Here is a 135040-nt window from a genome sequence, read left to right as displayed (position 1 = left end):
GGCTGCACAGGGCTCCTCGGTCCCTCCGTCCCCTCCGTCCCCGCTCCCCAGCGATGGAAGACAGTCCAGGCAGCTGTCTCAGGCTCAGAGAGGCTGCCTGCTGTGCACACCGCGTTGTGTCTCCACTCCCAGCTCTCAGGGATGCGGGAGAGGGACAACCGGGGGGAGGGGGAGGGACAGCAGGCCTCGTCCTGGTCCGGAGGGAGGGAGGAGGCCACCCTTGGCTCCTGGGAGTCCGCCTGGTTCTCTACCTGCCTCCTCTGGACTCACCTGGTTTTGTCTCGCCTGGTGTGGACACCTCCTGTTTCTCCCCATCTCCCTTTCCTGGAACAACATGGACCTACCGGTTTGCTGTGGGAGTGCACTGGGTTTGGGGACTGTGGAAAAGCCTCCTGAGTTCTTGTTCTTCTTCCCTTTCTTACTGGGATTCCTGTCTGTTGAGTCTGAAATTTGCAAGCATCAAAGAAAATGCAGGACAGTATGTATTTTTAAGAGTTCAAAGCAGGACATAGGCACCTTACTTTTTTTTTTTTTAAAGATTTTATTTTTTCCTTTTTCTCCCCAAAGCCCCCCAGTACATAGTTGTATATTTCTCGTTGTGGGTTCTTCTAGTTGTGGCATGTGGGACGCTGCCTCAGCGTGGTCTGATGAGCAGTGCCATGTCCGCGCCCAGGATTCGAACCGACGAAACACTGGGCTGCCTGCAGCAGAGCGCGCGAACTTAACCACTTGGCCACGGGGCCAGCCCCAGCACCTTACTTTTTATGACATGCAGAGCAGGATTCTTTGGGGAAGAATTTGATCTACAATCGTAAAGCAATTTCAGAGGGAAGCAAGAGTGTTTCATAGAATCATTTTGTTCTGCGCCTGTTTATGCTGTCCCAACTGGCGTGTAGTGATTGGCATTAAACTTCTGAGTAGATAAGGTGATGTTCATCTGCTCCCTGTAGAAGGGAAGGTCGCTTAATGGCTTTCTCTGCTGAACGGGCCACAGATGGTGTTCTCTGTGCCTTGGGACAGTGCTGATCAGATTCTGAGTTAACACAGCAACACAACCTCAATAATAGTAAACTGTGTTAAGCGTTGCTGTCATTTTAGCGCTAATATCTATATTAATAATCTACACGAATTTTTATAGTGTTACGACCTCCTGTTGTGTTCAGTGCTGCAAAAGTTGTTAAACCAATGAGATGATGCAGGGATGTGTCAAGCGTAGAACCTAGCAGATAGCAAGTGAGAAAGTGCACAGGAGATAATCATACAGAAAGCTTGTGCTAAGTTGTCTAGCAAGATGCAGTGTGTATTTTAAAAGTCGCAGTAATGCTTTCAAAATGTTGGGAGTCCCTAAAATTAAATTCTTAAATAGGGCAGCTTTTTTTGTGTTTGAGAACTACTGTGAAATAATTACAATTATTATTATTATATGAATGTCCCCGATATCTGAAAAAGAAAAAATAAGATTTTTATGTTGACAACTATATATTTTTCCTTAAAGTCGTCTTTAATAAAGTATAATGTACTTTGAATAGAATTTTGACTTGAAAAATAAAGCTTCCTGGAAATGAAGCAAAGCTTTTAAGTGGACCTTCTGTACAATGAAGAATGAGTCCTGGACTCCTGCCAAAGTGCCGGCGCTTCTGTCTCAATACCTGAGGCAGCAAACCTAACAAGAATAAATGCTGCCTCTGTGTGTGTGGAGGAGGCTCTCATGACATTGGTGTTGATGGGTTTTGAGAATGGGTTGGTACCTGTATAGGTCTGGAGAGTAGGTTTCAGACATGCCGGGTGAGGTTATTATTCCGCGTGAGCAGAAGTGGTCTGATTTGTGCCCCAGATGTCAGGGGCCTGCTCAATGTTGGGGACTGTGCTGGGAGCAGAGTCTGTTATTGCTACTGTAGTGTTTTTTGGAAGCAAGTTGTCATGGCTTTAAACTAATAGACATCATTCTTTTTGACTGCAGTTATCTAGCATCCAGCACACAAGAGGTCAATAAATGTGTAGGGCATGTTTGAAGACAATATGGAATTTTTGGTAAGGATGCAAGATTAATTGGAAAGCTGATAGAATCCTGGCAAAGCATGTGGCTAGGTGGTGTAACATGATGTGTTTGTGCCCTAGGATGTCTCTGGCCCTTTTGACCACAGTTCCTGGCAGGATGTTCCCGCTTGCCATTATAAAGATGCAAAAAGGGCCATGCTCTTGGATTGTTTCCCCTTGGCTCCTGAATGATAGTTAAGGACTTGACATTTGAAGGTTGCTGTTTTGCCCTCATTTTAGGTACTTTTCCAGTGATTCCTGCTCCATCTCTCCCAACGTTGAGTTAAATCTTTGCACTCCAACTCAATCACGTTCTCCTTACTGTTGTTGTTCTGGATGACGTAAGGACAGCCCTTTGAAAAAGAAAAGCTCTCTAGAGAGCCTAGAGAGGTAGGAGGTGTGTGCTTTCCCCCAATAGGAATTAGATGTTTAATATTCAATAAATACTAACGACAGGAAACTATTCTACTTTTCATTAATCTTCTTCAGTAAATTTGTTAAGAATATTCTTAGCCACAGCATCTTTGTCATCTTGGAAACATCTATTGTGAATCATATTCTTGATTTCGTCTTCATGTAGGTACGTGGGCTTTGATGATTCTTTGCCAGAACTCCTGTCCTTCCCTGGCTCCCTGGCCCATAGCATGGGAACGAGTACAGCAGGGTCTGAAAATTAAGTTAGACATTGTTCGTGCTGGTAGATATTTAGGGTGAATATTAAACATGTACACACAGGAAAATGTTTATCAAAAAAGCCATATACATAAAGTGGGAGGATGTACTAGGTGGAATCATATAATTAAATGACAAGGTTCTTAGTTTGAGACTTCAGAATGTTCTGTTGTATACTTTTCAAGCAAATAGCAGACTTTGTTGGAAAGACACATTTGTCTTATGGAGCTCAGTATCTGGAACAAGATAGTTGGTCCTGCAAGGAGCTAAATGACAACTGGAAAGTCATTAGGATCCAGGGCAGCACCATCCCACACTTTTGGGGGCTTTCTCATACTTTCCTATGCATTTATGTCATTTTCTCTTTGCAAACTGTCTGTCTAGCTGCCGTTGGCTTGTAGGGCAGATATTCTGCTCCGGACCTAGCTCCTTGTTTCAGAACCAAAAGAGACTCCATTCTCTAACTGTGAACTGTATCTGAAATTTTCCACGAAGTCATAAAGTTAGAAGTCTTGTAGCTAAGGTCACTACAGCTTTGTTTCTGGTTAATTGCTGTTTCTCAAGGAACAGCTGAACAATTGCCACCGTTGGGTGATTCTGTATATGAATGTGTTGTGAGCACGTTTCACAATACCAAGTGTTAGAAAGTGCCCTTAAACCTTTAGTCTTCATAGGCTATGTCTGGGAGACCCAGAAACAGAAACTTTTATGGTTTCAACAGGCAGTGTTGCTTTTTTTGACTTCTCCTGGCAGTGTACTATGTAATGTGGCCACAGAGCTATCAACGTACAGATTATATCTAGTTATAAAGTGTCATAAGAAAAAGGAACAAACTGTTGACATAGGCAATGATTTGGATGCAGCTTAAGGCATTGTACTGAGTGAAAAAAGCCAATCTGCAAAGGCTGTGTGATTGATTCGATGTACACAGCATTCTCAAAATGGCAACATTATAGAAATTGAGAAGAGATCCATTTTTCCACGGTCACAACTGGGGGTGGAGGGGGTGTGGCTCTAAAGGGGTTGCCTGAGGGAATTTCTCTGGGGTAATAGAACAGTTCTGTGTCCTGATTGTTCTCATGGTTACAAGGATTTTTATGCATGAGAAAACATCATAGAACTCTACACACATCTAGGGAATTTCAGTCCAAACTGAAATTCTACTAAGTAGTTGAGTGACTAATGCTGTATCCGTGTCTATTTCCTGGTTTAGATCACTGTGTTGTGCTTGTCCTTTGTATGGCTCTACCATATTTTATTGAACCATTCACCCATTGAAGGGCATGTGGGTTGTTTCTAGTTTTTGACTATTACAAATAAAGCTGCTCTGAACACTCATGTACAGCTTTTGCGTGAATCTATGTTTTCATTTTTTTACTGTAAATGCCCAAGAGTGCAACTGTTGTTTTCTACATGGTTTTGGAAGAGTTGGACATCTGTAGGCAAAAGGAAAAGAAAAAAAGAAAACCAAGGTGTAAACCTCATGTCTTCTGCAAAAATTAATGTTTAATGGATTCATTGGATCATCTTTTTTGTTTTCATTCAAAACCAGTTGGCTTACACTGCAAACAGCATTCCAAAATGAAGATGGGAGGAAACGAGTGAGCATTTAGGTATGAAAATGAATGCAGACTTGGGAAGGTAGGACATGGCTCGAGTCTTGAAGAGAGCATGTGTGCATTTGAGAAGAAGGGGAAAACGTTCCAGAGAATAACATGAGACAAGACAGGTGGTAGAGAAGATAGGTCCGAACTGGCTGTTTCAGGGAGTCACGTGTGTGATGAGGAGGAGGGAAGGAAAGGAAGGATAAGTGGTTCATGAGGATAGAAAACTGCTGGCTAGGTTGTAGAATTGCTAATGAGTTTCAGTGGAAGTTCTTGAGCAGGAAAAAGCTATTGGAGAAATGGTCTTGAAGGAACGTTGTCTTAGGATCACGTATGGCAGCGATGGGTTGGTAGAAAGAACAAGGTATAACCTTGACCCTTATGTTGATTTAGCACTTTGTGTTACAGCTGTCTTCCCAAAAGCTAAAAGAGTGGTGTCCCTTCAGGATCTGAAGTACCTGGGCTTTCCTAGAGGGATAATGGTAGATTTCAGATCTTTGTCATGACTTTGGTGATGGACACTGAGGACTCCGCTGGACTTTGAAGCTAGGAACACTGCTTTTAGTAAGTTGTACATGTCAGAAGAAGAGTCCTTTGTTGGCTTATTGCTGATGTGGATGACGTTTCTTCTCTAAACTGTCTAAGAGGTAAGCAACTGAAATGAGAAGAACACACAGAGTTCATGAATTGGCCCAACGAGGAAAAGTTAACAGATCGCTTTTCTTTATTTTGATTTAATCAGCATGTGCTGATACTTGTATGTGAAGAACTATACAGAGAATGGTGAGGAACAGGGTCCTTCCAAATCACTGAGGAGCCAACAGGGACACATGGCTCTAATTGCAGCATTCGGGGTTTTATTCTGAGGGAAGCATTTCCAGTCAGTGAGGACATCGTGTACTTCCTGCCAGTGATCCAGAAGATCTTCAAGGATAGAATAGGAACCTACAATAGTATACGAACACTTCGCTTATAGTCAGCGGGATGTGACAAGTGACAGCCCTCGAGCCCTAACTTCTTAATTTGTGACTAAACGTACTCAGTTCCTCTTTTCTTAGAGCCCACTTCATTTCTTGATTTCTTACTTGGAGAAAATTATGCTTTTTTCCAATTCATCTGTGGGAATCCGATTTGGCTTCTGCTTTTTTTTGTGCATTTAGAAGTTGATCTTAGATATATTTTAGGCTTCTGTCCTTTTTTTAAGACCACTACGAAATATAATTTATTTAATGTCAGACAAACTACTACATATCAAAGCATTTCTGCTTCTTTATTTAGAACATGGAAAAGCATAACATCTTGTTTTTCCAAAAAAAAAAACAATGATGACTTGCTGAGCAAAGGATTTTACTGCCTAAGAGATTCCCATGACGCGTGTTAATGAGAGACTGGTGGTGTGGAAACCTTTAGTGCAACCACTTCTTTGTCTTCAAAGTGCCTTTTCTGTTTGATTTGACTTCCTTGGGCTAATTCTTCCCTTTCAGTCTAGAAGTATTTTCCACTGAATGTGGAGATTGATCAAGAATACTTCACTTGTGTTTGCTGCCATTCAGTATCATCACAGAATTTGGGGGGTTTTTATGTGCAGAAGAGCAAGCTCTTACAGTGCTATGCAACCTGCTCTGTTCATTTCAACCTATCATTGTTTGGCTACTGTGCCCTAGTGACTGCTTGACCAACGTGTAAGCGGGGCCACAGCATCCTGACCAATGGGCGTCAGTGTAAGCAGCCTAGAAAGCATGGGTCAGCACTTACTGTCTTTGTGAAGGGCAGGATTCCCAGTCAGGGATGTCCAAAAGTCTGCCATACTGAACTTTCATGCTAAAGGGATGTCATTATCTGGCTCAGCTTCTGACTGAGATTCCATGAATATATGAATAGATGAATATTTTGTGTGGCTCTTATAGAAGAAGGCACTTGGGGACAATCCAGATACTGTTCTCTCCTTCATCACAGGATGGCTTCAAAGAATCCTTTCCCCTTTCTCCTGGCCAGCTAGGTTTGCAGTGAGCAAAAACCTGTTCAGACTTTGTGCCAACACTTCTGGAATATGTGACACTTCATTTGTTTTCTAGAGCACAAAAGTTTGAAAGTAATTTTCTGTTTGTGCTTTCGACAGTGACATATGTCAGTGGAGTCAGGTAGATCTGAGTTGCAGTATTGACTGCTCTGTGACATTAGGGCAACCTGATTTTACCATCCAATCGAGGTTCAATCATACCTGTTTTATGGTAAGGTTGTCAGAATTGACTCTGACATGTGTACATGAATCACTTGCTATAATGTGTGGCCCACAGTCCGTGTTCAACAAATGTTTGTCATCCTCACCACTTGAGCATCCCTTAAGGTGTTTTTCTCTGGAGAGTGATCTGAAACAAAAAACATTTTTCAACTCATTTCCCACTGATCTCAAAAGCCAGGTATTAGATGTCATCACACTGTGTGGTCTGGTCTACCATGCATGCCTCCAGTGACAGGAAACTCAGCAACTCTAGAACAATGTTTTTCAACCATGGGAGTAATGACATTTGAGATAGGTCGTTCATTGTGGTGGAGGGTTGTTCTCTGAATTGAATGATGTTTAGCACCAAACTTGGCTAGGGGGACAAAATCACCCACAATTGAGAACCACTGCTCTAGAGACAGCATATCCTCTTTGTTTTTTTTTTAAAAATGAGGTCATCATGGGTTATAACATCGTGTAATTTCAAGTGTACATGATTGCTTCTCAGTTTCCCTGGAGACTGCATCGTGCTCGCCCGCAACAGTCTAATTTTTATCCATCACCATATATATGTGCCCCTTTACACCTTTTGCTCACCCCCAACCCCATTCCCTTCTGGTACCCACTAATCTGTTTGCTTTACCCATCTGTTTATCTTCCACATATGGATGAAACCTTGGGATATTTGTCTTTCTCTGTCTTATTTTCACTTAACGTCACACCCTCACACTCCATCCATATTGTTTAAAATGGGACAATTTTGTCTTTTTTAATGGCCAAGTAGTATTCTGTTTTATATATGTACCATATCTTCTTTAGCCATTCCTCAGTTGAAGCACAGTGGGTTGCTTCCACATATTGACTATTGTGAAGAATGCTGCAATGAACACAGGGGTGTGTAAATCTCTTTGAGTTGTTGTTTTCCATTTCTTTGAATACGTACCCAGTAGTGGGATAGCTGGATCGTATAGTATTTCAGATTTTAATTTTTCGAGAAATCTCCACCTGTTTTCTATTGTGGCTGCACCAGTTTACATTGCCACTGGCAGTCTAGTAGGGTTCCCTTTTCTCCACGTCCTCTCCAACATTTGTTATTTTTTGTCTTCATCATTATAGCCACTCTGACGGGTTTCAGGAGATAGCTCATTGTATTTTTGACTTGCATTTCCCTCATAATTAGCAATGTCATGCATCTTTTCATGTGCCTGCTGGCCTTCTGTATATCTTCCTTGGAAAAACATCCTTTCATATCCTCTGCCCATTTTCCAATCTGGTTGTTTCTGTTTTGTCATTGAGTTCTTTTTATATTTTGGAAATTAACGCCTTGTCAGATATATGATTTTCAGATATTTTCTCCCAGTTGGTGGGCTGTTTTTTTGTGTTGTTCATGGTTTCCTTTGCCTTGCAGAAGATTTTTAGTTTGATGTAGTCCCACGTGTTTATTTGTTCTTTCATTTCCCATGCCTGTGCTGGCATGGTATTAAAAAAGATGTTTTCCAGACCAATGTCAAACAGTGTACTGGAAATGTTTTCTTCTAGGAGTTTTATGATTTCAGGTCTTACCTTCAAGTGTTTAATCCATTTTGAGTTAACTTTTGTGTACAGTGTAAGGTAATGGTCTATTTTCATTCTTTTGCTTGTGGGTGTCCAGTTTTGCCAACACTGTTTTTTGAAAAGACTTTCCTTTCTCCATTGTATGCTCTTGCCTCCTTTGTCAAAGATTAGCTGTCCACAGATGTGTGGTTTTACGCCTGGGCTTTCAGTTCTGTTCCATGGATTTGGGTGTCTGTTTTTGTGCCAGTACCATGCCGTTCTGATTCCTAGAGCTTTGTAGTATATTTTGAAGTCAGGGATTGTGAAGTCTCCAGCTTCGTTCTTTTTTCTCAGGATTGTTTTGTCTATTCTGGGTCTTTTGCTGCTCCATATATACTTAGGATTCTTTGTTCTATTTCTGTGAAGAATGTCACTGGGATTCTGATTGAGATTCCATTGAATCTGTAGATTGCTTTAGGTAATATGAATGTTTTAACTTTTTATTCTTCCAACCCATGCGCATGGAATATCTTTCCATTTCTTTATATCTTCTTCAGTCTCTTTGTGTAATATCTTATAGTTCTCAGTGTATAGGTCTTTCACCTCTTTGGTAAGATTTAGTCCTAGGTATTTCATTCTTTTGTTGCAATTGTAAATGAGATTCTATTCTTGACTTGTCTTTCTGCCAGTTTGTTTTTAGTGTATAGAAATGCAACTGATTTTCGTAAGTTGATTTTTTTACCGTGAAACTTTTCTGTAGTTGTGGATTCTTTCTAATAGTTTTCAGATGAAATCCTTAGGGTTTTCTATATGTAGAATCATGTCATCTGCAAACAGTGAGAGTTTCACTTCTTCCTTTCCAATTTGGATACATTTTACTTCTTTTTCTTGGAAAATTGCTGTAGTCAAAACCTCCACACCTATGTTGAATAGGAGTGGCAAAAGTGGGCATCCATATCTATGTAGAATACGAGTGGCAAGAGTGGGCACCCTTATCTTGTTCCTGTTCTTGGAGGGATGGCTTTCAGTTTTTCACCATTAAGTATAATGTTGTCTGTGGGTGTTTTGGGACTTCGTACGATTCCAAGAATTTGCTATTTCTATTAGGTTATCCAATTTGGTGGCTGGCATATAGTTTTTCATAGAATTGTCATATAGTCCTTTGTATGTCTATGATATCCATTGAAATTTCTCCTCTTTCATTTCTAACTTTATTTAAGCCTTCTCTTTCTCTTAGTGTGTCTGGCTAAGGGTTTGTTCAATTTTGTTTCTCTTCTTCAAGAACTTGCGCTTAGTTTCATTGATCCTTTCTACTGAGTTTTTAGCCTGTTTTTCATTTATTTCTGCACAAATTTCCATTACTTCTCTCTTTCTGCTGACCTTGGGCTTTGTTTATTCTTCTTTTTCAAGTTCTGGTGGGTGTCATCTTGAGATTTTTCTTGTTTTTCTTGAGTTGGGCCTGTATTGCTATGAATTTCCCTGTTAGAACTACTTTTGCTGCTTTCCGTAAGAGTTGGCATGATGTGTTTTCCTGTGCATATTTATCCAGATTTTAAAAATCCTTTCCTTTGGTTTATTTAGATCCAATTGTTCTTCACTAGCAAGTTGTTTAGTCTCCACATATTTGTGATTTTCCCAGCTTTTTGTCTTGTAGTTGATTTTTAGTTTCATAGCATTGTGGTCAGAAAAGTGGCTTTTTATTATTTCAGTCTTCTTAAATTTACGGAGGCTTGCCATTTCTCCCAGCATATACTCTATCTTTGAGAACGTTCCATGTGCACTTGAGAAGAATGTGTATTCTGCTGTTTGGGTATGGGATGTTCTAGATATATCTATTAAGTCCATCTGCTCAAGTGGTTCACTTAAATTCACTATTTCCTTGTTGAGTTTCTGTGTGGATGATCTATCTCTTGATGTAAGTGGGGTATTGATGTCCCCTACTATGATTGTGTTGCTGTGAATTTCTCCCGTAAGGTCTGTTCATAGTAGCTTTATGTACACTGGAGCTCTTGCATTAGGTGTGTATGTATTCACTAATAATATCTCCTCTTGGCAGAAAATCCCTTTTATCATTATCTCCTGCCCCTCTTTGTCTCTCCTTGTCTTTTTTATCTTGAAGTCTGCTTTGTCTGATATAAATATGGCAACAATTGCTTACTTTATTTGCTGTTGTCTTGGAGTATCGTCTTCCATCCCTTCACACTAAGTATGTGTTTGTCTTTCAGCTGAGATGTGTTTCCTGGAGGCAGCATATTGTTGGGTCTTCTTTTTGAATCCACCCAGCTACTCTGTGTCTTTTGATTGGAGAATTCCATCCATTTACATTTAGAGTTATTATTGATATTTTAGGGCATAATACTTCAATTTTATCTGTTGTTTTCCAGTTGTTCTATGTGTTCACTGTTTCCCTTCCCTTGTATGTCTGACTGCTACTTCACTTGGGAAGTTTTCTGTGGTGATTTTGTCAGTTTTCTTTTTATTTATGAATTGTGGCTCTGCTCTGATTTTTTGTTTAGTGGTTACTGTTACATTTGTATAAAACATCTCATAGGTGAGATAGTCCATTTTCTGACAGCCTCTTTTCTCCATTAGCCTAAGCCGTTTCCATCCCTTTCCTGCACCCTGTCCTGTTTTTCATACACTTTTGTTTCTTAGTAAGTTCTTTCTTGCATTGAGTGGAAGTGTACTTTCTTATTTCTCCTACCCATCCTGCGTTTTGGAGACACATAGTACAGGCTGAATCCCAGTTCCACGGAATATCCTTAGAAATATGCAAAGATGGTCATCAAGTCTTCTCAGTCTTTTTGAGTTGAAACACCTCCAGTTCGTCAGCCATCCCTTACAAAACATGACTTCATGTCAGGTCACCACATTGGTGGTTTCTTTGTTTTTAATTCATTTTTAAGCTGTAGAATTTGGAAGGAAATGCACTACTCTAGGCATGGCTTGATTAGCAAAAGACTCATGTCTCATATTAGAGCAATTTTCTCCTATTAGTTTAGGTAAGAGTATTCCCTTTCTTCTTGTGCATACATCTTGTGTATATGATTACAACTCTATCATTTTGATGGGCACATCATACAGTGATGACCACATCATACACTGAGTTAAAGAAAAAAGAAAAGCACTAGATCTAACTATACATTCATCCGGTTTTTATGCATTAGTTTTGGGGCTAAGCCTGGGAATTTATGTTTATCCTGTTATATTTCTTTTGATTGGGTTTAAGTACAATCCTGATTTTGGTTGACTCTAAGGTTTCTAGCTTAAAAGAACAAGTAGGTGATTATGCCATCAGCTGAGATTGAAAATACAGGAGAAAGGAGTTTGTGTACATGCATGCATGCGTGCATGCATGAAAGGAGGACTGAGGATGGAAGCCTGAGGAATCCCAATATTAAGAGGCAGCTGGGAGAAGGAGTGATGTCAGCATCATGGTGGAGTGAGCTTGCCCAGGACTCTCTCCCCTCCAACATACAACAAAAAAGAGCAACCACAGTCCAATGAAAAACATCCTGATGGCACAGGAATCCTCAGAGACCGAGGGCAGTCAAATGAGGGAGGTCAGTGGTGTTGTACCTGTCCTCAGAGGAGCTGGAACAGGGTAAGAGAGAACTTTTCTCCCTCCCCTGAAGTCTGGGATCCCTGCCATGGGAGGCTCCATGAGGGAAGGACTGGGGGAGGGGCTGTGCATCAGCAGGATCACTCAGGACTCCCTAGTCCCTTGCAGCCCAGACAGAAGCCCTCTAACTGGGTGAAAGATTTCTCGTTCAGTGACCTCATTATGCCAAGACCCCAGGAGAACAGATAGATCTGATTGGGAAACCTGGGTCTGCATGCAAGAGTAGGTGCCCCCCGACCCCCAACTTGTGCTATGACATGCCATCTTGGCTGAACGTTGAGGGCTCAGAATACATGGCTCTCAAACCCCATCTAGCGGCGACAGGCTGTAACTGCAACCAAATTATATCACAGTGGGGAAGACCTGTCCATCTTCCAGCATCTGTCCATCTTCCAGCATCTGTCAAGTCATCAAATCTCCCACTCGCATTTGTGACCACAAGAATCAGTACTCCTTGGGTCTTGGCATAATGAGGTCACTGAACGAGAAATCTTTCACCCAGTTAGAGGGCTTCTGTCTGGGCTGCAAGGGACTAGGGAGTCCTGAGTGATCCTGCTGATGCACAGCCCCTCCCCCAGTCCTTCCCTCATGGAGCCTCCCATGGCAGGGATCCCAGACTTCAGGGGAGGGAGAAAAGTTCTCTCTTACCCTGTTCCAGCTCCTCTGAGGACAGGTACAACACCACTGACCTCCCTCATTTGACTGCCCTCGGTCTCTGAGGATTCCTCCAGACCAGAGGGAAAACAAGCACCCAGAATTATGTCCTGATGACTCAGAAATAAGTAAACTAAATGACAATGAATTCAGAATAGCTATCATGAAAAAACCCAATGAGGTAAAGGAAAATATAGAGAAGTCAAAGAGTTCTGGAGTTACTTCACAAAAGAGATTGAAACTATAAAGAAGAATCACTCAGAAGTACTAAAGATGAGAAATACAATGGAAGAAATAAAACATAATATGGATTCCCTGAATGCCCGTGTGGACGCCATAGAGGAGCAAATCAGCGTAACTGAAGATAGGTTGAAGGGCTCCAGATAGAGGAAGACAGAGACCTAAGTCTAAAAAGGAATGAAGAAAACCTCCGAGAAATAACCGACTCAATGAGGAAATGCAATATAAGAATTATTTGTATCCCCAAGGGCGAAGAAAAGGAGAATGTAGCAGAAAGCATGCTCAAAGAAATAATAGCAGAGAACTTCCCAAATCTAGGAAATGAGAGAGAAATGTGTGTGGAGGAAGTTTCAGATCTCCTAGATTTGTCAATGTAAAAAGACCTAGTGCAAGGCATATAGTAGTAAAACTGGCAAAAGTGAGTGAGAAAGAAAGAATACTCAGTGCAGCAAGGCAGAATAAACTAACCTATAAAGGAACTCCTATCAGACTTTCAGCAGATTTCTCTCTCTGCTCCAAACTACAACCAAAGAATTGGAAAAACTGAATTTCAACCAATAATCCTAATGACAAACAGAAAACTATAGCAACAATATGACAGAGGATGGAGAGGCTGGCACCACCCTCAGAGGACCTGGAGCAGGGTAGGAGAGAACTTCGCTCCCTCCTCTAGAGACTAGGATCTCTGCTGTGGGTGAAGGAAGGAGTGGGGGAGGGGCTGCATGACCAGGGGATGAACCAGGACTACCGCCGCCCGTTCAGTGGAAACCTGCTGATGGGGGAAAGCTTCCGTGCATGGGGGCCCCATGAAGGCAGGGCCCCGGGAGACCAGAGAACGAGAGCAGATGGGAAGCCAGATCGGCACACGAAAGAAAGTGCCCCTCCTCCCTGAACCCGTGCTGGGCGCTGGCATCTTGCCTGAAGGTGGAGAGCTCAGAACGCAGGACTTTCGACCACCGTCTAGTGGTAACAGGCTGTAAGTGCAACCGAATACTACCATCATGAGAAAAAACCACTCCTCTATCATCCAGCAATTTATAAAAGCTCCAGACCAAAAGGAAAACAACAAAAACACAGAATTAAGTGCTGAGGACTTGGGAATACGTTAACTAAGTGAAAATGAGTTCAGAGTAGCTATCATCAAAAAACTCAATGAGGTTGAGGGAAAGATAGAGAAACAAGTCAACAAGTTCTGGAGTTACTTCACAAAAGAGATTGAAACTATAAAGAAGAATCAATCAGAAATACTAGACATGAAAAATACAATGGACCAGATAAAACAGAATACGGATTCTCTGAATGCCTGTAGAGACACCATAGAGGAGCAAATTAGCATGCTCAAAGATAGACAGGCTGAATGGCTCCAGACAGACAAAGAACTAAGGATTTAAAAGAAGCAGGAAAATATCAGAGAAATAGCAGATTCAATGAGGATAACGAATTTAAGAATCATTGGAATTCCTGAGAACGTGGAAAAGGAAAATAGAGCAGAAAGTGTGCTTAATGAAATTATAGAAGAGAACTTCCCAAATCTAGGGATTGAGGGAGAAATGTGTGTGGAGGAAGCTTTCAGATCTCCTAGATTTGCCAATGTAAAGAGACCTAGTGCACGGCATATAGTAGTACAAATGGCAAACATGAAAGACAAAGAAAGAATACTCAGTGCACCAAGATGGAAGAAAATAACCTACAAAGGAACTCCTATCAGACTTTCAGCAGATTTCTCTACAGAAACCTTACAAGCTAGGAGAGAATGGAGCAATGTATTCAAAGCTTTAAAAGATAAAAATCTTCAGCAAAGAATACTCTATGCAGCAAGAATATCCTTCAAATATGAGGGAGAAATTAAATCTTTTCCAGACAAACCAAAGTTAAGGGAATTTGTAACCAAAAGTCCTCCACTACAAGAAATCCTCAAGAAGGCTCTCATACCTGAAAAAAGAAAAAGGGAGAAAGGGGTCACAAACCACAGAGTAGGGAGACAGATAGATAGAACCAAAATAGGATAGCAAATATTCAACTATAGCATTAGGATAAAGGTAAGGAAATAACCAAAGCAAAGACGATCTTATCACTCTAACTACAAATTCATAACACGAGTTGGAATAAGAGGTGAAAATAATAATTTAGGAGGGGAAGAGCAAAGGGACTAAATCAGTCTAGGCCAAGTAAGTAAGAGACCACCAGAGAATAGACTGTATTATACATGAGCTTCTAAATACAAATTTCAGGGTAGCCACTAAAACAAACAGAACAGAGCCACAAAACGTAAATAAGGAAAAATCTAAGAAACCCAGCATAAGAAATTGCAGAAGTCAATTGGTAGGCTAAAACACACAGGACGAAAAACAAAGGTAATGCAGGGAAGCCAGATAATGAATGAGAGAATGAGAGCATTAAGCCTGCATGCATCAATAATCACCCTCAATGTAACCGGATTGAACTCTCCAATAAAAAGATACAGAGTGGCAAGATGGATTAAAGAATAACCTCCAACAATTTGTTGCCTCCAGGAAACACACCTCAGCCCCAAAGACAAACACAGGCTCAGAGTGAAGGGGTGGAAGACAATACTTCAAGCTAATAGCAAGCAAAAGAAAGCAGGTGTTGCAATACTTATATCAGGCAAAACGGATTTCAAAATAATGCAGGAAAAGAGAGACACAGAGGGACAATATATAATGATCAAAGGGACACTTCATCAAGAAGAAATAACGCTTATAAATATCTATGCACCCAACACAGGAGCACCAAAGTTCATAAAGCAACTATTAACAAACCTAAAATAGGATATCAAAAATAACACAATAATAGTAGGGGACCTCAACACCCCACTCACAACCCTGGACAGATCATCCAGACAGAAAATCAACAAGGAAATGGTGGAATTAAGCACAAAGCTAAAACAGTTGGACTTAATAGACCTATATAGAACACTCCATCCAAAAACAGCAGAATATACATTCTTCTCAAGTGCACACAGAACATTTTGAAGGATAGACTATATGCTGTGAAACAAGGCAAGCCTGTATAAATTTTAAAAAATTGAAATACTAAGAAGCAACTTCCCCAATAATAATGCTATAAGGCTAGAAATTAATTACAAGAAAAAAGCTGGGAAAGGCACAAGAATGTGGAGACTAAACAATACGCTACTGAACAAGCAATGGATCATTGAAGAAATTAAAGAAGAAATTAAAAAAATACCTGGAAACAAATGAAAATGATAACATGCCATACCAGCTCACATGGGATACACCAAACGCTGTATTAAGAGGAAAATTCATCACCATACAGGCACATCTTAACAAACAAGAAAAATCCCAAATAAGCAATTTTAAACTACACCTAACCGAATTAGAGAAAGAAGAACCAACAAAGTCCAAAGTCAGCAGGACAGAAATAATAAAAATCAGAGCAGAAATAAATGCTATTGAAATGAAAAAGGCAGTAGAAAGGATCAATGAAACAAAGAGCTTGTTCTTTGAGAAGATAAATAAAATTGGCAAACCCATAGCCAGACTTACAAAGAAAAAAAGGGAGAAAGCTCCAATAAACAAAATTAGAAATGAAAGAGGAGAAATAACAACAGACTCCGCAGAAGTACAATGGATTATAAGAGAATACTACAAAAAAGTATATGCCAACAAAATGGATAACCTAGAGAAAATGGATAAAATCTTGGACTCCTACAATATTCCAAAGCTCAGTCAAGAAGAAGCAGACAATTTGAACACACCAATCACTAGGAAAGAGATTGAAACAGCAATCAAAAACATCCCAAAGAATAAAACCCCAGGACCAGATGGCTTTCCTGGGGAATTCTACCAAACTTTCAGGGAGGATTTAATACTTATCCTTTTCAAGCTATTTCAAAGAGTTAGGGAGGATGGAACACTTCCTTACACATTCTACAAAGCCAACATCACACTGAAACCAAAGCCAGACAAGGACATCACGAAAAAAGAGAACTACAGGCCAATATCGCTGATGAACAAAGATGAAAAAATTCTCAACAAAATTTTGGCAAGCAGAATTTAGCAATTCATTGAAAGGATCATACATCATGAGCAAGTGGGATTCATACCAGGGACACAGGGATGGTTCAACATCTGCAAATCAATCAACGTCATACACCACATCAACAAACTGAGGAATAAAAACCACATGATCATCTCAATAGATGCAGAGAAGGCATTTGACAAGATCCAACAGCCACTTATGATAAAAACTCTGAACAAAATGGGCATAGAAGGGAATGACCTCGACATAATGAAGGCCATCTATGATAAACCTACAGCCAACATCATACTCAATGGGCAAAAACTGAACACCATCCCCCTAAAATCAGGAATGTGACAAGGATGCCCTCTATCACCACTCTTATTTATCATAGTACTGGAGGTCCTGGCCAGAGCAATCAGGCAAGAAAATGGAATAAAAGGAATCCAAATAGGGAGGGAAGAAGTGAAAGTCTTGCTGTTTGCAGACGACATGATCTTATATATAGAAAACCCCAAAGAACCCATTAGAAAACTCTTAGAAGTAATGAACAACTACAGCAAAGTTGCTGCATATAAAATCAATTTGCATAAATCAATAGCATTTCTATATTCTAATAATCAATTAATAGAAAAGGAACTCAAGAACACAATACCATCCACAATTACTGCAAAAAGAATAAAATAGCTCAGAGTGAATTTAACCAAGGAAGTGAAAGACCTATACAATGAAAATTACAAGACCTTTCTGAGAGAATTGGATGACGACATAAGGAGATGGAAAGACATTCCATGTACATGGATTGGAAGAATAAACATAGTTAAAATGTCTATTCTACCTAAAGCAATCTACAGATCCAACACCATCCCAATCAGAATCTCAATGACATTCTTTACAGAAATAGGATGAAGAATCCTAAAATACACATGAGGCAACAAAAGACCCCAAGTTGCTAAAGCAATCCTGAGAAAAAAGAACAAAACGGGAGGCATCACAATCCCTGACTTCAAAACATGCTACAAAGCTACAGGAATCAAACCGGCATGGTACTGGTAGAAAAACAGGTGCACAGATTAATGGAACAGCATTGAAAGCCCAGAAATAAAACCACACATTTATGGACAGCTAATCTTTGGCACAGGATCTGAGGGCATACAATGGAGAAAAGAAAGTTTTTTCAACAAATGGTGTTGGGTAAAATGGCAAGTCACATGTAAGAGAATAAAAATTGACCATTCTTTTTCATCATTCACAAAAATAAACTCTAAATGGATCAAAGACCCAAAGGTAAGACCTGAAGCCATAAGACTTCTAGAACAAAATGTAGGCAGTACACTCTTTGACGTCAGTATTAAAAGGATCTTTTCGGACACCAAGTCTTCTCGACAAGGGAAACTATAGAAAGAATAAAGAAATGGGACTTCATCAGACTAAAGAGCTTCTTCAAGGCAAGAGAAAACAGGATTGAAACAAAAAAAACAAGCCACTAATTGGGAAAAAAATATTTGCAAGTCATATATCCAACAAATGATTAATCTCCATAATATATAAAGAACTCACACAACTCAACAACAACAAAAAAACCCAATCAAAAAATGGACTGGAGACATGAACAGACATTTCTCCAAGGAGATATACCGATGGCCAATAGGCACCATGAAAAGATGTTCATCATCACTAATCATCAGGGAAATGCAAATCAAAACTGCACTAAGATATCACGTTACACCCATTAGAATGTCAAAAATAACCAAAACAAAAAGTACCAAATGTTCGAGAGGTTGTGGAGAAAAAGGACCCCTCCTACACTGCTGGAGGGAATGCAAACTGGTGCAGCCACTATGGAAAACAGTATGGAGATTCCTCAAAAAATTAAAAATAGAAATACAATATGACCCAGCCATCCCACTACTGGGTATCTATCCAAAGAGCTTGAAGTCAGCAATTCCAAAAGTCCCATGCACCCCTATGTTCATTGCAGCATTATTTACAATAGCCAAGACGTGGAAGTAACCTAAGTGCCCATCAACTGATGATTGGATAAAGAAGATATGGTGTATATATATGTATGTATACACTCTATGTGTGTATATATATATGTGTGTGTGTGTGTATGTATGTATGTATGTATGTGTATATATATAGTAGAGTACTACTCAGCCTTAAGAAAGGATAAAGTTGTTCCATTCAAAACAGCGTGGATGGACCTTGAGGGAATTATGTTAAGTGAAATAAGCCAGATAGAGAAGGACAATCTCTGTATGACTCCACTCATATGAGGAATTTAAACGTGGACAAAGAGAACAGATTAGTGGCTACCAGGGGAAGGGGGCTTGAGGGTACAAAGGGTAAAGGGGTGCACCTACAACATGACTGACAAACAATAATGTCCAACTGAAATTTCACAAGATTGTAAACTATCATAAACTCAATAAAAACTTAAAAAAAAAAGCAGCTGGGAAAAAGGAGGCAGTAGAAGACACCAAGAAGGGGTGAGCCATAGTTTATGGTGAAAAGGAGAGGAGTATCCTGGAAGCTGGACTGACTGTGTATTCAGGATTATGGTAGACACCTGAATACATAATGAGCAGGATATGGTCCCTGCCTCTGCTCCTGTTTTAATTTGCTCCATGGTTCAACTCTTCAGTTAATGGCGCTACCTAGTCTATCATGCCTGAAAACTTGGAGTCATCTTTTATTTGTCCTTCACACTCTCACATCTATTGGGTGAGCCACGTTTTACTGACAAAATATCGTTTTAAATTGTAGCATACTTAGTGGGAAAAGTACACGAGTCTTGAGTATCTACCTCAATGATTTTTTTTTTAACAATCTAAACACACTATCATAACAACCCCCCAAATCAAGACATTCACTATTCTGGCTCTCCAGAAGCCTCTATCGTGACCCTTTGCAGAATTTGCTCCCACCCAAGGTAACCACTACTCTGACTTCTATCGCTGTAGCTTAGTTTTGCCAGTTTTTGAGCTCAGGTAGATGGAATTATACTCTATGTACTCCTTTCTACCAGGCTCCTTTTATTAAACATCCTGTCTGAGATTCATTCATGTTGTTACAGGTAATTGGTTGGTTTTTATAAAGCTCTTTAGATCTGATTATTATTGCATAATGCATTAGTTTTGGTTATTGATAGCTGCGTAACATGCCGATCCAAACTTAGTGGAGTGAAACAACAACAATTGTATTAGTCGGATTCTGTGGGTCAGGAATTTGGTAGCGAGAAATTGCCGTGCTCTCTGATGGCTGGGGTCTAGAATCATTTAGAGGCTCTTTCACTCACATGGATGGTACCTTGGCTGGGATGTCTTGAAGACCAAAATCCTCTGGGATCGTTCACAAGGGCACCTACATTTCCTGTTTTGAAAAGTGGCAGTTTTATTTTTCCAATGGTACATCTAAAATACAATTTCAATGGAGATGGAAACTTCTACTTGAAAGTTGCTCTACTTCTTTTCCACTTTTGGGACCCAGGTGACCTGTTCAGATAGTGTTCACCTATTGCTGATACAAAGGCTGTACTGGGGCTGGTGATCATATATGACCAGAGGAAACTTAATGTCGGTATCCAGATGCAGAGATTCCTTTGAGGAAGGGAGGAGGTTTAGGAAATGCTTGGTGAGCACAGTCTGTCTGGTATTGGATAAAATCTCAAGAATTTGGGGATGAACTCCTGCCTCCTCATCTTGGCCCCTGGTCTTGAGATACCAAGTATAAATGGACATGGTGTGCATCAGGGCTTGTGTTGGTGGTCTATTTTCTTCAGTGGATATGGTTCATCTTCTGTTTGGGAATGAAGTCTTATCACCTGATGGCCAGCATAGCAGTTGCTATGAAGGTGGCTGTGCCCTGGTTGCAGATTCTCCATGAGGAGATTCTCCATGAGGCCTTAGCTCTTCACAGCTTGTTGGCTGGCTTCACTGAGCAAGCTTCCTGAGAGTGGCATGTCCTTGGAAGTCACATCACACCACTTCCACAGAGCAACGCTTCTACTCTGTTGATTGAAGTAGGTTCACGCCTGCCTAGATTCAAGGGGAGGGAACCTGAACCTCACATATTCATGGGATGCGTCTCAAAGAATTTGTGGCCAATTTTTAAAACCACCATGAACTAGATAGCGGAATTGATTTATCCATTCTATTGTAGATGGATATTTGAGTACTTTCTACTTTGGAGGAATAAGGAGAATGCTCTAATCATTCTTACTCCTTCCTCTTGGTTGAAATGTTTAGATTTTAGTTGAGGACACATCTAAGAGTAGAATTGCTGGTCATGTTGTATGTGTGTCTCCAGCTTTAACAGATAGATCCTGCCAAAAAGCTTTCCCAAGTGGCTGCATGAATTCCTACTCCTACCTGCAGTGTGTGAGCCTTCCAGTTGCTCTGCAGCCTCCCCTCCACTTGCTGCCCTCAGCTCAGCATTTCAAAACTGTTTTTAACCATTCTCTGGTTGTATAGAAGATCTCAGTGTAGTTGAACTGTCATTTCCCTTGTCCCTGCTGATTTTAGCACATTTGCATGTGCTTGTTGGCCGCTGGGACACTCTGTGTTGTGAAGTGCCTGTTGAAGTCTTTTGACCAGTTTTAAGCAATTGGTTTGTTTGGCTCCTTTCTTACTGTGATGCTGAAGATTTTCTGTATTCTGCATGAGAATCCTTTGTTGAATGTTCGAATTGGAACAATCTCTTCGCATCCTGTGACTTGCCAATTCCCTCTTGTAATATGTCTCATGATGAGCTGAAAGTCTAAATTTTAATGAATCCAAGTTTAGCGATCTTTTCTTTTATGGAGAGTGTGTGTATGTGTGCATTTGTGTGTCTTTAAGAAGTTTTTGCTACCCTGTCATCTGAAGATGTTTTCTTATGTTGTCTTCTAGAAGTTTCATTATTTTACCTTTCTCCTTTAGGTCAAAGTGTCCAGGAATTGAGTTTTGTGTATTGTGAGGGTAGGGCTCAAGGTTTCTTTTACGTCCAGGTGCTCATCTCTACGAGTAATAACAGGCAGCATTGGGACAGGTGGACACAAGCCTGGGAGTTAGGGGTCCTGTATTCTCAGCCTTAACCTCCCTTTAAAGCACCCTGTGAACTTGAGCAGGTGATTTTCCCAGTTCTCCCTCCTCTCAGGCTCCCTCCTTCCTTCCTTTTTTCCTTCTATCCTTCCTTCCACACTCCCTCCCTCCATTCCTTCCATCTATCCATCCAAGCATCTGTCCAGATATCAATCTGTCCAACTGTCCTCCTGCCTGTTCGCCTGTTTTTCCTTCTTCTCTCCTTCCATCCTCTTTCCTCCCATCTCTCCAACTTCTCTTCCTTGTGTGTATTCTTCCTGCTTTCCTTTTGACCCTCCATTTGTCCACTCTTCCTCTGTCCATCCAGGTATCCCTTCTGTCTGTGCCTCTACCTCTCTCTTTGTTCCGTCTCTCTCTTCAACCACACTCAATCTTTTGGGTTCATCTCCTTCACAAGCTTGCTCTTATCTCTACTCACACAATCCCTCCTTCTGTCACTCACGTTTATGGCTCACCTGTGAGTGGTTGTCCTGGGACAGCCACTACTGAGTGCAGATGAGCCTGTGGGGCTTCACCCACTGTATGGGGGCTCTGTCCCACCCTAACAAGAGCCCTTTCCACAGCTCCTGAGCCAGGAAGCAAGTTCCTGCCTACTTCCTCATCACTTGAGCAACCAGAAGCCACCACAGACCTAGGGGACGCCTCTTCCTTCCCCAGAGTTGCTCTGCAGCCCCACACCTACACTGCCAAATTATCACTTGGGAGCTGGAAAGCCGAGGTGTGCAATTCTGGTTTTCGGGCAATCATGCCTATCACAAAGATTATACCAATAATCGAATCTGATGCAGCTCTCAGAGAGCCCCTGGTCTTATGAAATTCACAGAACATTCTAATCGAAGGTGGGATGTTTTGAGGAGAAGCACTGGCATTGTTTGGGTGGGAAAAGCTTTGTGAAGGAAGTTTTGCCCAGGTGGGGTCTTTAAGAAGGAGTAGGCATTATATAGGGAAATAGGGTGTGTTTTGAGGAGCAATCCTCAAGTGCAGTGGGTGTTACTGGCAGGGGAGGAAGGAAGACATGAGTGATATACTGGCTTCAACTTGGATGAGCACAGCGGTGGGTGGTGGTTCCACTGGGAGCAAAGGCAACAGATGATAATGAGTTCAGGACTCTGATCTGGTCTCAGGCCAGCTGTCAGGGATGGCCATCCCTCCCCATCTCTTCTTGCAAGCTATGGTGCATGAGCTGAAGGCCCTCACACTGAAGTTCAGCATCTCCAACCTCCAATATTCAACAGACGTGAGCAAGGGCTCAGCGACATTTAACTCCACTGAGAGAGTCCTGCAACACTGGATGAGACCCTGGTGCCCGCAGCTCCTGGTAGGATGAGTCCCAGCCAGCCGCTCCCCACCTGCTGTCTCTCCAGCTCATCCTCCTCCTGCCTCCTCCCCTGCTTGGATCCTTGTTCAAGAAGAGCAGCCTAGGCCCCTTGTCCTTGGGTTGCAGAGTGATCTCCCTCAGGGAAGTCCCTTTTCTGAGCATTGAGAGTCACAAACGCTTTCAGAGACGACCCCAGTTTTCACTCTTCCCACTGACTGCCAATTTGCTCCTCCCTCCCTCTGGCCCCCATTATCAGAGGATTCAGGACATCTCTCTAGAGTCCCCACATTCCTCTCTCCCCAGGCCTGCAGACGATGGGGCAGCCACCAGCGTGGAAGCTGTCTGCACCTACCACCCTGACCCCATGGCTCATGATGGAGAGTATGACAGAGACACCAGGTGACAGCAGCATTCCTGGGAGCTTAACCAGCTGACTCACCGTGTCACCCCGAGGGGCCTCTACTCCCTGCTCAGGGACAGCCTTTTTGTCAGTGGTGAGTGTTCATGCTGAGCTGGATTGACAGTGATCATTACTTATGCCTGTTCTGCTTTATTTCCTCTCTAACAAGTCAGCCCAGGTTCTGACTTGGGGGACACAGAAACTGAATATGTAGAAAATTTCAATTTGCAAATGAAGACTGTGCTGTAAATGGATTTTTAGATCCCAATCATAAAAAAAATTCAACTATCTCTATCATAATTTTTATATAGATTGCCTGGCCAGATGATAATATCTTGGTTGTAATGGGTTTAAATATACTATTAAAATTAGTTTCACATGTTTATTTTTACTTCCTGAAATGTGGCTACTAAAAGAAGTTTAAATTCCATAAGATAGAGTGTCAATTCTACTGTTGCACAACACTGTTCAAGCCATGAAAATAAAGCCCAGAGAAAGTGATAAGGGACAATTTTTCCAAGGAAAGGAGTCAATCCAACCCACGTGGCAAGATGCAGAAAACAGTCTCATCACACACACACACACACACACACAGTCACAAAACAAAAGCAACATCATCATAGAGTTGCCCCACTACTTCTGAAGTAGCAAGAGATTGCACTCCTACATTGTCCTGAGTGGACGAACCTCAGGAAAGAAGCCAGAAGTCAAGAGAATTTACCAAACAGGAAGATATGAAGCCAGAGAGTAAATGTCAGCATCTTATATGAGGTTCCCAGCGGTGGATTCTGTTAGTGATTCAATATGTTAGGGAGAATTTTGCTAGAAGGGTTGTAGCAAAACTAACCTTTCTTTTCCTTTGTAGACATATACAAGTTATGTAAAGAATAATAGCTGTAGCCAACCAATGAAAAGATGATAGAACACGAATATCACTCTTCTAAATCACTCCTGGATTAGTCAGCCAGTCAGGGAACAGATGACAGTGGATTAAGTTGGAGCTAATTAGGCTGATTCTGACTTAATGACCATCCTATGAATTGTCTCCTGCCAGGACCTCTAAAACATGCTGCCCCTGCCACTCATTTGCCACCAAGGTCCACCAACCAGACCAGACCTTGCTGACCAATGCCCTGGCTGGGCCCCTTCTGAGCACACCTGGAAGACTCTCCCTAAGTCCCATTCTGTCACGGTGCTCTTCCACCTACAACCAGCCAGGGAGACATTCACTCCAAGGCTCACACTGTGTGTGCCCAGTTCTGGGGATGGCACTTCTCCCTCAAGTGAAGAAAAGGATCAGAGTGCAGAGCCTGTGGGCTGCAGCCATCAGGACAAAGCCTAAGGTTTGCTGCTAGAGAGAAGAGAACCTGTAGTGGGTGTGGGTGCCGGGGTGCAAGAAGCCCCCATGATTTCTGGATAGAATCCCAGAATATGATGCAGGAGAAAGGAGGGATGCTTGGGTGTGATTCTGCTAGAGAATGTCTATAAGGAGGCGGATGTGCCATTGGAAATGCCTTCAACAGTGTTGTTCATTCTTTGATTCATCCTGTCTCAGGGAGTTCTGTCTACATCCATCCAGGCACTAGTCTCCCTTCTGGAGTAAAAAGATAGCATCAGAAGAATGTTTCCATTTCATTTATAATGGATAGGTACAGTGCTTGTAAGGTGCTAGGTGTTGCAAGCAGTTTTCAAACATTAACTCCTTTAATACTCTCCATGTCCTTACAAATTAGGTACACTTATCATTCTTGCCGACACCAGATGAGGAAACTGAGGCACTGATGAGGTGAGTAACTTGCCTGCTACCATATCTAGGAAGTGATTGAGCTGGAATTTGAACATAAGATATTGTCTTCATATTCTCTGCTCTTAAGCATGTTCTTTGCTCTCTAAGACTTCACACCATGAAGACGATGGCTCAGGATATCCATTTTCTTGTTACACCCCGTAGCCCCATTCTTTGATCTCTGTCTGAAAAAGATACTTTTTGCATCAAAACTGTTGCACATACACACCAAAATGACTTCTCCTCATGTCCCATGTCCTGTAAAATACATAGAGAACATTTCAAAGCCTTTCTTGCCCTGGCTGGGAGTGCTTCTGGGAAATCCCACTGTTCCTCTAAGAAGCCAACGGAAGGCTGGGAGCTGAGTCTCAGGGGAAAGGTGACCTCAGCCGTTACCATGGAATTACGGAATGGATGGGAGGCCTCAGCAGGAACTGACTTCAGGATTGGTGGTGTTTGAAGCTGGGCACTAATTTTCTGGCTGTGGGTGTAGGGGCTGGTGCCGCATTCCAGGGAGAAGGGATGGCTCCCTGTGTTCTTAGAAGAAACCAGACCCAGGAAAGAGGTGAAATGACAGTTTCCATTCAGAATGGACTTGTGAGGGGAAACATTCAACCCAGAAGGGACAGTCACGTTCCTGAGGGCACCGGAAGAAGCTGCCTCTGCGTCTGCCAAGCAGAATGCCCTGCTTCCTGGACTCACTTTATCCAAAAGAGACCAAGAAGGAGAAAATCATGAGATGACCGTGCAGATGTGAGATCTGTGACGTTGGAGACTGTGCCTGGGAGGCCCTGAAAGGCCTCAGAGGAGTAACATTTGCTGTGAGCAGAGTGACAGATGTGAGGCATGCCTGCCTGTGTCTGGGAACAGTTTGAGTGTCAGGGAGAAGCCACTGCTGGTGCAGAGACTCACAGGAAGAAAGGAGTCTGAGCAGAGAAGGTCAGAAAGGTGGCGGTGTGGCTGGAAGGATCCTGAGAAGAGAGAGGAGGGGAGATGGGGGTACGGCAGGGACGGGTGGCAGGACTGGCAGACTGCTTTTTACTGTCACTCTCTGACGACGTTGCTCTAAGACCGTGCCCCTAGAAAGTACAAATCCTTAAGCTCTCACAAAGTGTGTGTGCCAGGAATGGGGCACGGCTTAGCTGGATGCCTCTGCCTCAAGGTCTCTGTGAAGCTTGGGCTGCATCTCTATTGCGGCTCGACTCGGGGAGCATGTGCTCCCAAGTTCACTCACATGCATGTTGACAGGGTTTGTTTGGACGGAAAGCCTGAGTTCCTGCCTGTCTGTTGGCCGATCATTTCCTCCATTCTCTCCTATGGAGCCTCTACATAGGGAAATTGAACACATGTGCACTTGCTCCCCCAGTTCCAGAGATATAAGAGGCAGAGAGAGAGAGAGAGAGATGGAAACAGGAGGAGGGAAAGAGGGAGGGGGCTAAAGACAATGAGTAAGAAGGAAGGGCCAGGCTTTTTGTTCTTAACCCTGGGTTGTGTACCATCCCAACACCTTGGCTGCATTCTATTCAGAAGTCACTTCCTAATGACTGTGCGGTTCCACAAGGATGTGCACAGCAGGAGACAGTGAGCACCGGGAGCCGTGGTGGAGGCTGCCCTCCACATAGGCCAACATGAGGCGCTTGGTTCTGACTCTAAGGGAAACAGGAGACCGTGGAATCATTCATGCCAGTGACTGACAATCTCTGAATTTCCTCTAATTTCAACCCGTTAAAGCTGCAGATGTGTAAATGAGGCCCAGAGGGGCAGGGACTTGCTCAAGGCCCAAGAGCTGTGACACAGGCCTGTTTTAAGGGGTACTCCACACGATAGCCCACCCCTTCTTGTCATTCTTTCATCTCTAAGTGTGTGCATCAGACACAAGTGAAACCAGACACCAGGTGTTGTCACTACTGTCTCTTCTGCAGCTGAGGACATCCTGAGGGAGCTATTTCTGGCCTCGTCCCTATCGTGCAGGTTGAAGGATTGAGGAGGCCTTGCGAGGCACAATGGTGTTTCCAGGACACAGAGCTTCTAGGGAAAGAGAGGCGTGAACTCAGCTGAACTCAGCTTCCTCAAGCTGGAAACCTGGTTCCATCTCAAGGTCCTGTGTGAGGCTCTGTGCTGGCTATTTGAGTACAGTTCTGGTGATGACATGGGCAAGGAGGGTGAGTAACCAAGATCCCAGAGGGGTTTTGGGTTGGTGTGATTGAAAGAAGAGGCCCGGGTAATGGAAGCTTGAGGAAGTGACCTCACTTCCTTGGTGACAGACCCTAACAGAACTTAGCACACTGGTCTCCAGGCACCCACATTCTAGACATAGCCTCCTATTGAGCTCACTTGAGTAGAGACACTCAAGAGAGCAGGATGCTCTGCTGTTGTCTCCCGACTTGTCGAGGCTGTGGCTTCAGGAAAGCCAAGAAACAGAGACTTTTCCATTGCTACACACATTGGCTTGGCCCTCACCTGCACCACCTCTGGCCATTTGGCAGGAGGATCCCTCAGGTAACACAGGGCAGGCCAACCGCCTTAGGCCACAATGGGATCCCAACCCCACACCCCTCTGAGCCTCCTTGTGTGTCCGGGGGGAGTGGAATGAGGGACGGCGGGGCTGAGGGGGCACTCATCCTAGGCAGGAGCCCTTTGCTGGGTGTTGGAAGCCTGGCAGTGCGTCGTGTTCCCAGCCTAGGTGTTGGCTAGCAGGATGGGAGAGTGGGTGCTGGGGACCAAGCTCCTCTACCATAGGTTAGTCCCGAGCCATCCGGGTGTCATCTCATTCCCTCCCTGGCTGGAGTTCTACACAGACACTGCCAGGTACCTGATCCCTGCTGGGGTTTCCTCCTGTGGCCAAGTCGAGGCAGGTGCCTGAGACATCCCGGCCCGGCTCTCGGGCACTGTCTTTGCAGAGCTGCACGCAGGAGGTGGTCAAAGAGCTGGCAAATGGCTTCAGGTACTCCATCTCCCTGGACAGGGGCCAACTGCACCGCACCATCATCAATAACCAGGGCTGCTCTGAGATGAGAGTGGGCACGGAGGGGTCTTCCCACCCAGGCCCCTGAGATGACCAGGGTAGGCCCAGAATCCAGCCTCAAACTGCCCATCTCCTGGGAGCCTAACAGGGCTGTCCACCCTGAGTGTCCCACAGTCCTAAAGGAATCTGGACTTCTGCTCCTCCCCACCAGCTGCATAGGAGGATAGGAGGGCACTCTTTGCATTTTCCTAGGAAGATTAGAGAAAACGTTGTCACTTCACAATAGGCCCTGAGTATCTTTGAATTTTGCCTTTTTTGGAACATGCAACCTCGATAATGAGGGTCTCCAAACTCCCTTTAATGTAAGAGAAATAACCATCAGCGTGTTTTGGAAGTCAAAAGGATTCTCAGAGTGTGTCACTGCCTTGTACACTGTTTCCAGACTGGGGGGGGGTGGGGTGGCCACATAACATTTCCCTCCAGGTTGGGGCCCAATGAAGCCTCAGGCAGTTAGAGGGGCTGACCCTCAGCCCTCACTTTGGGCGGCTCTCAGTTCTGACCCACAGGACCTAGAGAAGCCACCTGGCATACCTAAGCCTCTGTTCTCCTCTCTAGAGAGGGGGTGTCTGTTGAGGACTCATTGGGCTGGTGCTCTTCACAGAGGGAGGTCTGTTGTCCCTCAGTGAGCAAATGGCCTCGAGGGAGATCAATGTGGAATCCTTCGCACGCCCAAAGTCAGATTGTACTGTGAGAGCCCAGAACCTTGCTGAGTGTGGGAGCTCCTGTGTCTCCTGTCGCACATGTCTGGGAGGGGCTAGGAGTTCCTGGGTCAGCTGCAGACCTCGATAATGCTGGTGGTTCACAGTGGTGGCCCTGACCCTGTGTCCTCCTCATCCCACCAAGAGTGAAGATGAGTCCACTCTGTCTGTAACTGAGGCCTGCAGGATGCGTGCCCTCCAGGCAGGCATGATGCAGAGGCTCTCAGAGTCTGTGCTGCCAGCCTTCCCCAGCAGAGTCCTCTGCAGTGTCATCAACTCCCTCTACAGCTACTCAGGCTCCAGCACTTCCCACCAGGTCCTGGACCAGCTGTTTCCCAGGTGACTGCCTGCCTCCTCCTCAGCACAGTGGTGACTCTGCCCACTGCCAGCTGTGTGTCTTGCCTTGGGAATGTCACCACATCTCTCTGAGCCTGAGTTGGCTCCTCTGAAATGTGGGGTGAGAGAGGATGAACTTGCTAGGCTTCTCCCAGGGATGAATGGGATCAGCCATCCAGGTGCTTCCCTGGTGCCCGGCTCTGCAGAGAGGATGGTGGGCCATGCTGTGGTTGCTGGTGGTGATTATTTCTCTGTCCCCCATGGAAAGTAGTCTTCACTTCACCTCTCCCTTCACTGGCTTGTGGCTTTTTGAGTTTGGAAAAGCACCTGGAGAGCACCCTGTCAAAGAGTTTGAGATGCCATCCAGCTGGTCCTGGTGCTTGTCCTTGGTGTAGCCACTTAGGGATCTCTAGGGTCACAGAGGGGTCACAGGCCCACTCAGACACCTGGGATGGTTCTGGTTGGAGGTCATTCAACAATGTCTATGAAGGACCTACTCTGAGCAGGACTTCTGGACACACTAAGGGTCACTCAGTGAATGAAGCAGACAGCCTCCCTGGTCCTCCCCTCTATTTTGAGACTCAGACAGTCACACTTGACATCATTCACAGGTCCCATCTACCCTCCATCCCGGGTGATGCCCTCATCCCCTTTGGGACACATGGAGGCAGCTTGGCCCATTGCGTGCGGGACGCTGGAGGACAGGACCACCTCCCAAAGTGAGTGGTCTTTGGGTCGAGAAGAAGGGCCTCCTGTCTCTAGCAAAGAGGGTGCGGGGCGAGGATGGAGGCTGCGGCCGCGTCAGGCCTGGGAGAACCCTGCATCTCACCCATCTTGTGATTCCCGTGGGAGGGCTCAGTTCTGGTGGCTTCCACTCCAGCAGGACTGGACTCAAAGAGAGCTGTGCATGGGTCCCAGGCCCCTTGAGAATTGGAAGGGAGGCTGGGCTGCGTTGTCCCCTAGAGACCCACTCCCAGCAGAGTCCCAGCTCCTCCTGCTCCCTTTCTCCACATCCACACCTTGTGAGCACCACCGCCAGGTCCATAGTAGGAGGTGTGTGAGCAAGCTGCTCCCAAATCTGCTGGAGTCTTCATTCCAGTGGCCCACATACATGGAGGGCTTGAGTGGGCTGTGTCCAGACCCTTGGGGAGGAGAGTGTCGGTGGGAACAAGAGACTCTCACAGACTCTGTGTTCAGCCTGCTGGATGAGCAGGCCTGCCACAGCCAGGTCAGCCAGCCAGGGCTCAGGGCTGGGATGGGGCCCTCCTCTGGAGGGGGAGGGTCTGGCACAGGGGCGCAGATGCTAACAAGAGTGCCTTGGGAGGCCGGTGTTTAAGGAAAGGCCAGGCCACTGACTCTCTGGCCCATCAGCCTCCCCGCAGTGCTATCTATTTCCTGCTGGGAACCTGGGTGGGCCAAGGGCAGGATTGCAGGGAGCCCCTGCGGTTTCCCTGTTGGACCCTGCAGCTGGCCACTCTGCACGTCAGCTTTGGTGGCTCCCACGTGGAGGGCCATGCCTACCTTCTGCCAGGCCACCTGGAGCATCTCAAGGCCATTGAGGCCGAATGGAAAGGTGAGGGGACTGGAGTCTGGGGAGACTGTCTGTGTTGAGGTTCACGGGCTAGCGTTCCCTTAGAGGCAGTGGAGTGCTTTCTATCTTTGGAAAGGCACAGAAACTGTCAGGTGTGTGCGTGAAACTTTCTCTTTATCCTGCTCCAGAGCCAGCTCCAAAGCTCCTGCCACTTCCAGAGCCAGAGCCTGTGCCAGCCCCCGGGCTGGAGCCAGCTGCACCTCCAGTCTCACCAAGTGTGGTAGAGCTGGAGCCAGCAGCCCCTGAGTCGGCCACTCCAGGACCAGAGCAAGGGCCACCAGTAAAGGCAGCCCCAGAGCCCAGCTGCCCCTGGGCCGTGACCACCGAGGACCAGCTGCGGGAGGAGAAGCCGAACATCTTGGACTTCCCTCCCCAGCTGGTGGCAGAGCAGATGACGAGGATGGCTGCAGTGAGCAGAGGAGCTCACCGGGCGGGTGGCCCCTGCCTTCCTGGTGCCATGAGCCACCCCACACCTGCCATTCCCTGCTCGGGATTCCAATGATCTGGATCCAAATCCCTGCTCCCTCCCTTATCAACACTGTGACCTGGGCAGATTTCTTTCTCCCCAAGCCTTCGCTGTCCCCTAGCGAACAGGGTACAGTAGAGACGGACACTCAGCACCTGCTGTATAGGGTGGCTGTGCCGATGATTGAGGTGGGAGAGAGTGGAAGGTGGGCAGAGTCTGGCCCTTTGGTCGGGGATGGGCACTTACTGAAGTGCTGCCAGGTCCTTGGGTGGATCCCCCATCTGCGCAGGTGTCCCGGACAGCCTCGGCACTTATCAGGAAGGTGATGTGTATTGAGTCCAGTGGAGACAGTCAAACAAAGCTGGGGGTTGTCCCTGCCTCGGGGGGAATGTGCATGGGAATGGGGAGTGGGACTCGAGGGGCACTGGGATGGGTGGATGATGGCCCTTCTGGTGGGCATGTGTGGGCTGACTTCTGGAGCTTGGAGGAAGTGAGACAGGGCTGGGAGCAAATGTCCCCTCCCTTCCCCACAGTCCTGAGTCCGGGGTCATCCTGGACTGGGTGCATTCAGTGGACACAGACAAAACCCAGGGACTCCCATAAGCCTCAGGCCAGATGCTCTGCTTCCTGAGCTCCAGTTCTGATCTCACCCTGCCTGGGCCTATGGGGGACTGTGGACGCTGAGCTGGGGTGTGGCAGGACCGGGTGACACTCCGCATCTTCTGCAGGAGCTGTTCAAGACGTTGGTGCCCGCCCACTGCCTCGGCTCCATCTGGTCTGAGTGTGACAACAGGGAACGCGAGTCCCTGGCACCCACCGTCTGTGACACTGTGATGCACGACAACACCGTGGCCAATTGCATCCTCGTCACCTGCCTTGGGGACGCGAGCATGACAGCACAGGACAGGGCCAGGGTGGTTGAGCTGTGGATCAGGGTGGCTGAGGTAAGCATTGGCACGCCCTGTCTGGATGCATGGGAATTGCCTCTTGTTTCTCAGCTCTCAGGATTGAAGTCTGGGGTCTTAGTCCCTGGACTGTCCCTTGACCCTCATGCCAGGGCCACGTTGACCTTGACTTGAGGTCCCAGTGGGGACAAGCTCAATTCCTTGTGAGCAGTGTTATTCATCGTGTGGCAGGTGTGCCCTCCCTGGCTTCCCTGGGCATGTGTGTCCCCCAGGACAGGAGAAGTCCGTGAGGGGACAGAAACCAGAGGCAGCAGAGCTTCAGCTCTACCTCACGGCTCCATCTCTTTGCTTCCCCAGGAGTGCCGAGGCCTCGGGAACTTCTGTTCCCTCCACACAATCCTTTCTGCCCTGCAGAGCCCTGCCATTGCCTGTCTCCAAGACACCTGGGGACAAGTTTCCAGGTGGGTAGTGGGTAGTCTGCTCTCCAGCCAAGCACCATGAGGGTGAGGTGGCCCAGGCAACCTCATTTGGGCCGGCATGTCCCCCAACGTCAGCTGAGACCACCTGGGAGACAGCGAACACCGGGCACAGGGACTGACCTGGGTGCTGGGTCTCTGAGTCTCTCAGTGCCCTTAGGCCAGCAGTTCCATCCCAGGGATTAATTTCCTTCCAGACCAGATCCTGGCTTGAGCCCAGGTGGAGATTGTCAGGTGTTTCCTTTGCAGCAACAGAAGCCTCTATGGAGCTGAAACCAACACTGTTCCAAGGAGATCTGTTTGGGACATCTGGGAATGGAGGCCCCAAGGGACAAGAGGAGAGGCCCCTCCACAGTCCCATGGGGACCTTAGAGCTCAGAGCACCCCAGAGAAATCCCTCATCCAGGCCCCAGGCAGTTTGGATCTGCTGGGTTCTCAAACAAATGGGACTTGCCTTCAAGCATCCCACAGTTTTGCTTTCTTTCTTTCTTTCTTTCTTTCTTTCCCCACCCCACAGGGAGAGTTCTCGAACCTGGAAGAAGTGGGTCAGGAGAGAGAAACGCATGAGCAGGGAGCTGCTAGTGCAGGTAACCTGGAGGCTGGAGATCTGGAAGGAGGCCAGAAGGAGAGGGGAGGGGAACATCCTGAGGGGATCCTAGGAGGTGAGGCTATGGCAAGGCTTGGCCCAGGCTGGGGGTCAGAGAGCCCTGTGAGGGTGGGGCAGGCTGGGGCTATTCGGCCAGGTCTCCAAAGACACCCTGCCCTCCCCCTCCCTGTCTGTTCAGCTGGGGTCTGGATGCACCCCTGGAGTCCAGAGGTCGGGGCCTTGGTCAGATTTGGAGCCAGGGGTGGGGTGAAGGTAGCGGGGACAGGGCCTGTAGCTGGCACAGGGAGCAGCCTCTCCCAGTGGGTCCTTGAGCCAGTCACTGCCCCTCTGGGGGCCTCCGTCTCCTCCTCTGGGAAGTGGAGGGAAATGATTAGCGGTGCAGGCCTCCCAGGGGGGTGCTACCATCCAAGGGAGGACAGGAACGGGAGGAGATTTGTGCCGGTTCCTCCTCGAGAGGTGAGGGGAGAGCAGTGATGACACGCAGATGACTCTGAGTCCTCAGGAGACTCCTGGAAGCAGGTGACATTCTCCTCACACTTTTCAGCTGAGGAAAGAGGGCCAGGGAGGCCTGGGCAGGCCCAAGGTCACACAGGACTGAGTCCTGGAGCTGGGACTGGTCTAGAATCAGAGCACCCTGCAGTTTGGAGCAGCAGAGGCAGCAGGGGACTGGAGCCGATGGCCAGGGTCTGAGATCAGGGTCCTTGGGGGGACATGTGGAGGGGAGTATGGGCACACTGACCCTGTCTTCGGCCCCAACAGGAGGCGACCTCCGTGTTAAAGACTGCAGAGAGGGCACGCCAGGGAGCCCAGGAGAGGCAGTGGCAGCAGGTGAGGGTGACTGTGGGGGAGGGGCGTAGGAGTCAGAGGAGAGGGGGTGCCTCCTCCCATCTGGAGGCCTCCCTCGGGAGAGGGGCCTTGCTCCTCAGGCGAATCTGCTGTGGCTGCCAAGCATGACGGGCCTGCAGTGGCAGTGAGCAGGAGGAGGCCTGGAAGGGCTGGCAGCAGGGCAGATTTGGGGTGGGGAAGGGCAGGGGCCACTGCCCCTAGGAGGCGCCAACAGCCATCCCTGGGACTTGACTGATGGAGTTTGGTGTTCCTGGAGGGGAGCGGGGGAGGGAATTGTGTGTGTTGGGGTGTCCCGAGGATCCTAGGCTGCTCTGTGTGGGGGCGTGTGGTGGGCAGGAGGCTGGGCTGAAGGGTTTCAGGGGAAGGTTCATGGGGGCACCTGAGAGCGGGAGCTCATCACCATGCCCATCCTGATGGCGACACAGGGTGTCGTCCCCTCCCTGGTGACGTTCTTCCGTTCCCTGGAGCTGCTGGACGGTACGATGAAGGATTATGTGGAGGTGAGTGAGCCCGGAGGTGGGTCCAGGGGCTCAGGCTCCTGAGGGTGGGGAGGAGAGAGTCCTGTCCTGAGCCCTGAGCTCTCTGCATTTGGCAAAGGTCCTCTCAGCAGGGCCTCCAGCCTCGTGTGGGAGTTGGGGTGTCAGGCCCATCTCCCCAGTGGGTGATGCAGGCTCTGCATAAGCCACCGTCCAGGTTCCCTGGGCTGCTGAGGCTCAGAGCTGCCTGACTGTGTGGCCGCAGGAGGTGGTGTCTGAGCTGGACTCAGCCTCTCCCTCTGGCCCTGCCAGTGAGGGAAGAGAAGTCGGGCCCCTCCCAGTCAGGAAGCACATCAGTGGCTGAGCTGTCCCTTCCTGCCTGAGGCCTGAGTCTCCCCACGTGTCATCAGAGAGGTTTGGGTTACAAGGCCTCTTGCCTCAGTTGCTCTGTGCCCCCTGCTCTGGAGCCCAGAGACTGGCCCAGGTCCAAGTCTGGGCTCTGGATGGGCCTGCCCACTGGCAGTAGAGCAGCATTGCAAGAGGTGTGGATGGGGGCTAGTGCTGGCCAAGGGGGCTGTTTCTGATGGACTGCGGCTGTCTGCTTTCCAGGGCAATGTGCTCAACTGTCGGAAATGGAATGAAGTAAGCGGCTGCGGCCTCCCGGTGGGGAGGGTGGGGGTTGGAAATCAGAGACCCCCCCGCAGTGGGCAGGACGCCCTCTGGCCCAATCCCCAGGGTGGAACATTTATTTGCACAGTTCGATATACAGAGCTAGGGATCCTATGGCATTGGTGGGTGGGGGAAGGGCTGGCATCAAAGACTTCTTCCTGGAGGAGGAGCTATTTTGAGCCAAGTGTGAGAGCAGTCAAGCCCTGACTGGAATCACAGGGAGGGAGGGTTCCCAAGTGGGCAAAGGCCCCAGACTGGCCCCTTGCCCCTTCCTCACCCCCTCCACGAGCCCTGCAGGGTCCCCCACTCAGGCCCTGTAGGCATCCTGTGCTTGCTCTGTCCTAGCAATTCAAACTGATGGAGGAGATCGAGCTGCTCCAGGAGGCTGCAAATCTGTACACCGTGCAGCCCGACGAGCACTTTGGGGCCTGGTTCCAGGCCGTGGAGCCCCTGAGCAAGGAGGAGAGGTGAGTTGGGTCAGGAGTTGGGGGAGGGCAGGGCAGACTCTCTCTGCTGACCAGCTCCAGAACCCATGGCCATGGCTCCATGGTCAGCCTCAGATCTGGTTGCATGGCGACCCCTGGGGCCCTTCGACTCCAGCTGCTGGCAGGCTCCAGGATGCACATGTGATGTGTGGCTCCTGAGAGCTCCCAGCTCTGCTCTGTCCTGTAGCTACAGCCTGTCCTGCCAGCTGGAGCCCAGATACCACTGGGTCAGAAAGATTCGACTCTTCTTCAAACACAAGAAGAACCGCTCAGGGCAGAGTGAGTGTCAAGACCGGCAGTGGCTGAATCCACGGGCTCAGGAAACATTCAGGCTGAGTGTGGGCCTGGGGAGGCAGACAGCTGGCCCTGGGTTCCAGCTCCACTGCTGAGCAGTCCTGTCCTGGGCGGTTGCACTCACGTTCCTGGGATTGGTTTCCTCCTCTGTGAAATGGGTGACGCTAAATATCAGCCCCTGTGTCAGGGACAGATGGGGTGCTGTTGGCTGACTGAGCACTGAGCACAGGGCTGGAACACAGAGAGCAGTGGGGGCCGGGATGGGGTGTGCACTGTGGTTCCAGGGCAGGCCACTCAGGAAATGCCTCTCTCCAGACACCAGACCCCCAACCAAGGGCCCAGTGGGGGTGGTCGATGACCCTCCTGAGACCAGCTGACCTACAGCGGGGACACAGCATTGACACTCAGGGTGCACAGGGCCACCTCCCCTGATTCTGATGAGGAGAACTTTGTGATCCATTTCTTGGGGTCCCCTGTTGGCCACGAGGGAAGGCACCAACCCCTCTTCTCCCTCCCCCCTTTTGCCCAGCACATATTTCCCTATTTGGCGGGGCCATATTTTGTTGTCAATGGTAAATGCTCCGTTTGAGTATTATATTAAATTGTTGCTTCTTTCTAATCCTGGGAGTGGAGGTGTGAGTCTTTCGCTCGCAGCACTCATGGAAACCAGATCCAGAAACTCACATTCCTCCTCGAATTTAGAAATCTCCCAGAGTGAGCAGCTCAGTTTATGTGGAGAAAGGAGAAGTGCCAGTCCTCTCCCTGGCTACTGAAGGACATGCCCAAGTCCCCCTCCCGCCGAGGACAGGATCATTGCAGTGTGGTTCACCCTGTCCAGGAGCAGAGATGGCCCCTCCGACCTCTTGGGACTAAGCGGTTGGAGGCGTTTTCTCAGCCAGAGCCACAACCACTAAGCTGGGCGTGTCTGTCAAACTAGCACGTGCCTGTCCCTAGCACACGTCCTGCCCAGGACAGTGGCTGCCTTTCGACACTCTGCCGGAAGAGGGAACATTTTCCCGGTTTCTCTTGCACACAGATTAGGACCTTGTTTTCTGATTCAGTCTCCGCAATGGCTTCAGCTCTAAGTGGGGAAAATACCGTCAAAAGCTCAAAACGTGCACATAGAGAGGACGAGGCCAGAGGAAGGTCCTGTGGACATGGACCATGGGCAGGCAGGACTCTGCCTTCTTGGGCCCACTAGGGGCTCCCTGTTCACCTCTGACCTAGACTGGATCCCCCTGGGCTTCTGGTCCCTGATTCCGAATACCATTTCCTGCTTGTTGTCTATACAAGGGGAAGGCTGTGGGATGCAGCTTTTAGGGCCTCAGCCAGGTCTCCCTCCAGAAACCTAGTGCTCCCAACAATCTGTTCCAGAAAATATCACCAGAGACAACACTTTCCAACTCATCTTATGAGGCCAGCAGTACCCTAAAAGCAAAACTAGAGTTTAAAAGTAGGGAAAACTTGAGAACAACAAGTCTCAGAAATGAGCAGTTACCGTTTTCTACGAAATATTAGAAAACTGAAGCCAACAATGTAAAACAATCATACACCAGGACAAAGAGGAAATTTTTTCAGGTATGCAAGGTTGTATCAGCATTCCAAAATTAAATCAATGTGATCCACCCTGTCATAGGCTAAAGGAGAAATTTATACATATATGTCAGTTGGTATGTGGGGGAAGTCATCAGATAGTACATATTAGATATGTCAGGTTCTTTCTCTATCAATTGCACCTCATTAAAGCTCTTACAAAAATGAACCTAGATATAGAATTTACACTTTCACAAACTTTTAGTAAATGGAACAGAGACCTAAATGTAATGCAAAACAATGCAACTTCTAAAAAGATTATGCAACAAACTCTAAGTGGACTCGAATCTGGAATTATGTTATTAAGATACAAACTGAAAATATAATCTATGAAAAAAAACTGATGTTAGACTTTATTTATTATTTTGGTAAGGAAGGTTGACCCTGAGCTAACATCTGCGCCGATTTTCCTCTATTTGGCCTGTGGGATGCTGTCACGGCATGGCTTGACAAGCTGTGTGTAGGTCTACACCCAGGATCTGAACCTGTGAACCCCAGGCTGCCGAAGTGGAGTGCGTGAACTTCACCACTGTGCCAGCGGGCCGGCCCCAAGTTAGACTTTATTAAATTAAAAACTCCTGCTTTGTGGAAGGCAAAATCGATGAGTCAAAAGACAAATTACAGACTGGCAGATGATATTCGCAAAACAGATATATGATAAAGAAACTATGTCCAAGATATATGTAAAGAATTCTTAAAAGTCAACCATAACAAAAAAATAAACAACCTTATTGAAAAATGGGCAAAAGACCTGAATATATCCCTCACCAAAGAAGACATACAGATGGCAAACGAGCCTGAGGACAGATGACCACCGCCACAGGTCATTCGGGAATTTCATATAAAACCTCAATGAGATACTTCTACACACCTATTAGAACTGATTAATGCAGGAAACTGGAGCCCGGTTCCGGTGTATCTGACAGTTGGTTCCATGGTGTCTGGCAGGTGGTTCCTGTGTGTCTGGCATATGGTTCTGGTACATTCGAAAGGTGGTTCTGGCATGTCCAGCAGGTTGCAACAGTGTGTCTGGGACCTGATTCCATCCTGTCCGGTTGATGTCCTGGCTTTGTTTCCGGCATGTCTTGCAATTAGTTCCCACATGTCCGGTGGGTGATTCTGGTGTGTCTGGCAGATTTTCCAGCCTTTTCCAGAAATTGGTACTGGCGTATCCAGGACCTGGTTCTGGTGTATCCGGCAGGTGATTTTGGTGTGTCCGGCAGGTTGTTCTGGCGTGTTAGGATGGTGGTTCCAGCTTGTGTGGAAGGTGTTTGTGGCATGTCCGGCACCTGGTTCTGGCATATTTGGGAGGTGGTTTCAGTGTATCTGGTACTTGGTTCTGGGATATCCAACAGGTGGTTCCGAAGTGTGTGGCAGGTGGTTCCTGTGTGTCTGGCATGTGGTTCTGGTAGGTTCGGAAGATGGTTCTGGCCTGTCCGGTGCTTCCAGCATGTCTGGAAGTTGGTTCTGGCGTGTCAGACTCATGTTTCCAGTGTGTCTGGTGGGTGCTTACGGTGAGTCTGGTGGGTCATTATGGGATGTCTGTGTGGTGGTTCCAGAGTGTTCGGTGGGTGCTTTTGGCATGCCTGTCGGGTTTTTCCAGCATCTAAGGTGCCTGGTTCGAGCATATCCAGCAGGTGAGTTCTTTCTCAGCTTCCTAAAGAGCTGGAAGCAAGACAGTTTGTGGCTTGTCTCCCCTTGAGGGATGGAGGCAGTGCTTTGTGCCGTCCACCTCTCGAGCAATAGGGCATGGGTGAGAGCAAATGGGCCTTTCTGACATAGGGTCTTTCTGACACTCTCTCCACGAGTGCACAAGGGTGGTTGGTTAAAAGCCTCTTGTCTCTATCCTCCTAAGCTTGTGGAATCACAATCATATGGGCCTTGGCCCCATTGCTTAAGGGGAAGATGTAGCCATTATCCCTGAGCCTGGTTGGCAAGAGGGAAATGTGGCAGAAGCAGAAGTTCTAAAGTAGCGAGTTAAGGGCTGGGAGGAAATGGCATTCAACTGCCTGTGTATGAGAGGTTCCCAGTATGCTGTAAGAGCACTGTGGAAAGCGACTTCTTTCTCAGCTTCCTAAAGAGCTGGAAGCAAGATGGTTCGTGTCTTGTCTCCCCTTGAGGGATGGAGGCAGTGCTTTGTGCCTTCCACCTCTAGAGCAATGTAGGGCACGGCTGAGAGCAAAGGGGTTTTTCTTCCATAGGTGCTTTCTGACACTCTCTCCTCCAGTGCACAAGGGCGGTGGGTTAAAAGCCTATTGTCTCTCTCCTCCTAAGCATGTGGAAGCACAATCATTCGGGCCTCAGCCTCTTTGCTTAAGGAGAAGATGTAGGCATTTTGTCTGAGCCGGGTTGGCAAGATGGAAATGCCCCAAAAGCAGAAGTTCTAAAGCAATGAGTTAAGGGCTCCAAATAAACAGCATTTCAGGTGCCTTTGTATGAGATGTTCAAGGTACACTATAAGAACAGTGTGGAAAGTGAGTTCTTTCTCAGCTTCCTAAAGAGCTGGAAGCAAGATGGATTATTGCTCATCTCCCCTTGAGGGTTGGAGGCAGTGTTTTGTGCCTTGCAGTTTTAGGGCAATGTAGGACTCTGCTGAGCAAACTTGGCCTTTCTTCCATAGCTGCTTTCTGAACACTCTCTCCACCCATGCACAAGGGCGGCATGAGAGGTTGCCGGTATGCTGTAAGAGCACTGTGGAAAGCGAGTTTTTTCTTAACTTCCAAAGAGTGGTTGGTTAAAATCCTATTGTCTCTCTCCTCCTAAGCATGTGGAAGGACAATCATTCATGCCTCAGCCGAATGATTTGGGCGGGTCTTGTGTGACCCACCTGCCTTAAATGCTGGAACGAACTGCTGGACACTTCAGAAGCATCATCTGGAAACGGTGGAACCACCCACCGCAGATGTGAGAATCAGGTCCAAAATGTGCCAGAGCACCTGCAGGACACACGAGAACCACCTGACTCAAACGCCAAAATCACCTGCCGGATACACAAGAACCACTTGATGGACACTCCAGAATCACATGACAGGCATGAAAGAACCATCTCTCAGAGTGCCAGAACCATGTGCTGGAAACGCCGGAACCACATCACTGACAGACATGAACCACCTGCTGGACATGCCTGAACCATCTGCTTCACTCGCCAGAACCACCTTCTGGACAAGCCAAAATCACCTGCTGGATACACTGGAACCAGGCCCCTTAGAAGCCGGAAAAAGCCAACAGACATGCCAGAAGCACCTGCCGCACACTCTGAAACCACGATACAGACATGCCTGAATGACCCACCATACACACCAGAAGCACCCACCAGACACGCCAGAACCACCTGGAACCACCCACCGGACACACTGGAACCATGACACTGACACGCCAGAACAACCTTGCAGACATGCCAGAAGCACCCAAAGGACATGCTGGAACCATCTTCCGAACATACCAGAACCACATGCCAGACACACAGGAACCACCTGCCAGACACTTTGCAACCACCTGTTGGATATGCCGAGACCACGTGCCAGATACACTGAAACCACCTCCCGAATACACCAGAACCAGGTGCTGGCCATGCCACAAACACCTGCCAGACAAGCCAGAACCACCAGCCTAACACGCCAGCACAACCTGCCGGACATGCCAAAATCACCTGCCAGATAAACTGGAACCAGGTCCTGGATACGCCAGAACTAATTTCCAGAAAAGGCCAGAACAACCTGCCAGGCAGCCTGGAATCCCCTGCCAGGCATGCGGGAACCAACTGTCAAACACGCTGGAACCAACACCTGGACACACTGAACGCACCAACCGCACACGAAGGAATCAGGGTCCGGACACACGGTAGCCACCAGCCGGACATGCCAGAACCACCTTCAGAACATACTGGAACCATATGCCAGACACACAGGAACTACCTGCCAGACACCACGGAACCAATGGTCAGATACAATGGAACCAGGCACCCAGTATGCTGAAGCCACCTGCTGAACACGCCCAAAAGCTGTGCTGGACATACCAGATCCATATGATGGATACACCAGAAACAGGTCCAGCACAGGCCAGAACCAGGTTCCAGAAACACCTGAAACAGCTGCCGGACACACCTGAACCACCTGTTAGACCAGCCTGAACCACTAGATGGAGAATCCTGAACCACATGCCAGGCACACCGGAACCAGGTGCCCCACACGCCAGAACCACCTTCTGGACACGTCTGAACCACCTACAAGTCTTGTGAGAACCACCTGCCGGATACAGCAGATACAGGTGTCGCACACACCGAAACCTGGTGATGGACATGACTGACCACCTGCAAGACATGCCAGAACCAGGTGCCAGACACACTGGAACCACCTGCCAGACACCTCAAAATCCCCTGCTGGATATGACGGAATCTTGTGACACAAACGTCGGAATCATCTACCAGACATGCCAGGACCACCTCTTGGATATGCTGGAACCAGGTGCCTGATTCACTGAAAGTACCTGCCAGACACACCAGAACCAGGTGTCAGACACGCCTGGACAACCCACAGGACACGTCAAAATCACCTGCATGATACCCTGGAACCATGTGCTAGACATAACGGAACCACCTGCCAGATACACCAGAAACAGGCGCAGTACATGCTGGAACCAGGTGCCCCACACGACTGATTCACCTGCCGGACAAGACTCAACCATCTGCCGGACATGCCGAAACCACCTTCTGGGTGCGCTGGAACAATCTGTGTGCACGCCTGAACCACCCGCCGCACAAGTGTGACCCATGTGCCTGACATGCTGTAACCAACTGTTGGACATGTTGGAACTATCATCTGGACACTCTGTAACCACTCACCACAGTTGTGAGAATCAGGTCCAGAACGCGCCGGAAGCACCTGCAGGAGAGGCCAGAACCACCTGACTCACAAGCCGAAATTACCTGCCGAATATGCCAGAACCACTTGACGGACACTTGGGAATCACATGCAGGGCATGCCAGAACCACCTCTCAGATATGCCAGAAACACGTGCCAGACATGATGGAACCACTTTCTGGACAGACCTGAACCACCTGCCGAACACACCAGAACCACCTGCTTGACTCACCAGAACCACCTGCGAGACATGCCAAAATCACCTGCCGGATACACTAGAAGCAGGCCCCTTAGACGCTGGAAAAAACCGACAGCCATGCTGGAACCAGCCTCTGCACACTCTTTAACCACCACACAGACATGCCAGAACGACCTGCCAGACACACCAGAAGCACCCACCAGACACACCTGGAAACACCTGCTGGACACACCAGAAACATGACTCTGACACACCAGAACCAACTCCCACACATGCCAGAAGCACCTAACGGACACATCAGAACCATCTTCCAAACGTACCAGAACCACATGCCAGACACACAGGAACCACCTGCCAGACACTTCGCAAACACCTGTTGGATATGCTGAGACCACGTGCCAGATACACTGAAACCAATGGCGAATACGCCAGAACCAGGTGCCGGACATGCCACAAAAACCTGTCAGACAAGGCAGAACCACCATCCTAACATGCTGGAAAAACCTGCCAGACATAACAAAATCACCTGCCAGATACACCAGAACCAGCTCCTGGATACACCAGAACCAATTTCTGGAAAAGGCTGGAACAACCTACCAGACAGACTGGAATCTCCCACTGCACATGCGGGAACCGAATGCCAGACATGCCAGAATCAACACCTGGACACTGTGAGCGCACCAACCACACACAACTGAATCAGGTCCTGGACACACAGTAGCCACCTGCCAGACACGCTGGAACCACCTTCAGAACATACCGGAACCACATGCCAGAGACACAGGAAACACCTGTCAGACACCATGGAACCAACTGTCAGATACGGAACCAGGCGCCCGGTACGCTGAAGCCACCTGCTGAATACGCCAGAACCATGTGCCACACACGCAGGAACCATGTTATGGATACGCCAGGAACAGGTCCAGCACAGGCCAGATCCAGGTGCCGGACACGCCTGAAACAGCTGCCAGACACCCTTGAATCACCTTCTAGACCAGCCTGAACCACTTGACAGAAAATCCATAACCTGGTTCCGGTGTGCCCAGAATGTGGTTACGGTATCTGGTACCTGATTTTGCCATATGTGAGAGGTGATTCCGGCATGTCTGACAGTTGGTTCCGGGATGTCAGGCTCGTGCTTCCGCCGTGTTTCACGGGTGGATCAGTGCTGTCCAGCACGTGGATCAGTTGTGTCTGGTGGTGGGTTGCAGCATATCTAGGGGTCGTTGCAGTGTGTCCAGAAGGTCGTTCCGTCGTGTCCAGCATGTGGTTCTGGCGAGTCAAGCAGGTGGTTCCAGCGTGTACGGCAGGTGGGTCAGGCATGTCTGTCAGCTGGTCGAGGTGCCTCTGCCAGATGGTCCAGGCATGGCTGTCCCCTGACCCAGGCATTTCTGAAATGTGGTTCTGACGTGTCCGAATGATGTTTGGGCATGTCCTGCATGTGATTCAGTCCTCTCCGGGAGGTGCTTTGGGGTTGTCCGGCAGGTGGTCCAGGTGTATCCAGGAAGTGGTTCGGCATAGCCAGCATGTCCTTTGAGAATGTCTAGCCTGGGGTTCTGGCATATCCCACAGGTGGTTCCAGCGTGTCTTGCACCTGGATGTAGCGTGTTCGGCTTCCAGCATGTCCACCAGATGGTTCCAGCTCATCCTAAAGGTGGTTACGACGAGTTCATCAGGTGGTTCAGGCTTGTCCATCACTTGGTTCAGTCGTGTCCAGGACCTGGTTCCAGGATGTGCAACACCTCTTTCTGGTGTATCCAGTAGGTGGCTCCAGGGTGTCCTGCAGGTGGTTCAGTTTTGTCTGGCACCTCATTTTGGTGTGTGCGACACCTTTTTCTAGCACATCTGGCAGGTGATTCTGGCATGTCTGGCAGGTGGTACTTGCATGTCTGGCAAGTGTTTTGGGCATGTCCAGCAGGTTTTTCTGGCCTTAGGGCACCAGATTCCGCCGTGTCCGGCAACTGGTTCTGGCATATCCAACACATGTTTCCAGCATGTCTGGTAGGTGTTTGCAGTGTGTCTGGCAAGTGGTTCTGTTACATTGGTAAGGTGTTTCCAGCATTTCCAGTGGGTGCCTCCAGGGTGTCCAGCAGTTGGTTCAGACGTGTGTGGCTGGTGCTTCTGGCGTGCCTGTGTGGTGGTTCTGAAGTGCCTGGCTGGTGCGTCTGGGGTGTCTGGCAGTTGATTCCCACGTGTCTGGCAGGTGATTCCAGCGTGTCTGGCAGGTGGCTATGGTGTGTCCGGGACCTGATTTCGTCATGTCAGGTGGTGGTTTAGCATGTCTGGGTGGTGGTTCTGGCATGTCCATCAGTTGATTTTGACATTGAAGTTGGTTCTGGTGTATTCAGGACCTGGTTATGACATATCCAGCAGGTGATTTCAGCTTGTCCTGCCTGTTGTCTGGCGTGTCTGGCGGGTGGTTCCGGCATGCCCGGCAGGTGGTTGTGATGTGTTTGGCATCTGCTTCTGATGTATCCTGCATGTGGTTTTACAGTGTCCGGCACCTGGTTCTTCCATGTCCGACAGGTGGTTCCAGTGTGTCAGGCAGGTGTTTCTGGATGTCAGGCAGGTGGTTCAGTCATGTCCGGTGGTTGGTGGCAACATATCCAGGGGTGGTTCCAGCATGTCAAGAAGGTGGTTCCGTTGTGTCCAGCAGGTGGTTCTGGCATTTCCAGAAAGTGGGTCCACTGTGTGCAATGGGTGATTCTGCCGGTTCCTGCACGTGATTCCAGCATCTCCAGGACCTGATTCTGGCATCTCCAGTGCATGGATCCAGACTGTCTGGGTGGTGGTTCCGAGGTGCCCAGCTGTTGGTTCCAGCATGTCAGGCAGGTAGTTCAGGTTTTTCCAGTGGATTGTTTCAGTATGTCCAGCGGGTAGTTCAGGTGTGTCTGGCAGGTTGTTCAAGCATGTCTGTCAGCTGGTCCAGTTGCATCTGGCACTTGGTCCTGGCATGGCCGTCCCATGTTCCAGGCATTTCTGAAACGTGGTTTTGATGTGTCCAAAATGTGGTTTTGCCTGTCTGGCATCTGATACATTCCTCTTCAGGAGATGTTTTGGGGGTGTCCAGCAGGTGGTCTGGGTGTTTCCAGGAAGTGGTTTGGCATGTCTGGCATGTCCTTCAATTATGTCTTGCCTGTGTTTCTGGCGTGTCCAGCAGGTGGTTACAGTGTCTCTGGTACCTGGCTCCTACGAGCGCAGAAGGGGCTTCCGGCATGTCTAGCAGGTGGAGTCACCTGCTGGAAATGCCAGAAACAGGCACAGCCGGACACACCAGAACCACCTTAAGAATGTACCAGAACCACATGCGAGACACACAGGAACTACCTGCCAGACACCATGGAAACAACTGTCAAATATGCCGGAACCAGGGGCCCGGTACGCTGAAGCCACCTGCTGAATACACCAGAACCACGTGCCGGACACGCTGGATCCATGTGATGGGTACACCAGAAACAGGGCCAGCACAGTCCAGAACCAGGTGCTGGACACACCTGAACCACCTTCTAGACCAGCCTGAACCACGTGATGGACAATCTAGAACCACATGCCGGGCACACCAGAACAAGTTGTCCAACATGCCAGAACCACCTGCTCGACACTCCTGAACCACCACTCAGTCTTGTGAGAACCACCTGCTGGATACACCAGAAACAGGTGTTGCACATGCCAAAACGAGGTGCTGGACATGACTGAACCACCTGAAAGACATGCAAGAACCAGATGGCAGACATGCTGAAACCACCTGCAGGACACGTCAAAATCCCCTGCCGGATACAGGGAAACCATGTGCCGCACACACCAGAATCACCTACCAGACATGCCAGGACCACCTGTTAGATGTGCCAGAATCAGGTGCCTGATTCGTTGAAACTACCTGCCGGACATGCCAGAACCAGGTGTCAGACATGCCTGGACAACCCACATCACACGTTAAAATCACCTGCATGATACCCCGGAACCATGTGCCAGACATAATGGAACCACCAGCTGGACACACCAGAGCCACCTGCCGGATATGCCAGAAACAGGCACAGCACATGCAGGAACCAGGTGCCCCAGATGACTGATCCACCTGCCAGACAAGTCTGAACCATCTGCCGGACATGCTGAAACCACCTTCTGGATGTGCCTGAACCATCTGTGGCACACGCTGGAACCACCCACCGGACATGTGTGATGCACCTGCCTGACAAGCTGGAACCAGCTGTCAGACACATAAGGACCATCATCTGGGCACTCTAGAACCACCCACCACAGACATGAGAATCAAGTCCAGAATGCGCCAGAAGCAACTTCAAGACATGCCAGAACCTCCTGACTCACATGCCAAAATCACCTGCCAGATATGCCAGAACCACTTGACAGACACTCCGGAAGCACATGCCAGGCATGCCTGAACCACCTCTCAGATATGCCAGAGCCATGTGCTGGACATGCCAAACCACCTCCCAGACACACCTGAACCACCTGCTGGACATGCCTGAACCACCTGCCAGATATGCTGGGACCAGACACCTTAGACGCTGGAAAAGCCTGACAGACATGCTGGAACCACCCACCGGACACACCAGAACCACCTGGAACCACCCACCAGACACACTGGAACCATGACTCTGACATGCCAGAACCAGCTCCCGGACATGCCAGAAGCACCCAACAGACATGCCATAACCATCTTCCAAACCTACCAGAACCACATGCCAGACACACAGGAACCACCTGCCAGACACCAGGGAACCAACTGTCAGATATGCCGGAACCAGGCGCCTGGTACCCTAGAGCCACATGCCAAATATGCCAGAACCATGTGCCGGACATGCCGGAACCATGTCATGGATACACCAGAAACAGGTCCAGCACAGGTCAGAACCAGGTGCCGGACATGCCTGAAACAGCTGCTGGACACACAAGAACCACCTGCTAGACCAGTTCTGAACCACTTGACGGACAATCCAGAACCACATGCCAGGCACACCAGAACCAGGTGCCCAACATGCCAGAACCACCTGCTGGACATGCCTGAACTACCTGCCTGTCTAGTGAGAATCACCTGCCAGATACACCAGAAACAGGTGTCACACACACCAAAACCAGGTGCCGGACATGACTGAACCACCTGCAAGACACGCCAGAACCAGCTGCCGCACACACTGGAACCACCTGCCGGACAATTCGAAATCACCTGCCGGATATGCCGGAACCATGTGCTACACATGCCGGAATCACCTACCAGACACGCCGAGATCACCTTTTTACTATACCGGAACCAGCTGCCTGATTCGCTGAAAGTACCTGCCAGACATACCAGAACCAGGTGTCCGATACGCCTGGAAAAACCACAGGACGCGTGTAAGTCATCAGCATGATACCCTGTAACCATGTGCCAGACGTAAGGGAACCACCTGCCGTATATGCCAGAAACAGGCACAGCACACGCCGGAACCAGGTGCCCCACATGACTGATCCACCTGCCGGACGAGACTGAACCATCTGCCAGACACGCCGAAACCACCTTCTGGGTGTGCAGGAACCTGTGGCACACGCCAGAACCACCTGCTGAACTTGTGTGACCCCCCCCCCCACCTGAGATGCTGGAACCAACTGTCAGACACGTTGGAACCATCATCTGAATACTCAGGAACCACCCACCTCAGACGCGAGAATCAGGTCCAAAACTCACAGGAAGCACCTGCAGGACACACCAGAACCACCTGCTTCACATGCCAAAATCACCTGCCGGATATGCCAGAACCACTTGACAGACACTCCGGAATCACATGCTGGGAATGACAGAACCACCTCTCAGATATGACAGCATCACGCGCCAGACATGCTGGAACCACCTCTCCGAAAGACATGAACCACCTGCTGGACACGCCTCAACCACCTGCTGAACATACTGGAACCACCTGCTTGACTGGCCAGAACCACCTGCCAGACACACCAAAATCACCTGCCAGATACCCTGGAACCAGGCCCATTATACACCAGAAAAAAGTGACAGACATACCAGAACCACTTGCTGGACACTCTGGAACCACCACACAGACACGCCAGAACAACCTGCCAGACACACTGGAAACACCCACTGGACATGCCAGAACCACCTGGAACAACCAGCTGGAGACACTGGAACCGTGACTCTGACACACCAGAACCAACTCCCGGAAATGCCAGAAGCACCAAAAGCACACACCAGAACCATCTTCCAAACATACCAGAACCACATGCCAGACACTTCGGAACCACCTGTTGGATATGCTGCAACCACGTGCCAAATACCCTGAAACCATCTGCCGAATACACCAGAACCAGGTGCCAGACAAGCCACAAACACCTGCCACACAAGCCGGAACCACTAGCCTAACACACTAGAACAACCTGCCGGACATTCCAAAATCAGCTGCCGGATACAGCAGAACCAGGTCCTGGATATGCCACAACCAATTTCCAGAAAAGGCTGGCATAATCTGCCAGACATATGTGGGAACCAACTACCAGACACGCCGGAACAAACACCTGGACACTCTGAAAGTACCAACAGCACACGACGGAATCAGGTCCCGGACACACGGTAGCCAGCTGCCGGACACGCGGGAACCACCTTCAGAACGTGCAGGAATCACCTTCAGAACATAGTGGAACCACATGCCAGACACACAGGAACCAACTGTCAGAAACACCAGAACCAGGTGCCCGGTACCCTTAAGCCACATGCTGAATATGCCAGATCCATGTGCCAGACACCCCAGAACCGTGTGATGGACACACCAGGAACAGGTCCAGCACAGGCCAGAACCAGGTGCCGGACACACGTGAAACAGCTGCCGGACACACTTGAACCACCTGCTAGAACAGCTTGAAACACTTGACGGACAATCTGGAACCACATGCCCTGCACACTGGAACCATGTGCCCGACACGCCAGAACCAACTGCTGGACATGCCTGAACCCCCTGCCATTCTAGTGAGAAGCACCTGATGGATACACCAGAAACAGTATTGCACACACCAAAACCAGGTGCCGGACACGACTGAATCACCTGCAAGACATGCCAGAACCAGGTGCTGGACACACTGGAACCACCTGCTGGACACTTTGAAATCCCCTGCTGGATACGCCAGAACCATGTGCTGCACACGCCGGAATCACCTACCAGACATACCGGGACCACCTAATGGATACGCCAGAACCAGGTGCCTGATTCCCTGAAACTACCTGCCTGACATGCCTGGACAACCCACAGAAAACGTCAAAATCACCTGGATGATACCCCGGAACCAGGTGCCAGACATAACGGAACCACCTGCCTGACACGCCAGAGCCACCTGGCAGATACACCAGAAACAGGCGCAGCACACACCGGAACCAGGTGCCCCACACGACTGATCCACCTGCCATACAAGACTGAATCATCTGCCAGACATGCCGAAACCACCTTCCGGATGCGCCGGAACCGTCTGTGGCACACGCCGGAACCAGCCGCCGGACATGTGTGACCCACCTGCCTGACACGCTGGAACCAACTGGCGGACACGTTGTAACCATCATCTGGACACTCTGGACCACCCAACGCAGATGCGAGAATCAGGTCTAGAAAGTGCCAGAAGCACCTGCAGGACACGCCAGAACCACCTGACTCACATGCCAAAATCACCTGCTGGATATGCCAGAGCCAACTGACGGACACTTTGGAATCACATGCCGGACACGCCAGAACCACCTCTCAGACATGCCAGAACCACCTGCCGGACAAGCCAGAACCACCTGCCTGACACGCTGGAGCAATCTTCTGGACGTGCCCAAATGACCTGCCGCATATGCCAGAACCAGGTCCTGTAAAAACCTGCCGGACACGCTGAACCCACCAGACGGACACGCTGAAACCACCAACCCAATATTGGCGGTCCCGCATCTGGTTCCACCATGTCTGGCAGGTGCTTGCGGCGTGCCAGAACCTTATTCTACTGTCTCCAGTGGGTGGTTCCAGAGTGTCCTTGTGATGGTTCTGATGTGTCCGGCAATTGGTCCCAGCATGTCAGGCAGGTGGTTCAGGCGTTTCCAGGAGGTGCTTTGGGGGGTCTGGCAGGTGGTCCAGGTGTGCGTGGCACCTGGCTCCGGCGTGTTCAGCAGGTGGTTGGGTCATGTTCACCAGATGTTTCTGGTGCATCCTGAAGGTGGTTATGGAATATCCGGCAGGTGGTTCAATCATGTCCAGCAGCTGGTTCAGTCTTGCTCAGCAGGTGGTTCAGTCGTGTCCAGCACCTGCTTCTGGCATGTTCAACACCTGTTTCTGGCATATCCGGCAGGTGGTTCTGGCATGTCCGGTAGGTAGTTCAGTCATGTCCAGCAGGTGGTTCAGGCTTGTCCGTCACTTTGTTCAGTCATGTGCAGCACATGGTTCCAGTGTGTGCGACAACTGTTTCTGGCATATCAGTTAGATGGTTCCAGCATGTCCGGCAGGTGGTTCACTCATGTCCAGCACCTGGTTTCTGCATGTGAGACACATTTTCTAGCCTATCTGGCAGGTGATTCTGGTGTGTCCGGCAGGTGGTTCACACAAGTCTGGCAGGTGGTTCCAGCCTGTCCAGCAGGTGGTCTGGCCTTAGGGCACCAGGTTCCACTGTATCCAACACCTGGTTCTGGCATATTTGTCAGGTGGTTTCAGTGTATCCGGCACCTGGTTCAAGCTTATCCAACAGGTGGTTCTGGCGTGCCTGGCAGTTGGCTAATGTGTGTCTGGCATGTGATTCTGGTACGTTCGGAAGGTGGTTCCGTCATTTCCAGTGGGTGCTTCTTGCGTGCCCAGCAGTTGTTTCTGGCAAGTGTGATGGGTGGTTCTGGCATGTGTGTGTGGTGATTCCGACATTCCAGATCGACATTCCAGGCATGCTGGAACCAGATGCCTGACACACAAGTACCACCTGCTGGACACACCTGAACCACCTCACATCCTAGTGTGACCACCTGCTGGACATGCTGGAGCCACATGCTGGATATGCCTGAAACAGTTTTTGCACATGCTGAACCCAGGTGCCGGACACGACTGAAGACCTGCCAGACACGATGGAGCCACCTGCCTTATACACCAGAAACATGTGTCGTGCACGCCAGAACCAGGTGCTGGACACTACTGAAACACATGCTGGAAAAGCGTGAACCCCCTGACAGCCTTGCATGAACCACCTGCCAGACACACTGGGACCACCTGCCTGATATGCCAAATACAGGTGTCAGACATGCCAGAACCAGGTGTTGAGCACGACTGAACCACCTGCCTGACCAGCCTGAACCACCTGGTGGGCACGACAGGACCAACTGCCTGATGTACCGTAATCTAATTCAGCATGCACTGGAACCATCAGTTGGACATGCCAGAATCACCTGCACAGCACGCCAGAGCCAGGTACCGGACACTCCAGAACCACCTGCTGGACACACTGGAACCACAGGCCAGACATACTGGAACGACATGCCAGACATGCAGGAACCACATGCCAGACCAACCTGGACCACCTGCCTGACACCCGAATGCCCTGCCCAGAGAGGCCTGAATCACCTGCCAGACATGCCCAACGCACCTTTCGGACACATGAGAACCACGTTTCAGAAATATGTGGACCTCAGAAGGGCCATTCCTTGACCATGTGCTTGATGCACCTGGACCAGCTGACAGACATGCCTGAACAACCTGCCGGACATGCCAGAACTACCCACTGGACACACCGGAACCATCCAACAGAAACACGTGAACTGCCGGGGTCCAGCCCCAGCCGAACAGGGTCTCCTGAGGGATGGACGGCATCAGCGAGGGAGCAGGCAGTGAGACAAGGAGTTTAGTGTCCAAGTCTAACTTTATTTTGTGTATGTATGATTTATATAGGGCTCAGGGTATGCAAGGATGATTTCATGAAACAGTCCCAGGACATATCTTTGGCTCACGTAAGCGGGTTTTTGCAAGGTAGACAATAGTCCTAAGAGTAATTGATTGTAAGGTAGATAATAGTCTTAAGAGCAATGGATTGTGTGCAGGCCCGAGGGGAGTCAAGCTTCTGTAATTCTGTACTTCAAGGAGGCTACCCCCAGCAGCCTCCTGACTCAATGGGCCGTGGCAACCACCATCCTCCCAGAGAGATCTGTGGGGGCCACAGATTTCTTTGTTCCCTCTCCACTCCCATCGCTTCACCTGACCGAAGGACGGGTCAGAATGTTCTTTCCCTAGAAGATGTTTTTCCCCAGAACTTTCCCTAGAATATTGTATTGTATCATTCTCATTCCCAGGGCCAGGCTGAATTCCCCAGAAACACCACCAGGTGTAGAACAGAGTAAGCAGAAGCAGGAAAGTCAAAAGTACCAGGGAGACTTGTTGCAAGGGCAGACTTGTAGATTCCCTTGAGGGTCGCCGTGAGTCCCCTCATCTCTCTCCTGGACCGTGTCACAAGGCAGAGGCTTAACTTGTAGGCTGATGGCTCCCGGCAGTGAACCATCTGCCTGACACGCTAGAACCAAATGCCAGACATGTCGGAACCACCACCCAGACACTCTGGAACCAGACATTGGAGACTCCAGAATCAGGTCTTGGACAGGCCGGAAGCACCTTCTGGACACGCTGGAATTACATACAGGAAGTGGAAAATCACCCACCGGACACAACGGAACCATCTTCTGGACACACTGGAACCAACTGACTGACAGGCTGGAACAACCCCCGGATATGCAGAAACCAACCGCCGGACACGACTGATCCACCTGCTGGATAGCACTGATCCACCCACCAAACATGGCTGAACCAGCAGCTGGACACACTGGAATCACCTGCCTGACACCCTGGATCCACCTGCCAGAATCTCTGGAACCACCTGTTGGATATGCCAGAACCAGGTGCCTGACACAGTAGATCCACCTGCCAGAAAAGCGAGAACCACCTGCCAGACATGCCACAGCAGCCTGCTGGACACACTGAAATCACCGGCCAGATGTGCCAGGATCAGGTCCCAGATATGCCATAACCAAACTCCGGACAGACTGGAAATACCTGCCAGAAATGCTGGAACCACCACCTGGACATGCCGAAACTACCAACCCATCCCGATGCAATCTGGTCTCAGACATGCTGTAGCCACTTGCCGGACATGCCAGAATCACCCACTGGAAATGTAGGAATCCACTGCCAGACACCCCAGAAGCAAACACCAGACACGTTGGAACCACACGTTGGATATGCCAGGCCCAGGTGCCGGAAACACCAGAACCACCTGCTGGACAAGCCTGAACAACCTGCCAGACTTGTGTGAATCACCTGCTGGTCATGCTGGTATCAAGTCTAGAATGCGCCAGAATCATCTTCCAGACAGGCCAGAAAAACCTGCCGGACATGCCAGAATCACCATCGGAAACATTGATACCACCAACCAGACATGACAGAATCAGCTCCTGGACACGCCAAATCACCCACCAGACATGCAGGAACTAACTGCCAGACACCCCGGAAGCACCCACCGGACACGTCAGAACCACCTTACAGACATACTGGCAACTCATGCCAGACACACAGGAACACCCTGCTGGACTCACTGGAACCACATGAATGACACATCAGTACCATTGGCCAGACATGCCGGAGCCACCTGCCAGACAAAACTGAACCACCTGCCAGACAAGACAGAACCACCTGCCGGATACGCCTGAAACATTTGACAGACACTCTGGAACTACATGCTGGGCACGCCGGAACCACCAGTCAGATATGCCAGAACTGGGTGCTGGACACGCCAGAACCACCTTCTGGACAGGCCTGAACCACCTGTCAGAGAAGAATGAAGCACTTGCCCGATACGCCTGAATCACTTGGTGGACAGTCCAGAACCACCTGCCGGGCACGCCAGCACTATCTGCCAGATAAGCCAGAACCAGGTGCTGGACACGACTCAACCACCTGCCAGGCAACCTGAACCACCTGCTGGAGAGACCTGAGCCATCTGCCGGACTCCCTACAACCACCATCCAAACGTGCTGGAACAATGTGGTGGACAAACTACAACTACCTGCCAGACACACAGGAACCAGTTCATGGGCATGACAGAAACACCTGTTGAACAGGAAGTAAGAAGCCGACAGACAACCCTGATCCAGTCAACGGACATGCTGGAACCACAGGTCAGACAAGACAGAATCATGCTCCAGACATGATGGAACCATGTGACTGAAATGCCGGAACCACAAGCCGGACACGATGTAACCAAATTCTGGACACTCCGGAACAAATCATCATACATATCAGAACGAAATGCAGGACAACAGGGAATGACATTCCAGACACAGCAGAACCACCTGACTGACAGGCTGGAACCAACTTTTGGACACATCGGAACCATCATCTGGACACTCTGGAACCACCACCACAGATGTGAGAATCAGGTCCAGAACGCGCCAGAAGCACCTGCAGGACATGCCAGAACCACCTGACTCACGCCGAAATCACCTGCCAGATATGCCAGAACCACTTGATGGACACTCTGGAATCACACGCAGGGCATGCCGGAACCACCTCTCACATATGCCAGAACCATGTGCCGGACACGCCGGAACCACCTCCCGGACAGACCTGAACCACCTGCTGGACATGCCTGAACCACCTGCCGAACATGCCAAATCCACGTGCTTGACTCGCTGGAACCACCTGCCGGACACGACAAAATCACCTGTCGGATACCAGGCCCCTTAGACGCCGGAAAAACGTGACAGACACGTGGGAACCACCCGCCGGACACTCTCGAACCACCACACAGACATGCCTGAATGACACTCCAGACACACCTGAAGCACCCACTGGACACGCCAGATCCACCTGGAACCACCCGCCGGACACACTGGAACCATGACTCTGACACTCCAGAACCAACTCCTGCACATGCCGGAAGCACCCAACGGACATGCTGGGACCATCTTCCTAACGTACCAGAACCACATGCCAGACACAAGGAACCACCTGCCAGACACTTTGGAACCACCTGTTGGATATGACGCAACCAGGTGCCAGATACACTGAAACCTCCTGCCGAAGATGCCAGAACCAGGTGCCGGACACCCCACAAACACCTGCCACACAAGCCGGAACCACCAGCCTAACATGTCGGAACAATCTGCCGCACACACCAAAGTCACCTGCCAGATACACTGGAACCACGTCCTGGATATGCCAGAACTAATTTCCATAAAACGTGGGAAACACCTGCCGGACACGCCGGAATCACCCACCGGACATGTGGGAACCAACTGCCAGACACACTGGAACCAACACCCGGACACTCTGAAAGCACCAACCCGACACAATGGCATCAGGTCCCGTACACACAGCAGCGACCTGCCGGACACGCCGGTACCACCTTAAGAATGTTCCAGAACCACCTGCCAGACACACAGGAACTACCTGCCAGATACCATGGAACCAACTGTCAGATACGCTGGAACCAGGCACCCGGTACGCTGAAGCCACCTGCTGAATATGCCAGAACCATGTGCCAGACATGATGGAACCATGTGAGGGATACATCAGTAACAGGTCCAGCACAGGCCAGAACCAAGTGGCGGACACGCATGAACCACCTGCTAAACCAGCCTGAACCACTTTACGGACAATCCAGAACCAGTTGCCCAACATGCCTGAACAACCTGCTGGACACTCTGGAACTACCTGCCGGACATACGCCCAGCGTCCACCAGAAACGCCTGAACCACCTCCCAGACACTCTGGAACCAACCGCTGTAAAAATCGGAACCACTACCTGGACAATCTGCAAACACCTGCCGGAGACACCAAAATCAGGTCCCGGCAGGTGGTCCAGGTGTGTCTGGCACCTGGCTCTGGCGTGTTCGGCAGATGGTTCCGGCATGTCCACCAGATGGTTCTGGCGCATTCTGAAGGTGGTTACGGAACATCAGGCAGTTGGTTCAATCATGTCCAGCAGCTGGTTCAGTCTTGTTTGGGAGGTGCTTCAGTCATGTCCAGCACCTGCTTCTGGTATGTGCAACACCTGTTTCTGGCATATCCAGCAGCTGGTTCAGTCGTGTCCGGCACCTTGTTTCTGTGTGTGCAACACCTGTTTCTGGCGTATCCGGCAGGTGGTTCTGGCATGTCTGGCAGGTGTTTCCCTCAAGCCTGGCTGGTGGTCCAGGCATGTCCATCAGGTGGTTCCGGTGTGTCGGGCACCTGGTTCCAGCACGTCTGGCATGTGGTTCTGGAATGTCCATAAAGTGGTCCTCGCTGGTCCAGCAGGTTGTCCAGGCTGGTATGGCAGCTGCTTCAGGCTTGTCCAGCACCTGGTTCTGGCCTTCCCTGGACTTGTTTCTGGCGTAACCAGCAGATGGTTCCAGCGCGTCCAAGAGGTGGCTCGGCTGTGTCCGGCAGATGGTTTCGGTGTATTCAGCAGGTGATTAGGACGTGGCCACCAGGTGTTTCCACCATGTCCGGCAACTGGTTCTGGCATATTCGGCAGGTGGTTTCAGGGTACCCGGTACCAGATTCTGCCATATGTGAGAGGTGATTCCGGCATGTCTGGCAGTTGGTTCTGGGGTGTCAGGCTGGTGATTCTGCCGTGTTTCACAGGTGGATCAGTGCTGTCCAGCAGGTGGAACAGTCATGTCGGGTGGTGGGTTGCAGCTTATCCCGGGGTGGTTGCAGTGTGTCCAGAAGGTGGTTCTGTCGTGTCGGGCAGGTGGTTCTGGTGAGTCAAGCAGGTGGTTCTGGCGTGTACGGCCGGTGGGTCAGGCATGTCTGTCAGCTGGTCAAGGTGCATCCAGCAGATGGTCCAGGCATGGCCGTCCCGTGGTCCAGGCATTTCTGAAATGTGGTTCTGACGTGTCTGAATGATGGTTTGGGAGTGTCTGGCATGTGATTCAATCCTCTCCGGGAGGTGCTTTGGGGTTGTCCAGCAGGTGGTCTGGGTGTATCCAGGAAGTGGTTTGGCATGGCCGGCATGTCCTTGGAGTATGTCTGGCCTGGGGTTCTGGCGTGTCCAGCAGGCGGTTCCAGTGTGTCTGGCACCTGGCTCCAGTGTGTTTGGCAGATGCTTCCAGCATGTCCACCAGATGGTTCTGGCGCATCCTAAAAGTGGTTACGATGAATTCATCAGGGGTTCAGGCTTGTCTGTCACTTGGTTCAGTCGTGTCCAAGACCTGGTTCCAGCATGTGTGACACCTTTTTCTAGCGTATCTGGCAGGTGATTCCGGTATGTCCGGCTGGTGGTACACGCAAGTCTGGCAAGTGTTTCGGGCATGTCCAGCAGGTGGTTCTGGCCTTAGGGCACCAGATTCCACCATGTCCAGCAACTGCTTCTGGCATATCCAATAGGTGGTTCCGGTGTGTCTGGCAGGTGTTTGTGGTATGTCTGGCAAGTGGTTCTTTTACATTAGTAAAGTGGTTCTGGCGTTTCCAGAGGGTGCTTCCAGGGTGTCCAGCAGTTGGTTCCAGCGTGTGTGGCTGGTGGTTCTGGCGTTTCTGTGTGGTGGTTCCAATGTGTCTGGTGGGTGCTTACGGGGTTTCCAGCAGTTGTTTCCCACATGTCCGGTGGGTGATTCCAGCGTGTCTGGCAGGTGGTTACGGCACGTCCGGGACCTGATTCCGTCATGTCGGGTGGTGGTTTAGGCATGTCTGTGTGGTGGTTCTGTCATGTCCGGCAGTTGATTTCGACATGTACGCCAGGTTTTTCCAGTCTGTGCAGAAGTTTCCTTTGGCGTATTCAGGACCTGGTTCTGGCGTATCCAGCAGGTGATTTCAGTGTGTCCAGCAGGTTGTTTCGGCATGTCTGGCAGGTGGTTCTGGCATGTGAAGCAGGTTGTTGTGGTGTGTTCGGCATCTGCTTCTGGCGTATCCCACAGGTGGTTTTACAGTGTCCGGCACCTGGTTCTGCCATATCCTACAGGTGGTTCCGGCATGTCAGGCAGGTGTTTCCAGGGTGTCAGGCAGGTGGTTCTGGTGTGTCCGGTTGGTGGTTGAGCCGTGTTTGCCAGGTGGATCAGTGCTGTCCGGCAAGTGGATCAGTCATGTCCAGTGGTTGGTTGCAGCATATCCAGGGGTGGTTCCAGTGTGTCAAGAAGGTGGTTCCGTTGTGTCCAGCAGATGGTTCTGGCGTTTCCAGAAGGTGGTCCACCGTGTCCAGCAGCTGATTCTGCCAGTTCCTGCAGGTGGTACCAGCATGTCCAGGACCTGATTCTGGCATCTCCAGTGCATGGTTCCAGAGTGTCTGGGTGGTGGTTCCGACGTGCCCAGCAGTTGGTTCCAGTGTGTCAGGCAGGTAGTTCAGGTTTTTCTGGTGGATGGTACCAGTATGTCTGGTGGGTAGTTCCAGTGTGTCTGGCAGGTTGTTTAAGCATGTCTGTCAGGTGGTCCAGTTGCATCTGGCACTTGGTCCTGGCATGGCCATCCTGTGTTCCACACATTTCTGAAACATGGTTCTTATGTGTCCGAAATGTTGTTTGGGCATGTCCGGCATCTGATTCAGTCCTATTCAGGAGGTGCTTTGGGGGTGTCCGGCAGGTGGTCCGGGTGTTTCTGGCAAGTGGTTCGGCATGTCTGGTGTGTCCTTCAATTGTGTCTTGCCTGTGTTTCTGGCATGTCCAGTAGGCAGTTCCAGTGTGTCTAGCACCTGGTTCCAGCGTGCTCAGCAGGTTCTTCCGGCATGTTTAGCAGATGGTTCCAGTGCATCCTGAAGTTGGTTACAGTGTGTCGAGCAGGTGGTTCAGGCTGTTCCGTCACTTGCTTCAGTCGTGTGCAGCACCTGCTTTCAGCATGTGTGACACCTGTTTCTGGCATATCCGTCAGATGGCTCCAGCGTGTCTGGCAGGTTGTTCACTCATGTCCAGTACCTGGTTTCGGAGTGTGTGACACCTTTTTCTAGCATATCTAGCAGGTGATTCCAGCATGTCCATCAGGTGGTTCGCACAAGTCTGGCAGGTGGTTCAGTTGTGTCCAGCAGGTGGCTCTGCACTTAGGGCACCAGGTTCTGCCATGTCCAGCACCTGTTTCTGGCATATTCGGTAGGTGGTTTCAGTGTACCTGGCACCTGGTTCAGGCATATCCAACAGGTGGTTCTGGCATGTCTGGCATGTGGTGCAGGGGTATCTGGCATATGGTTCTGTTATGTTCGGAAGGTGGTTCTGGCGTGTCCGGTGGGTGCTTCTGGCGTGTCTGGCAGTTAGCTCTGGCATGTCTGGTGGGTGGTTCTGGTGTGTCTGAGTGGTGGTACCAGTGTGTCCGACGGGTGGTTCTGGCATGTCTGTTGGGTTGTTCTGGCATCTAGGGGCCTGGTTCCAGCATATCTGGCAGATAATTTTGGCCTATCTGGCTGATGGTTCCAGCGAGTCAAGCAGGTGGTTGCGGTGTGCCCAGCAGGTCGTTCATGCGTGTCCAGCAGGTGGGTTCAGGCCTGTCCAGAAGGTGGTTTCAGCACTTCCAGCACCAGGTTCTGGCATATCTGACATGTGGTTCCTGCATTCCCAGCATGTGGTTCCACATTGTCCATCAAGTGGTTCATGCGTATCTGGCAGGTGGTTCAGCTTGTTTGGCAGGTGGTTCTGGCATGTCCTGCCAGTGGTACTGGCGTGTCACTCAGGTGGTTCCAGTGTGTCAGGCTTGGGGTTCCTGTGTGTCAGGCATGAGTTTCCGGTATTTTTGGAAGGTGGTTGTGATGTGTCAGGTGGGTGCTTCCAGGTTGTCCAGCTTTTGGTTCCTGCATGTCCAGAGGGTGATTCCAGTGTGTCCAGGACCTGATTCTGTATGTTGGGTAGTGGTCTTTGCATGTCTAGGTGGTGGTTCCGGCGTGTCTGGCAGGTGATTTCAGCATGTGCAGCAGGTTTTTCCAGACTCTGTGGAAGTTGCTTCTGGTGTATTCAGGACCTGGTTCTGGCGTATCCAGCAGGTGATTTTGGTGTGTCTGGCAGGTTGTTCTGGCCTGTCTGGCAGGTGGTTCTGGCGTGTCTGGCACCTAGTTCTGCCATCTCTGGCAAGTGGTTTCAGGGTGTCTGGCCATGGTTCTGCCGTATCCAACAGGTTGTCCTGGTGTGTCTGGCAGGTGTTTGCATGGTATCAGGCAGGTGACTACAGTGTGTTCAGGACCTGATTCCCTCATTTCAGGTGGTGGTTTTGGCATGTCTGGGAGGTGGTTCTTGTGTGTCTGGTTGGTGATTTAGGCATGTGCCACAGGCTTTTCCGGCCTGTGTGGAAGTGTGTTCTGGTGTGTCAGGAAGCTTGTTCTGGCATGCCCGGCATGTGGTTCTGGAATGTCCGTAAAGTGGTTCAGGGTGGTCTAGCAGATGGTTCAGGCTAGTCCTGCAGCAGCTCCAGGCTTGCCCGGCACCGGGGTCCGGCCTGTGCTGGACCTGTTTCTGGCGTATCCAGCAGATGGTTTCGGCATGTCCGACACAGGGTTTCAGCTTAACTGACAGCTGATTTGTACATTTCAGGCAGGTGTATCTGCCATGTCCGGCACCTGGTTCTGGTGTATTTGGCAGGTGGTTTCAGTGTATTTGCCATCTGGTTCCCGCATATAGAACAGGTGGTTCTGGCATGTGTGGCAGGTGTCTGGCATGTGATTCCGGTATGTTCAGAAGGTGGCTCCGGCGTGTCCAGTGGGTGCTTCTGGAGTGTCCGGCAGTTGATTCTGGGATGTCTGTTGGGTTGTTCCAGCATATAATGGCGTGCTTCTGGTGTATCCAGGAAGGGATTTTGGTGTGTCTGGCAGGTTGTTCCGGCAAGTCACCAGATGGTTGCGCATGTCCAGCAGGTGGTTCAGGCCTGTCCAGAAGGTGGTTCAGGCCTGTCGTGAAGGTGGTTTTGGGGCGTCCAGCACCTGGTACTGGCATATCTGACATGTGGTTCTTGCATGCCCAGCATGTGGTTCCAGATTATCTGTCAAGTGATTCAGGAATATCTGGCAGGTGGTTCAGTCTTGTCTGGCAGGTAGTTCATCTTTGTCCGGCAGGTGGTTCTGGCATGCCCTGCCAGTAGTACTGGCGTGTCATTCAGGTGGTGCCAGCATGTCAGGCAGGGGGTTCCTGAGTGTCTGGCATGAGTTTCCGGTACGTCTGGAAGGTGGTTCCAACGTGTCAGGTGAGTGCTTCCGGGGTGTCCAGCAGTTGGTGCCCACATGTCTGGCATGTGATTCCGGTGTGCCCTGAATCTGGCTATGTCGTGTCCAGGACCTGATTCCATCATGTCAGATGGTGGTTTTGGCATGTTTGGGTGATGATTCCAGCATGTGTGGCAGGTGAATTCAGCATGTCCAGCAGGTTGTTTTGGCGTGTCTGGCAGGCGGTTCCAGATTGTTCGGCATGTGGTTCTGGTGTGTCCGGCACCGGGTTCTGGCATACCCAACAGGTGGTTCAGGCATGTCAGGCAGGTGGGGCAGGTGTATCTGGCATGTGGTTCTGTTATGTTCGAAAGGTGGTTCTGGCGTGTCCGGCGGGTGCTTCCGGCATGTCTGGCAGTTAGCTCTGGCATGTCTGGAGGGTGGTTCTGGTATGTCTGGCACCTGGTTCTGGCATATCTGGCAGGTGCATTTGCATTGTCTGGCACCTACTTCTGCTGTATCCGACCTGTGGTTCCAGCTTGTCAGGAAGGTGGTTCTGGGGTGTCAGGCAGGTGTTTCTGCTGTGTCCAGCTGCTGGTTCAGCCATGGTTGACAGGTGGATCAGTTCTGTCCAGCAGGTAGATCAGTCATCTCTGGTGGTTTGTTGCAGCATGTCCTAGGGTGGTTCCAGCATGTCCAAAATGTGATTCCATCGTGCCTGGCAGGTGGTTCCAGCGTGTCAGACAGGTTCTTCTGGCGTGTCAGGAAGGTGGTTCCATTGTGTTCGGTGGGTGATTCTGGCAGTTCATGCAGGTTGTCCCACCATGTCCGGCAGGTGCTTCCAGCATGTTCGGGACCCGATTCTTGCTTCTCTGGGGTTGGTTCCAGAGTTTGCAGGTGGTGGCTCCCATGTTTCCAGAAGTTGGTTCCAGCGTGTCAGGCAGGTGGTTCAGGCGTTTCTGGTGGATGGTTGCGGTATGGCCAGAGGGTAGTTTGGCAAGTCTGGCAAGATGTTCAGGCCTGTTAGTCAGCTGGTCCAGGTGCACCTGGCACATGGCATGGCACATGGCATGGCCGACCTCTCCAGGCATTTCTGAAATATGGTTCTGATGTGCCCAAAAGATGGTTTGGGTGTGCCAGACATCTGATTTGCTCCTCTCCGGGAAGTGCTTTGGGGGTGTCCAGCAGGTGGTCTGGGTGTTTCCAGCAAGTGGTTGGGCATATCCAACGTATCATTTAATTATATCTGGCCTGGGGTTATGTGCTGTAACCACCCACCTGACATGTTGGAATCACCTGCTGGACACACTGGAACCACCTTGTGGAGATGCCAGAACCACCCCTGGATAAGCTGCAACCAACAGCCAGACTCGACTGACGGCTGGAACCAATCTCCTTATACGCCGGGAAAACTGACCACATGTGCTGGAACCACCTGCAGGACACACTGGAGGCACTACAGGGACACACCAGAACCACGCAAAACACACGTTGCAATCAGGTAGGGGACATGGTGCAACCTCCTGCTGAATGGTCGGGAACCACCTGCCAGAAATGCTGGAACCAGGTGTCCAACACGCCAGAACCACCTGCTGGATGTGCCTGAGCCACATGCCAGACTTGCAAGAACCACCTGCTGGGCACACTGGGACTACCTGAAGTATAATCCAGAAACAGGTATTGCACACGCCAAAAACAGGTGCAGGTAATGAATGAAAACCCTGCAAAACATGACAGAAGCAGGTGCCAGATATGCTGGAAACACCTGCTGGACGCATTGAAATCACCTGCCAGATACACCGCAACCATGTGCCGCACACACCAGAATCACCTACCAGACATGCCAGGACCACCTGTTGGATACGCTGGAACCAGGTGCCTGATTCGCTAAAACTACCTCCTGGACATGCCAGAACCAGGTGTTGGACACGCTGGGACAACCCACAGGACGCGTCAAAATCACCTGCATGATACCCAGGAACCATGTGCCAGACATAATGGAACCACCTGCCGGACACGCCAGCGCCACCTGCCAGATACGCCAGAAACAGGTGCAGCACACGCCAGAACCAGGTGTCCCACATGACTGATCCAACTGCCAGACAAGACTGAAGCATCTGCCGGACATGCAGGAACCACCTTAAGAATGTACCAGAAACACATGCCAGACCCCATGGAACCAACTGTCAGATACGCCGGAACCAGGCACGTGGTACGCTGAAGCCACCTGCCAAATAAGCCAGAACCATGTGCCAGACATGCCGGAACCACTTCCTGGACAGACTTAAACCACCTGCTGTGCACGCCTGAACCACCTGCCAAACACGCCAGAACCACCTGCTTGACTCACCGGAACCACCTGCCAGACACGCCAAAATCACCTGCCGGATACACCAGAACCAGGTCCTGGATATGCCAGAACCAATTTCTGTCAAAGGCCAGAACAACCTGCCAGACATGCCAGAATCACCCACCGGACATGTGGGAACCAACTGCCAGACACGCCGGAACCAACACCAGGACACTCTGAAAGCACCAACTGGACACGCCGGAATCAGGTCCCGGATACACAGTAGCCACCAGCCAGACACGCAAGAACCACCTTAAGAATGTACTGGAAACACACACACAAGACACACGGGAACCAACTGCCAGACACCACGGAACCAACTGTCAGATACGCCAGAACCAGGCGCCCAGGATACTGAAGCCAACTGCCGAATATGCCAGAACCATGTGCTGGACACTCCTAAACCATGTGATGGATACACCAGAAACAGGTCTGGCACAGGCCAGAACCAGGTGCCGGACATGCCTGAAACAGCTGCCACACACACCTGAATCACCTGCTAGACCAGCCTGAACCACTTGATGGACAATCCGGAACCACATGCCAGGCACACTGGAACCAGGTGCCCGACACGCCAGGACCACCTGCTAGACCAGCCTGAACCACCTGCCAATCTTGTGAGAACCACCTCCTGGATACTCCAGAAACAGGTGTTGCACATGCCAAAACCAGGTCCTGGACACGACAGAGCACCGAAATCACCTGCCAGATACGCCAGAACCACTTCACGGACACTCTGAAATCACATGCCTGGCATGCCGGAACCACCTCTCAGATATGCCAGGACCACGTGCTGGACACGCCGGAACTACAGGTGATTTTGGCGTGTCCAGCAGGTTGCTCTGGCATGTTAGGCTGGTGGTTCTGGCTTGTCTGGCAGGTGTTTGTGGCGTGTCCGGCACCTGGTTCTGGTGTATTCAGCAGGTGGTTTCAGTGTATCTGGCACCTGATTCCGGCATATCCAACAGGTGGTTCTGACGTGTCTGGCAGGTGGTTCCTGTGTGTCTGGCATGTGGTTCTTCTATGTTTGGAAGATGGTTCCGGCGTGTCCGTTGGGTGCTTCCAGCATGTCCAGGAGTTGGTTCTGGAGTGCCATAGTCATGGTTCCATCGTGTCCAGAAGGTGGTTCCTGCATGTCAGTCAGGTGCTTCCAGTGTGTCCTGTGGGTACTTCTGGCGTGTCCTGGCCCTGATTCTCGAGTCTCTGGTGGGTGGTTCCAGAGTGTCCCATTGGTGGTTCCAAGATTCCGGCAGTTCGTTCCATCGTGGCAGGCAGCTGGTTCACCCATGTCCAGTGGGCGGTTCTGGCATCTGAAACAGTCCAGAAAGTGGTTTCGGCATGTCTGGCAGGTGGTGCAGGCCTCTCTGGCAGATGGTTCAGTCTTGTCCCTCAGGTGATTCAGTCGTGTGGGGCACCTGGTTCTGGCGTGTCTTGCAAGTGGTTTAATCATGTCTGGCACCTGGTTTTGGCATGTGCGACACCTGTTTCTGGCGTATCTGGCAGGTGTTTCTGGTGCATCTGTCAGGTGGTTCTTACAAGACTGGCTGGTGGTTCAGGCGTGTCCAGCAGGTGGTTCTGGTGTGTTGGCCACCTGGTTCTGGTGTGCCCAGCATGTGGTTCTGGATTGTCCGTAAAGTGGTTTAGGCTGGTCTAGCAGGTGGTTCAGGTGTGTCCAGCAGGTGTTTCAGGCATGTCCTGCACCTGGTTCTGGCCTGTGCTGGACCTGTTTCTGGTGTATCCATCACATGCTTCCGGCGTGTCTGGCACATGGTCCTGGTGTATTCAGCAGGTGGTTTCAGCGTATCAGGTGCCTGGTTCCAGCGTATCTGACAGTTGGTTCCATGGTGTCTGGCAGGTGGTTCCTGTGTGTCTGGCACGTGGTTCCAGTATTTTCTTAAGGTGGTTCCGGTGTGTCCTACAGGTGATTCCTACATGTCCTGCAGTTGGTTGTGCTGTGTCCCGGGCCTGACTCTGGTGTGTCTGGTGGGTGGTTCCGGTGTGTCTGAGTTGTGGTTCAGGCTGCCTGTCGGGTCATTCCAGCTTGTCCTGCATGTGGTTCCTGCATATAAGTGGCCTGGTTCTGGAGTATCTGTCAGGTGATTTCAGCACGTCCAGTAAGTTGTTCTGGCGAGTCAAGCATGTGGTTCTGGCATGTCTGGCAGGTGGTTCAGTCATGTCCGGTGGGTGATTCGGGCTGCTCCGGCAGGTTGTTCAGGCTTGTCCATCTGCCAGTTCTGGTGTTCCTGCCAGCTGGTTCTGCTGTAACTGGCAGGGGGTTGTGGTGTGTCCCGCAGGAGGTTCTGGCATGACTGGCGGGTGATTCTGGTGTCTCAGTCAGTTAGTTCCTGCATGTCAGTCAGGTGGTTCTGGCATGCCCAGAAGGTGATTCCATCATGTCCAGTGAGTAGTTCCGGTGTGTCCAATGAGTGGTTCCAGCATGTCCGGAAGGTGGTTCCATCATGTCTGGCAGGTGATTCTGGTGTGTCCCGTGGGTGATTCAGCTGCGTTTGGTGGGTGGATCAGTTGTGTCCAGCTGGGGGATCATTATGTCCTGCATGTGGTTACTGTGTGTCCGGGGCATGGTTCCTGCTTGTCAGAAAAGTGGTTCCATCATCTCAGGGAAGTGGTTCTCGCATGTCCATCAGGTGGTTCTGGCATGTCTGGCAGATTGTTCAGGCATGCCCGTCAGGTGATGCAGGTGCTTCTGGCACCTGCTACAGGTGTGGCAGTCCCATGGTCCAGGCATTTCTGAAACGTGTTTCTGACATGTCAGAATGGTGGTTTGGGTTTGTCTGGAGGCAGTTCGGAAGTGTTTAGTAGGTTCTTCAGGCGTGTGTGGCAGGTGGTCCAGGTAGGTATGGCAGGTGGCTCTGCTGTGTCTAGCATGACCTTCCTGCATATCTGGTCTGTGGTTCCAGCATGTCTGGCTGGTGGTTAAGGGTTGTCCAGCAGGTGGTTCTGGCATGTCCGGGTGGTGGTTCCCTCCAGTCCTGCAGGTGGTTCTGGCGAGTCCAGCACCTGGTTCTGGCATATCCGGCAGGTGGATCCTGCGTGCCAGGCAGGTGGTTCCAGAGTGTCCAGCATGTGGCTGGGGCAAGACCGGAAGGTGGTTCTGTCATGTCTGCTGGGCAGTTCTGGCATTTCCAGTGGATCATTTCACTATGTCCGGCAGATAGTTCGGGCGTGTCCAGCAGGTTGTTGAGGCATGTCCGTCAGGTAGTCCAGGTGCACCTGGCACGTGTTCCAGACATGGCCATCCCGTGGTCCAGGTGTTTCTGAAATGTGGTTCTGACATGTCCGAAAGGTGGTCTGGCTATGTCCAGCAGGTGGTTTGCGAGTGTCCAGCACCTGGTTTTGGCATATTCAAAAGGTGGGTTTAGCATATTTGGTACCTGGTTTCAGCATGTCTGGCACCTGGTTCCGGCGTATCCAGCTTGTTGTTTCAGTGAACCAGGCACCTAGTTCCAGTGTATCCAACAGGTGGTTTCCATGTGACTGGAATTTGGTTCCTGTGTGTTCGGCAGGTGGTTCCGGTGGGTCCTGCAGTTGGTTCTGGCATGTCTATCGGGTGGATGAAGTGTGTCTGCCTGGTGATTGAGGCATGTCCAGCAGGTGGTTCAGGCTGGTCTGACAGATTTTTCAGGCTTGAGTGGCAGCTGGTTCTGGCATTCCTGCCACCTCATTCTGGTGTAACCAGCAGGTGGTGCCAGCGTGTCCCTCAGGTGGTTCTGGCATGTCTGTTGGGTGATGCCTGCATGTCAGTAAGGTGGCTCCAGTGTGTCAGGTGGTTCCAGCGTGTCTGGAAGGTGGTTCTGTCATGTCCGGTGGGTGGTTCTGGTGTGTCTGAGGAGTGGTTCTGGCATGTCCAGAATGTGGTTCTCTCATGTCCAGAAGGTGATGCTGTCATGTCTGGACTGTGGTTATGGCATGTCCGTTGGGTGGATCAGGGCTGTCTGTCAGCTTTTCCCTTCCTGTTCAGCAGGTGGTTCCGGCGTGCCCAGGACATGGTTCTGGCATGTCTGGCAGGTGGCTCAGACCTCTCCAGCAGGTGGTTCAACTTGTCTGGCAGGTGGTTTAGTTGTGTCTGGCACCTGGTGCTGGCTTAGCTGGCAGGTGGTGCTGGCGTGCCTGGCAGGTGGTTCTGGACTGTCTGCCAAGGGATGCAGGTTATTGGGCTCCAGCCAGACACGATGGAGCCACCTTCTCGACATGCCAGAACCACCGTCTGAAAATGCTGGAACCACCCCCAGATATGCTGAAACCAACCACCAGACATGACTGATCCTCCTGCTGGACAGCACTGATCCACCTGCCAAACACAGCTGAACCACCAGCCAGACACACCAGAACCACCTGCCTGAGACCCTGGAAACACCTGACAGTCACGCCGGAACCTCCTGTCAGATACAGCAGAACCAGGTGCTGGACACCATGAAACCACCCACCGGATACACAAGAACCAGGTGGTGGACATGCCAGAACCACATGCCAGACAAGCCAGAACCACGTGCCAGACACACCAGAATAGCCTGCCAGACACGCCAAAATCAACTTCTGGATACCCCAAAACCAAGTCCTGAATACACCAGAACCAACTTCCACACAGGGTGGAAAAACCTGCCATACATGCTGAAATCACCTACTGGACACGCCAGAACCACCACCCAAAGATGCCAAAGCCACCATCCGACATGACAGAATCAGGTCCTGGACACGCTGTACCCACCTGCTGCACACGCTGGAATCACTCACTGGACATGCGGGCACCAACTGCCAGCCACCCCAGAAGCACCCTCCTGACACATCAGAACCACCTTCCAGACACACTGGAAACTCATACCAGACACTCAGGAAACCCCTGCCAGACATGCTGGAACCACCTGAATGACACGCCAGTACCACTGGCAGGACATGCCGGAACCACAAGCCAGAGAAAGCTGAATAACCCGCCAGACAAGACTGAACCACCAGTCGGATATTACTGAACCACTTTACAGACATCTGGAACCACATGCCGGGCACGCTGGAACCACATGTCAGATATGCCAGAACCAGGTGCCAGACGTGCAGAAACCACCTTCAGGATAGACCTGAACCACCTTTTGCACATGCCTGAACAACCTAGTGGGACACACCGCAATCATCTGCTTGACTTGCCAGAACAACCTGCTGGACACGCCAAAATCACCTGCCAGATACGCCGGAACCTGGCCTCTTTTACGCCAGAACAACCCAACAGACATGCCAGAACTACCCACCCGACACACTGGAACCACCACTCAGACATCCAGAACCACCCTCCAGACATGCCGGTACCAACTGCCAGACACTCTGGATGCACCCACTGGACATCCCAGAACCACCTTACAGACGTACCAGAATCACATGCCAGAAACACCTGAACCACCTGCCTGACACACCAGAACCACCTGTTGGATATGCCGGAACGAGGTGCCAAATACACTGAAACCACCTGCCGAAATCACCAGAATCAGGTGCCAGACATGGCAGAAACACCTGCCAGACACGTCCAAATCACCTGTCAGATACACCAAAACCATGTGCAGGACATGCCAGAACCACCTGCTGGATACACCAGAAACAGGTCCAGCACAGGCCAGGACCAGGTGCCAGACAAGCCTGCAGCTGCTGCATGACTAGCCTCAACCATCTGCTAGACCACCCTGAACCACTTTACGGACATTCTGGAACCACATGCTGGGCAAGGTGGAACCAGCTGCCTGACATGCCAGAGCCACCTGCTGGACACGCTTGAATCACCTGCCAGACTTGCATGAACCAACTGCTGGTCACACCAGAATCACCTGCCAGAAATGCCAGAAACAGGAGTCACGCACGCTGGAACCAGGTGCTGGACACGACTGAACCAACTGCCGAACAAGCCTGAAGCACTTGCTGGACAGGACTGAAATACCTATTGGACATGCCAGAATGACCTTCAGGACACGCTGGGACCATGTGGTGGACATGCAGGAACCACCTACTGAAAAGCCAGGTGCTGGACACACTGGAATCGCCCGCTGGACGTCCCAGAACCAAACTCCAGACATTCTAGAAAGAAACACTGGACATGCCGGAATCAATGCTGGACACACCTGGACTGCCTGCCAGATACCACCAAAGCACCTCCTGGACAGTCCTGAATCAGATGCTGGACATGCCCAAACCACCTTTTGGACACGTCAGAACGACGTTTCAGAAATGCCTGGACCACGGGATGGCCATGCCAGGACAATGTCCCAAATGCAGCTGAACCTGCTGACAGACATGCCTGAACAACCTGCTGGACACACCTGAACTACCTGCTGGACATACCGGAACCATCCCCTGGAAACGCCTGAACCACCTGCCTGACATGCTGGAACCAACTGCTGGACACATCGGAGCCACAACCCGGACACTCTGGAACCATGCACTGGAGACGCCAGAATCAGGTCTTGGGCATGTTATAAGCCCCTGCCTGACATGCTGGAACTACCTGAATGACACGCCAGTACCCCTGGCAGGACATGCTGGAACCACCTGCCAGAAAAGACTGAAACACCTGCTGGATATGCCTGAAACACTTGATGGACAATCTGGAATCACATGCTGGGCACGCTGGAACGACATGTCAGATATGCCAGAACCAGGTGCTGGATGTGCCGAAACCACCTTCCGAACAGGCCTGAACCACCTACTGGACACACCTGAACCACCTGCCTGACACGCTGCAACCACCTACTTGACTCACTGGAACCATCTGCCAGACACGCCAAAATCACCTGCTGGACACGCAGGAACCACCACCCAAACATACCAAAACCACCACCCAACTTGATGGATTCAGATCCTGGACACGCCATAGCCACCTGCTGGATGTGGTGAAATCACCCTCTGGACATGTGGGAAGCAGCTGCCGGACACCCCAGAAGCACCCACCGGACACATCAGAACCAGCAAACAGACACGATGGAACCACCAGCCACACATGCTGGAACCAACTGCCAGACACACTGGAATCACCCACCAGACACGCCGGAAGCACCTTCCGAATGTAACAGAACCCCTTCCCAGACACATCTGAACCACCTGCTAGACACACCGGAACCACCTGTTGGATATGCTGGAACCAGGGGCCAGATACACTGAAACCACCTGCAGGATATGCCAGAACCAAGTGCTGGACACAGCGGAACCTGGTGCCCTAAGGCCAGAACCGCCTGCTGGACACACCCAAAACACCTGCCAAACTAGCGTGAACCACCTGCTAGACATGCTGGAATCACCTGCCAGATACGCTAGAAAAAGTTGTTGCACACGCCATAACCAGGTGCAGGAGATGACTGAACCACCCACTGGACATGCTGAAGCCACCTGCCAGATATGCCAGAAACAGGTGACGCAAATGCTGGAAGCAGGTGCTGGACACGACGGAACCAAGTGACGGACAAGCCTGAACCACCTGCTGGACACGCCATAACCACCTTCAGGATGCACTGGAACCATCTGGTGGACATGCCAGAACCACCTGCCAAGCATGCCGGAGCCAGGTGCCAGACACACTGGATCTGCCTGCTATACAAACCAGAACCCCAGACCACACATACTCGAATGACGTGCCAGACATGCTGAACCACTGGCCGGAAACACCAGGACCACCTGTGGGACACCCCCAAAGCTCCTCTCGGAGAGGACTGAATCAGATGCCAGACACGCCCAAACCATCTTTCGGACATGTCAGAACCATGTTTCAGAAATGCCTGGACCACGGGACCGCCATGCCTGGACCATGTGCCAGATGCACCTGGACCAGCTGACAGACACGCCTGAACCACCTGCCAAACATGCCATAACCACCTGCTTGACTCACCAGAACCACCTGCCGAACACGACAGAACCACCTTCTGGACACGCCACAACCACCGCCAGATATGCTGCAACCCACTGCCAGAACGACTGATCCACCTGCTGGACAGCACTGATCCATCTGCAAAACATGGTGGAATCTCTGGTCTGACACCCCGGAACCACCTGCCAGACATGCTGGAACCAACTTTTGCATATGGGGGAACCAGGTGCCGGATACACTGAAACCACCTACCAAATGCGCCAGAACCAGTTGCCAGACATGGAGGAAACACCTGCCGGCCACTTCCAAATCACCTGCTGAGTACACCAAAACCATCTGCCAGACACACCGGAACCACCTCTTAGACACACCGGCACCATCTGCCAGATATACCAGAAACAGGTCCAGGACAGGCCAGAACCAGGTGCCAGACAAGCCTGAAGCAGCTGCCATACTAGTCTGAACCACTGCTGGACCAGCCAGGACCACATTACAGACATTCCCAAATCACATGCTGGGCATGCTGGAACCAGGTGCCCAACATGCCAGAACCACCTGCTGGACACGCCTGAACCAACTGCCAGACTTGAGTGAAAAACCTGCTGGACATGCCAGAAATACCTGCCTGATATGCCAGAAACAGGTGTCGCACGCACAGAAACATGGTGCTGGACACAACTGAAACACCTGCCGGACTCACTGGAGCCACCTGCTGGATATGCTAGAAACAGCTTTCTCACATGCCAGAAGCAGGTGCTGGACACGACTGAACCACCTGCTGAACAAGACTGAACCACCTGCTGGACATGATTGAACCACCTGCCAGATATGCTATAACCACCTTCAGGATGAGCCAGAACCATCTGGTGGACTTGCCAGAACCACCTGCCAAACATGCCAGAACCAGGTGACGGACACGCCAGAACCACTGGCTGGACATGAGGAATTACAGGCCAGACATACTGGAAGGACATGCCGGACATGCTGGAACCACTTGCCAGACACACCCGGACCACTCGCCAGACACCCCCAAAGCACCTCCCAGAAACGCCTGTACCACCTGCCTGACGCGCTGGAACCAACTGCTGGACACCACCACAAGGACACTCTGGAACCACCCACCGGAGATGGCAGAATCAGGTCCCAGCACACCAAAAGCACCTGCCAGACATGCTGGAACCACCTGCAGGAACTGCCAGAATCGGGTTGGTGGTTTCGGAGTGTGCAGGTGGTGGTTTCGGTGTGTCTGGCAGGTTTTTCCAGGACCTGGTTCCGGTGTATGAGGCAGGTGATTTTGGCGTGTCCGGCAGGTTGTTCCAGCATGTCAGGCAGGTGGTTCCGGCTTGTCCAGCAGGTGGGTCTCTCGTGTCTGGCACCTGGTTCTGGCATATCCGACAGGTGGTTTCATCATGTCCAGCACCTGGTTCCGCCGAATCTGACAAGTGGTTCTGGTGTGTCTGGAAGGTGGTTCCTTCGTATCCGGTGGGTGATTCCAGTGGTTCCAGAAGGTGGTTCCAGAGTGTCCGGCAGGAGCTTCCGGTGTGTCCAGGATCTGATTCTAGTGTCTCCAATGGGTGGTTGCAGATTGTCCGGGTGTTGTTTCCAACATTTCCGGCAGTTGGTTCCAACATATCAGGCAGGTGATTCAGGCGTTTCCAGTGGATGGTTCCGGTATGCCTGGCAGGTAGTTCCGGGGTGTCCAGCTGGTTGTTCAGGCATGTCTGTCAGCTGGTCCAGATGCATCCGGCACATGGTCCAGACATGGCCGTCCTGTGGTACAGGCATTTCTGAAACATGGTCCTGAAGTGTCCAAATGGTGGTTTGGGCATGTCCAGCAGCTGATTCAGGCCTCTCCAGGATGTGCTTTGGTGGTGTCCAGCATGTGGTCCAGGTGTGTGCAGCAATTGGTTCCTGCATGTCCAGCATGTCCTTCCAGTATGTCTGGGCTGTGGTTCGGGGGTTTCCAGCAGGTGGTGCTGGCGTGTCTGGCACGTGGTTCCGGCATGTTAGTCAGGTGGTTCCCGCATGTTATTCAGGTGGTTCCAGCATGTCCACCAGATGGTTCCAGCGCATCCAGAAGGTGGTTGCGGTGTGTCCACCAGGTGGTTCAGGCATGTCCAGTAGGTGGTTGAGGCCTGTACTGCAGGTGGTTCCAGCGTATCTGGCATGTGGTTCTGGAATGTCCGTCAAGTGGTTCAGGCATGTCCAGCAGGTGGCTCAGTCTTTTCTGGCAGGTGGTTCAGTTTTCTCTGGCAGGTGGTTATGGCATGTCTGGCCAATGGTACTGGCATGTCATTCAGGTGGTTCTGGCATGACAGGCAGGGGGTTCCTGTGTGTCTGGCATGAGTTTCTGGTATGTCAGGAAGGTGGTTCCGATGTGTCCGGTGGTTGATTCTAGCATGTCCAGCAGGTTGTTCTAGCATTTTATGGAAATTGGTTCTGGCATATCCAGGAACTCTTTCTGGCATGTCCGGAAGGTGATTTCGGCATGTCCAGCAGTTTGTTCTGGCATGTTAGGCAGGTGGTTCCGGCTTGTCTGGCAGGCGTTTTTGTCGTGTCCGGCTCCTGGTTCTGACTTATTTGGCAGGTGGTTTCAGTGTATCCGGCACCTGGTTCTGGCATATCCAACAGGTGGTTCTGGTGTGTCCGGTATGTGGTTCTGGTACGTTTGGAAGATGGTTCTGGGGTGTCTGGTGGGTGCTTCTGCTGTGTCCGGAAGTTGGTTCGGTGTGTCTGGTTGGTGGTTCCGGCATGTCTGAGTAGTGGTTCCAGTGTGTCCAGTGGGTGGTTCCAGGTGGTTCCGGCGTGTCTGGGGTGTGTTTCTGGCGGGTCTGGTGGGTGGTTCTGATATATCTGTGTGGTGGTTCCACTGTTTCTGGTGGGTGATTCCGGCATGTCTGGCTGGTTGTTCCGGCATACAAGGGGCCTGGTTCTAGGGTATCGGCAGGTGATTTCAGCATATCTGGCAGGTGGTTCAGGTATGTCTGGAAGGTGGTTCCGGCGTGTCTGGCACCTGGTTCTGGCATACCTGACAGGTGGTTCTGGCGTGCTCGGCATGTGTTTCTGGAGTGTCTGTCAAGTGGTTCAGGGGTATCTGTCAGGTGGTTCAGTCTTGTCTGGCAGGTGGTTCAGTTTGGTCTGGCACGTGGTTCCAGCATGTCCGGCCAGTGGTACCAGTGTGTCATTCAGGTGGTTCCAACATGTCAGGCAGGGGGTTCCTGTTGTCTGGCATGAGTTTCCAGTATGTCCAGAAGGTGGTTCTGACGTGTCCAGTGGGTGCTTCTGGGGTGTCCGGTAGTTGGTTCCCCCATGTCTGGCAGGTGATTCCCGTGTGTCCAGCAGCTGGCTACAACATGTCCAGGACCTGATCCAGTCAAATTGGGGTGGTGGTTTCGGCATATCTGACTGGTAGTTCCGATGTGACCGGCAGGTTTTTCCGACCTCTCTGGTTGCCGGTTCTGGTGTAACCGGGACCTGGTTCTGGCATATCCGGCAGGTGATTTTGGTGTGTCCAGCAGGCAGTTCTGGTGTGTCCAGCACCTGGCTCCGGCATGTTCGGCTGGTGCTTCTGGCGTGTCCAACAGATGGATCTGGTGTGTCCTGAAGTTGGTGATGGCGTGTCCTGCAAGTGGTTCAGTCACTTCCAGCAGGTGGTTGAGGCTTGTCCGGCAGGTGGTTCAGTCGTGTTCAGCACCTGGTTCCGGGGTGTGCAACACATGTTTTTAGCATATCCAGCAAGTGGCTCCAGCATGTCTGGCAGGTGGTTCAGTCATGTCCAGCACCTGGTTTCGGCATGTGTGACACCTGTTTCTGGTGTATCCGGCAGGTGGTTCCCACGTGTCGGGCAGGTGGTTCAGGAGTGTTCAGCAGGTGGTTCTTACGTGTTGGGCAGCTGGTTACAGCGTGCCTGGCATGTGGTTCCAGAATGTCCATAAAGTGGTTCAGGATGGTCCAGCAGGTGGTTCAGGCTCATCCAGGAGGTGGTTTAGGCTAGTCCAGCAGCTGCTTCGGGCTTATCTGGCACCTGGTTCCACCCTAGCTGTACCTGTTTCTGGCGTATCTGGCAGATCGTTCTGGCGTGTCCTGGAGGTACTTTTGGTGTGACCGGCACATGCTTTTGGCATATCTGACAGGTGATTTGGACATGTCTGGCAGTTGGTTCCGCCATGTCTGGCACCTGGTTCTGGGGCATTTGGCAGGTGGTTTCAGTGTATGCAGCACCTGGGTCCGGCATATCCAACAGGTGTCCAGCAGGTGGTTCCGGGGAGTCAAGCAGGTGGTTGAAGCATGTCAGTCAGGTGGTTCAGGCATGTCCAGCAGGTGGTTCAGGCCTGTCCTGAAGGTGGTTTCGGCACCTCCGGAACCTGCTTCTGGCATATCGGACATGTGGTTCCGGCATGCTTGGAATGCGGTTCTGGAGTGTCTGTCAAGTGGTTCAGGTGTATCCAGCAGGTGGTTCAGTCTTGTCTGGCAGGTGTTTCAGTTTTGTCTTGCAGCTGGTTTTGGCATGTCCGACCAGTGGTACTGACATGTCATTCAGGTGGTTCCAGCTTGTCAGGCAGGGGTTCCTGTTGTCTGGCATGAGTTTCCAGTATGTCCAGAAGGTGGTTCTGACATGTGCGGTGGGTGCTTCCGGGGTGTCCAGCAGTTGGTTCCAGCATGTCCAGCGGTTGATTCCAGCGTGTCTGACATGTGGCTACAACATGCCCAGGACATGATCCGGTCATTTCACTTTCGTGGTTTTGGCCACTCTGAGGGGTGGTTCCGGCGTGTCCGGCAGATTTTTCTGGCTTGCCTGGAAGTTGGTTCTGGCGTATCCGGGACCTGGTTCTGGCATATCTGGCAGGTGATTTCAGTGTGTCTGGCAGGCAGATATGGCGTGTCAAGCACCTGGCTCTGGCATGTTCGGCTGGTGCTTCCGGCATGTTCACTTGATGGTTCTGGCGTTTCCTGAAGGTGATGACGGCGTGTCCGGCAAGTGGGTCCCTTGTGTCTAGCAGGTGGTTGAAGCTTGTCCAGCAGGTGGTTCAGGTGTGTCCAGCACCTGGTTCCAGCATGTGCAACAGCTGTTTTTGGCATATCCGGCAGGTGGCTCCAACGTGTCTGGCAGGTGGTTCAGTCATGTTGGGAACCTGGTTTCAGCATGTGCAACACCTGTGTCTGGTGTATCTGGCAGGTGGTTCTGGCATGTCCGGCACCTGGTTCTGGTGTATCCGGCAGGTGGTTTCACAGTGACCGGTTCAGGTGTGCTCAGCAGGGGATTCTGGCATGTCAGTCACTCGGTTTTAGCGTGCTGGGCATGTGGTTCTGGAATGTCCATAAAGTGATTCAGGCTGGTCCAGCAAGTGGTTCAGGCTAGTCTGGAAGGGGCTTCACGCTTGTCTGGCACCTGGTTCCGTCCTGTGGTTTTCCTGTTTCTGGAGTATCCAGCAGATGTGTCCACGAGGTGGTTCCGGCATGTGTGGCACATGGTTTTGGCGTATCTGACAGGTGATTTGGACGTGTCTGGCAGGTGTTTCCACCATGTCCGGGACCTGATTCTGGCATATTTGGCAGGTGGTTTCAGCGTATCCGGCAGATGTTTCTGGCATATCCAACAGGTGGTTCCGGTGTGTCTAGCAGCGGCCCAAGATGTGTACAGGATAGTGGCAAAGAGTGTGGGCTTTGACTTGGGTTTTAATCTCTACCCTGCCACTGTTTTAAATCCAAATGTTGAAGGCCATATATGGCCTTGGGCAAGAGACGTAATCCTTCATAAACCTCAGTTTGATAACAGTCTCTTCTCCATGGAGTTTTAAGATAAATTATATTACAGTACCTGGCAAATAGTAGATTTTCAATAAATGGTACTTTAAAATACTAATAATGACAACAACAATAATAACAATATCCTTGGATCTACCATTAGAAATTATGAGCATTTTTAGTTAAAGTATTGAGACATCAAGAGCAAGAGGTATTGCTATAAAAAATTAGTAAGAATGACAAAATGTAACATTAGTTGGCCACAAGTATAAACTGTGGAGTCTTTCTAGAAAACAAATATAGAGCTGTTTCCCAATCAGTCTTACATGTTTAGAGGATGAATAGGCTCTCACTTAACCCAGAACACTGTCAGCCATTGCTCTGAATCAGCATTTTCCCCCTTAAGTGTCCATTTGGAGACTTAAAGAAAGTAGAACTCACTCAGACTTTCCTTTCTCATCCACTGATTGCCGCTTTCTTCCAGCAATAAGTAAAAGCTGTTGATGGTTCTTCCCTCAGAAACTGTCTGAGAAAACATAGCAGAAATACAATAAAGATGTTGATTGGCGTTTTTATTATGTAGATGTTTTATATAAGGTGACAAATATTTTTCTTTTATGGTGCTTTAGAACTCATAAAATATGATTCAAAACACTGTTAAAAAATCTCTGTAAAATTTAAGCACACATCTCCAAAATCACCTCTGAAAATGTATAAATACAGAGTTGACAGACTACAATTATTTACAAGTCACACACACATATTGACAAAGCCTGGGAGGAGCTGGGTGATCTGGCAAGATCGCGTGACCCTTTCTTGTGTTTTAATTCCCACCAGCATTGTAATAATGGTTTTTATACAAAAAAATAGTTTAAAAATTCCTGCAAATAGCTCAATCTAATTATGTCCCTGATGATCTAATTAAATGTTAAATTTTCAGTTATTAAAAACCACATCTTTCTTTAAAAGAAAATGTTTTAATTAATTGCTGTATATGTTTTATGTTTTACATATGCTATATATTACAAATTAATCACTCTCTTCGTATTAGCTATTTAAGCTATTTCTAATTTTCCTATTATACGTAATCCTTCAATTAACATCTTTTAAAAGGTCAACTTTTGTTCAAGCTTCTCTTTTATGTCTCAACATTAGATTTTTATTTCCCTGGTCTTTACAATGGAAGACAGGAATGGCACTCTTTTAAAAACTGAAAGAAGTAAAGATGCCTGTCAAACAAGGCAAAATTTATACATTTCCACCCCTTTCTGTCCTTCCCCACCACTGCCATCTCCACATAAGTGTGATCCCTTTCAGTGTGTCCAAGTTTCTGATAATTTCTTAGGATACAATCTGAGACAGGGGAGTTACTGAGTAAATTAGAAATTATAGAAACATTAAAGGAAATTATTGGTGGCAAAATAGAAAAATTCAAATCCTATATATATGGAAATAAGAAACATTTACATCAAAGAAAACAAAGATAAAAAGAAAGTCAATGGAATGGGGTAATGCTTGCCATTAGTACGTCAGAGGGAAGTCTGGTATCTAAAATATAGAGAACTGCTGATAAATTTTTTTGGACAGTAACTAGGATCTGGTGGATGAATAAATATTGGCAGAGGAGAAAAATGAGAGCTGGAGGGAAAGGAACTTGCCCACCTTCTGAAGGAAAGTAGACTGTGAAGAGCGTGCTGAGTCTGTGTGCTTGATTGTGCCGTCTTGCATGCTCTCTTATTCAGGGTGATGAGTATTTTGTACACGAAGTTTAGATCTCATGAGTAAACATAAAGTGTGATGTGCACTGATAGAGAATAGATGCAGGAAATGGGATGGAATGGAGCAGGGTGCTGGAATATGTATGTACAGTGTGATGTGCACTGATAGAGAATATATACGGGAAATGGGATGTAATGGAGCAGGGTGCTGGAATATATATATATATATATATATATATAGTGTGATGTGCACTGATAGAGAATATATGCAGGAAATGGGATGGAATGGAGCAGGGTGCTGGAATATATATATATATATAGTGTGATGTGCACTGATAGAGAATATATGCAGGAAATGGGATGGAATGGAGCAGGGTGCTGGAATATATATATATAGTGTGATGTGCACTGATAGAGAATAGATGCAGGAAATGGGATGGAATGGAGCAGGGTGCTGGAATATGTATATACAGTGTGATGTGCACTGATAGAGAATATATACGGGAAATGGGATGGAATGGAGCAGGGTGCTGGAATATATCTTTAAAGTGATTTTATTGTACCAGAGGACATGATTGTGTTTGCGACTCTGATAAAGAAATATTTTGAATGATTTCTTCTTTTGAAAGACAGCGTGCTCATTACCATTGCCTTGTCACTCTTGCTAATTTTTGCTAGTGTTTCCTTCTAGTCATTTCCCAAGTATTCCTGAGAAATGAAAAATCCACTTTGTGCCGGATTTTTTTTGCATCGCCTGCTGCATCTGACAGGCGAGCTCTGTGTGGAGATGGGGGTGAGGTGGGTGGGGATGTGTGCAAACAGCAGGACGGGGGGGCCTCTCTGCAGGGTTGACAGCCGTCAATGCTGCCCAGGGACATGATGCCCCAGGGTCACGTGGCCTGGGAATAAATACTGAGCCCCTGGAGAAAGGAAAATGGACAGGAAGCGGCTCAGGTTAATAGACCGACTTATAAAAATCAGATGCATCAAATGCCACAAGTGTCCACAGCTGCATAAATGGAGGAACAGCACACAGTCCATTGTGGAGGGAATATTACGCAGCCATGAAAAGGAAGGAGATTTGGACATGGGCTCCTTTTTCATGGCTGCATAATATTCCACTGCACAGATGGACTGTATTTTGCCCATTCGTTTTTGGTCTCATTTATTCCTCCTGCAAACAGCGGCTAGATCACCGTCCCAGGATGCAGGCATCTGTTTTTGTGCTTTCGGCACCGAGGATGGAGCGTCGGTTTTTGCACGGGGAAGGAGACAAGCAAATGTGGGGACCGACTGTGCCCTTTTGATGGTGGTTTTGAGGTTGGGAGGCAATGCTGTCTGGGAGTCGGTTTGTGATGGGTGATTTGGGTCAGTCAGGTCCTGCGCTTCTGAAGGACAGTGGTCGGACCTCAGAGGTGGAAGGAGGCAGTGCCCACCATGCCCTGTGACCTCCCCACCACCAGGCTCATCAAAGGGGGAAGCGGCCTCTGACTCAAGACCCGAGTCATCCTTTGAATCAGAGATCAGTTTTTTCTGAGGAAGTGGCCCTGAACTCACATCCATGCCCGTTTTCCTGCATTTTGTATGCAAGATGCTGCCTCACATGGTTTGATGAGCAGAAGAGGCAGGAGGGACCCTCCCTGGAGGACCCGACCCCATGACCCTTCACCCCAACCAGCTCCGGGTCCCTCGCAGAGCACCCCCAGCCCCTGCCTGCCTGGGTCAGTGTGCAAATGAGTGTCACCTGCTGCGTGGCCCGCGAGGCCCTTTGATGTGTGGCTGACACCGCGGGACGCTGCCCGGGAAACGACTCAGGAAATGGCAGCCGGCTTAATTGAGGTGAACATGAAAGCCACTGCTGTGTTAATTGGGGCCGCTTGGCCCCCAACCGAGTCAGGACTCACATCTTTCACGCAGCAAGCTGGGCGTTAATCACCCCCGGACACCGAGCGCTCGGCCGGGGAGCCCTGGGGGGGGCCGGGTGTCATCGGCCTGGATATAAAGGAATGGGGTGCTAGCCGAGGGCGTCTGCGTATCAGATGCCAGAGGGAAGATGGGGTTTAGGGGAATCGTTATTGGGGGGCAGTTGCCTCCGGTCCCCCCACCCAGGTCGTTGGCCTGCCCTGTCTGGGCTGCCTGGGCCGCTCGGGGGCTGGGAATCAGGCTGAGGGGTGGCCAAGTCTGCAAAACGGGATTGGATGGGTGAGGCAGAGTGCAGGTCCGGAGAGTTCCAGGTGAAGGGCCGTTCAGGGGCTTGAACCCCAGGGATCCGTCCTACCCCATCCTGGAGCCCAGAGTCTGAGGTCAAGGGTTGCAGGGCTGTGCTCCCTCTGGAGGCTCCACGGGAGGGTCCCTCCGGCCTCTTCCAGTGTCTGGGGCTCCAGGGACCCTGGGCTGGTGGCCGCCTCCCTCCCATCTCTGCCTCCGTCCTCACGGGGCTGCTCCTCTGCATCTGTGTCTCCTCTTCTCATAAGGACCCCAGTCCCGTTGCATCAGGACCTCATTTCACCTCCTTAAAGAGCCATCTCCAAATCCTGACATGTGCCAAGGTCCTGTGGTCAGCGCTCCTGCCCTGTTCCAGCCTGCAGTGCCTGGTCCCCTGGGATGTGGAGGAGATGTCCTAGTTAGGTGTCTCAGGAGAGCTGATGAAAATTCATTTCAAGGGCATTGTGGTTTAGAGCGAGTCCCATGAGCAACAGACATTTTCAATATCTCATAGTAGCAATAACTTACTTTGGTTTACAACTTTCAAAGGGGAAATCTGCCTGTCTTTCTTCCTTTCCCCAGATATTATCCAGCTTTGTAATGCAAACAATGGCTCCCCTGTTGTTCTTACTGAAGCGCGGGTTACAGTGGAAGGCGACATCATGCCCTCTCTTGAAATCTCAAGCAAGCCTGTTTTAAACCAAAGACCAGAGTTAGTAAAATGATTCAAGCTGTGCATTTGTATCAAGTGAAGAACATGCAATTTTCTAAAGAGCAAATCATTGTATAAATACCTGACAATTTTCTAAACAGAAATCACACTGACGGTACACTGGGCCAAGGACTGGATGTAATACATGAGCATCTGACAGGAAGCAAGACAACGTGCTGAGTTTTTTGCCTCGTTGTCTTGGTCACATCATTCTAGTCAGCTGTCATTCCCTCTTTACCACCTCTACCCATGAAAGGTCTTCAAGGTTTTCTCACAGAGGTTTTCGGGCCACTTTGAGGGCACTTTATGCTTTACTTTGCAGAGAATAACGGTTACCTCCTTCCTGCCCTGCCAGCCTGCTTTTAATCCCTATTAATGGCAAATAAGAGCTTTCAAATACTCGGCTTCCTCATAGTTAACCAAAAGCCAAGTCCTGACACAGCAAGAGCTAGACAACATCGTTAAAGTTCAGTATTCCGATGCTAAGTTGTAAAGTCGTGACAATAAATGTGGTAAACATTCCATGATGTCAAGTGGAACTAATGAAAGTGCTGCTTGGCTTTTTTTTTTTCTTCTTCAAAGATTTTATTTTTTCCTTTTTCTCCCCAAAGCCCCCCAGTACATAGCTGTATACTCTTAGCCGTGGGTCCCTCCAGTTGTGGCATGTGGGACACTGCCCCAGCGTGGCTCGATGAGCAGTGCCATGTCCGCGCCCAGAACTCGCTCCAACGAAACACTGGGCCGCATGCAGCGGAGTGCAAGAACCTAACCCCTCGGCCACGGGGCCAACCCCACGAAAGTGCTGCTTGGCTTTTTGACCCCAGTTCCTGCACTTGGATGTCAAGGCAAACACAAGTCCTGGCTGTCGAATCACTAACTCTTTCCCTCAGTGTCTCAGCGAACCCCATAGAGCACTGACAGAATCAGCATGTGCTCTGGTTTTAAAGCAACGTCTGCACTCTAGACCTTTTAACAATGATTCTCTGTATGTTTTGATTCACCCAGTAATGAACACATACACCACACTGTGTCTTCCAATGATTAATTCACAGGGAAAAGACCAAGATAGCCAATGGCAATAGAATTTGTATTTGACTGAAAATCCAATGCCTATATTTCCTCTGCAGTGAAAAGCAAGATACTGTCATCTCTACTGCCTTCAGTGTTCTTTTTTTCTTGTAATTCCTCACATAGAATTTGCAGGACCAAGCAATAATTTTTTCAGTTTAGACCACCTTAACCACTTCAACCAGAATTAGTTCTGAGTGGCCGCAGTGTCAGTCTGCATCTCTAGTGTTCCTGGAGCTAAATTTTCCAATGCAATAACCCTAAATAAAGCAAAGATATGTATATCAGTGTGGTCCTGCATGAGAGGGGTCATACAGGGAGGAGAGCAGATATTAACAAATCATGAGTGCTGTGTGCACAGGGTAAGGTGTGCTGGGTCCTACCTTATGTTGGGAGGAAAGATGGACGGGGACATAGGCAGAGGGTATATATGTTTTGTACTTTGCTGTGAGGCAAGCTTTATTGTGCAGGGAAGAACTGTGCCATCAGAAGCTGTACAGGCTGTGTGGAAGTAGCAGTTGGCTTAGGGTGGTGACCTTCATGCAGAACCAGAGGAAGCTGGCTGGAGGTTGGAGTGAGTGGGCCATTTGGATGTAAAATGATCAGATCAGAGCTGAGTCTATCTCCTGCTAACAGAGGAGGTGGCTCCCTTTGATTCACCAGGAAAAAGGTGACAGACACTCATGGAGTCTGTTTGCAAATTATTGAATAAACCTGTGTGCATAGCTTGACTTTGTGCCTTTTGTGTCCTGGTCATAAGACCCAGAAACACAGATGAATTAATGGCTGCAGTAGCTTTAGTGGCACCACTGACCTCAGGGATGGGCGTACTGGACAGCTTCAGGATATCCTTAGCCTTCTTGTTTTACACGTAGGTATAACCAGTGGTGATCACCAGGCCCAGGCATCCCAGGGCAGCCATGGATCAGCACGGATTTACCTGTTAGCTCCAATCTTACCCCATCCTAGCTCACCTCAGTCAAACCAGTTCCAATGGCAAAGGTTGATTTATTTTGAGGAAGTCTTGTAACTTGAGGGATCTGTTCAAATCTTCTAAGTATATAGAGTCTGCTCAGAAAACTGGGGTTCTCCATCCTGCCACTTGTCAGCTGTAGACCAGGCTAACACCATAGGAATCTGTGACCCTGCTGTTGCCCCCACTATGAAGATAGAAATGGCAGCTGAGCTCGCAAGGTCCGAGACTGCACTGTGACCTGCACAACTGCGGGGAGGTTTGTATGCACATCAGGACAGAGCGGCATCACTTTCAAGCGCTCAGACCAACTCGGAACAATGTCCAGTGGGGTCTTTTTGTTTTCACACCTTGTTTTTGATGGACATGTAGACATAATGTGCATGCTTGGTTTTTTACACAATGTATGGCTCAGAGGTGGAGAGACGGCCAGGCATCACATTACAAAAGCTCCACGTTTCCTTGAGCTCTAAGGCTTTCACTGCCAGGAAACACCAACAGAATGGGTTTCCTGCTCTTCCTCTTTGTCCTCAGAAAGTAGGACTCTGTTTTATTCTTGATTCTTCTGGTTTAAGATTCAGTGAGGGAAACGTTGTCCCCGTATTGGGAATACATATTGATTTATGGGATAATCCCGTACTGTGGTATAGCCAAGATTCTAAATGTGTAGTTTTAAAAATTCTAAACCAATCAGCAAATACGACAGACTTGCTAATCTTGCTGTTCACCTGTTTGCATTGCGCTTCACTGTGCCCAGAATTGTTATCAGCATGCAAGGTGTGACTCCTCCAGGCAAAGGCAGGTCACAAAGCACAGTCTAGGAATAAAAAAATATATATGTGGTAAATATTCCATTTGCACTTTTGGTATCCTCTTAATATGTTGCCTCTATGAATCATTACTGTGTTGTTTTGGTAGCAAATTTTCATTATTTAAAAAAAAATTTAATTTATGTTTTTATTTTTTATCATTTTAGTTGCAGTAACATTGGATTATAACATTATATAGCTTTCAGATGTACATCATGATATATTTCAAATTCTGTGTAGACTGCATCATGTTCAACACACAAAAATGAATTATAGTCCACCCCCTCACATGTGAACCTAATCACTCCTTTTGCCCTGCTCCAGCCCCGATTCCCCTCTGGGAACCACCAATCCAATCTCTGTTGCTAGGTATTTGTTTGTCGTTATTTTTATCTTCTGAGTGATTTCATACGGTATTTGACTTTCTCCCTCCGACTAATTTCACTCAGCATAATACCCTCAAGGACCACCCATGTTGTCACAAATGGCCGGATTTCATCATTTCTTATGGCTGAGTAGTATTCCATTGTGTATACATACCACATCTTCTTTATCCATTTGTCCCTTGATGGGCACCTAGGTTGCTTCCATGTCTTGGCTATTGTGTATAATGCTGCAATGAACATAGCAGTGCATGTATCTTTATGCCGTTGTGCTTTCAAGTTCTTTGGATAAATACCCAGCAGTGGGATAGTTGGATCATATGGTAGATCTATGCTTAATTTTTGCAAGAGGCAGAGGAAATTCCAGGCCTCAAATGCAAGGGAAATGCATGCATTTCCCACACCAAGGGCCCCCCAACCTGTGCAGGGCTGGCTGCATCCCCAGATCCCTCCCCACGTTCCCTGCTTCTGGAGGACTCTTCCCAGAGAATGGGGCCATGAACAGCAGCCAAAGCCTGATCAAGTCAGCGGGGACTGAAGGACAGTCTGGCAGCAGAAAAGCCATGCTGGCTTCCAGGAGAGGGGCTGGGTGGGTGATGGGAGGAAGCCTGGTCTCTAGGGAAAGTTGCTTCTCTTCTCCAAAGCAGGTATGTGGAAAGTAAGATGCCTCACAGGTCAGGCCAGGGCCACATGGCACTGCTACCGCTCCGCACACTGTCACCACTGTGGCGGAGAGGGATGCTGGAGCTCATGCCGACAGAGACCCTGAGTGCCTGTGCACAAGGAAGGAGTGGAGGCACCAGGTTTTCTATGTCCCTGTGTGGCCAGGACAGCGGCACTGCTCAGGGATGTCAATGCTATAATGAAGTCTGTGCTATTTATCTGGCTACTCAGAAAGGGTTTTCAAAGCAAGAGGAAAGAGGAAATAGGGTAGGAAGGTAGGCCCGGGCCAAGCGGCCTCCATCACCTCCATGGAACCTCTCTGGAAGGGGTTTCATCGACAGCCTTTCTTTCTACTTCCTGGGCACAGAAACTGAGCAGGAACCAAATGAGAAGGAGGGTTCTGGCCTGGAATGGGGTGTAGCAGCTCCCCATTGGTTTGATCTGAAACTCCCAGGCCATGGAGACAGAGGCCAGGTATGGGGTCTTGGGTTCTTGCCTTTACGGGGGCCCCAAAGGCTTTAGACTTCCCCCTCAGCTTCCTCTGGTGCACTAGAAGGACTCCGGCATCAGGCTGAGGAAGGGAGGCTTTCTCAGAGATCAGCAGCTCTCCTCTGGAAAGGCCCCACCTCACCCCATGAGACTGACTCACAGCAGCGTGGCCCTGATGAAAGTTCACAGCTTCCAGAAACCAGCAGCCTCAAGGTGATGCTCTGAGGAGCAAGGGGCAAAGGAAAAGAGACTCTGCCTGGTTGGCTTCTGCTGGGGCTTGGGAGGGGTTGAGTGGAAGAGGCTGGGACCCCAGACTGCCTGGGCTCTAACAGACCCTCAGGGAAGTGGGGGCTCTTCCCACCCTGTGATCACGTGGCTCCTGCTACCAACAGAAAAGGTGAAGCTTGGCCAAGGCCAGCATTATTTGGGGGAGGGGACGTCACAGGGGAGGGAACGGCTAGGGAGCAGGAGCACCATCAAATTCCCTGGTCTGGGCCGAGCGTGTCTTCTGCACGTGTAGTTGCCTTATTTGGAGGCAGGAGGTCTGCTACGGCACTATTTCCAAGGTATTACTATGGAAACGCAGCGTAACCCTGAACTCTGTTATTCTGCCTGGGAGTTTTTTCTCTCAAACCAGCCAGCTTTGGGGGATTTGCATGTGTGTCTGCTGTTCCCCAGCAGGAAGCTGTTCAGTCTCCAGGAACAACTCCCATTTGATTTTGCCAGGGACACTACCTTCCAGAGGATGCTAGCCTAGGACTCCTTGGGGAGGGTAGACAGAGGGCAGACAATGACCATCAGCTGAGAGCAGGCCCAGAGCTGCACTCTACTAGTAGGAGGGTTTGTGCAGCAGCCCAGGGCAGGCAAATCCAGGGGAGACCCGGGGGGCGTAGAGGAGAAGGGGGACCCAGTTCCACCCAGGCTGATCTCTGCCACTCAGTGAAGGAGAGAGCACCAGGAAGGACTGCTGAACCCTGGGGGTAGCCATGTTCTGCTATGCCTGGACCTCTGCCAGGCTCTGGGCCTTGCAAGATGCCCAAGGGACCCCCAATCTCCACTCTGCTCGTTCTCAGGGTTACTGCGAGGCTCGATCAGGCAAGAACACTTGGTAACAGTGAAGCCTGAGCGCAGAGGAAAGGAATAACATTTACTGAGCACCCACACTGGGCCCAAGACCTCCTTTCAAGCTCACAAATAATCCTATAACCGGATCAAAACAAGCCCATTTTGCAAATCAGTTCACTGAGGCTCAGAACCTTTCCTGGTGCCCTGAGCCCCTGGACACTGGCTGGGGAAGAGAAGGAAGAGGAGAGGGGTCTTTGGGGAAGGACTGGACCTGGTGGGACCACCCCAGCCACCTCCCACTCTGGTCACATGGGAGTCAGAGCAGGGGCACAAAAATCAAGACCAGCACCAATTTTTTCCATTTATGGTCAAGGCCCCAGAGCAAGAGTGGGGTCCCCGAATTGCCCTTCACTTGGCTCCCCTTTCTCAGCCTGCTCTCTGCAAGAGCATCTCTGTGTAGAAAGTGGAACCGAGCTGAGTCCTTCCTTGGACTGTGGCGCACGAGGAGTGTGTGCAGCCAGCAACCCCTCCTGGCATGCTCTTTGCTTCCCAGCAGCTGGAAGGACAGCCAGGGGAAGAGACACACGCTCTGCTACTGCTTCTCAGCACCTGCCCCCTGGCTGGAAGCCTCCTGGGGCAGCCCCAGACCACACAAGCAGGCCACCCTATCCCTGTAGTGGGTCCTGCCCTGTGGCTTGAAGAGGAGCATGCAGATTGTAGCCCACAGACCACTGGAAGGATGGAGACAACATTCAGGGCTGGTGACCACCTCAGCCCTGACCTGAATCCTTCCCTCACCCCTAATTTTAGGCTGGGTCCTGAAGCCCTTGAATCTTCTGGGGTACTCTCGCTTTGCCCCAGCTCCTCATCTCTGAAACCACAAAGTGGACACCAACTGGCAAACCCACTGCCTACCTGTGGCGTGGGTGGCTCAACTTTCTGCTTCTTCTGGTTCTGTTTGTTGGTCCTGGGATAGAACATGAGCATCTCCAGCCACCTGGGGAGAGAAGAGAGGACCGAATCAGACCCCTGCTCTCAGGAACTAGGACCATTTCTTTTTGGGTGGTCCAGGCACCAGGCTCAACACTTCCGGACTGGAGGCACCCACCCAGTGGCCAGGCCTTTGGACACCCAAGCAGGGCAGAGCACTGCCCAGATTAGAGCCTGCCACTGCTGGGGCAGGAAGTGCCAGCAGCACAGCCTAGGACAAGCACTGTGCCAGGGTGGAAATGTTCACTCTCTTGATTGTGCTGATGTTTTCAAAGGGGTATAAATTGTCAAAAGGTATCAAATTATGCATTTCAAATATGGACCCTTTATTATATGTCCAGTCCGTATTAATTAGAAGAGCTATAAATAAAACAAATAAGGTGTTGGCTTGACTTCTGGCTTCTGGTCCATGATGTTAGGAGCCTGGAAGTCTCCACTCCATCCCCAAACACTAAACAGCTGAACAAACTGAAAAGGCTCCAGCTGTTCTTAGGTTCATAAGAGCAGTGAGGTCATAGGGCAAATTGCCGCCCCCAGATTGGGGAGACTCACAGGTGAACGCAGAGAATCACAACTGAGCCCCCAAGGGGACCAGTGCTGGGGCAGGGAAGCCTAACCTGTAATGGACAATCTGCAGGAGGCCCAGTGTGGACAAGTGTGGACCCTCAGAGAGTTAAAACTCCAGGAGGACCTGGTCACAGGGGCCCAAACTTTTGTGAGTTTTGCCTCCAGCAGCTGGACCTGCTTCTTACAGTGAATGTCTGAGAAAAAAATATTGTGCTTCTCACAGAGGAAAGAAAAAATGAACAATTTTGAAATATGCTAGAGCATTCTGTTCTTAAAAAGTCTGCTCTAAGGAGAAACTATTTTACTAGAACCTGATGTGCTAAGGTTTGATCAGGGACACACCTACCTGTGGGGACTCCAGCCCACTTCAGCCATCCCGCCCTGCCTACGTGGAGGACGCAGAGCACACGTGACGTTCTCTAAGCACATGGATGTGATCTCTTCTGATGCCTCTGGGAAGGAATTGGGTCCAAAGTTACCAGAAATGAAAGGAGAACGAACATTTATTGAGTATCCACTAAACGTCAAGTAGTTTATTAAAATGTCACCCAGTCAGATCCTCTCAACGCTGCATTTATAAACACTGTACATCTTTTTCAGAGAATACATTTAGTGAGATATTAATTCTTTCAATGTCAAACAATTCTAGTTTTCATTTCTTCGAAATTATCTAATTTTGAAGTTTGATATTTCATGTACTACTCCTTCAGTTATATACTCTAAGCATTTTGTGATCACCAGAAATTGCCCAGTTTTTTTTTTTATTGTGGTAAGAACCCTTACCCTATGGTCGGCCCACTTAACCAAGTCATAAGCGCACACTGCAGTACCAGGAACTCTGGGCACAGGGCTGTGAGCAGCTCTCTAGAACTTACTCATCTTGCACGACTGAAACTTTGTGCCTGTCGGACAGCAGCTCCCTCTTTCCTCTTCCCCCAGCTCCTGGCAATCATCATTCTCCTCTGTTTCTGTGAGTTTGACATTTTTTTCTTCTTTTTTGGTTTGGGGGGAATTTTTCCAGTTTTAATAGGGCATCACTGCCAAATAAACGTGTTATCTCTTTACAATGACATGATTTGATACATTGCAAAAGGATTCCCCTCATCAGGATAAATAACATATCCGTCACCACACAGGTTTCTCTTTTCTTCTCTTTCTTTTTCTTGCGAGCATATTTAAGTTCTCTCTTCGCAAATTTCAATGACACAATGCAGTGTTGTCAACTATAGTGAGTTGAACCGTTTCAGATAGCTCGCATAAGTGGAATCACACAATATTTGTCCTTCTGTGACTGGCTTATTTCACTCAGCACAATCCAGCGATCCCACTTTGGGGTATATATCCACCAGAATTGACATCAGAATCTCAAAGAGACATCTGCATTCTTGTGTTGACTGCAGCCTTTTTCACAAGAGCCAAGATATGGAAACAGCTTAGTGTCCATCGACAGATGAATAGATAAAGATAATGCCAAGAAATATTACTCAGCCTGAAAAGAGAAGGGTATTTTGCATATGCAACAACATAAAGACATTTATTTGACAAGAGACTGAAGACTTCTGTTTGGGCCAAATGGAGTGAGCCCCATGCAGCCTCTCTCTCTCAGATGACAAATGAAACTCTGGCCAGAGAACAAATAACTGCCATCTGATTTTCTAAATTCACCAAGTGAACAACTCCCAGTAACTTGAATCCTGATACTGACCAGGTCTGAGACAGGTTCTGTTGGGGTTTTTACATAAAACAATATTTATATATTACAAATGCTTTAAAAATATACGCAAAATAAATTTGAAAATATGCACCAAAATACGGGCAGAGCTTAATAAATGGTTATAAGGCAGTCCCCCTATTGACCACCACCAAGGTCATTCCCATCCTCTGTGACATTTGTTCAGTCTTAGTTGTACAGGAGACTGCAAATTAGAACTTCCTGTGTCCCTATGTTACTGTCTGTCTAGGCATTTCATTGTGTGGAGTTCGTCAATGTCTCTGGAATGAATCATGAGAAGAATATTATTTATCGTATTATGTAAAGAATGACACTGAAATGAGTCTGACCGAGTTGGTGTGAACGTTATGCAGCATTTTAAACGCCCTTTTCCCTCAGCAGTGCTATCTGGGGCAGAAGGAACGGGCAGAGCAGCTGAGGGGATTTGGAATTAGAGAGGAGCAGGAGGAAGACAAAACTTCTCCAGTAATCTTTGCAATTTAACCACCACATTGGCATTCTCACAGCGTGAAATCAAATATGATTTTATGTTCATTCCAGGATTGCTAGCACATCGTTTCATAAAATGTGCAGGGTTATTGTTTCCTTTCCCGTCATCTGTATTTGAGAGCCCCAACTCACCTCAGACAAAGGTCCATACTGAATTATTCTGTGTCTTCTATTAAAAAAAGGATTCTTTGATACAGTGCAGAAAAATATGTACTTTGATGAGCACGAAATTTGAAGAGAAGGAGCATCTAAAACTTAAGAGGAAAAGGAAGAATTAGAAAAAATAATTGAATTATCTGAAAAACACAAATAATATCAGCTTTCATAAGTCACTGTAAAATATAGAAATAAATGACTAATGACATACTACTTATAAATAGCTACTAAAATTAGGACATTTTTAGAGCTAACGCATTTATTATATATTCCATCACGAATAAGTTGGGAGGCCATAGTAATGAGCCAGGACCCCCGACCTCTGCAGGGAGCCCTCACCCAACCCCAGAAACTGTCTCAGACACTCTCAAGGCATCATGGGTCAGAATCATTCCTTCCTATAGGGAAGGTGTGGAGCCAGTGGTGAATGGAGGGATTGGGAAGCTGGATATGGGAGAAGAACCCGGGGCTCAGGGGCCCTTCACAGAGCAGGAAAGTGCAGGGAGGAGCTCCCCCTGGTGGCTGTTGGGTGATGCTGCTTGACCCAGGTCAGAGCTTTCCCTGGGCTGTGCTGTTTACGTCTGAAGGACCACGCTGATGCACACTGCCCACCATGGGCTAGAGGATCAATGAGTCCCGTTTCAGTGGGTCCAGTAACTTCATTTTCCTCTCCCGCAGTGTGTCAAGTCTCCACCGCTAGAAGCTCACAAGCTCTGTCTGCGCTTGGGGCGTCTGGCATGTGGCTCAGTGCGTCTTCATATCTGCTGTCCCCCAATTCTGTGTTCACCATCGCCCAGAGATTTCAGTCATCTAGTCTCAGCCCAGATGCCCCCTGGGGTCAAGGTGAATGTTTCTGCATATAACACGGATGGTACTTGCACCTATGCTCTGCTCAAGTGATACCGTTCCTGATGGTTTGGGTTTCATTATTTTCCTAGAATCAGAAAATGAAATTGCCCTACATCCTCTCTTCTTTTTCTCTCTCTCTATATGTAACATATAATATACAACATATATAAGATGCAACATGTAACACATAATATGCAATATGTAGCATTTCATACATTATAATGCATTTTACATACGAAGTTCTCTCCATATAATACATTACATATATTTATGTTTTTATATGTAATTTTATAATACGCATATTAGTTTAAAATAAATATAAATTCCTTACTTTATATGACTGTTTGATGTAGCTAATATATTTTTAATCAAGTTCTGTAGTTTTACTCAGTGTGAGGGCCGATAGAACAGGAACGTTACTACAATGGAACCTCCTCCCTATGTTAGGGCTCTTCTCCCATTGCTGTACTAAAAACTCTCATAGCCTGTGACTGTAAGGTACTGGGCCCTAATCAAGATTTTTTTAAGAGCTCCATGGAATTATTAAGTGGTAGGTGTCTAGGATCTGAATCCAAAAGAACAGATGTTTATCCAGCACTTTCCCAACCAAGGAACCACAGGGAAGAGCAGGAGACGTTGTGGATTGACCTGAGGGAGGTGAGCACTGAATGAGATGGCATTGAATGTGGAGATCGCTGTGGGTGGTATTGATGGATACCTGTGCAGTATTGTCATCCAGTCCGTGAACATGGCTGCCCTTTCACTTATTTAAATTCGTTTTTTTCAGTAATGTTTGTATTTTTCAGTTTACAGCCTTTTCTATTTTATTATTTTTGATGCTTTTTGAAATGGAACTGCTTTCCTAATATCCTCTTAATCTTGTTCTTTGTTGTTAATTAGAAAACCAACTGATTTTTGTAGAGTATTACTACCCTTAAGTCCCGTAGGAGATACCAGATAGAACCCATTAGGGGTTATGATAGGAGTTGGTTTTCCTATCTTGAAACAGTAGGATAACAAGTATTGAGGCAGGTGGGAATATGAAAATGAAGCACTGCCATCCATGAGCAGTACAATGAGTAACCCTGGATCCACCTCTAAAGGCATTGAGGAAAAGTAGGGATTTTCCTGAAGGTTTAGTGGAGGCCAGAGAATAGCTATCACAAAGTACACCTGAGAGCAAAGCTTCTTCAAAATCCCCTTCGAGTAGCTCTGTCTTCCTAGATTTCCATTCCTTTTGGCAGCTGCCCCAACTCTCTCTTCTCCCTCTCTGCTCGTTTTCCCCAGTCAAGCTCATTTCTCTCTGCATCTTTCTTCTCCAAACCCCCTCAGCTTGCATATCCACCCAGTGATAAATACCAAGCCCCACCTTGTGGTCATCCACTCCTCTGCAGCTTCTCAAGGTTGCCCCAGGACTCTGAAGCACCAGCATTCTTTCCATCTAGCATCACTTTGGAACGTGGTTAGTGACATAACTCATCGGTGAACAACATGGGCTCTAAATTCTGACTTCATCTTCACAAACCGGGTGACCTCAAACGATATCCTTCCTCTGGAGCTGTTTTCCAATCTATAAAATAAGGGTAACATAAGTACGTGGCCAGCATGATTGCCGTGAGTATTAAATGCGATGATGCCTGCAAAATACCGGTCTGTAGTGACTGTGCAGTAACTGTTAGCCATCAGTACTATTATTCATCTGCTGGAAAATTCTATGAGGTCAGTAGGGCAGTGGTTCCTGTTTTGATATGAACAAAGCAAGGACCCCAGTGGTGAATTGATTTGCTCAAGGTTGTACAAGACAGGCAGCCAAGCCAGAGGTCAAATCCCATCCCTTGAGTCGAGAGCCTTTGGATTTCTGCCCAATTTCTTGAGGTCAAGACCTGACAAGCAAGTGCTGGTGAATGGGGTCCCCCACAGCTTGGATGCTGTTTAAGAATTCTGAGGAGAGGCAATACCCCTTCCTGGCTTCAGTTTTCAGTGCCAACATTAAATTATGATGATGTATGACATGAGATTGTGTCCCCTGCTGGCCCCTGAAAGTTGCATTTCTTCTGAGGGCGACTACAGAGGATCCATTTTGCTGTTCTCAGTAGGTCTGGAGTGACCTACTCTAGTCCCTCTGCTTGGGACACAAAGCTCATTGCCCTCATGAGCCATTTCTCACAGCAGCCACTCAGGGACTTCCTACATACTTCTAGTTTGCCTGGATGGTGCCCTCCGTTGGGGTGTCATCACTTCATTAAAATACAGAATTAAAGTTTGTCACTGGACACCCAGCCAGCTGTCAGGATCCCCCCCTCCTCCTGCCAATGTCACACACTTGGTACTTCCCAGTATAGTGTGGTGTTTATGGAATTCTGGAGTCAGACAGATATGAGTTCAAGGTCTAGGTGTGACACTAAATGTGGACTTGGTTCAATTTTTCAGCCTCTCTGAATCTCCATTTCTTCATCAGTAAAATGGGTATTTGGATAATGAAAAGCAGGCAGTTAATACTTCCTCGGACTCTGGTAGTTCATGAGACTGTGTCAGTGAGCTATGACTACACTAATGTCACATAACAGATAACCATAAACCTTAGGGGCACATGACAATCAGCAATCCACAGAAGAACAAATGTAAGTAGCCAACCCAAATGTGGACAGACTTCCCTGCATTAGTAAACAAAGCATTTCCAATTAAAGAAAACCCAAGATACCATTTTTCATCTATACTTAATGGGAACTCTTTAAAAGATAGACTTTACTTTTTAGAACAGTTTTGAGATTGATAGAAAATTTAAGAAAGACAGCACAGAGAGTTCCCATACACCTCTGTTCTGATTTGCTATTACTAGCATCTTACCTCAATAGGGGATATTGGTTACAACAGATGAAATTATACAGGTTCATTGTTATTAACTAGATGTATGACTGTTGATGTTGACCTTGATCGCCTGGCTAAGGTAGTGCTTGTCCGTTTTCTCCACTGCAAAGTTACTGCCCCCTCTTTCCATACTGTGCACTTTAGGAAGGAATTCCATGCACAGGTCTCTCCCTGGTTGATGCCCCCTCAGCTCTCAGGATCAGGGCAGAAAAAGGAAGATGTGCACAGCTGACTCTCTCCCAGTTCAGGCCTCATCCTGATGCAGTACCACGTGACCTATATAGTGAGGGGTATGTCTTCAATAGCAAATATTTACTGAATACCTACCTGGTGTTGAGTCTGGTGGTTGGCAGTGGAATGCCAGGCTGTGCTAGACAGCCTCATCCCTGCTCAGGGAGCTTGCCCTGAAGTAGGAACATTAGGGTGGGAGGCATACTTGGGGCCATCCTTCCCCAACTTCACCACTGGAGACAGGGAGGCCAGAGAGGACACTGCTGCACTCATGGGTCTGTGATGGGATGAGCGTTGGTGGGATGATAGGAGAGCAGGGAATCAGAGGCAACACGAGAGCTGAGGGCACCTGGGAATGACGTGAAGAGTCCTCGGGTTTAGGCGAAGATGTAGAAAAGTCCATGAAACGATATAAACAGAGGAAGATGGAGATAAACAACATGACCTGGGAGAAGTGAACTACCAGGGAAATGAGATTAGAATTCAGGAATTACGAGACCCTGGCAGGGCAAGTGCCTTAGGAATCCCAGAAGATGTGCTTTGGTTTGTCAGGTGGAGGGGCTTGGTCATCGGTTGAATGTGATCTACTGAGGCTGCTGGAAAGGAAGACAGGGAGAGGCCACATGTCAGCAGGGTGAGAAGTGAAGGGTGGGTGAGAGAGTTGACAGAGGGAGGACAGATTCCCCTCCAGGAAACCTTACATGGGAAGTGTAAGATGGAGGAGTCCAAATCTGGATGTCCTTCACTGTGTGTCATAAAAATAGAATAATGTTAATTTGTAGATTTTTGTCACAGGAGAAGATAAATTCAAAGCTTATAGATTGATTACCCTTTAAAACATTAACTGTTTATGTCCAACAAAGAAAATTTGCTTCTTTGGCCCCAGCTTGGTCCCATAAAAGTACTAAACTCAAAAACATTCTTTACCACCTTACTGGTCTCCTCAGTAAGATGAGTTGAATAACATTTGGACTCAAGTTTAGACTCTAGTGTGTGAGATTCATGTGTTTAACTTTGTGAAAATTGGTCTCTGACACGTTGGGAGCTTATTTCCTGAGATGTCTGAGAGGATCCTTCCATCTAATCTACTGACCCTGTGGTGACTGAGGACTGGAATCTTCAAGCTCAGGAATTACTGTTCTTGAGTCCTGAGGTGATTCCCAGGAGCTACGAAAACTTTTCTTTTCTGACCCTGTATTTTTCTAGAAATTCACCACCCCCACACACTTTTTTGTTACAAGGGGCTGAAAATGATTTCAGGGGCATTAGCTGACTGGTGTCTACGTGATGAGAACATAACGGAGGTAGTAGAATTTTGGAGAAAGCGTTCTTGGTGGGATATTACAGGAAGGAAAGGAAAGGAAAGGGTCGAGTATGATTATGGAGACTCTAATCTTCAGTGACTGAAAGCATTGCAGACAGGGAGCTGGGTGGACCCACGCCACGTGGGGCCTCGGCATCATTCTGCAGTTGTGCCTTTATGTAAGTCACTATCACTCTCACTGGCTTGGATTCAACAGGTTGCTTGGTTGACACTCCTGAAATGAAAAACCAACGATTGTCTTAGTATAAGCATATTCTCAGATACTAGACTCATCTCATTGCGATGAAATGGATTTTCCTAAAGACTTCCTCAGAGCATTGAGGTAAATGTCTGAAACCAAGAAATGTCAAAAATAGGAAGGGGCTCATGATACAGGCCCCCAGGTTCTGAATCTAAACTCTACCTTCTAGAATGGACTCCTGCCCGTTAGCTGTGATTAGCGAGGCGCCAATAATACCAGCTCTAGCATCAGGGGCACTTCTACTAGCCTTCTTAAATACTTTTTCACAAATTTATTTTACATCCATTATCTTACTTAATCTTTACAACACTCCTAAGATTTAAACATTATTACCCCCTACAGTTTAGAGATGAAGAAACTGAAAACAAGCTAGAATAATTGGCCAAAGATCAAACAGCCAGGAAATGGTAGCACAGGAGTCTGCAGTACTCTGAAAGGTTGTCTGACATCAAGTCAGCTCCTTTTTTTCTCAATGATGCTGCTCCTCTTAATCTGTTTCAAAGAGCACTGGAATTCCTCGGTGCTTCAGGGCCCACTGAGCAGCAGCGCCTCGGGGCCCTCACTCTGGTTTCAACAAGAGGACATCTATTATACACATAATAGATTTGAAGTTTTGTTTGAAAAATTTCCCAGACACTCTATTATCCCATGATGTCTCCTAAAGCTGTTACGAGCTGCACCAGCAACTTCTTGAAGTCAGAGACCTTGACTTCTTTCTTTGGTCTCACAACAGTGTGCAACCCTGCCTGACCTGTGAGCCAGCCTGTGGAAGGAGGAGCAGATGGGAATCACTGCCCTTGGGATGTGCTCTGGGATCCCCCGTCTAGGTATCTCCCATGACCCCTGGCGGCCTCGCTGCCTGTTTCTCACCGAAGTCAGTCAAAGGAGCTGCAGCCTTCTCGCTGCCATCACAATGCATGGAGCTCTCCCCCAGGAGGGAAGCAATGTCTTCTCCGAGGTCAGTCGAAGGATCTGCAGCCTTCTCGCTGCCATCACAATGCATGGAGCTCTCCCCCAGGAGGGAAGCAATGTCTTCTCCGAAGTCAGTCGAAGGATCTGCAGCCTTCTCGCTGCCATCACAATGCATGGAGCTCTCCCCCAGGAGGGAAGCAATGTCTTCTCCGAAGTCAGTCGAAGGATCTGCAGCCTTCTCGCTGCCATCACAATGCATGGAGCTCTCCCCCAGGAGGGAAGCAATGTCTTCTCCAAAGTCAGTCGAAGGATCTGCAGCCTTCTCGCTGCCATCACAATGCATGGAGCTCTCCCCCAGGAGGGAAGCAATGTCTTCTCCAAAGATCTGGAGGCAATTCTCAATCAAAAATTGCACAAGAGAAATCTGCAACACAAAAGGGTAAAAACGGGGTGTTCTTTTCAATATGGCATAGTTATAAATCACATTTCATACATGAATCTTGGCTCTAACAAAAATTTTGGAAGAATACTAAGAAAAATTCAGAGAACCAGTTTTCTCTAAGAAGGAACTGTGATACTTTCGTGAGTACTTTGGGCACAGGTTTTAAAATACTTTTCATCAGTGGACTAAAGGCATAATTTGTGGTCTAGTTTAAAAGCTAACATTTTTATATCAATGGTTACATCTTGAAAACAAAGGCAATTTTAAAATGTAACCCACATAGGATGTTTGGGGGAAGATGTATAGTCTCTTATGAAATTTTATCTATTCATTTTCATTAAACATTTTTTCCAGTTTTGTTGAGATATAATAGACATATCGCATCTTAGGAAAATTTATAAAGCACCCAATAGACACGGATACGTGAAATTCATTTGTAAGTTTAGGTGCTGCTTAAACTTGGGCAGCAGAGATTTCTGTGGGTTTTTGTGAGGGAAGAAAGCAGCTGGAGAGACACCATTCAGTTTGTCTGGCTGCAGCCCCTCCTCTTGCATTGCCTGCCTCACCCTTACTTTCTGGGAAACTCTCTTGGGAAACAGCTATGATCTTATTGGGCATGTTGTAGCTCTGATAGGATATTCTGGAATCTTTTACTAGTTTCCTCACCCTATAGCAGAGGCAAAATAGTAGCCAAGTATTTTTCTGAATGAGCCACAGCTGGCAGAGGAAGGCCAAAGTGTGTGGAGCCATGGGTGCTCATATTGCCCAAGCTGCCTAGGATGTGCCAGTAATGACCTGAGGAGCTGGGTGTTGTCGCCATCGTGTGATGAAGAAACCATGGCTTGGAAACTTTGCCCAGGGTTACACATCCCTCAGTGATTAGGTTGAGAGTTGAAACTTGGCTTGTCACACTCCAAAGCCCAGGTTCTTTTCTGTCATATCTGGCCACTCCTCTCTCTGCTGTTCAGTAGGTCCAGAGTTTAGTCTCATGGACAGGAAGGGAGGAGAGACTCAACTGCTCACAGTTCCCCCTTAACAACCCTCCTTCCCATCCCCACAGAGGAGGATAAATGACTCTGCCACTCAATGGATACACTTTCAAAAACTGGTCTGTCAGAGTTAACACCGTCCATTTTGGGTTCCAAGTGGGGACTCTGACCCCTAGGGCATGCAAATGAGAGCTTTCATTACCTTTCTTGTGATGTCACTTTCTAATTCTGCGCTGCAGGCATTGGGCAAACAAAGAATGCTTGGGGCTATGCAGGTGGCTAAGTTGTAAGCTGTCATCTGATTGACGGACGAATGCTGCTGAATGTTGTGCAGCACTCCAAAAAGATAGCGCAGGAGCTCTGCATTGGCTCTGGGCAGCTCATCCAAAAGCCTAAAGACACAAAAATGGACCTTTAAAGACAGCACGTCATTTTGCTCAGGAAGTTGGAAATACAGAGAAAGGGAGCAGAGGACTTCTTTGTAAAGCAGGCACAAAGCCCAGTGAACATGCATGAGAATGCAGAAATGGCCCTCCCAAACATGCTGCCTGAAACATTTCCCTGAAACGCCTAGAACGTGTTCTCATTCGGGCACATCTTATTAACATCGAATTTAATCTAAATATATTTTAAAACTCTGAAACATTGCAGAAACTCTTCAATTAAAGTTCACAAAAGCTCATTGATTAAATTAAACAGCGATGAAATTTCAAAGGCTCCCTTTGTTTTGAAGGTAGCAATATAGGAACACTGTCTCAGGGTAAGAGCCCAGCAAAGTTCCAGGCAAAAATGTTTCATTGAGTTCAGTTCCTGAACCAGATAAGAACTTCTCTGGCTAGTTAAGTGTTTGACAAAGGTAAGACCATATCCCTGGCAGATTGGTCCTTTAGCATCTCTCTTGGACCAAAGGATTTCATCTGCTCTCAGTTTCATATTGTCAAATAAAAATGGCAAGTAATAGGATATATTGGAATATATGAGGAAGCCATTTTGGTGTAAACCTAATTCGGGCCTGACCTTGTCTTTCCAAAAGGGCCTGACCGAGGCCATTGAGCATGCATTGTATATCTGCTTTAGAGATTCCCTATGGCAAGAGCAAAAGGCCCTTGAGATAAAGGTGCAACTTCCCTCCCCCTGCCAACGTTGGTGTCTCCTTAAGGATTAAGCATCTTTCCTTAGGCTAGAAACTGATTACTGCGCTCACCTGTGACCGCCCAGCTTGAGACAATAGACTTGCCTCCTGCTGCGCCCTTGGAGATAGCAGACCCACTACCTGCTGTGTCCATCAAGTGCTGTGCCGACAGGGCACTCTTGTGGCTATTGTGGGAGGGACATTTCAATCATGTGAAACACCCTCTTTGAGGGTATATAACCACCCTATGTACCCCCACTTCTTTGGAGTGCTCTGTTCCTTTGTGAAAAGACCTCCCGGGTTATAATCCTAAAATTTAAGCTCAGAATAAACTCACCCAAATTTTCATTTATTGATTGGTTATGGATTATTTTCGTCGACAACATATTCAGAAGGTATAAAATGGTCAAGGATTCCTTATTAACAAGACTAGGAGAAGAACGAGAACTCAATAAGAGCAGTAAGGCATGCCACTATTTTTGAACTGGCCTCCGTGGGAGTGGTCAAATCAAACTCTTTGGCATTGGTCATTATTTTAGTGGACAAAGCTGTAAAGTATAAGCTAATATTTTCCTAAGAGTATGTTGATTGTACTTTGGAGGTGTGCCCCAGTAGAGTAATCATGGCATCGTTACCTCTGAGTGGCAGCGATTTTCTCCTCCTCGTTCTCTCCATCAGTTATACTGACCCATTTAGCATAGAGGTCAGATGTAAAGACACTCCCTGGGATGTTTCGAAGAAAATCCTTACACACATCAAAAGAAGAGTATTATTCTTATGGCAAATACATATTGGACAAATTACAGGGAAAACATGGAGTTGAAAAGTTGAGTTTCTGTCCCCACTTCCTTCTCAGGCTCCCCACACTGTGACCAATGCAGCGCTCAGCTCCACCTCTCCACTGACCTGCACACCCTGAAGTGGGTGCTTGGACTTCTAAAACTTAGAAGCATCAAAGCAGAGTGGGCCACAGTGGGAGCGAAGAGAAAGCCCCCTTCTATCACCTGGAACTTCCTCTTGGTGTCCATTTTAGTAAACTAGTAGAAACTGACAAGGTCCGGTGAGACGTCATCCTCAATCCTGCTAGTTTCTTGAGAAGAAATACCCATCCCCGTTTGAGACTCAGTGCTTGCTCTTAACTCAAGCAAGAGAAGTTCTGAAACAAACCAAACGCGCACACCCTTGTGCTCTCGCACACATATTAAGAGAGAACTGAGCCTTCTGACTTGAGGTATGTGTGCTCCTTGGGAGAACACTGCGTCACAATAGCCTCATTCATCCTGGTTTTAACTGTATGAACGTTTGATCCTGCAGACTGGGAAGCAGCAGACATTGGAAATATATTAAAATCCCCATTGGGTAACAATGTGTTACCCCTTACAGTCTGTTAGTGGGACATACAGATCCTTCCAAAAGAAGAAACTTACTAAAAACTTAGATACATCGCAACTTCAGGCCTCTGAGTATCAGGGCTACAGACGCACAAATGTCCACTTCCTAAGTGGAGGCCTGGAACATCTGTCACTTTAGAGGGCTGAGGAACAAGTTTAACATCGTAGAATTGGGCCTATTAAAATTTACAAAGCTTTAATGTTTGTGCAAGACTGAGGGGAAGTTGTCACATTGTCTTGCTAGCTTCCAAGCACACCTAGCTTCCATTGTTCTCACTCAGCAGCACATGCCTTCTCTTAGTGGTGGCTTGCTCGAGAAGTGCCTCAGGGCAACTATCCTAATGAGAATCTAATGATGGTTCACTCATGCTAATCCCTATTGAGCTGCTGTTAGTACCAGGCACTATTGTGAGCACTGGGGACAGAGCAGAGAAGCCAACGGACAGAGTCCCAGTCCTCTCACTTTGACTATGTTGATTGGTGTGTGGTACCCATGGTATTGTAGCTAGCCATGGTAGTTAGTGCTTTTCACCGTGTTTCCTATGGAGTGCTTCCAATATATTTGGAGGGAGGAAGCAGTCCAACTCTGGCCGGCTCTTCGAGTCTGGGAGCATGCAGGAGGGCCCTTGCCTCATGCGTACCACACTACATGCACTCGGAGCATGTGTCTCCTCTCTGTTTCCTGAACCCTGTTCTGTGGGAGCCCATTGGTGAGGCTGAGTGTGGTGAAGCCAGAACATGACCCGAGCAGAATATGCCAAGAGTATTCACTGCTGGACCTCTGTTTTTAGACAGCTCAATGGCAAACTCAATGTGGTCCTGATGATGTACTCATTTCTGGTTTAGGTCAACACCCCAGTTCATTGGGCATGGTATTATCAAAGCCAAGTTGCAAAGTCTGATTCCCCACCAAGATCAGTCAACTTAAGGAATGTCTAAGAACTATACCCACGAGTGGCCACCCCCTTGCTAGTGTGTACTTATAACAGAAAGATAGGCAAGACTCTGCTGATGGGCAACTCTAACTCTTGCTGGAAAATCAGTTCCAGGTGGGCACCTCACAGAAGGCAACACTCAACTTGCTATTTGCATGCCTAGAGTATATTTCTAATCATCCCAGTGTCACAGTGGTCGACTCTAAGCCACTTCTGAACTGTCCCTATTTATGACAGAGCTGAACAATCATAGGGAACAAGGAAAGACCAAATGGAATCTCGATTATAAGAGAATTTTAATAACCTATTGTAGTCATTTCTACTTATGACATTCCTCTTTACAGCTGTTAACAAATACCAAGATGGATTGAGTCAATTCTTTCCCTGTTCTATGATTCCCTTCATAGAAACATAACTGGATATTTGTGATTTAGTGGTATCATTTAAAAACCTTTTTTGTATAAATCTATTGAATTTTCAGAATTCCAAACAAATTTTCATTGCTGCACCTACTTTAAAAGTCAGATTTATAAGAAGAAGCATGTGGTAGGAGCTTGTTACTGTGTGACCATAATCGTGGGTGGTGGGTTAAGCTTAACAAACATTAATAAAGGATGCCAAATTTGGTAAGGGTGAAAGAAGGCAAAAAATAGTGAAGTCACCCCTACACTACTTTTAAATTAAAAGAGACAGGCGAAAGAAGGATGAGGAAGTGAACGGAGCTTTTGGTCACTCATTGAGCATTTTTTGATTCATTGAATGACAAATGTTGGCTTACTGACTACGGTCAACCTCTCTATCTATTTTCAAATGTTTCATACAAATTTTCTTTTGTAAACTTTGCTTTCATTAGGACAATGGTGAAGAAGTCATCAAAAACAGGATGTTTGTTCTGGTAAACGTTCTGTATATCTAAGTGTGTGTTTAGAATTTTTATTATTATTATTCTGGGATAATGTTCAGGAATGAAGAAGGAGAAGGTAGTGTGTGATGAAAAAGGAAAGTATATCTAACATTTGGGGCTTTTAACACCCAAACCAACGCCCTTAAATTTGGACTTCGTGAAGTGTTTTTCAGTTTCTCAATCTATTATGCCTATTATGGTTCCTGGGCAATCACGGTGAAGGAAATTGATCATGTACCTTCAGAGTTACGCTGTGTGTGGATAATGCTAGAAGTTTCCCTACCTTTAAGACACATGCGACCACAAGAACAGATTCACAGTCCAGGTTCACTTTGTCCCCAGCATTTAATGTCTCCTTTAGGGCTCTGCATAATTTCATATTGGCCGATTTTCTGAATATGCCCTCTGTGAGCGGCCCTTTTTGCTTAAGAAAGCAAAGCATATCCTATAGGGAAGAAGAGAAAGAAAAAATCAATGGTACCTCATATCCAGGAGCCAAGAGCACCAGCTCCCCCCTTGTCTGAGCTGGGGTAAGCGAGGTGCAGTGCTGGGGGGGGGGGCATGCAAGCAAACGTAGAAGTTTTTTTCTCAGTGTCTCTATTTTCTACCCAACCATCCCTTCTACATTCATATGCTGAAACATTTCAAACAGTTTTTAAGTCAGATTTTCCTTTTCAGTGAACTGACACTTTTGAATCAAACTTCCCTGCTTCCAGGCCTTTATGGAATCACCCACTCCTACTCCACCAATCTTTCCTCATCGTGCCCTAATATAGCTGCTCTTCCCCAGCTATGGAAATCTTCGTGCCATACCCGTGCCCCATTGTTCATTCCCCGTTAAGGGGCTGCGTACCCTATTTCTACTTCCTGGATTGCTTTCCCTCTTTTAAAATCGGGGTCTCCAAACCCCTCTCCTCCTCCTCTAATTACATCCCCTTCTCATCACTCTTTCCTTTCCTTTTGCTGCATCTTCATGTCCTCTGCTTGTGGTGCAGAAAGGCTCTAGGTATTGGAGTCAGGTAATCCAAGGGACCCGAATCCTATAATGCTACATCTTGGCTGTGTGGCCTTGGGCACAGTGTACACTTTAGTGAGGTTACTTTTTTTCTCGTTTGTGAAGTGGGAATGATGATAATCATAGCTACCCCCTAAATTTGCTGTGAAACTTGCAAGGACTGAGGTAGTAGGAGCATGGGACTGGCATGACACATTTCTTCGTCGTTAGCCTAAAGTTCCCTAGATCTGGTAGAGTGCTTGGAGAGATACTGGACACTCAATAAATGTTGACACTGACAATTCCATACACCAATTTGAGTTAACACAGGCCAAATTCTGTGGCTGTCACTTGACACATTCTATTTGGATGAAAGGATCCACATATGCCAGAGGCTGAGTCTGTATGCTTCAGCACTGGAAATACAGGTCAAAGTCACCTGAGAGATTCTGAGGAGTGAGATTGAGTAGACTCAGCTGAAGGAGGCTGAAGACTACTGTGGAGTTCAGAGAAGATGAGACGGGGTGGACTCTCAGAGACTCATCCACATAGAGCCCATTTGCATTGATCTGAGCAGGCATATGTGGGTCTTTGCTGAAACCTATGGAATGGACATGGGTATCTTTTTTTTGTAGTGTTTGCTTTATGACTCAGCAGTACCTAAATCAGATTTTATTCTTTGACGTAATATTAGCAAAGCTTTTCCCCCAAAGCCAGCGGCTGTCTAAAGATTTCTCCATTTAGGGATAGATTTAAACGAGACACTTGACCTCTCAGAGTTCTCCCTCCTCAGGAAAGCCACAGAAGACCAAAATGAGACCCACCAGAAGAGAAGGGGGCAGGCTGTCGCGTTCACACACATCCCCGAGGCTGATGCCAAAGAGCTGCCCTGGCTTTGGGAATGGTGGCGTCACGTGCAGAAGGTCCTGGCAGGTGCTGGAGCCACGCCGGAGGGCCCAGTTGCCCATAAAATTAATTCTCACTGACTTCTTTCCTGAATCCAAAGAAGAAGTGAGATTATCAGTAGTAGTTAGTTTAATTTACTTACGGCACATTCATTGCGATGGCAAGAAGAAAGAGGAACTGAGTCAGCTTTTGCACAGAATTTCCCACGTTTGGAAATTGGCCAACTGCATCCTTGTGGTGTTAATGTGCTCTTCTTCCCCTCATCCTGCAAACCTAGAGGCTTGCTCAGACTCGGGGTCACTTCTTCCAGGGGAAATGATTCCTAGGCAGTGCTCTCTCCTGCCTGTTGCATGAGACACTTCACTTGTACTTGTCCATGTTTTCTGATGTTTAGTATGAACAGTGGATTCAGGTGACAGATCACATTTTGAAAGCTAACCAGGTTTGGTTTTCAAATCAAGCAGAGTTTGGCAATCATCTACTTTCATAGTAAGTCTCCTCCCACTCTTAGATTCCCTGTTTGCTTTCTGAACGCCCAACCATGGTCAACTTTCTTTCAGCAAAAGGATCTGCCTTTCAAGACACAACCTGCCTGAGCCCACTTCTCAGCCCGCCTCTGGCCTCTGCTCTGGGGGCCACAACGTTCAGGCAGCTCCATGATGACTATCAGCAGTCAGGGTCCTTGGGAAGTAGTCATTAAATGCTGGCTATGTGGTAAGATTCCAGGTGGCTGTGTTTCTTCGGACACCCCACAAAGCTACCCAAAGATGATTTTTAACTACCCAACAGCCCCTGTCAATAGAATGCTTTTCAAAGGAAAGGTGATCAGCAAGGAAAAGCTGAGTTCCAAGTTTCTACTGCTCAGCTATGAATGTTTACCTAAGAAGGTACCTTACCATTTGTTTAAATCACATGTTTATACCAAATACTAAAAATGTCAACAGAGGAGCCAAGTTGTAGAAGGATAAACAGTGAAGCAACATTTCACCAAGTAGCCTTCAACGTCCAACCACTCGGCCTTCCTGGGAAGGAGTGAGTGCATCTCCATGTCCACTCACGTGGATGCAGTGCTCCTGGGGCTGGACCAGAGAGAGCAGGATCCAAGAAACAGAAGGCTCCTGGTTCTGCCGCTTAGTCGGATAAGTTTACTGAAAACTCTTTGAGCTTTGGTTTGGTCAACTTTAATGTAAATGATGCTACCTACACCTCTTTGGACTAAATACTAGAAGGTCCCACTCAGCATAAGGCATGGCTCATAGCAGCCTTGATAAATCTCATCTCCCTCACTCAGAGGGCCTAAGGAGGCCTAGACATCTGTCTCCCCCCCCAAAGCAGACCCCACCCCCATTCTCCATTTGATTTCACTGCCTCCAGAAGGTAGCAGTCATGAAGGAATGCCACCACTCCCCTAACTAAGGCTTCTTCCTGCCTGGCATTTGATACCCCTACCATTTTAAAAAGAGAGAAGCAAGCCAATACATTTTTAACTCCAGGAGAAGATTTCTATATGTCTGCATGTACAAATGTTTGTCTCAGATACACGTTAAAATATAGGTTGAGTTGTTGTATGCAACCTGGTTTTCCTACTCTTAACCTGATTTTATTATTTCTAAAACTATCCAAATGTATTCCATTATTCAGCTTAAACAAGAATGCTCTGAAGAAGAGTGCTCTATCCCTTGATACAAAGCTACACATTCAGCTACTCTATGAGCATAGACAGAAAGTATAGACAGTGAGCTAACATCTGTTGCCAATCTCCTTTCTGCTTGAGGAAGAGTGGCCCTGAGCTGACATCTGTGCCTATCTTCCTATATTTTGTATGTGGGTCACCTCCACCGCTTGGCTTGATGAGTGGTGTAGGTCAGCACCTGGGATCCAAACGCACACACCCTGGGCCACCGAAGTGGAGCGCACTGAACTTAACCACTGCACCACCGGGCTGGCCCCCAAAACCTAGCTAGTTTTAAACAGTCCTGGCAAGATTTAGGTTAGTGTTTCCTCATCCTCCAATTAGGGTGTGTGTATTAAAAAATAAATTTTTTGAAAATTTATCCTTCTAGAATAACAATCATAATAAAAATACTTTGAAGTAGAAATTCTATTCTGGCTCAAATACTTCCCAAATAAATAAAATGTCTTCTTCAGAGAAAGAAATATCAATGGGAGAATATTGGAGTGGTAGGGGAAAAAATGACAAGAAGGAAGATAAAAAAGCCCTGACCATAAACATTCAGTCTAGTTTTGGTCTCGCCCTGGGTCTGAAGCAGACGTGGAAAGCGAGCTTGCTGTGGGAACAGACTTGAGAGTCCAGTTCTCTCTGGCATCCCAAGGCCACTTCAGCCCAAGCCCAGAAGAGAGTCCAGTTCAATTCCATAACTCTTCACTCCACTGGAGTTTTTGATTCCAGGTGTGTCTAAGACATGTGGTCATTTGGTCCCCTCCCGTGACAGACCGAGATACTGGACAAATCCCTGAGATCGGGAAGGCATGTTCTCGGGTTGTAGAAGCACATGCTCTGAGAAGACACATGGATGTGCAGACACAGAACTATATGGCAACAGTGCTCTAGGGATACAGAGAAGGGAGCAACTGTCTACCTAGAAGAATTAAAAAAGAAAAAAAACCTTCCTAGAATTGAGCTGGGTCTTGATTTTAGACCTTTGGAGTTTCTCTAAGCTTGATTCTGGGTGGGTACTGGGTTCCTGTCCACACGGGCTCTCCACCCACACATGGAAAATCAGCTCTGTGTCACGCATTTGGGAAGTGGAGACATGAGCCAAGAGAAGGCGCTTGCCAGAGGGGAGGGGCTCACCTTTCCTCTGTTGGTTCCTGGCTGGGTGCCTTGGCTTCAGGATGAATTGGCCTTGCGTGTCTGGGGACTCCTGGAAGGTGGAGCCCTCTGGTCCCTGTGGCAGGAGCCCAGTGGCTGGACGATGGCTCATTTTAATTATGTAGGGATGCTCATGTCCTGTACAGAGAAAAACCTAACTATGCATCAGGATTATGGTGATGGATTAGGATCAAACCTCCTTACTGTGAGCATGTGGGCCACACCAGTGTGTGCTGCCATTCTCCCGCAGCTTCTGGATGAAGAAGGCTGTGCTCCTGAGCGAGTGCCACGTGCACCCTCACAGGCGACACCTTGCAAAAAGCAGGTGCCCAAGCAAAAGAGTTTAAAAAGGAAAGAGAAAAAGATTTTTAACCACGTTGCTTTCTTTGGAATGCATAGATCCATAAGTGCATTGCACAATCTTGACTTTTGTTGTGTTTCCCTCCGAAAATATTTAATGCCTTCTAGTTTCTGCCTTGACACTAACTAGATCTGTACATCTGAGGCAAATTACTTGACCTCTCTGAGCCTGACATTCATCCTTTTAAATGCTTACCCTCACACAGACTTATAAGGATCAAGGAAAATATATTAATAAACATTGGTGGTCAATGGTTTTTAAAGAATTGGACCATATATGTTCAGAATTGCTGTGATCACTGTTGTCTCACTTGTAATGTCATTTTAACACAGATTTTATTTCCTTTTGTCAGTTCTAAAGACAAGGGCTCCTCAAGAGCAGCAGGGCTCTGTGCCTTCAGCTGCCCTCCCATGGCTGCCCAACCACCCAGGGCCCTGCCAGGCAGCCATCAGAGGGAAGGCTGCACGGTGTTGGAAACCCAGAAGCAAAGTGCAAAACAGTGTTTACAGAGTGGAAAACTGCCCCCAACATCACCGGGAGTTGCCTGCCATGTGATTTGTTTTGCTCTTCCATGCTTTAAATTGCTTCCTCTCCATAGAGTTCACTGTGGAGAATTGCACTTTTCCCCAACAGTGTGGTGTGGATTTCATTCTTGAAGAATACAGGCATGCCTAGTTTTATTGTGCTTCCCTTAATTGCATTTCACAGATACTGCGCTTTTTACAAATTGAGAACTTCCGGCAACCCTATGTCAAGCAAATCGATCAGCACCGTGTTTCCAACGGTGTTTGCTCGCTTTATGTCGCTGTGTCATATTTTGATAGTTCTTGCAATATTCCAGTCTTTTTCATGATTATTATAGTTGTTATGGTGATCTGTGATCAGTGTCTTTGATGGTACTATTGTAACTGTTTTGGGGCACTATGAACACTGCCCATCTAAGATGGAGACCTTAATGGATAAATGCGTGTGTGTTCTGACCTCTCCACTGACCTGACATTCCCCTCTCTCTCCATATCCTCAGGACTCCCTGTTCCCTGAGACATGACAATATGGAAATTAGGCCAGCTAGTAACCCTACAATGGCCTCTAAGTGTTCAATGAGAGGAAGAGTCACACACCTCTCACCTTAAATGAAAAGTGAGAAATGATTAAGCTTCCTGAGGAAGCCATGTCGAAAGCTGAGGCGGCTGAGAGCTAGTCCTCTGGCACCAGAGAGTTAGCCAAGTCATGAACACAAAAGAAAAATTCTTGAAGGAAATTCAAAGTGCTCCTGCAGTGAACACATGAATGAGAAGAAAGCAAAACAGCCTTATTGCCGACAGGGAGACAGTGTTAGTGGTCTGGATAGAAGATCAAACCAGCCATAACACTCCCTTCAGCCCAAGCTCATCCAGAGCAAGGTCCTCACTCTCTTCAATTCCGTGAAGGCTGAGAAGACCTCCTGCCAGGTCTGCAACAGAGCCTGTCCCTTCCCTTGTCTTAGTCCCTCTATTTTCCACACTGAACAAATTTGGTGATCCAAGAATTATTATTCTTTTAGCTCACTTGCTCTAATAACGATTTTAGGAGAGGTGTAATCGATTTATCAATAACCTCAAGAACAATACTAGAAAACTCGGCCTGAGAAACAGCAAAGTACCGGTGGTTTAGTCAGTGAAGACGTGAGGAGTTAACTGCAATTATCTCATCTTCCTTATGATGCTGAGAAAAGTTTCGGACACAGAGCAAGTATTAAATAAATATTTGTACTTGGATTCAGAGGTATGGCTGGATTTTTTAAGATTCTCACAAAATAGAGGCTACTTAGTAGTTAGGAAATGGAACAGAGGAATTCAAGACTGGAATATAAAAAAATAAATAGATGGGAAAAGAAATTCCGATCCAGGTTGCCATCATACCTGAGGAAGTAAGTATGTATAAGTTTTTCAAGACAGCTCTGCTTGTCAAGTAAAAAAGTAAAGAAGAAAAACTCACATTTCCCACAAACTAGACCATAAGCCGTGGAATGAAGAGATGTTATCAGTGCCTGGGATAGAGTAAGTGCTTAGTAATTATTTAATAAATGTAGGAAGGAATATTGCATAAGATTTTCACTTTTAAGGGTCTTGGAGCTTGAGACTGAGCAACCGTTCCTTGGAGACTTCAGAGTTGCAGTTTTCTACCCAATCAGCCCCCTCTGAGATGTTCCCAGACACTTACCAGTGAGTGGGCATGGGGCCTCTTTCTTGCCGGAACTGACCCATAGCTGGTAATCTTTCTCAGAGCCCTTGGAAACAAAAAGAACTATGTGTCACACTAAATCTTTCACAGCAGGTACCAGTTCCTTAGCATTTCTGCTTCCAAAAAGAAAAAATTGGGGCCAGTATAAATGCTATTTGGTCAATGGGGGTGGCTACAGTTTTTTGGAGTCAATGGCGCCGATTTCAGTAACCCCTTATCCCTCTCACAGCCTCCAATAGACCCTCCCTGATTCTTGTCCCTGTTGATGAAGGCCAAGGATCTATGGAACCACAATGCAGTCAGCCCCTCAATTTGGGCATGGCCGATAGCAAAAGAAATCACAGTTATGCCCCCTTTATTAAGGAGGAAAAGTCTAATCTTGAGAGTCCTGCCTTCTGCTATCTCCAGACTCCTTGGAGAATGTTGGCTTTTGCCTTCAAATGTCCCTGCCCAGACAAGCATGCTGTCCTGAGAGCCACACACCCTGCCATGACTGTTCCATGAAAGTAAAGCTTGAAAGGCCTCGATGGCTCAGCAACCCTGAGCTAAAGGAGGCAGAAGCCCAGGAGGCCTTGAGGAGATGGCCCAGCGAAGTCAGCGCACTGACTCTGGTGCAGATGCGGGAAAGAAGCCACAAGAACTGTAACCGAGAGAACAGGTCAGATGCAGAGCACAGCCACTCCCAGCAGAATCATTGCCAGTAATGCTGTAAAGCCTACTCGGAACGATCAAGTCAAAATTATAAAGACAGCTGAATTATTTTAAAGAGTTCTCCAAGAGAGGATAAAGCAAAAAATGTTTGAAATGGAATTGTTGGTGATTGATAGGTACCGTGCTTGCCCTTGACTCCCGATTAAAAATCAGTCTAGCCCTTCTGAAGGAGAGTCCCAGCTATGGCAGCCATCACACACACATACACAGGCACACACACGTGCCTGCACAGCTAAATCTGCTCAAAATTGTGTTGCAAATAGGAAATGAGAGCTAACAAAAACCTTTTCTTTTAAGGTAGGGATTGGAAACACTGTGTTGGAATCTCTTCAATCAGGCATACATATATAGCCAAATAAGCCCAACTCTTCATTAAAATAGAAATTTTTTTGTCTAGTGAGATTGATCACTTTACACTAAGGAAAATTAAAATCATGAAATAAAATGAGCTATATCATTAATCAATCTCCCTAACCTCATCCCTAAAAACACTCACTCTCTTCCAAGGTTTAATTGTTATTCACAGTGTACACATCTTCTAGGTTAGAAATCAATGCAGAAGTGTGCTTTACTCATGCATATAAATTCCAATTCATTTAAAATGTATTATTATTAATTCTGTTTGTACAGAAATCATTGGCTCCTTGTGGAAAATTCTGGTTGCCCTTAGCTTTTAAGAGGCTTTATTATACCATTGGGTTAGGCAAATTTTAAATACAAGTCTTGTAATTATGCCCTGTCACTGTAGCAGGGCATTTTTACATTTCCAGAGAATTTTATTTGAGGAGTCGTGCTTTACAAGTGCTTCCTTGTTTTCTGTCCATCTGCATGTCACTCTCCCTCTCTTTTCCCTGACACAACCTCATCCTCAAACATATGTATCTCTCACCAAAAAGAATTTCAACAGCTCACACCAGCTCCATCAAAGTATCAAAGAGCAGACACTTAAAAGCAGAACAGGATGAAAGTGATGTGGACACAAACGCCCCTGGATTCGTGGTCTCATTCAGAACTTGTCTCCTCCTTTACCAATTCACAAAGGGCATTAGCCAACTCATCCTCAGGGTCTGCATCAATGGGGTGGAGCCTGTAGCCCGGTGGTCTTTATATCAAAGTTCACAAGAAAACATCTTATTTAGTGTTCATCATACTGAGATTGAGTCCTTGAATGACAACCAGGGCAAATGGCGATGGGAGGGGAGGAATCAGGAAAGAATATACAGAAGGAACAGTCCAGTGGAGGAGGAAATATTTAGAATCTTATGTGATTGTCCATGTATAAAATACATACAATAAAAATGCATGTTGCCATTAGCACTCTAAAATTATAGCCCAATTTCATTATGCTATTACTTTCCATTTGCACAAAATTTAAAATGGGAATACAAGAATAGCAACCATATATAGGTTAATAATATAGCTTTGCTGCCTTCAATTTCCAAATTTGAAGGGGGACAAAATATGACTTTGAAATCCATAATAATCAGTTGTCATGATGGGTGGTGCATTATGCAAACACACACACACACACAAATCTCAAAAATTAAAGTTGGTTTTTAAGTAAAAATAGTTTGCAGGTAACTTACAGTTATTCCAAGCATTGGTAGTGACATGTTGATAATGTTATTCACTGTATCCGAATTGGTCACTGTTACAGTTACAGACTGTAAAAAATAAATGCGAAAAATTGCTATAATTTAAATTTGAAAAATTTAAATAATTTTTGTCAAATTACTATCCGTTTTCTAAAGGCAAGCTCGTTTTCAGGTAGTGACACAGCACAGCACATGCAGAGCACGAACCCCTAAATACCATTTACTTTCATTCCTTTGTATAACATGAGGCTAGTAGGAAGAATTTCAGTAAATCAAACATTTCTCTGAAAGGATTTGTGGCATAAAAAACATAACAGGTTAAGCAAGAAGGAGAAAGACTGAGAATTCTGGGCAGGCCCGTGGGCTGGTCCTCAGCACCTTGAGGCTATTTCTGTAATGGAGGGGGGGTGGTTTAAGAAGGAGGAGCTGAACCCTTTCTCTTCCTGAGCTGTGCTTTTGTAATATGGCTTTATTTCTTTGCAATTACATACTTGGTATTGGTAAAATCAGAAGAACTGGCTATAAAAGGCATTTTTAAAAGCTATTCTTTAGTGAGTACTTTCTTTGTGTCTGGCATGATGGTCACTAAGTTTTCATTGTCAAGATATGTTGAGAAAATGAAATGAAACCAATGAGTCCAGGAAATTAGACTGAAAATTTGAGAAACTCAAGTTCCATTCCAAACTCTGCCAGTGACTAGGGTATTCACAATAGCTCCCTGCCACACCTCACAGTGAGAAACTGCTCCATTAAAATAGGAAGACAGTTTACAGAAAAGTACCCGAAAGCAATTAATAGGATTCTGAGATATCTATTGAACTCTTAACTCCAAAAGACATTTTAAAAGAAGAAAAACGGTAACCAAGAACACTGACTGCGCACGTAGTTTTGGAGTATTATCAGGCAGGAAGGCCCCTGTCCTAAATCAACGGTGCTTAAAGAAGACAGACAGCATAAGGGGACACTCAGAGGCTTGAAGATGACATTAAAAACAAAGGGAATCCTTTCGTAATTCATTCTTTGTCCTTTCATTGTATTTTTCTTCGTATGAATTCAATTGCTTGATATGACAGATGGCCCTGAAACTTGCTTATAATGGGACTTCTATCAATGAAAGCATTCATTGATTTCCAACTACTTGTAGCCCTAAGGATTATGAGAAAGTGCTTCAGAACCCAGTGGTAGAGCTCCGAGGGCCCAGATGCAGGCATGCTGGGAGCTTCCTGTGCTGACGTGTCTGGGGGCATTCAACCATGGGGTTTCCCTTGGGACCTAACCAGAAGTAAGGGTGCTGCTGTTTTTAAGATGTCTGAAGTCCCTTCAATACAATCAAAAACTCTCCCATGAAAGATTTTTTAAAGTAAAAGAATCTCTTTTCAAATGCTAATCATCACTCCCTAATTTATCTGGTCTGTAAGATAACGGTTTTTCCTGGCATAAGGAACATATTATGTTCAAAATAGTCATTCCAGGGATGTGTGTATTTCTTCCTGCATGTTGTCTGTTCTCCAAAACAGATAAATTCCAGTAGACAGAGCTCTTTGCAAACAAACGCCTTAAAAAAAATTAACTATTTCATCAAATAATTTGAAAAAAGTGGAAATGTGATTTTTTTCATAAGAACTAAAGCGTTACTTGATATATGAAGAACCAGGAAAATGTGATCAATTCTCAAGAGTTGAGGACAACCCTGAGATGATCTAAACGTTCAAATTATTAGCCAAAGACAGCTATTACAATTATGCTCAATTATAGAAATGAAAATATGGTCATAATAAACAAAAATATAGGAATCTCAGCATAGAAATTAAAAATATTGAAAAATAGAAATTTTTTATCTGAAATCTGAAAAAAAAATTGAAACTACACAGGCTAAATTGCATAATGAAGATGACAAATGGAAGAGGAAATGATTTTGAAAGTAGATAATACAAATTATCCAATGTGAAGAGTAAAGGGGAAAAAAGAAGATTGAAAAAAATGACAGAACCTGAGGGGCCTGTGGACAACATCAAAGTGTCTGATATACGTGTAACTAGAATCTCAGAAAGAAAGAAGAGAAAAAACGGGGAAAAAAAAATGAGGAAATAATGACCAAAATTTCCCAAACTTTAGACATAATTTACATTCATAAAGACATAAATTTAAAAACTCAAGAAGTTTAGAAAATGCCAAACAGGATTTTGTTTGGCAAAAAAACATATTCAAGGAAAACCATGCTCTGATACTTACCCACACTGCTAAAAACCAAAAATCAGAAAAAATCTTGAAAGCAGCTGAAGAAAAATGACAGATCATATGCAGATGATTAATGTTTGAATGATCACAGACAACTCATCAGAAGCATAAAGACCAAAAGACAGCGGAACATCTTTAAAGCGCCGAAAGAAAAAAAATTGCAGGCAAAATTCTACATCCAGCAAACACATCTTTCAAGAGTGAAGGTGAAATAAAGACATTTTCAGATAAAAGAAACTAAGAAAATCTGTTGGCACCAGATCTGCATAACAAGAAATGCTAAGGAAAGTTTCTCCATGGTGAAATGAAATAGAATTAGAGGGAAATTTGGATCTTCGGGAATGAATGAAGAACATTAGAAATGTTTGTTTTGTGTAACGTTTATGCAATTAAAGTTCATTTTCAAACATTTAAAGGTGATTTTCCATGAAAAATTCTGACTGCAACCCCTGCCCTAAGTGAAATGAGAGCAGGCTGTGTGCTTTCCTAGGGAACACTCCAGTCTTATCTCCTCAAGCAGAGCATCTCTCGGATACTCAGAAACAGATCAGAATATTTGCACGGCTTTCCTACTGGCCAGGAAATAACTGTCTTAAACTGCCTCTTTTTCCACCTTCACATACTATCGTATGTGATCGAGAGCTCCCGTAACAGATAACAGAACAAAGTGATATGAAAAACACCCAGAATATTTGCTCCTCAGGGTCAATGTCTTGGCTCCTGCACTACAGTTTCAGAGATCAAATTCTATAGAAACAACTGAGGTGAATGGTTTTTTTCCCCAGTGGCATCAAAAAAATAAGGTAGAAATATACTGATCTCTTAAAAGTCTCAACCTTTTCAGTTCAATTAGTGCTGACATTCCTCAGAATGAAAGACTTTTCAAAACTTCTCCGCATTTTTAATACCTGACCCTCCAGTAGATTCTCTCCTAGAAGAGGGACATTACTGAGGCCAGCTGGCAAAATGGGAACATGAATGGTAGCTTCAAGTATTACACCAATGTTCAATGTACTAAAGGTGATAACTGTATGGTGTTATAGAAGGGAATACCCTTATGCTTAGGACATACCCAAGTGTTTAAGGATAAAGGACCACGACGTATGTGTGACCCTCAAAAATAGGTATCTTCATACACAATATGGAGAAGGAGAGAGAGACAACAAAATAAATGATAAAGCAAATGGAGTAAAATGTTAACCAAATAGGTGAATCTAGCTAAAGGGTATATGGGTGTTCTTTATACCATTTGTATTTTTGCAACTTTTCTGTAACTTTACAATTATTCTAAATAAAACATCCTAGGAAGAAAAAAACTGTGGAAACAACCCAGGCCACTCTGCATGTAGCAACAATTGGAAAAAATGTTTCATTCTAATAGGAAATACCTGGTTGTGAAAATCACTTTATTACAACAAGCCACTATAATTACCATTAGCAGGATACAGAGAAACATTAGGAATGTTTACCATGCAATATTCTTTTCATGCTTAAACACTGAAGCCATCATAGATTCCTCTTGCTTCATATCACCTGGGATTCACGTTTTATGTCACAGTATGGATACAGGAAAATACAGTTTTCCACTTGGTACCTTCTAAATTCTCTCTTTCTCTTCCCCTCTCTTCCTTTCTCCCTCCCTCCCCCTCATCTCCCCTTCCTGTTTTTCTTTCCTTCTCTCTCCCTTTCTCTCTCTCTCTCTCTCTGTTTCTACCTCCATCTCTCTCTGTCTATGTCTATGCCTTTCTCTTTCATTCTGCCCAAATAAAGAACTTGGAATTTAATTTAATTTTTGCTCTTAAAAATACTCACACAGACACAGTTCTTAATGTCCTCAGTGACGATTTTGAGGGGAATGCTCTCTGGCTGGTCCTTCTCTTTGGCTAGATTGATGCACCTAATCACATTCAATAATAACCCAAAATAGAGTAGGATGGATTAGCTATTAGCTTCTTTTCAAATAATCTATACTGCTAATATTTTCAGTCTACTTGGTTATTTTTGAAAGCATATAAATAGACTCGGCAAAACCAAATTATGATTTGGAAGAATATGCAAAAATACTTCATGAAAGTAAGACATGACCCAGAAAATAACGGGTTGCCCCTGTCGTGTGAGATTTGGCAGTAGATCCAGTCCTCAGAGCTTTCCTGCCTGGTTGGAGAGCCCAGCACCTTCCTGGGTTCAAGGGTAGGAAGTAGCAGCTGCTTTGAGAATCACTCAGTAGAGTAACCTGCACTTAGGGAAATTGAACGTGTGTTTTGAGAGTAACATTGGATCCAATCATTAGGTTGGAGAGAAGGGGAAGATGAGAGTGACAAGCAGAACTTCCTCAAAAATAAGCAAAACATGCATGTAAGTGAGAGGACATTTTTGCAGTAGCAGCCGGGTAATTCTAAACAAGGAGTTATTTGAGGATGCTCGGACAGCTTCTACTAGAGAGAGGGAGAATAGTTTGAGGGCGCTGCCATGAAGAGATCTGCAATCTTTTATTGTGGATCAAAGATTTAGAATACGTATACTGAAAAAATACCTTTGAAGGGAAGAGTGCCATTTTTCCTTTAGTTCTGAAGAACTGCAATTTAAAAAAAGGGAGAAAAAATTAACTACATAAAATACTTATACTAAGATATTAGAACTGCCTTTGCAGATGAAAATAGCAGCAGCCGTTTATCACTGACGTGGATGTGCTTGTCAGTTGTTCTCTCCTCATCGTTGGGCATTTGATGGGCCCTGCTGTTTTCCAAGCAGTGTTACAGCGATGGGAAATAGATCGTAAAGTGGGAGAGCAGTTGGTGTGGAATCTAAACACGTAATTGCAACTATGTGAGGCAAGCTATGTGATCACGGGCAAATCAATTAACCACTCTGAGTTTCAGTTTCCAGAACAGGAAAAGGGTTAATTATACCTCAGAGCGTTCCTGCAGCTGGCAGTGCTATTCAAATATAAAAAAGAACCCCTGTGAACCCAGAAGTGTAGACTCAGGATGTCCAGGGTCGAGGGACCACATTCCCCATCCTCGTGCCAGTCTTAGAACATGTCTCGGAACACTAACTTGTACTCTGGGACCATACTTTTGTCTTGAATTGTCACCTCTCTATAGACACCAAATAAGACAATATGTACACAGCAATTCAGGCAACCCAGTATTTGATGACATGATTAATTTTATTTGTATAATTAAATACTATTTTTAAGGGAATGAATTTGAGAGTATAAAAGCAATTTTTCAAACTGACTTGGACTATTTAATAGTACTTGCTCACGGAAGATATTCCAGTGATTTAAAAACACAGCTACTCACTGGGGATTAGGGGCAGGATGTTGAGAGGGGCCTTAAACCTTACTCCATGTACCCTGAACATCCACCTCCCCAAGTAGCTCCTAGAGCCCATTTGAAAAAGCACTCATCCAAAAAGGAAAGGAAATTACTCCAATAGTTCCCATTGTTCATGATCAATTTGCACATAAAAACCTTTTGGGGGAAAGTACATACAAGTGTCATTATGAGAGGTCAGAAAAGGAGTCATTGAATACAAAAGCTGTAGGTCTTACCTGAAGGTGGCCACAAAGTTCACTGTGGGCCAGCCCAAGACAAAGGACCTCTTGGCAGAGGTGTCGGCTTCTCCAAATTTGTCCAAACAGTTGGCAATCCATATGGTGTTCAGGGGTACTTTATTTTTTATTTTAAAGTTTTTTTTGTAACTAGAAAGATAACCAAACAAGACCTCTGTTAGTTTGTTTCTTAAATGTTATGGGAACAGCTGTGCTCATGGTAAGATGCCAATTCTCACTGCCCCAGGGTGCAACGTGCCTCCTTTAGCTCTGTGACCCTCTGAGCTCCACACAGTCAGGGGTTGGATGGGTCTTTACAAAGTGTGTGCTGAGTGACGCCTGGCCCAGGAAGGCCCTGAAAACACAATGGCAGCAAATAGCCATTTTTCTGCATGTTGAGGATTGAGTACGGACCATACTCTACATTTTAGAGCTTTTTTAGAGAACCATTAATTCATTTATTATTCATTTATTATTGTTAAATTTATTATATTCACATATATCATTTTATTTACTTAATGATTTATTATTACTATAATTAATTTATTATTTGTTCATGTCTTGCTTACTTTAAAAAGCCTTTGAGTAGCTGAACAAAGATACATGATACATGATTTATAAAGATAATTATACAACTTTTTTCTTGAGAATCAGACTAAAACAGCAATAAGCTTGGATCAGAGGGATTTAAAATACATTTTCAGCCTTAATTTTTTAAAAGATTTTCTAGCGTTTAAGCATAGGTTATTTTAAATTTCCTTTATTAAGATTTCATTCATACCATTTTCTATCAGGTTCTGGATCAAACTGAAAAACTGTTAGCGTGCGGACTGAGCTCAAAATTCAACCAATCAATCGATTGGTCCCACATCAGTGCCCAGGAGGTCTTACATGTGAGTCATGAAGATATTTCCCATTTATCTCTGAGGAATCGGAAGGTGATGGACTTTGTCAGCAATGAAATGGTTTTCCGACAGTTTCTGCCTAATCTCCTTTGACCGCTGACATGGAAACCACTATATCTCTTGGTTAACTCACAAATTTAACACTCAGGTGAGCCTGAGATTTAGACGGTACAAGTCCTCTGAAGGATGCCTAGGGAACACGGGCACGCCACTTCGGAATTGCCGCCTATTCAGAACCACATGTGGAAACGCTAAAGCTAAAATGAGATCCAAGACACCTCAGGTTCAAAAACCCCTAAGACTCTGCTGACTCATGGAACAGTTAAAGCAAAAAGCCTTCGATGGGATTTATGAAACGAAAATAATTCTGCAGTAAGCCTACCTGAAGGATGACCTAGATTCAAACGTTAGGGTACAGTGGATGCAAATATGCCTTGTGACACAGGTGGCTTCTTAGACATTTATTTCACATTTTTACCCTATGTTGATGTATTTGAAGATTTGTGTGAAACACAATCAATTCTCAGATAAAATAATTGTTCTAGATCGTAACTCTAAAAGCATTACGAAGCTAAAAATCGTCTACTGCCGATAGGAAAGAGAGACACGTGTCTACTTGCTTTTACAGATTTTAAAAGTTTTGTCATGTAGATGTCCATGTGTGGAGACACCTAAGGTACTGTGTGGAAAATTCCAAATATGTGCACCTGAAAGAGTCGTTTCTTTAATTCTCTCCAAAGTTCCATGAAGTCCCAAGATTATCCACTTCCTTGAAACCAAACCACAGAGTTGTCAAAAGCCCAGAGTATGGTTTTCAGTCTCCTATAACATTTATTGAGCTCCCACCACATGCCAAGCACTATTCTACATATTTTACAAACATTACTTCACTTAATCCTCAATCCACTATATCTATTAGCTCCATTTTATAGATGAGGAAACTCACAGAGAGATTAAGAAAATTGCCAAAAGCAAGAGATGGGCTTTGAAGCCAGACAGCCTAAGTCATGAGCCTATGCTCACAACCACTCGGCCTCCATGAGTGCTGACCTGTACAGTTCCATGTAGTGCCCTCCTCATCGTTCCTACCTTCAGCCTCCTTTCTCCCCCCAGAGCCATCAGGCTTTCTGACGGTATTGTTCTCTCATTTGAGACTGAGAGGATCAATCTCCTGACATTCTATCAACAAAGCTAAATGGTAGCCTGGAAATACTGAAAATGTATTACAGCAAAGGCTTGTACTACAGTGGATTCTCCTGAGATCTCACCGCATTTCTCTGCTCTCAGTGTCTGACTCTTCAGATTATGTCAGTAGAAATGAGAAGGGATGAACCTTATGGAAACTGGCTCAAAGGGAGCAGGAGGAAAAAGGCAGTTTTTATTTCTACCGCATGGGCCCTCGCTATCGGTCTGCTAAGATGATGGTATCCCTCTTGCTTTCTTCTACCTCAACTTGGACATGGGAGCGTGAGCCCCGGTGAACTGTGGAAAGTCACAGATTCTAGGGAGATTCCCCTCATTCTAAGGCACAGGTGTTCCCTTAGATGCTGGGAGTAGGGGTCATGGTATCTTCTGCAAGAATCTTTGTAATGCCACTGATAATAAGCTAATAGTCATCTTCATCTTTTGACCTAAACAAAATTGGATTTTGTTGTTTATATATTCTTTAATAACTAAATATGAGGAGAGAGATGTCTGAGGGGGGTGTGAGCTAAGTAAGTACAGTCTCTTCCTTTCTGTACGTTCTCCATGGGCCTCTACGAGTATTAGTATCTTATGAAGTAGATGCTGTTTAAAAAAACAAGTCATAATTTCATTTGAAAAATAACTTCTTATTTAGCATTCTAATGAATATCAAAAATGTTAACAAAGTTCCCATCTGACTTTAATTCTTGAGAACCAAAGTTTCTAATGTAGTATGAAAAAAACGAAAAAAATCTCCAAACAATTTCCACTGACTATTATTAACATCCAGCACAATGGGAGAAATATAATTTCCTCATGAAGAAAGGACATATAAATCCCCTTTATTATTACACACAAACTAAAGTTCATTTAGTCTGACTAATATATACGAAGCAGTCAGTCAACTATTTACTCCCTTTGTGTTGGTTTCTGTAGCATCAACCTGGAGAAGAAAGAGTTTCCAACTGAAGCCTCAAGACACACTGAGGAAAAACGGAAACTAAATCACTCCACCCCCTTCCCTGAGTAGAAAAAGCAGGCACTAAACTCAGGTGATTAACTTGAACAGATCGATCCAGGACATAACACAATCCTCCATCTGAGAGTGAGGCATGACAGAAAGGAAATAAGTGGCTTGTTGCGGGTGGCTATTTCATTGAAGTTGTTATTTCTTGGTAGGAAAAAAATAAATAAATTTTCTCATATGAACAGTAATCATGAATGTCCCCAAATGTTTACTATGGAAATGATCTAGTAGACAGCTTTCTAAAAGCTGTGGTAAACTCTTGTACAAGGTGGCAGCATTGAGTACTGCTTGCTTCCTGCTATGGACTGAATTGTGTCCCCAACTCCCACCCCACTCCCCACCCTCCAATTCATACCTTGAAGCCCTAATAGCCAATATGTCAGTTTTGGGAGATAAAGCTTATAGGAGGTAATTAAGGTTAGATGAGGTCATAAGAGTGGGGTCCTAATCCAATAGGATTGGGAGGAAGAGAGAGAGCTCTTTCTCCACAGGCACACACTGAGGAGAGGCATGCGAGCCCATGGGGAGAAGGCGGCCATCTGCAAGCCTGGAGGGGAGCTCTCATGAGGACCCGACCCTGCTGACAGCCTCATCTCAGATTTCCAGTCTCCAGAACCATGACAAATTTCTGTAAATAAATAAATTTCTTTTCTGTGTAGTGAGGAAATGACTAACTCTCATCTGCTTGGTACCTGGTGAGAAATGGAACAGAATGCTCAGGGAACTGAAAAACAAATGAGAAGTCTAGCTATCAAAAAAAAATCAGAGGCCAAAATAAAGATAAGAAAATATATTTAAGATGAGTGAAATTGCCTCCAGGTGTAGCCTTGGAGATGGTGATGTCATAAAGAGGACAGAGAGAAAAAGACTCTGTCCAGGGCTTGGCATGAGGTCCACTTGAAGCACTAATAATAAATAAATGAATCTCTGTAAATACATTTCTGTGGTTTAAGCCAAGCAGTCGATGATATTTGGTTTTGGTAGCATGACCAGATGAAGACAGTTACCTTATCAAAAATCTCTGCTCTCTCTATATCAAGGTCTTCTGAAGCAAATCAAATGCCTTAGATCACCTACACATTCCAAAATTCCCAATGGATGTAGAAAGCATATAAAAGTAATCTTGCAGGAACTGAGTCTCATAAACAAGAATATTATTGAATAAATTGATAGAGATTGTGTCACATTATGAAACCCTTGAGCAGACACAGAGAGCTCTCTGAAAAGCAGTATGTGAAAGATGGTGGGCATCTTCTGTGATAATGGACCAACCAAAATAAAAATTCAGCTCTGAAATGGATGCAATTTGCTAGGAGAAAAGAACTCTGTATCAATATAAAATGTTTTTAGCAGAGTACTGTAGGTTCTATCAGACCCATTCAGAGGTTAGCAGTATCTGAGACAAGTGGCTTCTGGTAGGAAAACAAAGGTCTCCTACTCTCCTAAATACTGTAACAATTACAAAGGAGAAAAGAAAAGTGAAGGAGAACGGATTCCCCTTAAAAATTGAATGTGAGCGGTCTGCAAAGTCCTGACAAGCAGGAGATGAGTGTTGTGGTTGCTTGCTTTTGTGTGTCTCAGGTTGAGCATGGAGGAATACAACATGGTGTGACAGGAAGAGCATGGCCTTGGGATGAAGGCAGACCTGCAGTGCAGTCTCTCCCACCATTTTCCTGTGTATGACATCGGGCCAGTTCCTGAGCCTTCCTCAGTCTTTGTCTTCCTATCTGAAGCCTGGAGATGATAACAGTACCTGCCTTGGAGGGCTATTGGGGAAACTAAACAAGCCGTCTGTGATGCTCCTTGTGTGGTCCCAAGAATGCATCCAAGAAATTTCAGTTTCCTATACTAACCTTGCTTAAATAAAGAGATTGGTAACTAGTCTACACTTTTTAAAATAATGCCTCATTCCCTCTATCAGGAGCAGAGTGCCTTGAATGGACCTCATGCCAAGCCCTGGACAGAATCTTTTTCTCTCTGTCCTCTTTATGACATCGTCATCTCCAAGCCTACATCTGGAGGCAATTTCACTCATCTTAAATATATTTTATCGTCTTTATTTTGGCCTCTGATATTTTTTTTTTGATAGCTAGACTTCTCATTTGTTTCTCATTTCCATTTCTCACCAGGATGTGAGGTAGCCATTTCCTCACCACAAAGGAAAGGTTGATTTCAAGGATGAGAGAGAAACTAGTTGATTGTGGTGTGTTCTGTGAAATCCAGACAAAAGAGAGAATAGAGGCAGCAGCACCACAGGTTGGGTAAGAGCCTGTGTGCTGAAATTAACAGACCTAGTTTCAAACGTGGACTCCACTAATTGCTAAGGTGGTGACCTGGGGAAAGGCAGCAGACCTCCGGGCATCAAGGTCCTCCATAAGATAAGGAAAATGAGCCTATCTCACTGGGTAGTTGCAAGGGTCAGACAAGATTCGGTACATAAAGTCCTCAGCATAATTCCTGACAGAAAAAAACTTCTGATAAATCATGCTTCTTATTATTAATGTCGCTCAGATTAAATATAGCATTTTGCAAAGTCAGTACTTGCGTGTCTTACCTATGACATGGCGTAACTAACTGAGAGCTAGCGGTGAGGGCAGCCAAGAAAAGAGTTTTCATTTTCTCTAGTAATGAAAAAGCTTCTTGATTGTTTGGTGAAATATTCTTTATCTTTTATGGTGTTTCATAAATCATGAAAACAGAGATGAAGAAAGTAAACAGATGACCTTGCATCCACCTACCGTTAGATGTTAATTGAGCAATTACCATGTTCTAGGCTGGATATTGGTTACATTTGTGTCCAGGGTTGGGAAGAAAGTGCATCCATTTGGTTCTGTCTCCAACATATGTTCCAAATCTGTCTGCTGCCTCTTCTCACTGCCACTCCCAAGATGGAGTCCCTGTCATATTTCATCAGAACCACTGCCTCCCTAACTAGTCTCCCTGCATCCACTCTTGCTTACCCACCAATCTGCTATCTAGCAATAGGCAGAACAATATGCTAAAAATATAAACCAGATATGGTCACTTGCTTAATTAAATATGCTTAGCATAATATTTCAACCTTTGTTGTGGCCTGTGGAGACCCTGTGTGGCTGGACCCCTGACCACAGTATCTTACCTGATATTGTGCCCCACACTGCAGGCTCCAGTCACATCAGCCTTTCCTGAACCCCTCCCTCCAGAGGGCTGAGTTGCACCCACTGAGTCCTGCTGGTCCCTCACCCTAGAAGGCTCAGCCACCTAGTCTAGGAATGCAGCTGCTTCTCACCCGATAGGTTTGGTTTAAAGGCTGCCAACTTGGAGAGACCTTCATAGACAGCCCCTCTCTAGGATGGTCCCATTTTCTTCTCCACATGGTACCCTCTTCTCTCTCTCATGAGAAGCACTAACTTCAATGTGTAATTTCCCTCCTCTTATTTTTATCATCTGTCCGGAAGCTCCAGGCAGGAGAGACCCTGCCTGTCACATTCTCAATTATGTTCTCTACAGGGACACGGCACAGAACAAGACCTCTGTCAGTACTTGTTGACTAAAGGGAGGATCAAAACATTTGCAAAAGCAAAAGAAGAAAACCACTTAATATTTTCCCACAGTAAGGGTTGGTGAAAACGCAATCTGATGGTAATCAGGAGAGCCTGTAGTGTACACGTACTTGGTGTTAGTTATCAGCAACAGATCGCTGAGCAAGAAGAGGTGTCGCTTCTGCCTCCTCCAGCCTCTTTTGAGTTCCACGGGGCCGTGGATCAGCAGAGTGCGACCGGCACTCTCAGATGACGTAGCATTTTCACTGTGGGTGTCCACCTCAACAGAAGAGCTTTCCCTGCAAAGCAACAAACACCACAGGACAACCAGTCACCCATCAAATACCTGATAGAGTTTTGTGCCAAAGGTCAAGGTTAACACGACACTAAAAATTAGCCTCGATCCCCAAAACAGAACTCTATAGCTCAAATTCAAGTCTCCAAATTACAGAAAGCTATTAAAAAAGATGAGGGCACACAGGGAGTTGAGGTAGATGGAGAACGGTTTCCAGGACATGCCCCAGGGCATGCCAACTCTTAGAGGTGGAGAGAAGGGGGCAGCAGCAAAGCAAAGATGGCCACGAGCTGTTGGGAAGGGGAGAACCAAGAGGCCAAAGGTTGAGAATATTACAAGAAGGTAAAAAAAAAAAAACACCAAAACCCAGGACAATTTGTGGCCTGAGACAGATAAAATAAAGTGACCTAGAGATTTGTGAAAAAGTAATTACAATTTAGTTTCATGTTAACATAAAAATTTAGATAACTGAAGATTCTGGAAAATTGACTCCAATCGTAGCTAAATCAGTATTCAAGTTTTGGGGGGAAATTCTCAAAGATCAGCAAATAATACTGGAAACATCAATAAGTTTCTAAACATAACAGGGTCTTAGATATTATTTTGTTGAGCTATAACTAACCTCTAAGCTATGACTCTTTGGTCATAAAAGGTAAAACAACTAAATTTCACAGGACACAAAAACTCTTTCATGAATAGGGAGATATTGTCATAGGTCTACAGAAAATTCTCTCTCATGGAGCCAAGAAAGAGTCTCCCTTGAGTATGTAAAGCCTGCTTTCTGTACGCAGCAGCACTGAACCTTGTGAACATGAGTAGCTTTTCATGAAAGCAGTGCTGAAGGTAAGAATCAGTTCCCATGTTTTAGGAGAAACAAAACAGAACACTTCCTGTGACTGCTAGTCCCTTTGGACGATCAAGAGTAGTATATTCAAAGACTACCTGCGGAGGTGAAGCCTTGAACGACCGCCTGAAAGCTGAAAGCGCTTTTTGATTGACGAAAACATCCCGTTTTCTTCAATTCTTGGCACTGACTATCGAGCACGTCTACAGCACTTGGCAGAGCACTGTAAACTAGGCCCTGAAGCCTGAGGATTCTGGAGTTGTCAAGGTCACCGGCCGTTATGAAGTCAGGGTTCTAAGGCGCATGCCATAACTGACAAACTGACATATCTGTTTCTCTGGTTTTGCCTGCATCTTTTGAGTTTTTAAAACTAATCTATTTACTTTGAGATAATTGTAGATTCACAGGAAGTTGTAAGAAACAACCCAGAGAAATTACATCAACCTTTTACCTGGTTCCCCGAATGGTACTATCTCTCTAAACTATAGTTCAATACCATAATTAAGATAGTAGCATTGATACAGTCAAGATACAGGACATTTATTTCCATCACCACAGGATCCTTTCTCTGCCCGGTCTCCATGATTTCTTCTGGTACCAGCATATCCAGTAATCGTCAACACTGAAGTGAGAGGTCAGGGTCCAGGAGAGTCTGGCTGTTTTTCCAGGAGATGCAGAGGGAGGGCAGCTGAGTCAGCACAGGCTGGGAGAGGGAACCTGCAGACACAGACAGGCATGGTTGCTGGGCAAGAATCATGGGAAATTTCTCAGAAGTCTAAGCAAGGGAGAAGTGATGTTGGGGGCTTCCCTCTGTCCCCAAAGCCTGTCCCCAACTGTGCAGTGAGAGAGGAGCACAAGGAGGAGGGGATACCAGGCCATGGTGCACACATCCCCGTGGTCTCCACCCTGTGCCATAGTAGGGGCTGCCCATGAAAATGGGTTTCCATCCAGTGACTGCCCAGCCCCTCCCTGAGCCCTGGTGCTGGAGCTCAGCTCACACCACACACTGAGGAGGATGGAGGTTGGCCTCACCCCTTGGGAGAGCCCTGGGAGGAAGCACCTACCGAGACAACACAAAGTTCCCTGCTCAGGGGACTCTGCCAGGCCAGAGAGGACAGAGCTGCTCAGCCTCCTTCAGTAAGCACAGGGTCCAGCCCCCAGGCCCAGGCTCCTTTGAGTGAATGGTCCTTGCTGAGCAGCTTTGTAGGGACCAAAGGGCTGTCCTGCACCGCCCCCTCCTGGTCACAGGACATATCCCTCACCAGGGCCAAAGCCCTGAGAGCACAGCTGGTTTCTGAAGCTCACCAGGTCACTGTCTCTATTCACACATCCATGGTCTGATCATCTGTTAATGGCATTCACATACATTGGAGGCAATGTCTCTTGTATCACTCTCTCATAAGGCAGTGCACATGGAAGGTGGAAAAATGTACAGAAATTGGAATTTAAAGTGTTTTAACCATGAGACAAGATGTTGCAAACATCATATCCCTTCATTTTAATGTGGTTTAGGGAGCGCATCCATGTTCAGTGTTCCATCACTTGTGCATAAAGCAATGAATTCCAAATAATCTCACACAACCTTATCTGTGTTTTAAACTCCAATTTTTAGGTAATCTATTGCCTGTACTAGTGAGAAATCAAAGAAGCACAATGAATCCTAATATTTGAGCTGTGCAGCTCCCATCACGCCATCTTGTATTAGAGTAAAGTCCAACCTGGCAGAGAAAGTCTTAGACCCTCATCTGTTGGCTTCTGTCATCCATCTCTCCCTGTTCAGAATCATCTCTTCTATGGACACACAGCTTACCAACCCCATCATCCTCTCTTCACAGGTTTTCCCACTAGGGTCCTTCATAGGATTTTGGGTTAAAAAATTGAGTATTAAAATTTCATTGATCTTGTGCTGGATCATGAGCTCTATATTTAACATCTTGTTAACAAATGTCTATCATTAGGGGCCGGCTTCATGGCCGAGTTGTTAAGTTCGCGTGCTCCACTGCGGCGGCCCAGTGTTCGGATCCTGGGCGCGCACAGCTCGTCGGGCCACGTTGAGGCGACGTCTCACATCCCACAACTAGAAGGACCTGCAACTAAGATATACAACTGTGTACAGGGGGGGGTTGGGAAATAAGGCAGAAAAAAAAACCAGATTGGCAACAGTTGTTAGCCCAGGTGCCAATCCTTAAAAAAAAAAAAAAGTCTATCATACATGTTCTTAAGTGGAATGTTATTTGACTTCTATCAAGTTCACCCACACTCTGCAGTTTATTTGCTCATGGAACTTGTCTCCTGTGCTCACAGTTTGTTCCCCCATCCGCCTGCTCCCCATGGTTTTTTCCTCAGTCCCTACAGGCCCAGCGCATCCTTCTCTTTCTCTGCGTGAAGCCTTGGAACCCAGTCCATCTCCCTGGTCACTGTTCCCAGGGTCAAGGGGGAGTTTCTCTTCTGTCCTATAGACAATGAGATCACCATTATTACTTAACCTCTACTCTTAATTCGACTCAGAACTCCAGGCTCAAGCTGTCCAGAAAGCAGAAATCATTATCTTTGCCTCAGATCTGCTCTTCAACAAGGTTTGAAATTCAGGAGAATTCAAATACTCTTTCAGCAAACACTTGCTGAGTTTGTCCTTTGTACCACAGTTTTCTGGGCTTTGTAGATACAGCAGTGACATAAGAGGGGAAAACTCCTATTCACATGGAAGTTAGATCCCAGCAGGAGAAAGAGGCAGTGCATAGACTCGCATAATTCCTCTGGGCATCTGGAGCCTGCTCCTGCTGGCTGAGAGCCCCTCATCTCCCTCAGGACGTGGACACTGAGATTCTCTGTGCTCTGTCCCCAGCCTCCCCTCAGCTGCACATGGCTCTGCCCCATACCAGGTGCCGCGTGCAGGAGCCCAGCCCTGCTCCCCCAGCCTTGCAGAGTCCCTCAGTGTGGCCTCATCCCACAGTTTGCCCACCGTATTCCATTCTTTACTCTGTATTTAGAGCGATATTTCAAGCGCATGTATCTGATAAAGGCACCTCCCTGCTTAAATGTTTCACACAATTTCTCTCACTGTCAAGATTATGTAAAGCTGTTGAGTGTCACATTCAAAGTCTCTGTATATGTGACCATCTTTATTTCTGACCTCTTGGCTCACCTCTCCCCTGGAGCCTATGCAAAAGCACAAGTAGGGCCCCTTTGCTAAGAGGATGCTTAACCCTGAAACCCAGTGTCCCCTTCTCCTTTTGGTACTTCTGGTCCTCCTGTCCCACCGCTGTCCCCTTCCATCAGGACCAGGCTCACACATCACCTGCTGGAGATACTGACCACGCTGAGATGAGCAAATACCTGTTTTTATTATAATAATTTACTAGGAAATTTCCACACTTACATCTGATCCCATTGTGCATATTCTCTTAGATAAAATTTAAGCATAGAAATACTGAACAAAGAATGCAGTTATGATTCTTATCATCATTTTGTTTTTCTGATTAGTTTACCCTGTTTACATTCCCTAAAGAAGTGGATGTATATTGTGTTATTACTTTTTATTTAAACATTTCATATTTCCAATTTGGTTGGTGGAGTATTATCCTTGGACTGAGTCAGACATCTAGGATAAAGGGTTGTAAGAAGAGATTTTATAGCATTTGAATTCCAGAACAACTTTACTATGACGATCTGTAAAAATGTGACCCATTAGAGAGCCTGGAGGACTATTCCTCATGATCATTTAATTTAAAAACTGTGACAGACAAGGACGTCCCTGCGTGTGGGGCAGCTCATAATCTAGAACGTCCTCTGCAGGACCAAGGATGCTGCTCTCATAGCAATTCTAACAGATCGCTTCTTCTGATGTGTGACATTTGTTTTATCTCTGTTTTAAATAGAGAAATTCTAACATAAAGTAACTTAGAATAATGATTTTTGATGATTTATTTATTTTCCTGTCTTCCATCAGGGAATGGGACTTCCCTTTGATTCCAGTTTCCTGAGAGATTGTTTCAAAATCACAAACAAGTTCTGAAATTTTACCAAATTCTTTTCTGTTGAAATAGTCACTGGCTTTTCTTTAATGGATCACAAGCCTGTGGTTTGGAAATAGTGACCACTGACCACTGACTCATCCCATATGAAAAACTCAATCTGATTTGAATCATAGTCATCAATATAAAAGTTAAAATCATAAGAGTTCTAGAAAAAATACAGTAACATCTTCATGTCCTGGCAATAGACAAATTCTTCCTAGGTTGAACACAAAAATGACTAACCATACGAGAACAAAATACATTACCTAAAATTTTTAAATATCACTTAACAGGCGAGTGACATCAGCAAGATGATGGAATAGGCAGTCCCCCACTCGTGTCCTCACTCAGCAACCATGATTTGGCAGCCATCAATGGAGAAAAGTGCCTTTGTGGAAGCTTCTGGATCCAGGTAGGAGACTGTGAAATCCTGGCGGAACCCAAGGCTGAGGAGTGGTGTTTGAGAAGGCAGGCCCGTGCTCAGGGGGTCCTGACCACAGGCCCAGATCAGTGCCATACCCCTGTGAACATGGCACATCTTTTTTTGTCTTCTTCTTGTCACCTGCACCATTTGTCAATGGACCCAGCAGGAGTCACTCCCGTCTGTGCCTCAGTTAGCAGGCATGACAACCGTGTCCCTGGCTGTGAGCCCTGAAGCAGCCCGTGATCCAGTTCCAGCCCCTCTTAGCCACAGTCCAGGAGCAGTCCTGCCCATCCAGGAACTGCACAAGACAAATGCTCATCAGTGCCCCTGGAGGCAGGCCTGCTGACCTCAGTCTGATTGGGAATCTTGAGGCAGCCCTGTGCCCTGGCTCCAGCCCTGTGCAGAGTGGTCTGTGGGCAGGAAATGGGCTGGGGACAGGCCCATTTAAGCCCCAGGAAGCAGGTCTTCAGACTAGTACCAGCTGTGGACCCTGAAGCAGACTTCTGTCTCAGCACAGCCCTTATCAGCTGTGACCCAGGGCCAACCCTGCCCAACAAGGAAACTGTCCAGTGCCCGGGGGGAGCCACACCCATCCATCCACTATCTTCTCTTGATTTTGGGGTAAAGCATTGCCTAGATCCTCCTTCTCACTGCACTGAGGGGTTGTCTTTCTTGAAATGCATCCATCACACTTTGGTTTCTAGGAGAGTCTTCTTGATTTCTCCTACTAGACTCTGCTTGCCTGGGAAATGATGCCATCCTAACACCTGCTTCCCGGCACAGCCTTTCAGCCCCCACAGGGGATGACTGGGATCAGGATGTGTGGACCATCCTCCTGGACCCTGCCCAGTGGGAGAGCAGGCCCCCTCATATGAGGCCTGAGGTCCCATCTGGAGCCAAGTCTCAGCCTCTTCAGCCTGTCCTGTCTTGTTGGCCAATTTTCTTCCTCAAGAAAATAAGAAGAGAAGCCAAGTAGGCATTATCAATCTTTTTTGCATAAAATAAACCTCTGGAAGCATTTTAACATGACCCCATTACAGAATCCTGCTCCTGAAGTTCAGATTAATTAATCTGGTAGAAAGGGTCATTTTCTGGCTTTTAAAAAGTGGAAAGTTTCTAATATGGGGGCAGCATTGAGAAGGAGTGGGCTGAATTCATCCTTCGTGTTCTGTTCCTCTAACAAGATGCTGAAATTGAACAGGCACAGGTGAAGTTTTCATCAAATGTAAGAGGAGAGTAAACTAGAGATGCGCATGCCTGGCCTTCCTAATGAGTAGACACATTTGTCAGAGCTGATCATATCTCCTGAAAATGTGAGCTTCAAATAATCCTGTCTCAACTAGATGGAGCCATCATGTTGTCTCAATTGATTGAATCACCCCACACCCGCACTTTTCCTAAGAGCCCAGCCTCAGTTCCTCTTTTTCCCAACACCATCCTTCAATATTCCTTCCTCCAAGACATGGGGAATCCGAACTTATTCCTCTATCCCACCTGCTCCACCGGTTAGCCAGACTCACAGTCTGACATTTGTGTCATTCACAGTTCCTACCTAGTCCCTACCTACATCCAATCCTCCTACTCCTTCATTTTCTATGCAGCACCTGGGCCTCATAAACAAATCACATACTGTTGATCCCCTGACAACCCCTCTAATGCTCCCATCTCCACCCCACCAAGCTCACCCCTCCTTACTCTCCAAAAACAGCTTTCCTGTACAGTATATTTTGCTTGTTTGTACTCTCTCTTCCCCTAGACAGTGTCACCACTCTGAGCATGGGAACCCTTCCTATCTTGTCCACCTACTATCCTGAGCCCCTACACCCAAGTCTGACCCAAATTAGGTGTTCAGTAAATGGTGTGGATGCACATAATATGGAGAGTCAACTAGCCTGAGTCGAACAGAGCTGGACTTTGTTTCCCTGATTCTGCCCTGACTCCCTGATATGGACTGAACTGTGTCCCTCAAAATCCTAGGTTGAGACCCTAACCCTGATGTGACTGACCCTGGAGATAAGGCAGTGAAGGAGGTAATTAAGGTAAATGAGGTCATGAGGGTGGTGCCCAAACAAGTGGGGCTGGTGTGTTTATAAGAAGAAGAAGAGAAGCCAGGGATGAGCACACAGAGAAAGGTCCCTGTGAGGACACAGTGAGAAGGCAGCCACGTGCAAGCCAAGGAGAAACCAAACTGCCGTCACCTTGATCTTGGACTTCCAGCCTGCAGAAATGTGAGAAAACACATCTGTGGTTAATCCACCCCATCTGTGGTGTTATGTTATGGCAGCCCTGGCAGACTCACACACCCCTGGTGGACTCTGTCCCCAGGGCAGCCTGCCCCAGCATCCAGGAATGTCTGCTCGATTAGAGAAAAACAGACAATGGATTGAAACCAAGGACAAGCAGTGGTGGCAGTAATTGAAAGACACAGACTCTTTTCCTCTTATGTGATGTCTTCCTTGTTAGAGATTAAGCAGCGTGTCTCCAACACTCCAAATCTTTGCTTCAGACGTCCTATTCCTGGTGGAATGGAAGTACTTTGATTTTTGCTACGCTCTTCTCTTGGACCAATCCTTACCATTCACTGGTCTCCTCACTAATGTATGAGTTGAATAGAATATTTCACATGGCTCATTCTCTACTTGTATGAGTGAATCGTTCACTTTTCTGAGTCAGGCTAACTCTGATCCAAGCTCCAGGACACAGAAGAGGAATGTAACTGGGACAGAGCCCCTGAGACCTGGGCCCTGTGAGGGGGAGAATCTCAGAAATCAGCCCTCAGTGACCTGAGGAATCACTTGTTTGGGGGAACATGACAGAAGGGCTCTGGACTGGAGTGTGTGTCTAGACATCCATGAGCTGGGCCTCTAGGACAGTTCCTCACCTGAGAGAGGAGGCACTTGCAGGGGAGGAGCCCGGTGATGGCAGGCAATGGCCACTAGTGTGGGTTCTTGAGATGTAATCGCCCTTCTCACTCCCTCTGGGAAGAGGACATCCTCATGAGGGAGTTTTTCCCCTTTCTCCCTCTCCAGAGAGTATTGAATTTCAGCCTGGGGCCTCCCTGATTGGAGTTGGTGTCATTTCACCTGAGACTGACCCTTTGCAGAACATTAGAAAGACCAGGGCACCAGAAGCAGAGTCTTATGAGACAGGTGTCCCTGGCCTGTGTCCCCTGCCCAGCTCCTAGTGTGCACAGTAGTTGACCCAACATGAACTAATGACGAGGGTGGAGAGCAGATGATGCACATGCTGGGACCACTGAGGGAAACCTTCTGTCCTTTCCTCTCCTCTCCGACCCCAAATCTCCCAGTCATGTGGTGAGCCTGTGATTTGCCCCAGCTCCAGCCCCAGGGACAGGCCTTTCATTTTCCAAACCAATCAGACAATCCCCTCCCTGCTCACCATGATGGAGTCAGGGGAGACAGTGTGAGGTATCTCTTCCGGTCCTGTCCTCAT

The 135040-nt window shown here is 47.6% G+C and overlaps 1 protein-coding gene and 3 long non-coding RNA genes across 4 annotated transcripts; all 4 read right to left on the bottom strand.

Annotated features, from left to right (window-relative positions):
- Window positions 1-82218: 82218 nt before the first annotated feature.
- Window positions 82219-86026, bottom strand: LOC139041660 (uncharacterized). The gene is made up of 3 exons (XR_011497227.1): window positions 85742-86026; window positions 85121-85209; window positions 82219-82329 (listed from the first exon to the last, which is right to left on the bottom strand). It is a non-coding gene; the product is annotated as an uncharacterized lncRNA (long non-coding RNA).
- Window positions 86027-88743: 2717 nt separating this feature from the next.
- LOC139041745 (uncharacterized) lies at window positions 88744-90752 on the bottom strand. The gene is made up of 3 exons (XR_011497569.1): window positions 90234-90752; window positions 89705-89810; window positions 88744-88798 (listed from the first exon to the last, which is right to left on the bottom strand). It is a non-coding gene; the product is annotated as an uncharacterized lncRNA (long non-coding RNA).
- A 993-nt stretch (window positions 90753-91745) lies between these two features.
- LOC139041728 (uncharacterized) lies at window positions 91746-96373 on the bottom strand. The gene is made up of 3 exons (XR_011497487.1): window positions 95780-96373; window positions 93954-94154; window positions 91746-91833 (listed from the first exon to the last, which is right to left on the bottom strand). It is a non-coding gene; the product is annotated as an uncharacterized lncRNA (long non-coding RNA).
- Window positions 96374-96491: 118 nt separating this feature from the next.
- On the bottom strand, window positions 96492-126318 carry LOC123282842 (rho GTPase-activating protein 20-like; the record flags this gene model as incomplete). Its single annotated transcript, XM_070495772.1, has 13 exons — window positions 96492-97221; window positions 98119-98584; window positions 99794-99983; window positions 101359-101468; window positions 104237-104398; window positions 105772-105941; window positions 108669-108824; window positions 111250-111316; window positions 113568-113645; window positions 117627-117711; window positions 118348-118389; window positions 119371-119520; window positions 126140-126318. Coding segments are annotated over 13 exons (2004 nt in total), but the record flags the coding sequence as incomplete, so codon positions are not given.
- Window positions 126319-135040: the final 8722 nt, after the last annotated feature.

This window comes from Equus asinus, chromosome 23, assembly GCF_041296235.1.
Source record: "Equus asinus isolate D_3611 breed Donkey chromosome 23, EquAss-T2T_v2, whole genome shotgun sequence".
Lineage (NCBI taxonomy): Eukaryota > Metazoa > Chordata > Mammalia > Perissodactyla > Equidae > Equus > Equus asinus.
This window is presented reverse-complemented; position numbering and strand designations above follow the sequence as displayed.